Source organism: Orbicella faveolata, unplaced genomic scaffold, assembly GCF_042242905.1.
Source record: "Orbicella faveolata isolate gen_17 unplaced genomic scaffold, um_ofav_v1 contig_13, whole genome shotgun sequence".
NCBI classification, from domain to species: Eukaryota; Metazoa; Cnidaria; class Anthozoa; order Scleractinia; family Merulinidae; genus Orbicella; species Orbicella faveolata.
In genome coordinates this window covers 28710081-28853442 of record NW_028301540.1, presented here as the reverse complement: position 1 = coordinate 28853442, position 143362 = coordinate 28710081, and the positions used below count along the sequence as shown (strand labels likewise).

The following is a 143362-nucleotide window of genomic DNA, read 5'->3' as shown; positions in this document are numbered from 1 at the left end:
GATCTGCATCACCGGCGACCGGTAACGAATAGTAACGGGTCATTTATCAGTCCAAATTCGAGCAAGATGGGTCAGATGTCCAAGATTTGCCCCCAGGCTCTTTTATTCGGTAAACTGCTGACCTCATGGCGCGCGTGTAACACGGGCATCACATCATTAGTCATAACTGAGAGCCCGAAAGGGGTGGGGGGGGGGGGGGGGGGACCGCTAAATGTCACATGCCCATACAGACTTGGTGGACGGCTATTTAGCACTCTAAAAGTAACTTTGCAGTTTCCAAGCACTTGACATGGTTAGATTGCAGGTATGTCAACTGATTTAGTTTCTTTGATTGTTCCGCACACTACTCCAGCACTCGAAATTGTGTTACGCGAGTGTCAATTCAGGTTATGTGACTGCTGGCTGCCAATTTTTACAAAGAAATATGCTAGGATGTAAAAGTTGAAAATTTTCTGCTGAAAAAGGAACAGATCTAAATTAGCTTGCAACTCGAAAAAATCGTTTTAAAAATGGAAAAAATGCTTATTTGCTGTTCTTTCTTGGCCAAGATAATTAATATGTAATTCAATGTAATCCCTTTCAGTAATTATCGTTTCTTCATTGCATTGTACATTTGAACAGAAATTTGTCCTCAAATGCTATCACATCTCTACCTACCGGGGTGTTTTCCACTTTGGATAAGCTGTTCGACCTGTGAGTGAGACGTAGCATTTAAAAGTGATGTTGCCTTGGTATAACACCCTATTCGTACCTTTTCGGTGCTCTCCCGGCGGCATTTTAGGGGAGTCCGGTCTAGCTATGGTTTGTATTTTGGAGAGACCTTTTGAGAATCACGCCTTTGAAGTGACCAAATCTTAACAAGTCCTATATGCCAACTAGGCGTATAAAGAAAGTACCGTCAGGTATTACTTACCAAAATGTGGCCAAATTAAATCAGTGAATTGATATTACAGGGTATTAGGACAGAAAGCAAGGTTTCCGATTGGCTCATTACGAGTTTGGGTACGTTAAATTTAATACTTGTGTGTCGTTTGTTCATGGTCAGTCAGTTTTCCATTACCGAACACCTGCATAGTAGCCTATGCTACCATACCCCTAGGGGACTTACGTAATGTTCCTCACAGCTTGCCTCTCAGTTGCTGCTGGCCAGGATGATTCTCGGTCACTCTTCAGCTATCTTAAAGGTTCTTCTTTGATAATATTGAGGTGATAGTTGAATTCGGAATTATTGGTGTCAACCAAAATGCAAAGCACTTTGTTGTTTTGGTAGAGAGAATATTTGAAGAGGTGGTTTTGTAATTTGATCCTTAGTCATTTTAACAACTCTGGGTCCGTGGTTGCTGAAACACGTCACAACGTAATCAGAGTTCGAAGAGGAATATGATGAATAGTAAATTAACACTCAGAGGTACAAATGAGTGGGGGGGGGGGGGGGGGTTAAACTTCGCAAGGGGTCTTACAAAGGAACGAGCCATGCCTCAAGATGCTATATAAAAGCACCAATCACAAACCGCGTTAACGGGGTCAATTTCCAAGTGTAACTGTGTTGCCTCCGTTACCATCACGCTCCTCCGCAACACATTCTTTGTCTTCGACCCACTTTTGCGCGGCAAAAATGTAGAAAACTCTCATTCGTACTGAACGTGTGTTACGCAGACTATGTTACGCGTCTTTTGTGTAATTTCTATCCGTAAACCTCATTAGCATTCAGTGAAGGTGACTTAGGTCTTTATCTTTTTAGAGATCTTTCTTACAACAAAATTCAGTATTTGCGAAAGTGCCTATTCTGTGGTACACCAAAGCTCCGATACCTGTAAGTCTCTCGGCTTAAATATTTAGGAAATAATATACCTATAAAACAAAACAAACATCACTATTTATTGTCGAGGAAAAGGTTGTTGTTATTCATCGTGGTAGATGCAACAATAAATTGCATTATCGTTTGTCTCATGATGTAGTCACTTGAGATGTAGATCGCGACGTTTCGACTGCCTGCCAGGCTTCTTCAGCTCTGGGGATGAAATCGACTGACTGCACGGCATCATTTATATCACAATGGTCGGCTGTGATCGGTGCATTTCGATCCTCCGATTGTCCCATTGTTCCGGCGAGTAGCTGTTCCCTCAGCGGTGCGGTGTTATACCGTTTTCCTGTTGTTGCGTATTTTGATCGTGGGCATCCATGCTTCAGGAATTTCAATTCCATTATCCCTGTTGATGTTATTAGGGTGAAGTCTTATTTGGATAGCTTCGTTGACCGTACGTGTGTGCCTGTGAGAATGATGCATGATGACTTGCCCCTTAGCTCCAGCGGCAGCATAGGCCATTGACCAGTTCAGTTCTTTATCGGCCTCTGTCCTGGGCAAGCCTTCCTAACGTGTTCCAGGTGTGGCCCCACTTCCTCATTTCAGACTCCACGCCCCTTCTCCAGGAGTTCCTCGAGCGACCCCTCTTCCTCTTGCCTTGAGGGTTCCAGCATAGCGCCTGCCTGGTGAAGCTGTTAGCCGGTTTCCTTAAAGTGTGACCTATCCACCTCCACTTTCTCCTTAATACCTGAATCTCGATTGGTTCCTCACCTGCTCTTTCCAACAGCATCTCGTTCGTTACCCTGTCTGTCCAACTGATTTTTAAAATTCGTCTAAGGCACTTGTTGACGAAGGAGTGTAATTTCTGGTTCATTCGCTTAGTTGATCTCCAAGTTTCTGAACCATAGAGGGGGATTGCTTTCAAATTGGTGTTAAAAATTCTAAATTTGGTTCTCCGTGAGATGACTTGGGAGGACCACACTTTCCTCAACATGTTGAAAGCTACTCTGGCTTTGTTTATCCTGACCTTGATGTCCTCATCGGAACCCCCGTCAATGCTGACTACACTGCCTAGAGAGACAAAAGATGTTACCTCCTCCAAGATGGTGTCCCTCATTGTGACTGGTCTGTTGTCTGTACAGTTGACTTTCATAACCTTGGTCTTGCTCACATTAGGACGCAGGCCTAGCTTGATGGAATTAGCTCACTGTAAACTGTGCTGTTTTGTCCTGCATTTGTTGGCTGTTACTTGACACAAGGGAGATGTCATCTGCAAACTCTAAATCATCGAGTTGTTCCCCAAATTTCCACTGGATCCCATTTCGGCAAAGTCTACATTGGGGAAACAGGGAGACCTATGCAGGAGAGGATCAAACAACACGACAGGGATATACGACCCGCCCGTACCCAGACTTCCAACTTTTCTGAACACGCCCACGAGACCGGCCACTATCCTATCTGGAACGAGGTCAAGTTTATTGATCGAGATTCCCACTGGCACACACGTAGGGTCAAGGAAGTTATTGACATAAGACTTCACCCTAATATTATCAACAGGGATAGTGGAATTGAAATTCCTGAAGCATGGATGCCCACGATCAAAATACACAGCAACGACAGGAGATCGGTACAATAGCGGACCGCCGAGGGAACAGCTACTCGCCGGAACAATGGAAAAATGGGAGGATCGAAATGCACCAATCACAGCCGACCTTTGTGATATAAATGATGCCGTGCAATCAGTCGACTTCATCACCTGAAGAAGACTAGAAGTAAGCAGTCGAAACGTCGTGATCTACATCTGAGTGACTGCATCGTGAGACAAACGATAATACACTTTGTTATCACTATTTATTGTTATGAGGAACTACCGATATCTTTAAACAACTGCAACATTTTAGTTCTTTTTTTATCGTCTTTACAAGAATGCTCTTATGAACTATCGAAAACCCATTTTACTCAAATCTTGAGAAAAAATTATTATCATTATACAGTCCTCTAGTAGTCTACAAACATACCTAAAATATTGATAATTAAAATATCTTCAATAACTTTTGCTACTTGTTTATCAGGTCGCTGCAACACAACATGATAACTCATATGTCGAATGAAACCTTTCCAAGTCCCTTTAAAGTTAACTTTCTGTACGTATTATAAAGGATGTATGTCACATTTTGATGTCTTCCATGTATTGTGAGAGTACACAAGCGGAGGACGTCTGCATTTTTGAAACGAAATTTACAGAATAATTAGAAATTTCGCACAAGTCCCATTTAAAAAATCAGCGAGGTTATAATTTTTACTGGGTTTTCCGTAGTGAGGCCCGAGTCGGAAAAAGCGGGCCGTTCTTGTTCGCCAAAAGTGGGGTCATGGTACCAGGCGTTCCTAGTGTAGACCGTGGAAACTGAGGATGAGAATGCGACAGCTTGCTTTATCGTGTCGCTCTTCTATATGTTTTGTGAAGAACGTCTTGGAAAGAATTACGCCTTATACGCTCTTTTCACATGCCAAGTTTCCATCGTTTTCGGAACGGGTCGGTCCACGAAATATATTGCTTGAAAGTCTGCCAAATAAGCACAGTTCAGGTTCGTTACGTTTTCACGAGATGACAAATGAGCGATGTACGAGTTTAAACTACGAAAACTCTGACAAAAAAAAAACCTATGCTTACTGACTTAGAAACAAACTATGGTGCTAGATGAACACCTTAGATGTCGAAAAAATCAAGAATCGTTGTAAGCATAACTTCGAAGATTAAGCAAACAACAAGCAATTGGATAAAGAGGATACTCAGCGAAGCCACTTGAATATGTAAATATTCAAGTGTAACTCTTGTGTTGAAATATCCTTATTCTTTTATTTGTTTTTACTGTATGTGTTCAATAAGTTTACTTGTAAAGTACAACTTTATATCACGTTACGAAGCCCGAGTAAACGCTCTTAGGGCGTCTAGTTATCCAAGGTAAGAGTGAACCAATATATAAATACTTTCATGTTATATATAACGACAACTTACTTTAAGCTGAGAATGCTTCCGATTGGCTACCAGTCTGACAGCCAACTATCATACAAAGCTTTCAGTGTGGATACGGGGACATTAAACCATTAATATTATTATGTAAAATAAGCATCTCAGCAAGTGGTGCTGGCGATCTTTGAACTCTTAACTCGAGACACCTCCCGTGTCTTTAGAGATCGAGTAGCGGAGAATCTTTGAAGTTCCAAGAAGGGCTGTTTTCACTCCAATCTTGTCCAACTGTGTTCCTAGTTCTTTTGAAACTGTCCCCAGTATCAGAACAGGTAATTATTTCCGTTTTGCAAGCTCTTGATACTTCTCTATATACTTCTCTATCTTTATCCTTTGGTATCTTCAGGCAATTGATGTCTTTAATTTTCATGATCAGGTACACTATTTTAATTGTGTGTGGCTAAAGTAAGTCTTACTTACTAGAGGGAAATGGTTAAAGTGCACCTAACACCAAAAATTTTTTGCGCTAAAATAATAAAGCTTATTTTGTGGAGTAATTTGCCGCAAAAATTTTTCGATTTGGTTAAATCCTCGAATTTCTGTGCCCCTTCGAAACCGAGTTTCGAATGGTTCGCGACCGCGCATGGGAAATCTGGGGACAGTTAAAGCTGTGACGTCAAATCCAGAACGAATGCTTCGGCTATCCCAGTCAGGTCTTTTACTTTGTCCGAGTGTAGAAGCCTTTTTGCAGCACAAGTTCTTTCGCTAGGACTCCGCAGTTGACCGATTTCTGTTTTTACTAACAATGTCTTCTAGTTCGTCTGATTCTGAAATGAGCTTTGACTCAGAAAACTCTGAGATTTATTATATCGTTGAAGAGAATGACCGCTCACGCTTATCAACATCTCAAACTGAATAGTCAAACGGTGACGACCGAGCTGATTTGTATGCTGACTACTCTCTGGCCAATGGAGAATGGACGGCCAAATACCAGGAGGTGGATGCTGACAAAGAACTTGAACGAGCTCTGATAGACAGACTCGAAGGCAATGATATGTAGAAGTCGAAGAGTGATACTAGTAAGACTGTAGCGCGTGGCGCGTCTTTACTATCTTCGCGCCTTCTTCGATCTCGCACTAATATACAGTCAAGTCCGTTCACTTTCTCAAATTATTTTAACTTCATGCGTTCAATGTAGATCAAAATGATTATCCCATGACAGTGTTTGTGTTCTTTACGTGCAAGTGTAGAAATTGTAGCGTCGCTTCCCTTCAAAACATCAACGAATGTTATTGCTGTTAAGTGAGTTAGAAGGTTGTCAAGACTCAAAGTAGAGTGATCTTGCTCTTGAAGATATTGGCGCTGATGTTATCTTAAAGTGTGTTAATGAATATCCAGGAATTAAACCTGTATGCCTTCAGAAATGGAGTTTAAGATTAGCAGCGGGCAAATACAAAACTAAAGGGAAGCAAACCTATCATCAAACTGGCAGCAAAGAGAGGTAATTCAGGCATGCACATGGCGGTATAAAATAAAAAAAAAATGTTTCCGAATCCCTCTTTACATGCATGCACACAACATTGTACTTAACAGTGATTCTTCCAATTTACAAGTATATTTGTGAAACGATCAGTTACATGCATAAACAAGTCATTGTAAAGTTCCTGAGTAAGAAGGGGGTAGCTAAGGGTTTGGTTATGTTATTGCAATCTTTGGTTGGTCAAGTGTGAATTACGATTAGTGTACGGCCGCTTAGTCCTGTATCTCTGTTACAAACATGCTTTAGTGATCCTCGAACAATACTGTTACTTTTTGTGATTTCTTCATTGAACTTTGTTTTTAGGTATCCTGCCCTATCCTCCCCTCCCCCCCCTCCCTCACCATAAGATGCCCACTGCTAGAAAACTTTTTTCCATTAATCGTTTTTAGTTTCGAAGTGTTTCATGCTAAGAGTTCTCAAGGCTGGTTTATGGGATGTTGGGGAACAAGAGGATTCCTTTATGTAGCAATATTATTATTAGAAAGGAATTTTCAGTTGAAAAGGATGAAAGCTCTGAATGATTTGACCTTCATGAGGAATTCGAACAAAACTAGAGTGTGCTTGATATTTACTGTACTTATTTTAACAAACTGCAACACAAACTGTTCTACAACTATAAAATACTGCAAAAATATGGCATTTGTTCGAAAACATATCAGTCTTATTCACCTGGAGACCAACAGCTTACTGAACTATTGATTCATAGACTTAGACAGTTTGTTTTACTCGCACAACACACTAATAAAAAAAAGGCCCATGAAACATCAAAAGGACCCCTTTTTCTTCGCTTGTGCTTAGAAATGTGAATTATTATAATCCTGTTTTACAAACTGGAAGCAGCTGCCTTTCTTTCTTTTATTGTCAAGTGGAAAATTTAATGTTTGTGTCCCTTCACTGACCATTTACATGTCGCGATCAACCTGCATGGACAACAATAAAATTATGTTGTTTATTTATTTATTTATTTATTTTTGATTCTGTGTTCTTTAATCTATTTCCTGGCAAACAATGACAAGCTAATAATAATATGGGTCTCTCTCACAAGGACTGGAAACAACCAAATTCACAAATCTGATTGGCTGAAACTGATATTGAAAGCAGACTAGATCTTCCCATCTAGACCGGCATCTAGACCGGTAATGCTTTACAGTGAAAAAGTTGTAAAATGAAATGCAAAATCACGGTTTTCTTCTAACAATGCCTATTTATGGAAGTGCTAAAAAGCCTGATGAGAAAAAAAAGTAAAGAGGATGAGCAAACTTTGGTAGAATTAAATTCAGCTCATCGCTGTACGCAAGCAAAATGTCAGTTAGCACAAACCAGTTACTTTAAAAGAATTAAATTGTTCTTGTTTGCAAATTATAGTGAACATCTTATTAACCAAGCTTAGTCAGTCTGTATGGGAGAATCTTAACCTCGGTCGTGTTTACAGACCTCACTGCGTTCGGTCCTCAGTCAAGATTCTCCCATACAGACCCCCTGCTCAGCTAATACGAGCTAAATAATGATGATGATAAGAATAAGAATAAGAATAAGAATAAGCATAAGCATAAGCATAAGCATAAGCATAAGCATAAGCAGAAGCAGAAGCAGAAGCAGAAGCAGAAGCAGAAGCAGAAGCAGAAGCATAAGCATAAGCATAAGCATAAGCATAAGCATAAGCATAAGCATAAGCATAAGCATAAGCATAAGCATAAGCATAAGCATAAGCATAAGCATAAGCATAAGCATAAGCATAAGCATAAGCATAAGCATAAGCATAAGCATAAGCATAAGCATAAGCATAAGCATAAGCATAAGAATAAGAATAAGAATAAGAATAAGAATACGAATACGAATACGAATACGAATACGAATAAGAATAAGATAAGAATAAGAATAAGATAAGAATACGAATAAGAATAAGAATAAGAATAAGAATAAGAGTAATAAGAATAATAGCAATAATAATAAAAAGAACAACAACAACAACATCCGTTTAATGATGGCTTTTCTAAAGTGCAGCAAGTTGCAGATGCATTGTTACGGACACAACCATGTCCCTGTAAAAAATAATATTTATCAGAAACATTTTTTGTGTGGGCAAAGAGGGAAAGAGGGGGCAAAGAGGGAAATATTTGTGTCTTCAGCAATGTTTCTGGAACGTGCCTTCATTTGCAAGAGCATTTGGTCAGCAGAGATGCAATCTCATAAGCATGTGTTACCATGGTATCAATAATTAAAACTTCCTATAAATACAATTCAAGTCCACAAAGCCTCATGCAGAAACAGACACATACACAGACAGCTTGAAATTTTTCTGGTCCTGGCCAAAGTATGTTCTCCGTATATTGATAACACCCACATGTAAAAAGGGTTCTGAACATATAAACTAATTCTAAGTCATTCCTTGCTTGAATGTCTCCATGGCCGCATTTGTTGAACGGTGGGTCTTCCAAACTAGTTTGCTTGTTCGCATGACTTTGAAAGGATTTGAATCTTGCCCAAAATACCCTTACAGATTTCTTTTTCAAAGAATTGAACAAGGAAGGAAACTAACATATCAAGGCAGGGAACATTTGCTCAGAAAAAAATATCTCACCATTCTTCTGTATCTGTCGGCTGTGCTGACTGACTGCTTGTGCTTATCAGATCAGATGCAACAACGGCTGCATGAATCGATGGAAAAGCGGTTATTCCAAATTCGTCTCGCTTAAGCCATGGAATCAGCAAAATCCCTTCCTCTCCCTGGAAATCCAGGCGTCGAGCGAAATCATCTTGTTTGAAAAGCTTAGAACAGATCACCAAACTCAGACGGCTCTCATTTTGCACGTTTCGCTTTCACGTAATCGACCCATCGCTTTGTAGGTTTCTTCTCTTCAGGACGATCATCTCTCCATAAAACAGTATGGTATGAAGCGCAGTACCTCCTGTACATTTGCTGTGTTGCTACATCCCACTACAACGCATCTGGCTAGCATTTTTTTCGAGCTACTTTCCCAGCCTTTCCCCACAGAAACAAGTAAATATGCGAATTTACAGAATCACAGAATCACCGTGTTCTGGATTTGACGTCACATCCGGCCCTCGACCCATGCCCCGGCCAGTTAAACTCGGTCGTGAACCAAAATGGCGGCGTCTTGACGTACCTTGACGAGCCATAGAAAATCAAAGATTTAACCAAATCAAAAATTGTTTTGCGGCAAATTACTCCACAAAATAAGCTTTATTATTTTAGCGAAAAAAAAAATTTGGTGTTAGGTGCACTTTGAGAAGCTCGGTAAACGTCAAAGAAGCAAATAAACAGGCCGAAATTTATGTTGGTAGGTCCTTGACCCTGCACTTCTTGTGTTTTATGCTCATTGACTACGTATGAATTACATAATCATGATGCTTCTATTGGTTAGTCGTATGAGCACACATAACCACCTTTTGTATTTTGCCAGGTTTTGTGCAGGGTCAACACCCAAAATAGTCAACAAAAACATATAACAAAGAACTCCGCCGGTTTCATAACCAGTTTCCCCTATATTATGAGAAAGTTAATAAATTGGTTATGGATGTTGTTACAATTGTACTTGTAGATTACAGCAGAGCTTGTATTGTAACGCACTTGTTGTTAGTAAATGTGCTACATTAAAATCATTTGACTGTATGGTCCCAGAGAATGCTAATGTTATGAAAAATAAAAAAGGAAAATCCAATCAATTAAGCATTCTCAATCAGACAATTAAAATAATTCAATAGCATAAGTTTAATTTTGACACTAATTTAGGCTAGTCAATCAATGATCAATTAATAATTAATAATAAACTTGTCCCACAAATTATTTGATCTCATTCAGTGTATCAATGGTCACAAAAACACGCACTATTAAGTGTTCATCAAGAGCCATATCGGTTAATTTAAAGATGCCATCAGTTGATATCAACAATCACAAACCATTCATTTTCTCAGTTATGGTATGGCAATGTAAAGGATAAAGAATGCTCAGACCAGATACAAATTACTTAGCATCCAGGCTCTCCTGGTCAATAAAGCTTGGTTACTGAGGTCACATGGTACCTGGTGTAACTTGAAAACCTTGCAATGCGGTGGATATGAGGTCATACACTGTATAAAGGAAAACGTCGAGCCGATTTCACACCTAGCTGCTGTAAATGTATAGGTAAAGGTTTTCGTTGTAAGAACTTCCCTCTTTTACTCGAAAAGGAGCCCTCAAATTATAATACATGTAGCTCATAGAGTGATCCATCCTTTTGGTTTAAAACTACTACATCAATGCAAATAATTTCACTCTTTCTTGTAAACAGTCAGAGGTGTACTCTTGAGTGAACGTGATGAAATATAATAGCATGGAAGATCATCACAATTTATTTATGAATGCTACCTTATCAAGTGCAGAAACAAAGCTTCGAAAAAAAAAAAAAAAGGACTGAATTACATTCTAGCCCATGACCACTGTGATGCTGCCAAGTGCTCTACCAACTAAACTGTTGACCGGAAGTCAGTTGTCTGGCACAAAAACAAAATCAGTCTAAACAAAAACACCCCAACAATAGACCATTTTACAGTTCTGTTCTGTTCAGTCACCTGGCGTTTAAATGGTAGCGAGGGTGCAGGTGACCTTGTTTTGATGAAGACCTCACTGCTTTTGTTTTTTAAATCAAATTGTTGTTATGCCAACTAGTTGACATTTGAATGAAAAAAGCAGAGAGGTCTGTATCAAAGCAAGGTCACCTTGATACTTTTAAAATTCAAATTACATATGTGGCATGGTCATATTGTTCTGACGTAAGAAATGTAGCTTCGTTTTATTTCTGATGCCACCCTTGGTTGATGGGCCAGAATAAAGTAATTTTCGGCTCTTCTCTTTAACTTATTTACATTATAGTTATTTCTTTACAGTTTTTCTCTACCTTAGATACCGAGGCAGACTTGGAAATAAGGGTTGGCCGATTCTCCCAAAAATCCACCCACGAAGTCCTCATGCCAATTCAAGGTTTTAGCTTCAATGATCGTATTCCATTTGAGTTCACTTCTAATAATATCAGCCCCATCGGGGTCCGGTGAGGTTAAATTTCGACCAAATTTTGGGCACTTTTCAACAACTCCCTGATAGATTAAGAATAATTTCAAGCATAACAAAAGCAACCTAAGTGAAGCCCAATGCTTAAGCTTTTACAAGTAGAGATATTGGTCCGCAAGAATATTGCTGTTGTCTGTACTATTAATCAGAATGTAGGCCTCTTATAAGCAAATTTTGAGGAACCGGAAATTAGCGATTTTTCAGGTCTATTATTTTGGACGCTCAAATATTTGGTACAATACAATACAATACAATACAATACAATACAATACAATACAATACAATACAATACAATAAAATGCAATGCAATGCAATGCAATTTTGTCTCTTAATTATATCTAAGGGGGCCGCTGTAATTGGCTAAGCTGTAGCGGCTCCCCTGGCCATTTTGTTTTGTTTTGCTGTTTGTTTGTTTGTTTGTTTGTTTTGCTTCCTCTTCCTTTTCCTTTTCTTTATATGTAATAGAAGGCCGAAGCTTAATAAATAAAATAAATAAATACAAATTTTATTAGCACTCCCCATGGGGGCTTTTCAGTACTAATACTACTAGATAAGTTACATTAAAATTAAAATTAAATAAATCAACACACCAAGGAATTATAAAAATGATATGAAATAAGGTAGAATTATATGATAATATTGTACTATGAAGATAAAAATTCACGTAAGAGTTTACCTCGTAGTCTTCGTTTAAAAATATTCAGAGATTCCCTTAGCTTAAGATTTCTTTCTAAACTATTCCATAATGACACTGTTTGATAGTAGAAAGTCCTTTGTCCCGTAGAGGTTTTAAAAATAGGATTGTTTAAAAGTTAAGAATTTCGAGTCTCACGGCCACTTATCTCCTTTAAAAAGAGCGACGAAACGTAAGCGGGAGCCTGTCCAGTCATGCATTTAAAAGCAAGCACAGCGTTACGATAATACAGTTGCAGCCATTGTAACTCTTTTAGGACTGGGGTCACGTGATCGAACTTTCTGGTATTACTAATTATTCGGGCAGCGAAGTTCTGCACTGCTTGAAGTTTGAGGAGGTTAGTAGTTGCTGCATTTGACCAGACCGACGAACAATAAAACAATTTGCTCAAAACTAAGGCTTTGATTATAATGATTAGAGTGTTTTTTTATGAAGCACATGCTTAACACGACTTATTTGAGTTAGGCTAGACATGCAGGACGAAACAGTTTTAAGGATGAGATCAGAAAAGGTGAGGTTCGGGTCAAATGTTACGTCGAGGTCTTTGACGACCTTTCCGGGCAAGAGTTCCTTTTCCATCAACGAAAGACGGACGTCAGGGAGTTTGGAGAGCAGCTGATGACTTCCGTATGTCATAAGCTTTGTCTTATCTGGCTTCAGGAGGAGATGATTGTCAAAACACCAGTTACGAATTCTTAAGAGATCGTCATTAATATCAAGGATAGCATTAGCCCAGTCTTGAATTGAGAAGGAAATGTACATGTAGAGATTAGTGTCATCAACATAGCTCTCAGATTGACAGTACTTTAAAAACTGATGGTAGATTGTTCGCGTATATACTGAAAAGGAGAGGTCCCAGGATACTACCTTGTGGTATGACGACGTCTTGTAGTTTCTGCAGTAAATTGTCATGGTTTATACTGTCGAAGGCCTTACACATATCCAATAATACTACCGCGGTTACTTTCCTTTTATCTGTTCTACCTAGGATAGCGTCGGTCGTGTGTATCAGTGATGCCTCTGTCGAGTGGAATTTTTTATTTACACTTTGCGTTACAGACAGCCTTTCATTCGACAACAAGTAAGGAATTAATTGACTTAAAGCAATTTTCTCGCATATCTTTGGCAAAATGGGCAGGAGAGAGATGGCTCTGTAACTGTTAGGTTCCTCAAAGTTACCGTCTTTTAAAATTGGTGAAACCTCGGCCATCTTCCAAGAACATGGGCAAATCCCGGTGGCAAATGAGGCGTTTATTATTGACGTCAAGGTCTGCAGTACAGCTAGGAGGCTGTCTTTAAACCGCGCAGACAGGAATTTTGTCAATCCCGGGAGATATGTTTGCTGGCATTACCGGACAACACTTGCGACTTCAGAACATTCCACGAGCTTAAAAAAAGCCTCGGGGTGTTTCCTGGGGACAAAGGCCGGCTTCGAATGATCATAACCACATTGGCTGGCAATTGAATTAATTTTGTCAACAGTCTCTCGTCCAACGGAGGTGAAAAAACGAGTAAACTCGTTTGCTACCGTTCTGTCATCTCTGCTATGGGATCTCTCGCTGGCAGATTTCTACGGCAGATATATTGTGCAGGTTGCAGGTTGCAGGTTGCAGGTTGAAATTCAATTATAACTGGAAAACCGCTGGCACTTAAAAGAAAAGTACAGGTGGTAGACTTACCTTGACTGTTACATGACGCTGTTTACAATCGTTCAGAAAGGTGGCTTCCACTAAGTGCCAAACCGGTCGAAGCGATGGGAGGAGACTATATTCCTATGTTTTTAAGCCTGCAATGAATTATTGTTTTTGAAGAAACATCTGAAATATCATCTGCAACATGATATCTGCTGAATTTGGTTTCTTCCCCGTGAGTACCAAAATGAAAGCACACTGAGCTTGTGCTAGTATATTCCGTGGGTTATTTATCTATTTGCTTTATTTGTGATGGCAATCTTCTGTTGTTGAGGGAAAACCCGAGCCAAATCTGGAATCGATGGAGACATCTGTGGAGCGGCCATCCAGATAACTTTGAAGAGATTTCACTGGTCTCAGCGTGTCGATCGATAAGTACTTATAGCGGATCGATCGTGTTTTCTCTATGTGAAAGAGGCGAACTAGTTTATGTAAGAACCCCTGACGAGTATATGGCTTATTAATTATTTTTAGTGCCAGCGGATTTCCAGTTATAATTAAATTTCAACCTGCAACCTGCAACCTGCAAAACATACCTGCCGGATTTCTTAGGAATACATGATCGGATTGTTTTCCACAAACAACTTGAATTGTTGGGATTGCTCTTGATTTGATCCACTACCTACTCTCGTTCTGCCAGCCTAATTTCTCGCTTAACTTCACGCCTAAGATTTTTATATTCGGTCCAAGCGTTGGGATCCCCGGTTCTTCTTGCCAGCTTCCGCCAATAGTCCCTTACTTTCATAAGCTATCTAATTTCATCCGTAATATACGGGTTTGGTCGGCCGCGTAGTTTGATAGTTCTCACAGGTGCGTGTTCCTCCAATACTTCGTTGAATAAGAGATTAAAGGCATGAAGGCTATCGTTAACTTCGTCGAAAAATATCACAATATTTTAGTAACATCAAGAGACAAAAGCCCTGTAAGACGACATGTGGTTACTGGATAGTAAATAACCACAATGGTGCATTTAAGTATTGCGGAATTTAAATTTTATTGCAAAATATTTGTTTTGAAATTTAAATAATTGACACATATGTTCTCTGTGTGGGCAGCATTAGGTACCTTTTTACGATACAAGGATGGGAAGGACGGCAGTGGACGCGGGAATCTTTCGCTAGTCCCGTCGTGTCGCCAGAGACGAAATGCTTTAAGATGTGTATTTTTCGTATAGGACGGCGACGTCAATGACTCGAGCTATACATATATTTAAAAAAAAAAACCTATACAGCAGGATAATCGTCCGTGGTTACTTGCTAAAGCATTTTATAGGTATTCTTTGATTTTGTTGATACTGATGTTGTAACGTCACTTGACAGAGTGTGGTAGGGCTGATCCATCAAAGTATAACTGCGGGAAAGTGCTGGAAACTGTTTCCAGCCACCTTAAGCAGTGTGAATTACAATATTGCCATCAGCAAGTTATGTTTACTGTCTTCTTCTAGTTCCTTGAGCGGAAATCAGTTAAAGGAAATTCCACATGGTGCCTTTGTCAACTTCTTTCCCTATCTAAGTCGCGTCCTGGTGTCACTTGTCCTGTGAGTATCAGCGATCAGTACACTATCGTTATGTTAAGGAAGATGTCTTAAAGGCATCAGTCTCACAGCGCCTTTTTCTTAATGGAATATGTCAGTGATATCTGGATCACTTAAGCTACATGATTTTCCCTTGAAATTTGTCTTTATGTAGTAGAGAGTCTTCTTATGTAGACATCTTACAAGGTTCTTAACTTAAGCTCAGCGAGATTATTTACCAGTAATTAAATAGAAATCATTTATGACCCAAGTAGAAGATGAAGAAGATGTAAATCTTTTGACTCTTGGTAACATACGACGTACCTTCCTCTTTTTTTTTTTTTTTCTTTCTCTGCCATCAAATACTTTTGAAAACTTTGTTCGTTTTCCACTTTTAATCAAAACTATTACAAAATTCTCAAACGTGATTGGCTATCAGCAGCCCGATTTGAGCATTAATTGGACAGTGTACGTGTCATGCTTGTAATTGGACAGTACGCGTCATTTTGCGCGCGCTGTTGCGGTGCACTTTGTTGAGTAAACTGCTGTGTTTTTCAGCATTCATAACGACGTTTAATCGTCCAACGCTCAATCGGCGATGGTTTGTTCGTTTCTCCAATTTTGTAATAGTTTTGATTAATTGGTGACAGGGCTTCGCGTCGTCCAATTCAGTCTGTAATCATACTCGTGATTAACAAATCGGACTCCCGCTTCGCGGTCGTCCGATTTTGTTAATCACTCGTATGATTACAGACCGAATTGGACTCCACTCAGTCCTATTACCATTATTAATAAAAACAAAATTAAAAGCTGACGAAAAAATATTGGTATACCAGAATTGTATGTGCCACATGAAATGGCTTATTCAATATGATAACTTATGTCTTCTCTTGCCCCGACTACACCAGCCGATAATATACTATATCAAAGATTTCCTAAAACAATTGCTGATTGACTATGCAAATGTTAGTGATTTTGCAATACCTCAAATTATGTAAGCACAAAAAATCTACCAGATAATTGATATTTTGCAGTTGGAGATTCGACCATTTCAATGTTATGCTAATTACATTATTTTTTGCTTGTATAATCTAAGAATGTTCTCAGATAATCCTCTAGAGACAATCGAACCAAAAGAATTCAGATGGGTCAATAATGGAATGCATATGTAAGTTGACATGTTGGGGGTAATATTTCAGCCCTTTGACATGGGAAAAGTCTAATTGCATCGATCTATATCTTTGCAACAGATTTTTGCTCCGCACGAAGCTGAAGACATTTAGCTTAGATTCCCTCATTGGCCACAGAGTCCGAGATTTTTAGCTATCCTGAGTAAACATTACCTCTTTTTTGTATTAATATATTATATTGTAAAGTTTAACATTTTTTTTTTATTTGGTAATAAAGCTTGTTGTCTCAAAAGTATAAATTCGACCGAAAGGCAACCTTAAGGGCCCATTAACCGATCTTTTCGAGCCGTTGCTAAGGAAAATTTAGTCTCATATAACCTCATCATTTTTAGTTAGTTCAGAGCTATTTTATGTGTTTCAAGTTTTTCATGATCAGTAAAACTAGTGATGACGTCATCAGGCCACACCCATGGTCATGTGACTAATACAGAACAAAATGCAAAGGCTCCCAGGCAAATTACTTTCTCGGGATTTTTTTCATTGATTTAATATTTTAATTTAAATCCTCATTACGCTATGCATCGATTTTGTTTCATTTCTAAAAAGTCAGATTTTGAGAGCATTTCAAAAATATTGAAAATTCGTAATTTTCTGAAAAAAGCATGATTTCGAAAAAGGAATGCATAGCTATGTTGCCAACGTTGGCTTTAAACGAAATTTGTCGAAAAAGGCTGGATTTAATGAAAAACCGCGTTTCCTTTAGCATTTAAAGAAACCAAAAGTGTGCCCGATATCTGTCGGAAGTTACCCTATCAGCGCGTGCGCAATTTACACTACCAGCGCACTTCGGTAAGATCAAACAAACCCACACGGAGTTAGTTTTTCTCTTTCTATTGCTCTTGTTTTTTTGTCTTTCTCTTATTTTGTCTTTGCTTGTACTTTTTTACTTTGCATTTTGCGAAACACAAAGAAAAACATCTAAAATGGATGCGAATTTGCAAGTTTTTGAGTTGTTTTTATTTTCAATGCTCAGGCTGACGTAAGTGACCAAAAGTGAAATTTCACCTCCTTAGCAACGCGCGCGAGCGCGCGCATGAATCGGTTAATGGGCCCTTAATTTTACCTAAATTCACAATTAGCCAATCAGAAGACTCGTCTACTGTTCTGATATCCAACGCGATGTTAAGTCGTTAACATGAATTTAGGTATGATGCAATATCGATCTAGTTTGCAGTTGTATAATAAATCTCTTATTAGATGTTTTGATGTGTAGTATCGCTGCATATTTTTACTCGTTGTACCGTATTTTGACGAGCCCTACGGGCTCGTCAAAATACGGTACAACGAGTAAAAATATGCAGCGATACTACACACCAAAACATCTAATAAGATTATTAGTGACACATGGCCATAATTGATGTTCAATGCCATTGTCCTTTGAGCCGCCTCTAATTGCATCTATGTGATATCTTTGCGACAGATTTTTGCTCCGGACGAAGCTGAAGACATTTAGCTTAGATTCCTTCATTGACCACAGCGTCCAAGATTCTCGAATGTGACGTAGTCTTATTTTTTATTCAAGTAAAAACACTATGTATTCCAATTGCCGTTGGAAAAAATGCTGGTGCTAATATGATACCGACATTCTATTGTTCTTTTCAGAATGATAAAAAACAGAGCAACTGCAAAAGTGATATATTTTTCACCGAAGTCAAACGTCACAGTACATCTGTCAGTTAATTTTATTTCGTTGTCACACGCTTTACTCTCTAAGCTTGTGTTAGTAAACACCTTTAATACACGAAATTTGAAACTCAAGTGCATGTTAAAAAGATTCACGTTTATTTCAAAGAAATTTCTCGCCGCTCTATTTAGCCCTACGGTGTATGAATGCCCGCATATACACGCCAATCGCCAACCCTCTTAAGTACAGGCAAGCTCATGCCGCCACCATGGTATCAGAGACGTTGAGGGTGGAGGGAACCCTCTCTTTGTCATTTTAAAACAAGCTCTGAATCTGCAAGTGGCATACGTTTGGTTGGTTAGGAGTGATACGACTTTCCAATACATTATGCAATGTCGCTCCAAAAAACGAATAATTCGAATTCTTTAAAACGGGCGAGATTTTGGTCGACCCGCACTCAGGACGTTGCTCTGACATAGTCAACTGGCGTGGGTAGAGAACTGACATGTTAGTAGTTTAATTGAGATTATTAGAACACTTATTGATTAAACAATTCAGCAGCCTTGAGATAACGAGACGAGGATCACAGAACCGGTTTAATGATGTGTAGGCTTTGTACGTATATGTGGGTAGTAACAGGGATGCCAGTAAACAGCAAGTTTTTTGCATTCTGGTGCAATTACATTCGCACTGGCATGCCATCAAGTCGTGAGGACCATCATGGATAGTTACAATGTCTGCCTACAAAATCAGGGAGCAGATGAGGAAGAAATAGTGAGAGTTATCTTTCGCCAAATACGAAGCGTCTTTAAAATCAATGTGGCCTTAAGGCTGGTTTTTACTAGCAACGGAGTCGGATTCGGAGTCGTAGTCGGAGTAGTAACAGAGCTTACCACCAAGTGAAAATCGAAAATCGGACCTAGAGTCGTAAATTAAGTGGAGTCAAAAGCTCGACGGAATCGGAGTCGGAAAAATCAGAACGTTTCCATTTCATTCTTCCGATTCCGTTTACGACTCCGTCGCTTATGATCCAGTGAAAACTAGGTTATCGGAGTCGGAAGCAGAAGCGGAAGAACCAACCAATCACAGGGCCCGGTATCGAGCATTGTGATTGGTTTATTCTTCAGCTTCTGCTTGCGACTCCGACAATGCAGTTTTCACTTGATCGTAAGCGACGGAGTCATAAGCGGAATCGATGTTCTGCTTCTGACTCCGTCGGCTTGATTTTCACTAGATCGTATCGCTCTACTCTTTAGATTACGACTCCGACTACGACTCCGTCGCTAGTGAAAACCAGCCTTTAGGATCATTTATCCTCAAGAATGAACAAACAGAAGAATTGCGTTACTATCTCTCCCAGATTGGATTCCTATTCGGTGTCCCGTTCCTGAATCACCAGCGACGCCGATATATGGAATTTTTTACATAAAAAAAGAGCAAGAAAACTGGCAGGAGTATCTGCGCTAGAAAAAAGGCCAATGGTAAATGGTAAATCGGAATGTTCACTTACGCCGCCATCTAGTCTATAAAACAAACATCAATCCAAAAGAGCAAGGGATGATGTGTTCTGTCGATGGTTGACTTAAGGTCCGGTAATACGGACAACATTTTTCTTCGACTTTTTTTTCGCAACATTGTTGCATTGCAAGTTGAAACACATTGTTGTACGTATTACCACGTTTGTGACCAACCTGTCTCGCAGCAAAATACAATGTTGCAAGTTGAGGCAACATGCTGCGCAAAGTAGACTCGAGTTCTACTTTCTGCAACAAATTTTAGTTTTGCTGCTCGTATTACCACTGAAGCTACAACTTGTCTCGCAACAAATTTTAATTCAACGCTTGTGATTGGCTGTCGCGAAGCGCGGCAACGCGCCAAACAAAACAAACATGGCGGACGGTGAAGACGAGCGTGAATATTCGAAGTAGACCAGTAACTCGCGGAAAGTCATAAATTTGCCCTGTACAAAGACCTCGAGGACCATCATAGTCTTTGGGACATCTCGTTTGTCCCTTCAAAACAAGCAGCAAAAAAGGCGAAAGGCTTGGAAGAACTGTTGCAAAAATACAACTTTTCGCCTAGTTATCTGAAACGTCACTGAGCTTCACTGAGAGAACTGCGCTGGCACGGAAAATTAAGAAGAAAATGACGGCCAGAAGTAAAAAGGCAAAAAGGCAAATAAACAGAATTGCTTGGTAAAAAGGCAAATAAACAGAATTGATTGATTGAAACAGAATTGAAGTGAAAGTTCGTGGAAACGCTAAATTATACTAAAGAAGGCGCCATTTTTATTTACACACGAGTGACCAATTTTGCGTGAAAAATTCCGCAGACTTGCAACACTATATTTTGCTGCGAGACAAGTTGGCCACAAACGTGGTAATACGCGCAACAGAGGGTTTTAACTTGCAATGCAACAAAGTTGCGAGACAAGTTGAAGAAAAATGTTGCCCGTATTACCGGACCTTTAACAACCTCGGGGTGGATGACCTGGCAAAAATTCCTCGCACCAAGCAGTCCTACGAGGATCATATGTGCTATTTCCGATGCCAGGCTCGATATCTGGGCCATCCCACCGCTAACTTTGAGCGGAAGACTAGAGAGCTGGCTGAGCAATAATGTGGAACCCTTAATTACTTAAAGTCATTTGACCGGAGCCAAAGTCGATGGATCACCACGGCCTCGTTCCATTGTTTGGCCTGCATATATTCGTGTACAGCTTGAATAAGAATCACAGCGCGGAACGGATTAACCACCCCAGTGCTGTACTGACTAATAAACAGGCCCAAGAAACCATGAAGCTGAACAACCACAACCACCGTTTTTCTTTCGTTTCATATCGGCATAAACTTTTCCTAACAGCGATGTCTTGAAAATGTCTTGAAAATTAAATGTGACATTTCACTCGTCATTAACGTTCCTGTGAAGCTAAAGTCAAGTAATTCTGGAAGAGTCTTCCATCCGAGCAGGTGACCATCTTCGAGAGTACGAAGAGGACGGGATAAGAGTGGAAGAGGAACTGAAACTTTCAAAGTATGTTGCCTCATTTGACAGCGAGGTCTACTAAACTGAGACCCAGCTTCCCTACAAGACTTGAAAGCTGGAATTCAGATCTCAACACGAGCTCCTTTCCATCAGCTTGTTCAGCAATGTTCCGCCGGGTTAGCAAGAACCCAAATGTTTCATCGTACGTACGAATGAAAAGACATCTCGTCCTAGATATTCTTTCGACACACTGTAAAAAACTCCTAAAACTGTTTAAAAAACCTGTAAATTGGCACTGCAAAATATATTTCGCTAAAAATAGCCCCCTAAATTGTGCGCCATATTGGATTCCATAAATCCATCCATACAGGCATCCACGAAATGTAATTACTTCAAGTATATAGTCACAGAATATCCTTTAAACTCCGTCATCTGAGACCACTGCACGAGGATTGCGGAAAAAGTTCTACTCGCTTTTCGAATTCATCAATTAATTTCCTGGTACCCCGTCTATCATAACGCTCTCAGAGATTTGTCTAACCATGGCGTCATTTGAAACAACACCGCTTACGTTCATCTTGAATTTCTGAATGTTCTGGTAACACAACGTATTTATTTACGGCTTCACAGCTTTACACAGCACTTCATTTTCACGGCTTTCGACAAGCATCGTTTAACAACTTTTGCAAAGAAACACGAAGGAACAACGCGAGAGTCACGTGACGCTATAAATACTATCGCGGGGTACCCACGGGGTACCATTACAAGTCAAGTCTGTTCGGTTTCTTACTTAGTCTACCCGTGCGGGTGTAACGGGTTGTAACACTGAATTTTATTTTCGTGCTTTTCCCTGCTATGTTTCCATAGGGCCGATAACTGTTCCTTATTATTAAGTGACCTCAGGTGTTTTGTCCCTCTGGTATAAACAGCTCTCGACGTTTCTCCTATATACACGTCGCCACATTCGGGGCATTTAATTTCGTGTGTCACACCATACCTATCACACGGTTCTCTCACTTCCGCCGCCTCTCATCTCCACCTAAACCTTTAAGTGAAGGATCGGTAACTCTCTATCTCGGTGCCTCAATGGAAAGTCTACTTCAAGCTTAATCGAAGGTTGGATGTCATGTCCTATTCGTTTGACCAATGTCATTGTCCTTTCATCCTCACTGATTCCTTATCCTCCTCCACAGCACCTTCATCCTTGAAGATCTGTACATTCCTGTACCTCAGTCCATCTGGTGCTGCCTGTGTGGCCATGTTGATATCGTCCACATACCGCTTATTCATCTTCTGAATAATGCTCATTTCCTGTGGCCTAGTGGCTACATCTTCTGCATATCTTCTTATCCCACCACATCTTCGAGACCGCGCTAGATCTGCAGTTAATTCGAGGCCAATCAGTCCGACTTTGGTTTGTTTTCTCATCTGATTATCAAGGTCGTGGACATGATTCTTCAAAATAAACGTCAGAACGACTCTCATTGCTTCTCTTATTATCACGCGTTTTGTGTACACATCTAGTTCTTTGCTAGGCGGATTTCATGGGTTGAAGCGTTTTTCTTTCCGTTCCCTACTACCACTTCCAATACTTGTGGGTGGTTTCCCCCTTTTTTCGCCTTTTTCGTGGGACACACACAGACTGTGCTTAACTTGTCAGCATCTCAGAAGTCATCGACAAAGCCAAGTACAGCGCCACTTTAGCATTGTTACGCCGCAAAATTTAACTCTGGTCTTTATATATAAAGTGGAAAATTGAAATACATTAACCTTCTTGTCAAGCTTAATAAGCCCTCTCAGTCAAATTATACAAACCTACTGGCCAAATGACCTGTTTAAAGTTTTCTCCAGTTGAATTGGAAAAGTTACGTTACTTTAAAAGAATTGTTCGTGATTGTCATACCAAGTCCGTTTTTGTCCGTCCGAGCTCTAAGGTTGATATCTTCTAAAGCTAATTAAAGCTAATTAAGCAACAACAAATACACAAAATGTCCGAAGGCACGATCATATGCCTGTCCACCTGTGCACAAAAAGGTGGTCACCTACGGGAGGTGGTCGCTTACGAGAAGTGGTCGCTAGGAAGGAGTTGACTATTACTTCTCACGTGTCTGTACCTACACGGCCTGCATCTCATTAAAACGGTTCTGTGATCCTTACCTCATATGAGCTCAAGGCTGCTAAGTTAATGAATAAATAAGTCATGTCAAAACCTCGGTGAGGGATGGATGAACAACTACTGAAAGTCTCAGTACCACATGAAAGGTGAAGCTCTCCGAAATAAAGGTAAATATACCAGCCGTTTTGTCCTACAGGAACCGAAGAGATAATGATCGAGTGTCCACCATCAATTGGAAGTCGATATATTTCCGTATAAAAAGTATTTTCTAGCGTTAGTGGGGACTATGAATTACATTTCTACAGTGACTACTGATAGAGTGTTCAGGGTGTGTTCATCGCGATTAAACATCGCAATTGACGCATTTTCTCCACTTTTTTCGAAATCTAGGCCACGTTCTGTATTCTTAGAAACGGCTGGAAAAAAGTAAAGAAAGAACTCATATTATAATCAAGCGGGTTTCTTGATTGTATACATGTAACCAGCTTTAGTAAAAGCGATTATATCACACATGAAAACCAGTTTCCTTATCTGTAACTTTGTTTAGGAATCTAATTAACTTTGCGCAAGTTCACGAGAAATATCGCATTGGGGCGTTGTGCTGTTAAACAGCAAAACTTCTATAAAACCTTGAAAAAATAGACAATAACGGTATGATAATTATTGCTATTGCTTCTGTAAACTAGCGATTTATTATCTCCTAGGAATCCTATTGATTCCCAGACGGAAGCTATTCGCTCTGGTTCTTCTTACGCGTACGAGAAGGTTTTTACTTCCTCTCTCTTGGCTTCGGGATTCAGAATTATTCACAACAGCGGGTCGGAGATTTTCTTATTACCATGTCCCCTGGGAACATTTTCTAATCCTTTCACGAAAGGAAGTGACGGATGCACAAATTGTACCGCAGGTAAGCTTTACACTGTCTTTCGCTGCCCGGCGGTTTTTAATTCGTGTGATTACCTGATTATCTTTATCGCGCATATACATAGGCATAGACAGTTTATTTTACGTGGACAACACCTAGCCACAGCGGTCACCCCAAAACGCAGACCATGCAGACTGCAGACTGCAGACTGCGGACCGTGCAGACTGTGCAGACCGTGCAGACTGAGTAATTTTTTTCCAACACTTGACTCACACCTTTTTGGTTCTAGTTACAAAATGTGTTCAATATATCCTAGGGTTTGTAATTTATCCACAGGCTGCACAAACTCACCATCTGACTGTTGATTCAACAGACGACCGCGTTTAATAGACTTTGTATGGGAAATTCCTTTTAGTCCTAAATATACTAAAATAAAGCATAGAAATAAACTTCACTTACCTCAACATAGGGTGTTCTTTTATGCCTTCCATACATTTTGGGAGCAAATTGCGTCTATTTTTAACGTGTTTGTGGTTTGCAGTTTTATTTCTTTCGTTCAATTTGTTGTTTTTGTTTGTTTGTTTGTTTGTTTGTTTGTTTTTTTCGATTTCTGTGGTCTTCGTTCCTCCTCATAAATGAAGCAAGGACGGTGAATCGAAGCGACGTCGTCCCACAAATTGCTCTTGCATCACAAAGGCACATACCATACCCATTAGACTACGGGTATTCTCTCTTTCCCTTTAATAGCTTAGTCCGTTGAGCGTGACCGTAAATAAACCTCGAGAAAAAAATTTCCGCGCGAAATTATTTCCGCCAGGATTGCTTTCGCCTCACGCCCGACGGACTAGGCGAAAGAGGGACCACTCTTAGTCTAAATCGCCATAAAAACCCCACTGTCGTAAGGCCCGATAAATTTATCATCACATGAATTCATCACGGCAACCGTATTGCGCTGATAATTTCAAATGATAGTCGGCTTTCTGTAATCTTTACATGCACTCGGCTTTTTGGACGTGATCGTGGTAACGTTCCAACAGCCATTTGGAATTACATTTGGTACACCATGAGAAGAAAATGTACATCTTACGTATGACATTACATTACAAGTGAAGTTTATTTGTACATTTTAAAATAACTTTACTTAGTTATATTTAGAACCAAAGGGAGTTTCTCTTTCAAAGTCTATAGCGCGTTCGTTTATTGAATCAACAGTCACATACCGAGCTCGCGCGGCCTAGCGCCAGTGCATAGATAGTCAGAACAACAAACACTCTGATATAAAATTGAACACTATTTTGAAGCGAGAACCAAACAAATACGAGCCAAGAGTAAATGCAAAAACAAGAATAAGAAAAAAGTATTCAGTCTGCATACTCTGCATGGTCTGCACGGTCCGCAGTCTGCAGTCTGCAGTCTACATGGTCTGCGTTTTGGGGTGACCGGAAAACAAAATAACAGAGTAAAAATGTATGAATAATTGGTTATATTAGCTATTTAAGTATATGCAATGTTCTTGTCTCAAGTTCTAATTAACAATACCTATATGCATAACGATACCTCACTTTGGAAAGTATATAGTGCAATGAAGGTATACGACACTATACTACATGCCACGAAACCATGCCACTCTACAATACATTGCAACTACAATGTACTATACTTATATAGTATGAAAATTGGAATGGTGACGTGGGTTAAACACAAATAAATGAAGGAGCGTTCTCAAGACGCATTACTCGAAAAATAAAACTTCTGTGCCGCCAATGTGAGCCGAACCCCATTCCTAACATCCAGCGTGCATGGTTAAGGGTTCAACTCCACCTGGGGACTCAGAGGAGGCCTCACTCAAAAGGGAGCTCCTTTACTCTCTGTCAACAGTTCTGAGACTCAAATGAGTGATGCATCTCTATTGACAAACAAGGCAGTTAACACGGGGCCACAACAGTGAAGGGAGCATTCTAAGAGTCATGAATAGTCTATGAGAAAGTGAGAAGCAATGTTGACTGTTGTTCATTACATGCCCATCACCCAACCTATGGAGCAGTTGCAAAGACGTTGAAAGCTTGGCCGTACGTTCGACGTGATCCAGTCCCGACAGTTTATTTTGCTGCGGTTGACGTTTTAATTTACAAGTAAGAGAATGAACATTAATGATCCGCACCAGTCAAGTTACTCGCATTGTATTGTGTGATTTTATGGCTGTTACTTTTTTCTTTCCAAGCCAAAAGTCCGAGTTATTGTTGACCTCTTAATATCTCATTTATTTACAATAAATGTCATATTCTTCGACCTTTAGTTACTGCTCATAGGCAATTTGAAACAATCAGTCAAATGTATCTTCGTGGTAGTATAGTGGTACTATCCATGAACATATCGTTAATGAACATTGTTTGCAGGAGGATTTTACTCTGATGATGTCGGTTACGTTGGAGAAAGCTGCAAGAAATGTCCTAATGGATCTTTTGTACCGTTTGACAAAACGCCAGGAACATCAAAGCAAGACTGCAAGTCCTGTCCAGAAGGTAACAATCGAAATATATTAATTTGTCAAACCAAATGCTTGATTTTGATTGTTCAAAGCACCTTTTCTTAATGATTACCTAATACGCGGTTCAAACGGCACTCTAATCATGCACCAATTTCACTAGACTTTGGAGCGAAGGCTAACTCAGATGGCATACTTGCGTCGAACTTAAGAGTCACTGACGTCCTTTGAAATGGCTTGATTTTCTGGCCGTGTCACGCACCGTTGGTTTCATTCACGTGATTCAAAAAAGGTGATCACATAATGATATCATTTCTTGGCGCGAATGGCCAAAGTTTGCAGCACAGCGTTTGCAAATTTTTCAAAAGTTCGAGGCAAATCTTATCCATGCGATGGATTTTGCATCTTTCGAACTCTTCTCTATAACATATCTTGGATTGCATCTTGTTAGAAAGTGCGAAACTCAACAAACCTACAAGCAAATTGTGAAGCAACTTCCCCGCAACTTCCCCGACGGCAGAGATTCACTCATCACACAATCATGAAATCGTCATCACGCGGTTGCTTTTTTTGAATCACGTGAATAAAACCAGTGGTGCGTGAACGGCTAAAAAAAAGTCATTTCAAAGGACGTCTCGGATCAATAGTAATGAGGCAAAAAGCTGTATTTTGCAGTTTTAGAAGGAAAATGTCACGAAATCAAAACCATCACTTTTAGGTCTGACAAATGACCATGGAAATATATCGTAAATAAATTTGATGATCACCCTAGAGGTCATGTGTATGGAAACTTTCTCAAGAACGCGAAAGTAGACACTACTTGACAAAAGAAAAGCCTATTTGGGTAAAAATTCATCATGGATACAACTTGTCAGTAGCACATGTAGGTCTGTAGTGGAGCGCTGCATAGGATTCTTCTTAAGAGTCATAGTATAGATGTTTATCGATAGAAAAAAGGGTATTACTGGATTAAAATAATAGGAAGGACTATTTTTAAGATCGGTTTGATGCAGGGAAACCGAAGGAAACTGTTCAAGTGCGAATATATCGCCCTTTAGGTGAGGTATATATTTTATCCCTTTAGAACACGTTCACATATAATAAAGCTACTGTAGATGAATTTCACCAAAAGTCATTTTGCAATATTGTGTGTCAATATTCAACAGGAACAGAAACTGATTTCTTCGCTGGACATCGTGCTTGCGTGTGTTTGGAAGGATTTTATCGAACTCATATGTTTGAGAAATGTCACAAATGCGTAGGAGGACTGACATGCAGAGATGACTACGTTTCTTTAAAATCTGGTTATTGGTGGGAATGGCGGAACAAGACACACACAGATCGTTACAGACATTTCATTGCGAATCTCCTGGCAATTTCGCCAGCATTAGATGTTTCCAGCGTTCAGTACCCTTTCCCGATTCCGACGCCTTACAGATGTCCAAGAGAAGAGTCTTGCAAGGGTGGTTTGGATTCCCCGTGTGAAAATGATTACGAAGGTCCACTCTGTGACGTTTGCAGCTCAGGTTACTATAAGCAGTTTCAAACGTGCATACAATGTCCTTCAAAGAAATGGATAGTGGGACAGTTATCGATCATTGCAGCTATTGCAATTATAATAACTGTGGTTTTACTGTGGACAATCAAGAAAAAGAAAGCGGAGGAAGAAAAATGCACCCTAATAGACATGTTCTTTTCCAAACTTAAGACTGTAATTGGCTTCTATCAGGTTACTCATGGGTTACTTCAAGTCTTCTCCTACATAAAATGGCCAGGCTCTCTGCAAGCAGTTGCGAAATATTCAGAAATACTACAGATGGATGTACTTCAGATTGCACCAGTAGGCTGCCTTTTCACGTGGTTACAAGTAAATGCTTTTGGAAGTCTGTTTGCGATTATGGCAATAAATGCTGCTGTTATTGGTATTTCCGTTGCCGTTTATGGAGTCCGTAAGGCAATAATCTTACGGAATCGAAACCTACGGAATGATGATAAGTCACGAAAAATCTCAGAAATAAAAGGGCTCGTGTTCAGGAATTTGTTCTTCTTCTTGTACTTGACTTACCTCAGTACGTGTGCCCGGACAGTCAGTGTCCTACCAATAGCCTGCCAGAAGCTTTGCCGTGATGATAAAGAAGAACTGTGCCTCAAGTACATGAAAGCAGATTACAGCATAAAATGTCATGGTACAAAGTACAATCAGTGGCTTATTCTGGCCTATATCTCTATTGCTTACATCATTGCCCTCCCGATCTCCTCATTCATTGTGCTTTGGAGGAAGCAAAGAGCAATGGTAGCTACTATGGAAGAGGAAAATCTTCAGGCGCCGGTAGCTGGAATGGAAATTATCTCAGGATTGCGTTTTCTTTTTGAAAACTACGAACATCGCGCGTGGTATTGGGAATTGGTTGAAACGTCTCGTAAAGTAATCCTTACGTCTGGGCTGATTCTGGTAGGACAAGAGAGCAGGTCCTACATTGGATTGGCGTGGGTCATTGCCGGGATGTACGGAATGCTATTTTCATGGATCAAACCCATACGAGACGTAACGGAGAACAGATTAATGGCGACGTCCCTTGCCGTTACTGTTCTCAACCTTGGTGTTGGAGCCGTGTGTAGAATACCCGCGGAAAACATTTCAGCCTCGATCGACACAGACATGGACGCGGTTTCATTCAAGATTTTGGTCCTTGGAGCAAATTCTTTGGTTATTGGCCTCCTTGTAGGTAAGATAAATATAAAATGATAATACAATTTGATAGCTGGAGCTATTTGCAAACGACCATACATGTACGCTCAACCTATATTCATTCGAGACATGGTCGGCGTGGATTTTGGGTGATTAGCCGGAGAATTCGGCATCAAGGAAAAAATGATTTCATTTCTTCAACCTTTCGTGCTAACGGTTCCTATTGATCGCAAATCTTTGATTGTGGATCCAAAAGGAAGCATTTTGGCCTACCATGCATCGTTAAATTTCATTCTTGTAGTTTCAACCCAATTTAGCTTGTAGAGGGCTATAAAAGCTCTCGCTGCTTTTAAACTTTTTTTCACTCAACCTATAGTAATCAAACTTTAATCTTAATCTTCAATTGTTTATCTTTCCTTATACAAGTTGAAAATTTATCAGGATTTACAAATACGATGAATATAATTCTATATATATTAAAACTAATCTTATCATTGCAATTCATTTAGTATATAAGTAAAAAATTACATTAATGCTAATAACAAACCTGTTTTCCATGAATGCCGTGTGCATGTGGAGAGGGCATGCGTGGACGTAGCGCAAGGCACGCGTTTTAATGCAGCAGTCTACGTCCCTTCAATGTGAAAGTAATCAATCTTTCTTAGTATTAACGAGCAGGGAATGACCCACGATAATATCATATGACTGGAAGAGGTCGAAAGCACAAACGTAGTGAACGCGGCTCCATAGAAGAAGGGCAGTCAGATTCCAAGCGAACCAACATTGCGGCTGTCGAAGGCGAAGCCTTCGTAACAGAACCCCCGACCACCGAGGACCACCACAAAGAACCCAGTTTAACGAACTTAAGAGAGCTGTTGGTGGATACACAAATCACAGTCAATAATATTCTATTGGAAAACAGGAAAATCAGCGAAGACGTAAAAAGAACTAAAATACACTGTAAACAAACAGCAAACTGAGATTGTGGACCTCAAGAAACAACTAACCAAATCCAGAACACAGTTTGCAGCTACGGAGCAAGAGCTCGACGATGCGAAGAAACGAATAAATGAACAACAAGAAGAAATAGCAGAGCTCTACGACCTTCAAGACCGTTTAGAACAATATACCAGGAAAAACTCTCTTCAATTTCATGGAATTCCAGAAAGCGCATAAAACTCCACAGAAGAGGCTATCCTAAAAATAGCAGAGGCGCTAGAGGTTCCTGTCAGCCCCGATGACATTGAAAATTCCCATAAATTAAATACTCGAGGCAACAAAGCAATAATTGCAAAATTTGTTAGTCACAAAGCCAAGACGAATCTCTACAGAGCTAGAACAAAACTTAAACAAGTCAAACTGGCCGACCTCTTCCCCGAATCCTCCTACGCAACGAGAGTACAATCGGCACAGATCTTCATCAACGGAAACTTAACTTCCTATCGCCGCCGCATCATGTCTTGAGCTAACGAGAAACGTAGTGATGGCGAGCTATTGAGCGCATGGTCGATGGACGGAACAATTTACGTGAAGGCTTCGCCGGACGGGAGACCCATCAATATCATCGAATTAGAGGACCTCGAGAATCTGTAGCCTGCTAAGAAGTATTTTGGGAGAGGGGACGGACTCTGTCTCCGTCTGTTTAGAACTGTGACTTATCTCTTTACCCTACTTGCAAAAAGGTTTAGTTGTTCTCTCTCGTGTTGTTGTGTGTCTTTGTTTGTGTGCGTTGTCTGGATTGTTTATACTTTAGTGAGTTTTTGTATCTTTTCTTTTTTCTCGTAATTTAATTCGTTTTTCTCTTTTCTATCGAGTAATATGAATACGGATACTTGTCCAAATTTGACATCTTATCATTGAGCGTTCGGGGAATCAGAAATCAAATCAAGAGGGGGAGTATATTTTCATAACTAAAAGATCAAAAAGCAAACATTTATTTTTTGCAAGAAACATATTCAGAACAAGCCGATGAAAAGATTTCGAGAAAAGAATGGGGTGGCGAACTATTTTTCTCACATGGCACCACGCATAGTAAGGGCGTGTGTATTTCAATTGATCCCTTTGTACAACCAAAGTTGATTATTCTTATGCCAATGACTCAGGCAGAATAGTGCTTATTGCAGTCACTCTTAATGGACAAAAACTATCACTGTGCAATATTTACGCACCTATTGATCAGGTCAATCAACTCCAATTCATGCAAGAGCTCAACAACTACATAATCAGTCAGAGCTCACCTCGCTAATTGTTGGGGGAGACTGGAATTGTACTTTATCAAAAAAAGATAAGTTCGGAGGTGCACCGTGGAAACCGTCTAGTTACCGTAATCTCATTATGACCACGATGGAAATGTTTGACTTAGTGGATATTCAAAGAATTCGCCATCCAAAGTTTCGCAAATTCACGTACGAATCAAAATCTCTTAAACTTAAGTCTAGGATTGACTTTTTCTTAATTGCAAAAAATCTCTCTGGGGATGTAAAGAATTCGGAAATTTACCATGCAATCGCGCCTGACCATGACGCAATTTACATTTCGCTATCTTGGCCCAACAAACCTCCTCGGGGACCAGGAGTCTGTAAATTTAACAACACCCTATTGAATGATATGCAGTATGTTAGTACGGTTCGTGATACATACGCCCACGCGTGCAGTTATTATAGCCATATGACGGATAAGAGGTTCTTTTGGGAGTTAATGAAAATGGAAATCAGATCTGCGACTATTTTCTTTTCCAAAAGTAAAGCAAAATGTATCAGCAACCGAGAACAGGAATTAAGACGTAGAATAGACCACCTTGATTTTATTATCTGCGATAATTTTTCTTCCCCCTACATCGATGGAGTACTACGGGAATATGACGGACTGAAAACGGAACTTAAATCAATTTACGAATTTACGTAGCCCCACAGAAAGTCCAACGGGCACTTGACCTTGCTGCGGAAAAAGGGTCATCTGTTTGGCTGACGGTACTCCCCCTTCGTGAAATGGGTTTCAATCTAAATAAGAGAGAGTTCCGCGATGCAATCAAACTGCGCTACGATTAGCCGGTTGATGATATCCCCTCCACCTGTGTATGCGGTGAGGCTTTTACAGTGGACCACGCAATGATATGCAAGAGAGGTGGGTTCGTTACCCAACGTCACAATGAGCTGAGGGACTTAGAAGCCGAACTCCTGAATATGGTTTGTACCGATGTTGAGATTGAGCCTGTCTCGGGTGAACAGCTGGGAAGAGGTTCTAATCGAGCTCCAGATGCGAGATTAGATATTCATGCGCGCGGGTTCTGGGAGAACCAACGATCAGCATTCTTTGACGTGAGGGTTTGTCACCCTAATGCTGATTCGTATGGGGACCTAGAGCTCCAACAGATATACCGCAATCATGAGAACGAGAAGAAGCGCCTTTACGCGAGGAGGGTTTTGGATATCGAACAAGGACCTTTTACACCCCTTATTTTCACGTCAACAGCTGCAGGCGGCATGGGAAACGAGTGTTTGCAATACCATTCCAGACTGGCGCAGCTGATCTCCATCAAGAAAGGAGAACATTATGCTAAAACAATCTCCTGGATAAGAGCAAGGACATCCTTCGCTTTACTAAGATCCGCACTAATCTGCCTAAGAGGTTCAAGAGCTAGAAGGAAAGCCTTTCAGTTGTGACTTTAAGAACATTGATATTGATGTTGAAACCCAGGAGGGAGCCATTATGTAAACACTGTTGAAATAGGTTTTAATAGTTTATTTCTTTTATTTACTTTTACCTTGTAATATACCGATATTGACAATGAAACCCAGGAGGGAGCCATTATGTAAACACTATTGAAATAGGTTTTAATAGTTTATTTCTTTTACTTACTTTTACCTTGTATATACCAATTTGTATGGAATATGTTAATTAATGTTATGATGATGATAGTAGTATTAGTATTAGTTGTAGTAACCATGATATCATGATTAGATACGGAAACATGTTTTACAGGTTTAACAGACATCAAATTATGTAATTATTATAGCATTTTGTAAAGCTTAGCTCTAGTTTTTGTCTTTATTATAATTATTATTATTATAAATTTATAAGGGTTGTATTTACGAAGAAAAAGGAAAACAGGTAATGTTTAGAGTAAAACGCCGCTGGATAGAAAATGTTGAACGCCCAACAAAGTATTTTTTTAATCTTGAAAAAAGTAATTACAACAAAAAAACTATCAGTGAACTTCGATTACAAGATGACTCTATTACGCGCAACGAGACAATGATTCTAGAGCAAATTGAAAATTATTATAGAAACCTGTATACCTCGGATTTAACCTTTTCTGAAACTGCGTAGGACACAATCACTGACAATGTTGAATCCCCTAAGCTTTCAGAGGACGTGCAAGAAACCTTGCAGGGTCTACCTACGTACGAAGAATGCAAAAAGATACTAGAAACCTTTCAGAATGATAAAGCACCGGGGGAAGACGGATTTACCGTTGAATTTTATGCCTATTTTTTTGAACTTTTAGAAAATGATTTAATAGCAAGTTTCAACGAAGCGCACGAGAAAGGTGAACTCTCCATTTCACAACGAAGGGCAATAATTACTTTAATTCCGAAAGAAGACGGGTCACTCCTAGTTCTTTCAAACTGGAGACCGATGCTTAATGTTGATCTTAAAATAACATCAAACGCAATAGCCAAACGCATTGAACTAACACTGCCAAACCTGATCCACCCTGACCAAACAGGCGTCGTAAAAGGGAGATACATTGGGGAAAATATCCGACTTATGAGTGACATAATGGAATATACGAGTCTACAAAACCTACCTGGCATTCTAACGTCACCAGACTTCCTTAAAGCTTTTGATTCGATTGAATGGCCCTCTATAATGAAGACGCTAGACAATTTTAATTTTGGTAGTGACATCAAGCGTTGGATTAAGATATTCTACACGAACACAGAAAGTGCGGTACAAAACAATGGTTTTATAACCAGTTGGTTTAAACCATCAAAAGAAGTTCGACAAGGTTGCCCCGTCTCCCCATCTTTGTTTATTTTTTTCTGCGGAGGCACTCTCAAATAACATACGTCAGGATTCCAACGTGAGAGGAAAGGTAACGAAATTAAGCTGTCCCAATTCGCTGCTGATACTACTCTATTCAATGCGGACATAGAATCTTTAGAAATTAAAATTGTTGGGGATTTCGAACGAATTGCTGGTCTGTCCCTAAATGTAAAGAAAACGAGGGCGCGTTGGTTGGGGAAATGGAAAAGCAATAGAAATAAGCCTCTGGATTTAAAATGGTTCCACTGCCCTGTTAAGATATTGGGGATATATTTTTCGTATAATATTAAGGAGAATAACGAGCTCAACTTCGACAAAAAGATCCAAAAGTTGCAAACTAAGTTGGATATGTGGAGTTCACGGGACTTGAAGATATTTGGAAGAACCATGTTAATTAAAACCTTGGGTATATCGCAACTTATCTATTCGGCCTCTAATCTGGTTGCTCCCAAAGGAATTGCGGAAATTGTAAGAACAAAATCTTTTAAGTTCCTCTAGAAAAACAAAAAAGATAATATAAAAAGATCAGGTCTTTACCAAGATCTAGACCACGGTGGAATACGCATGACCGATGTTGATATTATGTTAAAAGCCCTAAAACTCGCCTGGATCCCGAGACTGTTGCGGACTAGCTTCGGACAATAGTAATTGGTGTATTATTCCAAAGCATTATTTCAGAAGAAAGGGAGGGTTAAATTTTCTACTAAGGTGCAACTACGACACGAATTACGTTAACGACCTCCAGCTCTTCTATAAGAAGATACGAGACTTCTTCAACGAATTAAAAACTCCTTATTCGTACGATCAAAAGCAGGGGTTAGTATGTTTAATAACAAAGATATATTGGTGGACGGGAAACCCATCTTCCTTAATGATTGGTTTAAAAAGGATATTCTATCGATTAATGACCTACTGAATGAAAGCGGCAATTTTTTGACATTCCACGAGTTTCGTGATAAATACTCCTGTGAATCCAGTTTTTTAAAGTATTATCAAGTTGTTAGCGCTATTCCGGAACGCTTAAGGTCTGTAGCCAAGTGCTCCGACACCACGAACAAATCATTTTTTACCGGAAAGGATAATATCTTCTGCCTCAACGAATCGACACAAATTAACTGTGCAAGGCTAAGTCATAGGACTTCTATAATTTGCCCAACGTCAAGATTCACACTGAAGATCAAACGGGCCCTCAACGTTGGAGCGAAAAACTCTCTTTAAAGAAAGACGAGTGGACTAAGATCTTTAAATCACTGAAAAGCATTTGTAAGGAAACTAAACTAAAAGAGTTTCAATTTGAATTAACCCACAGAACGACAGTAACTAAGAAGAACTATTCAGATTTGATATTAGGGAGGACGATAGATGTCTATACTGCGGAGATAAAGATTCAGTTGAGCACTCTTTTATCGAATGTATGTTTACCAAACTGTTTACCCAAAAGGTCTTGAACTGGTTCAACCGAGTGAATGCGTGCCAAATTTCTCCTACCACAGAGGAGACCTTGTTCGGCATTATTGCAACCTCCCACGACACAACAATAATACGGAAATGCAACTACACCGCCTTATTTATGCGCCATTATATTTATTCAAGCAAGTTAAATAGCCTAGCCATCTCCATTCAGGATTTTATCAGTAAGCTATTCATTCAATACAATCTTGAAAATTTGTCTTAATTAAATCTTTATTGAGAAGTACTCCTCCCTCCTCAAAGTCAATATACAGTATAACTATTGTAAGTAAGTGTATGTTCAGCAAGTAATGTAAGTAGAGTATTATATTGTTAGTAGTGTAAGTAGCCTGTATTGCATGTAGATAAAAGTAATTGTATTCAGTATTGTATTGCCAACATAAGTAACCATATTGTAAGTAACGTATAAGTATTGTTTTGTAAGTAGAGTAGTGTAATGAGACCTGCATTGGGCGCGATTCTGTAATGTTGTAGAATTGTGTCTTGTAAATATAATTATTATTAAAAAAACAAAAGAAAAAAAATGAATGCAGTGTATCTAGTTTATAAATTCAGGATTGAGCAAGCGCTTTATTTCTTTATTATTTTTTTTTTTAAGCGAGATAGCCTTTCTTAGTTTACAGGGTAGCCTTTTCAAGAGGGTTGCACCACTGTAACTAAAATTGTTTTTATTTGTTCATAGAAAGGGAACAATTAGTTTGTTTTCGTACTCTCTTAAAGAGTAGCGTGCTAGATTCCGTTTTGTAAAGTTAGATGAGAGGTATTCGGGAACAAGACCGTTCAAAGACCTATATACCATCAAACTTTGCCAATTTTACCAAATATGCCAGGAGGCGTTTTAGCCTATCGACATGTGAAGATCTGTGAAGTGACATTTTTGTAGCAATCATCTTACTGGGGCTATGTCACCAAAATTTAGCATCATTTCAAGCTTAATGCCTGTTTCTGCATTACACAAAATAGTTGTCCCTAAATCTTTCCAGATATTTTAAATGTCTATTTTCAGTGTATGACTTGGTTTCTCGTTTATTTCAGTTCAGTACGCAGTGTTCCTGTATAGGTACATCAAAGAATGGCGCAAAAATCCACATTGGTCCTTTTCGTGCTGTCTGTCTTTGCTTCTGCCTCTCAACGATTTGCAGGGAGAATTACGCGGATTAGCGGAAACAAACGTTCTTAAAAGCCAGCTACAGACAGGACAAATTGAAAAGCCTAGCCTCCTCTCTGCCGTGAAAGAAAGTGGAGCCATCGATGTCACCCTTGAGGAAGTTGAACAAGGGGATGATAACAGAGAAAAGATACAGGACAGAAATCATCAAGTGGCCCTGCACAAGCACCCAAGACGTCATCAAGGAACTCAAACAGAACTACGCTCGGTTCCTGTGACTGTTATCTGGGTACATGGACCAATGAGCAACTCAGATGGCGAACGACTGTGGGTAGTTAGATTTGGGTCGCTCAGTTAGTGTGTCTCTCAGTTAGTTAGTCAGTCAATCAGTCGGTCAGTCGGTCAGTCATTCAGTCGGTCGGTCAGTCAGTCAGTAAGTCTGTTAGTCGGTCAGTCAGTTAGTCCGTCAGTCAGTCAGCCTTTTCCAATTAGCTAGCGACATGCAAAGACAAAAGGCAACTATGTGTTCTCTTTCTTCCCCGTGGCTGCGTAGGCGTTGAATGTGAGAACAAATGCAACAAATTACTTGAATTAGATCGAATCGAAAGCCAGTCCCTGCTTTGAATTCCATGCTGAATTATAATCATAGGCATCAGTACTTAGTATGGCTGCTTTGGCTTATGATTGTTTTGCACGTGTAAGGAGCGGGCGAAACATGCCTTTGTTAATCTGTTTTAGTTTTGAATGGCTTGTTTTATGTGTCGCGGGCATCGAACGCATGTTTTTATTTATTAAGTTTACATTTATTTATCACTAACAAATAGCTACCTTTTTCTTCAAGGTCCCAGGAGTCTATTCAAGCAAACAGGGATCACAACATTGACAACGGGAAAAGGAGCAACACAAGAGACGGAGTTAGGAAATAAGCGACGAAGAATATCAAGTAGTTGCTAAAACAGTTTGCTCAGAGATTAAGTAATTAGAGTAGACATGCATATTTCGTAGGAACGTTTTATCATTTAATCGTTGAAAACATTTCAGTAGAGATCTCAGTGAGAAAATATGATGAATACGTCATTAAGGAGAAACCAAAATATTTACTGCTAAAATTTTAGTTAATTATCCTTAAGCTTAATTAGCCGCCAGGCAAAGTTCAATTACCCAAGTACAACCTTCTTAAAGAGCTTGCCCTGCTTGTGGTACAAAAATCTAACTTAATCAAGTGGCGTTTTCTGTCTTTTTGTTTGTGCAAATTTTTAGTTTGTTTGAAACTATTCCCAGCTTGTTAAACCACACCGAAACTGTACTGGTACTCCTTTTCCTTGTGGAGGTGGGGTGGGATGAGGAAAAGGATTGGGAGTTTTCCGAAAGTGGCGAATCCAAGTTAGATCCCTATGCCGTGGTTTTGCTGTGTTGTAATGTCAATAAAAATGGGAACTGATTGCCAAAAAAAATCAAAGAAATGTTTTAGATGTAGTTGTGGCTCTTTCTCTCCCTCTCCCACCCGCTGTCACTATAATGTAGCCCTATTGACAGACAGATTGCATTTGAGAAAGGAAAATGTAGGAAACAGTTCCGTAGCAATTATATATCTGTATTTATCTTGATACCAATGTATTTATCACTTATTCTATTCATATATTCAGTGTACAAGCGCCAATAAAAAGGCCTTCAAACATGAAACTTGTTTTAGTTTGCTCTTTTTCAATTTATGTGCATGATTGGCTGTATTGACAATGTAATATGGAAAACGGGTAATTTTTTAAAAGGAGAAAAAAAAAACTTTCGCTATTTATCGGTCAGGACACTTTCCCTCTACATACTGAATTAAAAGGACTGGCAGAGATGACCTGAAGGCTGAAAGCAGTTGAAAAGATTATTAACTAGAGAATTTCTACGTGCATGTAGAGGGCAAACACACTAAATTACCATTTCCCGAAACAGAAGGCGTATGTCTATTAATTTTTCCAAATGCCCTGAAAATGATTGTTTTCTAGGTCTCCGTTGACAACAATGGCATCGAGTTTCAAACGAGAATTCGATGAATTAATTCAGTCTCGAAGAACTGAGGGAACTGAGCGAAAATGAATAGTGCTACAAAGGAAAAAAAATACCATTTGACAATTAGTTGGTTTCTTTCCATCGTAGTCTTGCAAGCAGGGAAGAGAAGGTAAAAATAGCCCGGTTTTCTATTCAACTTCCCGAAGATTAGGTACAAAAAAGTGCAATATTTCAGTTTGGTGCATGCGCATAAGCCAAAATTTGGACTTTTTTTGCGATTGCCTGTTCCAAATGTTTTTTTTTTTGTTTGTTTGTTTTTTGCCCCTTTCCTTTCCTTTTTCTCGGCCCTTTTACTCTCGCTAACTTTTGCGTTGCATATTCTATCTGGCTTCCGTAAAAAGTTGGGTGTTAATTATGGGCAAAGCCTAGAAATGGGACCTTGACCAATTATAGGTATAGTGGGCCATTCTACCACCAATTTTTCACCAAAACTGATAACGATGTTTTTCAATTTTCCACGTCAGAAAGCCGTCGATATCCAAAACCGACCGTTGTGCGGATCTATCCTAGCTCTACCATCTGCTTATCAAGAATATCTGATGACATTTAAATTGATGACGTCACAAGTGGTACAAAGAACACGACCACTCAAGACGTGTTTATACGTCCTTGAGGGTCAAAGGGTTAATACCTTTGTTAATATTTTTAGTTTTGAACTGATTGGTTACAAAACTGTATTCCAAATTGTACCACAGGCATTCAATGCACGCTTTTACCCACCAAGTTTACATTTATTTATCATTGATAGACAGCTCCCTTTCTCTTCAAGGTCTCAGGAGTCCATCCAAGCAAAACAGGATCAGAGTATTGATAAGGGGAGAATGTGTAATGCAAAAGACAGCAATGGGAAGGGATGGAAGAAGTTTACTGAGTAGTTACTAAACACACTGCTCTGAGATACATATTTCGTCGAAACTTTTTTTGCTATATTCATAGACAAAATTGAATGAATCAAATATAGTAAGCAATCTGACTCAATTTTTAAGCTTATCCAAGCAAAAGTAGTTAATTCTTAAGGCTGAAAGCAATTGATCAAAATGCCATAACAGGAAAGTCATGAAAGATTTAACACTGAATCAAACCTTCGAAAAAGGAAAAAGATGAAAATCGTTATCTAGTAAGTACATTCGCATTTATACCAGTCACGTATTGTATTACCTATATTCAGTATATACTTGGCAAGTGGGAATAAAATCCCTCCAAAGCTAAAAATACTTGTTATTGTTCGCTCTTTTTTCCAGTTTATTGGTATATTTGGTGGCATGTAGCAATACAATACAATACAATGCAATGCAATGCAATGCAATGCAATGCGATGCTATACAATACAATACAATACAATACAATACAATATAGGGAATTAAAAGACTTTTCGCTACGGAGAGGTTAGGACACTGTGCCTTTACCTAATCAACGGGCTGGGAGTGATGAACTTAAGGCTAAAAGCAGTTGATCAAAATGCCATAACGGGAAAGTCCTGACAGAGTTATAACTGAATCAACTCATCGTTTGGGGGTCTGTTCTCTTGATTGATATCTAAACGCTCTACTATTTTTGTTTTCATTTACTCATTTAAATTCTGAAGTGCTTATGACCTACGCAGAATCAGCGCTATACAAATATTACTTATAACGTGTTTACTATTACTATTACTATTACTATCACTATCACTATCACTATTACTGTTACTGTTACTGTTACTGTTACTGTTACTGTTACTGTTACTGTTACTGTTACTGTTACTGTTACTGTTACTGTTACTGTTACTGTTACTGTTACTGTTACTGTTACTGTTACTGTTACTGTTACTGTTACTGTTACTGCCACTGCTACTGCTACTGCTACTGTTACTGTTACTGTTACTGTTACTGTTACTGTTACTGTTACTGTTACTGTTACTGCTACTGCTACTGTTACTGTTACTGTTACTGTTACTGTTACCGTTACCGTTACCGTTACCGTTACCGTTACTGTTACTGTTACTGTTACTGTTACTGTTACTATTGCTATTGCTATTATTATTATTATTATTATTATTATTATTATTACTTTGTTGTCCTGTTTCAATAGTCTCAAAATGACTCTAAATGACGCGAAGGTTATTCATAACAAGAAAAGTTGAAACAGCTTATGGACCGTGTCAGCTGCCGTTACTCACCTTTCTGCATTGTTTAGGCCTTGTCCTAAACCGAGCCCACGATCCAGTTGTTAACTATCTTGAATCCTTGTTATATTACACGATTCAAATTGAAAAATGCTTTAATTTTCTACAACAAAACGCTTCTTGTTAAATCCGCGTGCAGTTAGATCCATCTCCTCCCACAAGGTTGTCTTATATCAATAATTCTTGTGCTTCACATCGGAAAGAATTTTTTAATGACATTTTGCATTTTGCACAACACAGGCTTCATTCCGAACAGCGTAGACGATATTTTTTAGTTCTAGGGACTTGAAGCTAAATTTTACAGACCTTAATTATCCTTATGTTAAATAGACAGGTTAAAATTATTACACGCGTTGGTTATGTACAGTGTCAGTGAAATATATGCTATTTTGGACTTGAGAGGAGCTCGACACAAACTGACACTAAGCTGCGCAGACTGATTTTTATCTACATATGCTTGATTCCGAATAGTGTAGACGATATTTTCGAGATCTGTTGACTTGCAACTAACTTGCAAGGACCTCGTCCTTATCCTGCTCAATTATAGTGTAGATTTACGTGATTATTTGGCTGTGATTGCTATGTTGAATGCAAAAAAATGCGTTTAAACGGAGGTTGTCTGCCAAGGAAAAATTAACACTCTATAATGTTTTGTTTCCTTTTGAGCTTGACTTCTGTGATTTCGCCGAGTACATGACATGAAAAACAGTCGATAGACCAGCGAAATAATTTGCAGCTGATGCCAACAAGATCAATTCTTGAAGCGCAAGATCACTACTAAAAGGAGAACCTACTCACATTGAGAAAACTCATACACCTTATTCCAAAATGGCCGACATTTTGGTATTCTTTTGTTTACTTGAAAATGACCCATTGTTGCCTCGTTTAAGGGAAAAATATTCTTTTGAATTTCGAGTTTAAGAACGCGGCAACAAGGGCTAATTTGCAAGTAAACAAAACTGAGTGGAGCGACGCAATGGTCAAAATATTCGCCACCAATCAGTTAGCCCGCTATGATCTCTGTGACATAGTGCAAAGCTATAACCCCGGGGTAAGGAGGGTACTTTAGGAATTTCTGGGTGGGGATGTGCCGCTGGGACCCTGGAACCCTTAGCCTATACCAGAGCTAGTTCAGCTGAATTTTGCTACCCTATACTAGAGTAACCAGTATTAAAACCATCGATTTCCGTCTGAATCCCGATTTTTGACAGTTAATAATATCCAGTAGTGTTTTATGCTGTAGTCATCTATCGACGCTGTTGAGGCTGAGTTGCAAAAATTTAAACTTGCCGATTTCATTATTTTATATTTTTGAGTTCCTGGTTTCCTTAGTTTACATAAAATCTTTAACCAACTAGTCAGTTTCGTGAAAAATAATACCCTACTCTAGACCCAAACGCTCTGTTTTACATACACTATACTAGAGTAAACTGCTTGAAAACCATACCCTTCACAGCGGCACATACCTATGTAGCCCATATATGGCAGTACCCCCCCCTCCCCCCACCCCGGAGCTATTGCTGTTTTTCAGTGTCACGCCATTCAAAATAGATCAAAATAGAAATCAAAACCGTTCAATAGATAAAGTCCAGAATTTAGGAAATGAAAGAAGGTAAATATGCAAAGACTATCTCCAAGATTCTAGTCACAGCAATTTTTTTATGCAAGATATGCGGAGAAATTTTTTACCCAAATTTATAGAGACTTGTATGGAGACGCCATGCTGGTGCCCATCCGTATGGGCACTAACATGGCGGCCGGAAACCAACAGAAACATCTGTCACAGAGTTTGCTACAAAAATGTGAATTTATCCCTCGAGGAACTCTAAACCATTAAAATAATATTTTTTCTAAGACATGAACTGTTCAGATAGCCAAATTCCCCGAAATAAGTCACTTTTTTAACCATCAAGACAGCTCTCTAGGCCGTCGTGTAAATGCCGCGTCACGCAAAAGTGTAAAAATTCAAGCGTAGTGTATCACAAAACAAGAACCCATTCGGAGAGAAAATTTGTATGAATATTAGTTTTCAGCTGTTCTTATACATCATTAAAGTAAAATCTCAGGAAGATCAATAGTTTTGTAGTTTGAATTTTAGTGACGTCACGTGAAAACCAGCTATAACCTACAGCTGTAACTAAAGGTGGATACTCGAGTCCTCGTAACGGTATACAAGAGCAAACAAATCATCTTGCCCTAATTATACAGTCTGGTCGCCGTGCTGTAAATGCGATAGACCAGTTTCTATATATCAAATTTCTAACTTGGCGTTGAGACTATGGGGAAAAGCCTAATGGCGCCTAAATTTGAATAACAATACTTATACATCCTTAGCCTCACATTCATGTGAAAAATCCTTTGTCTTGAAGCATGAGTACGATGCTAGGGGTATATAAAGTATTGTTATTCAAATTTTTGCACCAGTTATAAAAAAGGTCTATAAAACAAAATAAATCCTTTATTCAAACTCAACCTTGATGTTATTTCTTTTGCTGTATTCCTCTAAGCCTCGGCGCCGAGATAGAATTTTAATATATCGCAATTGGCCCATTGCCTGCAGCTTAGCAAAGTTTTAAAAAGTGTACTTTCGCTTTAAAATCTTACCCATCAATAAAACAAATAAAGCAAATAACAGCCAGCGCACGCTTCTGTGTTTTTAAATATTTATATGACCATGTCGTAAAGAAATGTCCAAACGTTTGCAACATACAGTAGGAATCCTTTCAAATCTTCGCGGCTGTCACCACAAAAAGACCTGACTCGCTCTTCTTGTCCATGCACGCGCGACAGCTCTGTTGTATAAAACATCAAATGCTGCGTGGTTTGAAGCTTTGTCGACAAGTCGGCCGGGTGGGAGCCTGGTTTTGGTCACCGACACGGACCAACCACGCTCGACCCATGGTTGCGCGGCTGATTTTTGGCGAGCCGGAAGTTGAGGCTGCTCTAGATATAATTGGAGACTTCAAGCGAACTGCTGCCAAATAGATCTCTCCAAAACAAGATTAGCCACGAAACAGTCTGCCAAAAAATACTGAAAAACTAATTAATTCATTTTGTATATCAGGTACTGCGAAGTTTTTCATACATGTCATGACAACGTTTACACGAACAGTATGGAATTACGAAAAGTTGAATCTTTTAAGTTCTAATTTTTGTGGCTAAAATCATAATACTTAATTTCCTTTAATTTTTTGAAAGACTATATTAGAAATTCATGTCAAGACACAGGTGAATATATGAAAGATCTTATATCGTATATTTGAAATGCAAAGAAAGATTCGATCGAAGAAATGATTGCTCGTCGCAGTTATATACCCAACTTAAGCAACTGTGAAATTAAAGCCTGAAGAAAATTTTTCAGGCTTTAATTTTACAGCTACTGAAGTTGAGTATATAGCTGAGATGATCAATCCTGTTTTCATGTTGTTTCAAGACAATAACCACAAACTTCCAATTTCCTATCCTCAGATTAACAGACAACTGGAACTTTTATGCAAAATAGCTCAATTATATAGATGTTTTATCCATAGAGTGCGCAGCATTATGTAAAACGTTTCTTTTATTTTAAAATTTTTGGTTTGGTAGCAACATAAAACGTCAATTAAGTATTTATATCTTTCGTGTTTCATGAACAGTTCTTGAGTTTCCAAAATTATTGCGATTAATTTGGCGTTGTAGCTTTTCTATTTTTTGGAGATGCCGGAAATGGGAAAACAATACCAGGCTTTGACAGTTGTCTTACCTGGAAAAACAAGGAAAACGGTATTTATTTTTCACCATTATTATTCGGTTTTTCATCCGCCGTCTGCATGGAACACAATTAAACACGGAATTCTAATTTACCTACGTGGGTGCTTTGTTTTCAAAGCACCCACGGTTTTCATACTCGCTTAAACCGAAGTCCCGTTTTCAATTCATCAGTTCCCTTGCATACTTTTGACAAGTGTTGCCTAGTTACAATAAACCACGTGGTGCTGTTCTCGGGTACTCCTTTAATAAACAGAATTTAATATGACTATAATAAAAAGTACGGTGCGATCGAAACAGCGTGTTCGTTAGTTGCAGATGGTGCTAATGTAGCGAAAGAAACCATATCAGAATCAGAGAAAATTTTGCTTTTTTGTAATTGCGCAGTACTTCACGACTATTTATCAATACGTAAGTACAGATTGATGTATTATATTTTAAGTGATGTGATAACTGACGATTTTTTGTCGGAGAGAACCGCAGACTGTGTCAATACAGGAGTGAGCTCAACACGCTTTTTTTTAAAATAGCAGTAGACGGTAACAAACCATTTTGCTAGGATGAAAGTGAGCTGAAGACGAGGTACCGTTAAAATGAGGGGTTCCGTAAAGTGATTGATTTGTCGCTATGCGCTCTAAGTTTAGCCTCTGGGCTTGGGATAGGTTTTGGGGAAGTAATTACTATAATTTCTATCCCTATCTCGCTTTGATGTTGGGTGGAATTTGCAAATGCTATGCGAGGGGATTATTTATTTCAAAAAAAAAAAACGTGCTTCAATCTGAATTTAACTGATAACAACAACATGGTGCGTGGCCAGATAATTGGTCAAAGTTGGTCGGCAGAATTTAGTTTAGTTATTTAAGATTAATTTATTTAGTTAGTAACAGAATACGCGGCAAATGATCAAGTATTTTACAGAATTTGAGCATAACATGACCTACGGGTTTACAAAAATATGTGATATTTGCATCGGGATACGAAACCTGAAAATGCGAAACACGTCGTGCGATTCAAGTGCTTCAAGTTGCATTGAATTTTAATAGAAATGCTTTTGAGGGTATAATTTAGGTTTTTTTTCTGACCAACGCAAATAATATGAATTTGTGTCTCTAGTAAATTATTGCCAGGGAAAAGTCTGTATTATAGGACCAGGCCGGGTCGGCATGACGATATCTGTAAACCCAGCATGATGCAAGGCCGGTCAGTATTTCTAGTATTTTATCCCTTTTACAAGCAGACTCCGTTGGATTTAAAAATTCGACTGTCTCTGAGTCTGACTGAAACGCGCTCAAAGTGATCTACATTTCATGGATGTATAGCAGGTGACAAGCAACAACACCTGGCGGTATAAACATAAAACAAACGCGAAAGAATATATCGGAAAAATTTCCAATATTTTGTTTTTGCAAGCTCAGTTTGCCCCCAAAAAACAACAACAACGAAATCGAACTTTCAACTCAAAACATGGCTATACTATTAAATAAAATATGACAAAAGGCACTGGAAAATGGTATTTTTTCCGCTATGGAAAAGAACAGTACAAACGAAGCAACCAGATGCACGTGTTGAGACACGATTCATTGCATAACAATTTGCACCTAGTCGAGGAATTCTATTGAGACGTTGCAAAAAAATAAAAAAATCATTTCAGTAGCTGTTCTAACAGAATTGATTTCCGATTGCATTGAATTATCCTTTTTCGAATTTTATGAGATAGTTTATGAAGGGGCCATCACTAAAAAATTATATTAATTTTAATTTGCATTTTCCTAATTCAGAAAGGATCAACTGGAATAAAAGAGAAATGGAGGGAACATCTGCTAGATATTATTTTCCGCTCTTTCTTTCTCCCTTTCTTTCTCTCTCTCTCTTTCTAATTCTTTCTTTAAGTCTCCCTTTCTTTCTTTGGGTCACCTGAACATATATATTTTCCTTTTTTTTTTTTTTTTTGCAAAGATGAACGAGTTACATTCTAATTCGGTCTCTGAAAACCGGCGTACTTTATTGCTGTTATTATAAAGCAACTCAGGCTCGCTTCAGCAAAGCCAAAGCATAGGATAGCCCCGATTCACTTTTGTACATTAACTGTCAAATTTCCGGCTCTCGCGACGCTCATTGGCTAGTTTTTATCTTTGATAATTAGGAGTTCAGATGACGCCATTATACGCGAATCTTGAATATTTCACAGCTGCCTGTTGGTAGATGGACGCTAGTCGTTAGTGTGCTTCCAAAAGTTCTGCCATATTTGGAAATGGCGGTGCTCTAAGCATGCGCCTGGAGTCTCGCCTCTCCAGGCCGCCCGGGCTTAACCACTATATAGTGCGGGGAAGGCGGGGGTCGGGGGGTTCAGGAACTGGGCTAAAGTGAAATCTATTTTGCCGGCTGTATCAAAATGCGCTAGCTTCGCCAGGTGCTATTAATAACAACCCTCTACCAAGAAAATAAGAGTCTGGCCCTCGAATACTAACTTTGGAACAGAAAGATTGAAACAAGCCCGGAGGCGGCGTGGCCGAGTGGTTAGGGCGCCGGACTTGAAATCTGGACGTGCAGATTCAATTCTCCCTCTGACCACTTGGCTGGAGTTGATTCTCGGTAAACCCTGGTTCAACTCCTCCGGGTCATGCTTGTAAATAGCCAACTGGTCCGCCTTCCGTCGGCTTCCGCCAGTTGAGATTATTAAGCCTATTTTGTTTAGCTGATATATTTGTTTTTTTCGGCTAAAGTGGCATGCATATGCGTGTGAACTAACTAGATGTAGTTAAGCGCACTGACCACTATAAACAACAACATCTCAACAACAGAACGTACATTTTTTTAAACATAACTACTGCACTGACTTATAGTCAGATGCTAACTAGAAAGTTAAATGCCAAAGCGCCCAAGTTTTTTTTTAATTTTTTATTTCTTCCATAGATTGGAGCAGCTGACATGGACATCGACAACAATGAAACGTTATGCTTCTTTTCCAATACATCAGCAAACGGTTCAACGAGTTTTCTTCATCGTGCAGAAACAGTAAAAATCCCCAAGTACGTGTTCACACCCGCTGGAATCACTGCGAAACGTGTTCTGTGTTTTATTCTCTCAACAGTTGGCGCTGTGGGATTCCTCGGGAACTGTTTGGTCTTTTTCTTTCTCAGGCAAAAATCGGCAAGAAACCCAGTGAAGACAAATCGTTTTGTGAAGAATCTGAACTTGTATTTAAGAAGCTTGTGCCTGTCCGATCTCCTCTCTTGTGCCATCTCGCTCCCTCTTCTGTGCATTCAAATTTTATTCGATGTATTCCAGAGTGGCTGGACGTGCAAGATGGTTCGATACCTGAACTTCGTGTTTCCTGTTGTCACAATCAATAACTTAGTGGTAATAAGTCTCGAGAAGTACTTATCAACTCGCAAGATTCCACGCACGTTCAGTTCCGCGACAGTCCGCAAAATGATTATTTTCGCGTGGTTTTTAGGGATTTCCGTTATGTTGTTTCCCGCCGCAACATATGACGGCAAAAGGGTAGATCTTAATCGCACTCATTTTACCGTTCTCTGTAAAAATAACGAGCGTTTCTATCCATTCAGAATAACACTCGTAATTTTTCCACTGCAGTATGTTCTTCCGTGTATATTTGTAACTTACGTCAACATTTCTCTACTCAAAACTTTGTGGGGCAGAGGAACTAGGAAAATTAGGAATGGAGTAAGCGATGCCTTCAAGGGTCGGCTTATGGCCACGAGAATTAAGGGGACAATTCTACTCGTTGCTCTAACGTTCGCTTTTATCGTTCCCTGCCTGTTCTATGTAGGCAATATTGCTTATACCCAAATGGCTAAGCCACAACGCACGTTTGCCACGGATTTCATTTTCCGTTATGGCGGTGGTGGCATCGCAGCCTATTTTAGCAGTGCTATCAACTTCATAATTTACTTTGTTCAAATGAGGGACTTTCGTGCATACCTGAAAACCGTTTTCTGTGAAAGGCGTGCTAGTAGATATGGCACCACTGACAAAACTCAGACTGTAAAAATCTGCGAGATGCAGCTGAACTTACAGTTTGTAAACCAGATAACTTGTCATAATAAGAAAACAAAATGAGACATTCCATTTTTTTTTTCTTAATATCGCTTTATTCTCCATAAATGTTCCTCAAATAATTTATTATATTGAACTGGAAACTAGCGATGATAAAGCATAGGATTTTGGGACTTCCCGTTAGGTTAATTCGATAGTAATAAAATTAATAAAAACTGTATCATTGGATAATGCAATTCAAGAGTTTTCATTGGCTTGCTCATCATGGTGTATGAGCAATTAGTAAAAACACGCCCAGTGATCTTGGTGTTTCAAGCAATCTGATTGGTTCGTCATCTCTGGCTAATGAGATTTATTAACTCCCTACCGGGTGAATAAAGCATTATCCAAACAAAACGGTCGGCGTAAACTGGCGCTTCGCCAGCGTTTCGGAATCGGAAATCCTGAGAGTTCAGACGAGATGCTGTACCGGACTGGTTAAACGCGACTAATAGGCCCTTTGCAGGATCCGGTCACATGGTACGGAATTAATTACGCTGGGACGCAAGTTACGCAGTGGGACTTCCAAAACAAAGGAACTCGTACCAGTCCAGCCCGACTTTCCTTTGTTTTGGAAGTCCCACTGTGTAACTTGCGTCCCAGCGTAATTAATTCAGTACCATTTGACCGGATCCTGCAAAGGGCCTATTTTCGTTCCTTTTGAGACGCGGTGGCCTCATGGTTAGTGCGCTTGTCTCCGGATCGAGCGGTCCGGGTTCGAGCCCTGGCCGGGGACATTGCGTTGTGTTCTTGGGCAAGAAACTTTACTCTCAGTGCCTCTCTACCGGCGAACTACTGGGGGTAACCCTGCGATGGACTAGCATCCTATCCAGGGGGGAGTAGAAATACTCCTAGTCGCTTCATGCTACAAAAACCGGGATAAGCTCTGGCCTGGTGGGCCACTTGGCCTGTATGCAGACTTAACCTAATCGGATTGGTTGAGTCAATCAATGGCAAAGGGTGCTTACCATTTGTTAGAATTAAGTGGTCAGGATGGCTGTTGAATAGTTGGTAACGGTTTTTCCAAAACCGGCAAACCAACCAAACGAGAGGGCGCTTATCCACGAGGATTTTCTTTGCCGTAATTGTTCTCTCCTGTTCTCGGCTGATGAGAGACTGGAAACTGCACAATTTGGCAAATGGTAAAGACATTTCCGCCGTTCCGTTCCGAACGGAATAGGGACTACCTTTTGAAGTAGTCGCAATTACCCAATGGAATTTTCCGTAAAATTACTGCTCCATTTGAATTTCTATCGAAATTTGCGGATTTTTTGGGGCTAAATGGTAAGCAGAGGAAAGCAGTTCTGAATTACTTTTGAAAAGTCAGTGAAAAAAGTTTCATTAAATCTCCACCCAAGTCAAAGGGTGGCGCAGAGGCCTCATGGTTAGTACGCTCGCCTCCGGATCGATCAGTCCGGGTTCGAGTCCTGGCCGGGGACATTGCGTTGTGTTTTTGGGTGACACACCTTACACCTCACAGTATTTTTTCGTCCAGGTATGAATTGGTATCGGTCATTTTAATGCTTAAGGGGTGACTCTGCGATGGACTAGCATCCGATCCATGGGAGAGTAAAAACATTCCTAGTCGCTTCATGCTACAGAAACCGGAAATTAGCACCGGCCTGGCTCGCAAGCAGACTTTACTGTACCAAGTCAATGGAAACCCGGTCTGTCTGCCCATTGTAATCTCCACAGCCTTTCCACAGATAAAATAACAGTCATATTTATCCGTAATAAAACCCTGAAAACTTTAAAACTCGATATTTAGTTTAACTGCTACTAGTCTCTCGCAGATTTTATCCTCTCATTAAATATACAGCGAAAGAACATTTGACATTGTCTCCGGCAATAAATTAAAATCCAGTACCCTATTTACGTTAGGAGCACTCATGTAAACCACGCCCAACAACCTTCCGACCCACGTGCGTTGGCCCGCGATGGATTCACACCCATTTGACAAAACACATAAGGTTACACAAGAGCGTACCTTACGGAAGATAGGCATTGTGTTACAAACTACCCTGTTACATCGCACTGACACTCGACCATCTTAAAAAACAAGCGGTGATTGAAATTACTATGGTTTCTTTTCACACACTTTAAAACTTTATGGCATCAGCAACTTCCAGAGAAATGGCGGAACATAATTATGGAAAATCACACCAACTAGAGCAATCATTCTTCTAATGTTTTCTTCAAGATGAAGGCATTAAGCTTTAAGGGAATCTGAGTCCACCCAACCACCTTCGCTAGCGAGCCAACCAATATAAACTTAACCCTTAACTTAGTTCGTAAAATCGCTGTTTCACCCTAAACAATTAGTATTACGATATACATTACCGAACGTGACATGGTTGTCATAGGCCTCACTTTTTAAAATTCCCTGACTTTTTCCTGACTTTTCCCTGATAAAAATCAAATTTTCCTGACCAAATAAATACAAGAAATAAACACAAAATGTCAGATCTACTAAAATTCCCTGACATTTCCCTGACACTGAATAATTTTTTCCTGACCATTTCCTGACCTGTAGCAATCGCGCGTGAATTGGACCGACTAGGAAGAGAATTGTTGATTAAGGAATTGTTTTAAGGAAGATGGGCCCCTCACCATCACTCATTCTCGGTCAGTAGCCCTGTTAGTATCGTTAAGTGAACACTCTTCCATCTACATTCATTTCTCCATCCGTTTAAAAGGCGCAACGTCGGCGTGCGTTTCTAATTCCTTTCCTCCAGTATTTTTAGGATTTCTCTGCATTTCTCTTGCGCTGTTTCCAAAGATGACTCCGCTTCGTCAAGAACCTACAATTTATAGATTAGTACAACAAAATTATTCATTCCGGTCTTCACAGATGGTCCGATTCAAGTTTTAAACGATTGGCTCAAGATCACAAAGGATTATGGTTCCATTCCCACTCGTGTCCAGTCTCCGAAAGAGACATAGCTTAAAGAGAGATAGGTTAACGAAATTTGCAAAAAAAAAACGTCGCCCTAATTTCGACTTAGGACAGGAGCCATAATCCGGGACGGAGACCGTAAGCGCGCGCCATTTCAAGTATTGGGGTTGTCCCCATGATATGGGACAATAATTCTATTTTTAGAACAAATTGCGCCATCACCTGCGGTACACGCGCGTACATGCTGCGAGGGTTTTTGCGGATATCGCGCGGGGGAAATGGCGTCCGAAATTCCCGAAACGTTTCATATTTTTTGCCCCACAACTCAACGCGTTTACGTCTGTTGGAATTTTGCTTAAGATTTTCGTCGTAAGCTGCTCCAGTTTGAGTGAAGCAAGACAGTGTCGAATTTAGGTATGTTCCGCTGTAAGCTTATATATATCGCTGACTAAGTTGTGTTCCGACCGATGCTTCTTTTACATCAGCTGTACATTACTCCACTTTAAATTTCACATATGTTGAAGATTAACAGCTTTTCCATTACACAGCAAAAAACTAGCTGGATATATTTAGATATAGCAGAGCTTCAGGACTTCATAGTTTCCTAGCTCCTCTTGCCACACGCTTGCGAGGAATTTGTCAGTCTATCGCGACCGAAAAGTAAGACAAAATAATTGCTAGTTTGAGTTTCGCTTGAATTGTAAGCAACGATTGATGTTTCATCAAGGCTTAATAACTTTACGTCCGTAGATACTGCTCAGTTTTATTCGTGTAAAAATCCAGTTAATTCTCCGTTGTCGAAGAAGGAGAGCGCCCGCCGATGCGTGTTTTGTACAGTCAGTAAACATGACAAATTGTACTTGCGCCGCACTTTCGAGTGAAAGCGTACATCGAACTCAAACAATAGCTCTATAGTTTTTAAATATGTTTAAAATTGATAAATGTTTGGAAACATATTTAAAGCTAAGCTGAAAATATGTGAATAAAGCAGAAACAATCAGCAAAGTTACGATGACGCTTTCTTTAATCAACTTGCAATAACGATTTCGATTTTGATCATCGAGTTATCAAAACTCCTTGTCTATTTTCATTTTCGCAGTGTAAAACTTCACTATGCTTATGTTGAAGAAACACACATGATGTTAGTAGCCTTTTTTGCATTCGTGAAATTTGTTGCAGCATCTCAGCACAAAAGATAACGAAAGAAATATTTGTCAAGATTTGTTGACAATTGAAAACACCGACTCGGACTTGAAAGTGGACACCTCTCGCTGAAGGGCAAGGATGTGAAAGATACGTAGTTACCCCTAGACAGATTCGCAAATCACCTAGGTGGGGTTGAGGTTGTTCATTCTCCTCGCGAGGACCTCAACAACATGCAGATCAAGTCCATTTGATCACTACGTACACAGCCAGGTAAAATTTACAATCTTCGTTGAGCCCAGTCTAACAAAACTTTACTTCGCGTTCAATTCCAAACCTAGATTAAATCACCTACAGCTGCTTTCACAGGGGAGATCTTGATTTTGTTGTGTATTCTCCTTACTTGTCTGCCTTTGAGACTTATTGCTATCACAAGGGGATATTAGACGCTGACGACTTCAAATGAGCGATGACTTACAGACCTGTTTTTTATACGCCTCGTCAGTTATGTCTGGAAGGTTGATCTTCACGTTGTAAAAAGCGCCCCACACCGCCGTCTCCAGACTACGCGCGCCAACCTGTAAAGTGAAAAACAAAACGGTCACTCATGCAAATTAGATCTGCTTTAGGGTTACGTCCAACAGTCACGTCCGCGTTAACAGCCGCACGCTGTCAGTCTTCTCACTATTTACAACACAAGAGATAGTGAGCAGCGAAGCCAATCAGAGAACGGCATTCGTGATAGAACGCTAGTAGATTTATGAGCTATATTAATGAGCTATAGGAGAAACTTCGTCACCAGACTGGGCACGCCCTTGCAGCCTGTTCACAAGTATCTGCGCCAAACTTTCACCGCAAAGCGCGTGCGCTGTACCTGCAGATCCGATTTGCTGTTCATGTTTCCAATTTTGGCAAGCTCAACCATCGGGTCCCACGCCTTGGTAGCTGTTTTAATAACGTTGAGCGGGACCTGGACAGCAGACTTCAGACCGTCTTGTAAAGCCTTCTCACGACTGAGAACCAAACAGCACCAAAGGCAACGAGAGTGGTGTGGCAAAAACAAAGAAAAGCAATTAGAATTGTCAAAATATCACCTTAGTTTTAGCCGGAAAATCGTCGCAAATTACGAAATGGTTTAGTGCCTAACCCTTGGCCACACTTTGTAAATAGCCGACTGTGCTGACTTCTTCCAGATGGGATTTATAACAATATCATGTATGTTAGTGGCACGACTGAAAACTAGCTACTTCATTGTAGTTCGAAGGCAAGTAATCACATTCTGTATTGAATCCATTAGTCCTACATTAAGGAAAAAATCAAAGATCAAAAATCTTGAGAAGAACTGAGTTGCTACTTTATCCGTCTCCGAACATGAATATGACACAAAATGCAGAATGTTTCGAACGTTATGTAAGTAATTCAAACTTACATCTCTTGTTCCTCGGGTGTAGTTTTAGGAAGTTTCTTGGCTTCCTGAAACGTTCAAAACTTTGTCATAAATACGCAAATAAAAATTCTGCTGATGAGCGCGTCGAGATATCAATAACGGACTTACCATGAATCCACTGAACGCGTTAGTGTCTGCATCAACCATTGGAATAAAATCCAACATAGCTTGTCTCAGAGGTGGAATAAGTTTTCTCATCTGTGAATCGAGTGCTTCGAACTTCTTGTTCCCGTACGTAAGCCAACCAACCATGGCAGCAAGAGCAACCCCCTGCGGTGGAAATACACAAAATCGGCAACCAAACTCTCCTGACTCAATGCCATGTAATTGTTACGATTTTCCATGGGAGAATTTGGTTAGATGATCACTGTGAAGTATAACTCACGTTAGACTTTTTGGCCTTCATAAGTCTTGAACCTTCATCATGCTTTTTCCTCTACGGGTTGCACTTAAAGACCTATGTCACAGTTTGCGCATTTTCAAAAGTTTAGCTTAAGTTTGTCAAGGTTTTTTAATCCGTGTCAATCTTCTCCATCCTTAACCATCCCTGTTCCTTTATGGTTTATTATCATTTCTTTGGTATTTCTCCATCTTAGTAAACTACTCTCTTCAGCCGGGTTTTCTTCAATTTAACGTAATTTAGCATGCGGCCACAATAACTCAAAATACCGCCACTGAGTTCCTTTAAATTTCTCTTTGAGATGATTTCATCTATAAGAAACTGGCCATGCCCCGTACACAGGTTTTGTCAAGGGCATTGCTAGACAAGAGACAACAAAGCTTTTTCAGGCCATTTCTTGATAAAAAATAAGAAACAAAATCTCTTCCGTAATATGTACTTCAGCAATCTAAAACTCAATCACTGTAAACTGGCGCACAGTGTTTTCATTCCCCGCCAATCAATTGCTTTATTTAGCTTACCATGGCCCCTATGGCAGCGGAAGCAGATCCCCCTCCAGGAGCCGACGATCTGGAACCTAGGCTATAGATAAACTGTCGGAAAGGCATGGACACAAGGGGACCATCCTCGGCACTATCAACTAAGTATCTGAGAAATAAAGTTGGCTCAATAAATATTTACATTATCTTGTAAATGAAGAATACTGTGAGTACACTAGGCTAATGGCGTTAATTTCAGTTATCCCACTTGATCACTAACAATGTGCAAACCTTTTTACTGGCTTTGCCTCAATAATCTTGTCACTGCGTGCACACAAAGCTACACGTATGTACAACCTTGTTTCGAAGAAACATCATCATAAATTGGTCTTTTTCTTACTATGACATGCATTATTTTAAGGCCCTTTTAAAAGAAAATATTAAGCAATTTGTATCATAGGGTCCGAAAATAAAAGTTATTTTATTTTATTATTGGAACGTGTCAACTTTAGTATCTTGTAAATTACATTGTGCTCTAAAAAGTTAAAAACGCGAATGGCCCTGTCATCAATAGGCAAAATCTGAGCACATACAGTATTGCCAAGGAAATCCCAGAACTTCTGGGGCTGGTGGTTCAAAGGTTGGGTGATGCTTTCCGGGGGGGGGGGCGGGGTGGTGCGGGGGGGTGCAGTGGGGGCCTCCCACGTGAAAAGGTCGGGCGTGCTCGTCGTCTCGCTCGCTCGTCCAACCCTAACCCTAAAAAACGCTATTATTTTCGTTTTTAGGCTCTATTTCTGCCGCTCTCTTGAGTCCAGTCTACAAGCGCGGGCTCCTTTCCTGAACAGCGGCTGGTATTTGAGCCTGTTCTGTTTTAAGTGGTATCTTTTAGGGGTCAAATAAAGCTTGAGTTATGTCTAGATTGATCTCCCGTAGGGGTTTAATTCAAATGTTCCGACAAACACCCCTGACCTTTTCACATGGAAGTCCCCCTACCAAGGATGCTATCCAGTGGATAAGTGAACATTGACGAAACTTGTAAACTATGGATAACTTTCTCTTTCCGGGTGAAATAAAAGCTGGTCATAACAATACATGATTCATACAACTAATGCATGTATTTCAGATTTAGTGACAATGATGATGGGCTTCCACAGACTGTATTCTGCTCATGAACTTTGAACACCACTGCCTTTAAGTTACATGTATACGTATTTGGCCACAACACCAGCATAAGTTTCTTTCAATATTACTTACTCAATAATTCTTGTTTTAGGATCAAATGGAGTGAGTGAGCTCAATCCTAACCTCTCTATAACCTGAAGTCAAGAGCAAAGTTATGTTCAGATCATCAAATTACAATCTTGAAAACTACTTTGTTGCAAAAGTGTAACTATAATCATAATTATTGGAAATACAGATTTGCACCAAGATTAGAATGCCTCCAATTCTCCTAGATTGAACTGCCAGATATTAAAGATCTGTTGCCCGTGGTGGCCTACCCTTTCCTTTTTGAGTTGTAGGTTTTTTTGTCTTTTAATTTTTGGTTCTTCAAGGCTAGTATAATGGATTTAAGACAAAACATATCTTTACACAGAAGCAGGACCACAGACCACAGACTTACCAAGCGGATCTTTTGATCTTCCCCCACAATAAACAGATCTTCCTTCTCAATGTAGTAGTCAGCAGCTAATAACATTGCTTCCAAAGGAACAAGACCAACTACCTGTGATCCACAAACTGCGAGCTTTAATTCCTACAAAAAATAGGATTCATTTAGATTTAAATACTTATCTGCCAAGCACTTTCATTCAAAATCACAATTTCAATTGTTTTAGGTTTTCTAAATGTGAGCTAAGCTTTAAATACTGAATCAATTGCTTTGTGAATTTGAGCTTCAAATTAAAGAAAGCTGATATATACTCATCCAATTAATACTGAAAATAATTTGCATTTGGTCTAGAGTGACGTGTTCATGAACACACCCAGCCTGCGAAGTCATACATAACTGTTTTCCACGTATGTACATACTGTGATGTCAGATAACTTGAAGTATTGAGCACTACTCAGAGTTCCCCTGCAGAGAATTCCTGTCTTCAATAACACTAGGGTCTGTTTCTCCATCATTTTGTTAAGCCCAAATTGTTGTAAGATTGAAAGAGTGTTACATGCAACTTAAATAACAGAGTGTCCATCTGAACTCCTGGGTCGTTGAAGGCACTGTTCAAGTAGATTATTGTCTTATCCAAGCTTTATTCAGTTATTTACATGTCTAAAAAAGTATCCATGATACCTTAAGGAACATGTATAAATAAAAGTACCTTTGCATCCTTTACACACTCTTCAAAAGCTGTATGCATGCCCGTTTGGTGAAAATCCAGCAGGTTTAAAGACACTTGTGCTAGGTTTGCTTCTTCCAGGTACCACCCCATACCCTGGCATTCAGAAAGCCGACCAGGCTGTTCATAAAAGAAAATGAAAAGTTTACCTCAACAAGCGTATTATTTTGCAATAATTTTATATTTTTTGTTTGTTAGGATATCTTCAAATTTTACTTTTGCTACTGTTGGTCTTACTGTCTTTTTTCCTTAGTTAGTGCTCAACCAAATATAAATGTTTTTATCACCATGACACAACATTTTTTTACTTCTTATCCTTATTTAAATTAATTTCCAACATATAATTCATGATTGTCAACCACAAGGCTTAATTCTTGATGAGCCATCAAATTCTCAGAGCCAACATCAAAAGAAATTTAACAAAACTAATAGGAGAATTTATAGCGGAGCTTCAGTGGCCTGAAGGGCTGCCAAGCAGAGCACCATACATGTACTCATATTATAAGGAAAAAAGGAAACCCATGAATTGATTTTCTCGTGGTTATCAGCTGGGTTGGTGACAACAATGAAGACGACAGAGTCGCGTAACATGATGACCATACTCCAGCTAATAGGTTGACAGAGACATGCAGCCTTCATTTAGAGCGTATATCTTTGATATTGGACATTCATGTTATGGCCATTTGACACCTGTCAAAACAAGGTATCCGCTGACCAGTATTACATGTCTGACCATATCACGGTCTTAGAGCTTAGACTAAGAGCTCATACAAAAATGTTTTCACTACTTATGTTTTGAGCAGATTATTCAGACTCAAAACAAAAGGCCAAACAATACAGACAGAAAACCTCACTGCTAAGTTATTCAAATATTCAAAATTCATCAAATACTGAATAGATGCTTTTTACTTCCAATTGATTATCTGTTATTGGTAAACTTTGAACAGTATCACATTTTTCGCTTATCATAAAAATATCCCAATTTCTACAATTGCTTTGAACTGACAGTCAGAAAGCATACCACAATGATAGGGATTTATTTTAAGAGCAATTAATATATACTGTATCAGGAAGGGATTATAACAAATAAATAAGTTCAAAGTAAAAACAACGTTGTGTTGCAGTGCAGTGGGGTGCAGAGCTGTACGGTGCATTGGGTTGCATTGCATTGCATTTTGTTGTGTTGCGTCATTTTTACAATCATGGGTACCCTTGATCAATTTTTATGAGTTTCTGATATCAAATCTTTTTCCTAGTTATGATAAATATTATTATCGCCATCAGGAGCTCCGCTTTTAGTCTAGGTTAAATCTACATGCTAAGTCAATGCTATAAGCTTAACACCACACCTGATCTGGTCCTCTGCCTTGTGTTCTTATATTCAATGCTAGTCGATGAGCTTGTTCTTTTGTTCCAAGAATGTTGATATTGTAGGCAATCAAGAACTTCCTTGCCCCAGCTATAGTGGCTCCCCATGTAGGAAGGAATTCTGCCGGACCATAGTCCGGCCTCCATTCCGATTTTTGGATCTGTAAAAAGTTTGGTAGTAGAACTAAGCATATTAAATATTAATATTTTACATGTATAACACCATGTATAATAAAGCCTTGAAACAAAGTAAAATTGAGCCTAAACTGAGATAAAAAGTTATAAATGACTCTGCAGGTAAACAAACAAATCCTGTCAGGTTATATTTCAATATAAACATACATGTATATTTTTATATTTTTAAATGATGATTATCTTAAATTAATAATGATTATTGCTATTTAAAATTTATTTTGGAACATTCATTTTTTTTTTAATTGACTGCAAACACATAAGGGGGTAAGATGGAGGGTCTAGCCCCCATGCTAAGATCTGTGAGTCTGATGTTGCTTTTAGCTTGATCAATATTAGCAGTGACTTCTTATTTCATCCACCAGTCCATGCACTTACCTTTTCAGCAAGACCTTCATACTCTCCTGCCCTGATCTGTGGCACAGTTTTTCGGTATTCTTTATCAGATGCATAGCCATACAGGTAGACTGAAAAACCAGAGTTACTACACCAGTTAGTATCAGATTGACGATTTTAGACTAGCTATATATATATATATATATATATATAATAACCCAAGTTATCCTCGCATTTTGATTGGTTCTCGCCTATGATCTATGAGAGGACAGACGCACGATTGACGTCATAATTTCAAAGTTTTTCCCTCTGTGTTTTAAAATGGCGGAAAGTCTTGAGAATTTAGATAATATTTTACATGACTGGGCAAAAGATAAGGTACAAGAAAGTCTTGTCCAGGCATTGAACAGGTACCAGAAGCATAGTCTAGCAGGAAGAAGAAAGATAAAGCCGTTTCTGTTTTAGAAAATGACTCGGAAAAAATACTCGAGCAGTCTCAGTCGGCAGTCGAGCGAGACTAAACCAAACACAAAATTGGTCTTGGTAAGCCGAGAACCATTGCTTTATCACGAATTTAACAAACCCATTAAACAAAATGTTTATGAGATTAATTTATTTAAAACATTGAACTTTTCTCAGTCTCAAAATAATTGTTGACACAGTGATTGTCTGGAATGAAACATCAAAATCACTTCTTAAAATCAGTGAAAATAAACACATAACCTTGCTTTCCAATGCAAATGTTCCGGTCCGTTTCAGGGCACAGCCCGGGGGGGGGGGACTCCGATATGAAATGGACGGGGATGCTCGTTGTCTCGCTTAGGGGTGTAAATTTTGGATTTTGGTCTCGCTTAGGGTGTTCTGGGCAAAATTTTATTATTTTTAGTCGTCAAGGTCTCGTTTAGGGTTGCACGCGAAGAAATAACAAAAAAGAAAGAATTTTGATTCTTTATATTTACTCGGTTCATATAAACAATAAAGTACACTGTAACAAAATGTCTTTGTCTATTGTTTTACAAGAGTGTAATACGAAACTCGGCGGCTTACACAGAACGGTTATTTGATCACTGCTAAAAATATCCACATGCTTTGCTTGCTATACGATTCTTATTATAAACTGGTCTCTTTTAGGGGTCTGTATAAGCTTCGGCCACGCCCAGATTGGTCTCTTTTAGGGGTTAAATTCAAAATTTCCGACGAGCATCCCCGTCCATTTTATATGGGAGTCCCCCCCCCCGGGGGCACAGCAGTGAGCAAAGTATAGCTCACTACACACACACTGAGTTGAGAATCACCAACCACAGAGGACACAAATTTCCACCATCACTAACGTTCCTTTCATTCAAAACTCGAATCGAATGGCCTCCAGGTTGACCGCAACCGCAAGTTTTCCGAGCGTAGTTTTTCAACTCCTGCAATATTCAAAGCAAAATCCAAGCTTTTCGGCTCACAGGGCTGCTCTGATGACAAAACCTGACCTGACTTATCCAGCATTTTCTTTAAGATTTGTAGATTTCGCAGTTCAATTCTGCTTTTGCTGTAAGTTTTCATTCCACGAGAAGCGACGCTCAAGTCAAGTTTGACAGTGGCGTGATTTTCCTGCCCAATCAAAATTCTTTGCTACGCATAGCAACCAATGAGATTGCTTGAATTTGTATAGACAATAGATTACGTCAAATAGCTTTTTTCGTGTTCGCCAAAGTGGGCAAAGGCCGGCTTTCGAGTTATGTTAAAAGATTTTGAAGTAAAAAAAAGTTTTATCTGTAGTAGTTTGTTTCGTTATTATATAAAACAAATAGATTCCATGCTGCCGTGCGTCTGATCAGTAATAGATCACAGAAGACGTCAAAATGTGGTAAGAACATCAGTGACACACTCGGCTATCGCCTCATGTGCCACTTTTTTGTTCTTACCACATTTTGACGTCATCTGTGATCTATTACTGACCAGACACACGGCAACATGGAATCTATTTGTTAAATATCACATTTGACTGAACATTACAACATTGACTACAAGAATTCAACACTTTACCTATACCAAGCCTGTCAATAAGGGCCATAACCCGTTACACCTGCTACAGCCAAGTATATATTTGATTCAGAGGCTGGCCTTGATGTTATGGATGAACTTGAATGTACAATGTAGTTGATATAATTCACCTAAAAGTAACAACCTTATTATGGGCACATGAAGATCAAGGCTACAGCACAGAAGAATCTCTTGATTATGGAAGGATGGAAATTAACCTTGCCCACTCATCTGGAGAAGTCTGAATGTTGGACAAGAAAATAATTGTACATTTCTTTGCTCTTTTTCTTTTGAGGGCAGGGCAGGGGGACATTTCTAGAGACTGACTTACCAAGCTGTGACTCAATACTGTCAAAATTGAGTTTCCATCCCTGATTCTCCAGGCACATACATGTATAGTCTGTACATGTATGTATTTAATATGCATTGTTTCACCTTTTAGATACCTGGTATTCCAAGCTCCATTGCTGCTCTCTCCCCAAACATTTTTACACACTGAACACAGTCTTCCATAGTTACACCTTGAACAGGAATAAAGGGACACACATCCAGTGCACCCATTCTCTTGTGTTCTCCTAAAAGAAATAATACCCACTTTTGTCATTAGCAAAGGAACTGACTCACACTACCCCTCTCATGAGGGAAGGAAAAGAAAGAGAAGGTGATGGATGAGGTAACATCTGGCAATGAAATTCAAAAAGTTCATTTCGGAATTATCATAATTATCAAAACTACATGTACATGTATAGACACCATGTTTTATATGGGAACACATTTCCAGACATTAGAAAATGCAGGATGAAGAACTTTGAGTATTTTTGATGAACTTAAAGGAGTTTAGAAAAGTGTGAAACACAATCTTGAGTGTTCTATGTATCATCTGACTCAAATCTAAAGTAAGGAGAAAACAGAGAAATAAAATCATAAAAATCTATGCCAATTACTGTAAGATCAGATATCCAAATACCGTCACATTTATGATATGATCTTACTTGTTTGAACTTGAAAAGTTAAAACAGAGTTTGAGAAAAAAAGTTATGCTTTACACTTTTATTTATATTTTTATATACATGAATATATATAAAATGTGTTCTAGATTATTTTCACCTTAATTCTCAAATGAGTAAGAATTACATGTATTATATTATTGCTATGAGCTTTTACATTGCATGAATTTTAAACTAATGTAAAAAAAATAATAACTTAAATATCTCATGAAAGAGAAACTGTAAGTTCAATATCCTTAATTAATTTTTAACATGCAAACTGATGTTTACATTTATATGCTCAGCACAAAACTTCCAAATATTAATAAACAAATTAAATGTTCGCCCTTACAAAAGAGACGTTAAAAAAACTATTAAATTTCTCTACCGTGGTGTCTTGTCATATCGATCAATTGCATGGCCATTCTCGCTCCATTCAGAGCTCCTTCCACGACACTTTCGGGCGAGCCGACGAATGTGTATACAGTCCTGTTGGTAGATACGCCCGGGTCCACGTCAAGTAGAGAACAACCCTCTACGGAGGCAATCGCTTGCGCTATGGCGTCAATCACTTCTTTATTTCGTCCTTCGGAAAAATTTGGAACACATTCAACGATTTGAGCCATGATCTTGAAGCGGACAATTAGGGAATACCGATGATTAAACCCAAAACCCAATTGAATCGACAAGCTTCGACAGTATTTTTGTTCGATTCTTCAAGGCGTACCTACTGATCGCGTAATCACGTCTTACGTGAGCCTGGGGAGGAGACAGGTTTGAAAAAAAATGGCGCCGTAAATATGGTGGTCGACTTCGTAGAAGGACTATTTTCTTGAATTATGCTCACTGCGGGTTGTATTTCAAACATAAAAACCATCGCAGGCAAAGATGAAGCGAAGAAAACGTTTACTGTGAAAGTTTTGGACATTTACAGATACTTTGTCGACAAGAGCTTTCCCATTTTGGACCCGAATTTTACTGACGCTTTCGACATTATGTTAAGCGATGGCCGTTACAAGACGAAATGTTTATTGTCAACCTCTTTAAATTGCCTCGTTTACGAACACAAGCTGCGGAAAAATTCTGTTGTGACAGTTACTGAATGTAGTTCCTTGATCGACGAGAAATCATTGGAGCAAGCACCTTATGTCATTCTTCAAGGAATAGAAATTTTAGATTTCGCGCCGGAGAACACGGAGGAAGCTGAGGGGGACATCGAATTTTGTGACCATGCAACAGCGAACGAAAAGCAAGAATTACCCCTAGCAGCCTCCCGTGGTTACTATTTGCCATTATGGAACGACGAAGACTACTTTGGTGCAAAGTGGTTTAGTGATCCAAATTTGACGCTTTCTAACCCCATCACCAATGCAATCACTATTTTTGATCTGGATTCATTTTGGAAAGTTTTGTCGCGTCCATTTCCCGCACTGATTGGGAGAATAGTAAGTAAAAGCAGGCTCAATCACTACGGGAAAGCGACTGATGACAAAAGGAAATATCCGTACCAGGCCTATCTTGAACTTGAGGATCGTACAGGGACGGTATCTGTGTGTATCTGGAGTTCTTTCTGTGTCCTGCTTTATAATTATCTTCAAGTTGGAGACATTGTGGCAATCTTAAACTACCGTGTTGCCAGGAAATTTGGTCAGAGAAGTAATGCGGTCTACAACACAAGTCCTGCAGCAAGCATTGAGGTATCCGTGAATCCTACCAGCCCCACTGCAGAAGTGTACAAACTAGCCCCCAGTGAGCTTGGTCCTGCATGGAAATTGCCTGGTGTACCATACAGGTATTGAAGTAATAAAAAACATGTAGTCTAAGAGCAAGTGGTACAATTTTATAGTTAGTTACTTGCAACACACTTACAGCAAGCAGGGGTTTCATTAGGTGCCAGGCAGTAGGCAAATTGACCGGCTGTGAGAATGATTTTGCCAGCCTGGTTTGATCATCTACAGAAAAAGTTTTCTTCTGAAGAAGTTCAGTTGAAAGAATTGTGCCTGCCTGTGAAAACCAGTTGTCCTCCTGCTGTAAATGTTAATGTAACCCTTGAGTTACGACATGACTGGGGTTTTATAAATTGATCGTTAAGGGCCAGGCGCTGGGCCAATTGACTAACTGTGATGACAATTGCGGCTGCAGTATCTGGTTTGACCATCTAGAAGAAAGTTTTTCTTACAAAATAGTTCAGTTCGAATACCAGTAGTTTTGCCCACCTGTGAAAACCAGCTGCCTTCCTGTTGAAAATATTAATGAAACCTCTTCAATCATAGCGTCAGACAATGTTACATGATTTATACATGACAGGGCTCTACTTTCAGGAAAAAACATTGGGGCCAGCTGGTCTCTAAGTTTTCAGATTTAGTCGCCAGCAAAAGTATTTCAGTGAAAAGCATGAAAAGTTAGTTGCCAGTGGAAAAAAAAAAATCAGTCACATTGGCAACCCCAGCATTTGCAACGTCAAGCTCTGTATAATGAGAGTTGTGTGCAAATATTTTTGCATGGTGCATGTATAAGCAATGCTGCATAAAGGTCATTCAACAAAGGTGTACCACCTAGTTTCGCCACTAATAAAAATTAACACTAGTGAGTAACAATGCTATAAGAAGTCTGTGTAATTTGGACATGGCAACTCTTGTTACATCATCGTTGCAAGATACATGTACATGTATAATACTGATACTAGTAAGTAATTTTTTAACTTCAGGAAGGTTCATGTAATAGCTTTGTTCTGTTTGTTTGTATTGTAGGTTCATTGAGAGGAAATTCCTGGCCAATTACTCACCAGGTTTAATATGTGACATTGTAGGAGCAGTGATGTTTATTAGCCGAGACATCAGGGAGAGGAAGGCACGCAAGTCTTCTTTTTGGGCCAGTAAATGGGTTCATCTAAATGATGGTAAGGAAAACCATGTTGTTCCACTGTTTACAGTGAGCCTTGCACTTTACGACATTGAATTGTCTTTAACTGTTCCTTTTTTGCATAATCTATAATTTTCTTCAATTGACTCACAATTTATGTGTTGTTTTCTTAGGGACAAGCTCCAAGCCAATCATCCTTCACCTTTACGCCTGTTCACAACCTGAAGTTTTCAATTCCATTGCACCAGGGAAAGTACTTGTCTGTGCTCGCATGCTTATCAAAATTGAAGCCCAGGATTCAAAACATCAGAGGTTTTGCTTTCTTACAACCACCCGTGAATCACAGCTTTATGTTCTTAAGCAGCCATCAGATGTAAATGGCAAACCTTTCACAGGCTCTGACGCCGTCAACAAAGTCATCAGATGGCGTCAGTCTGAGGATTCCAAACAGCTTCTTAGGGAATCTTGTAAAGGAGGTTACTACAGCTTTCCGCCCTTGCCCTACTCCCTTGAATTATACGAGAGGACCTTCCCTCCTGAGAGGCCGATGGATCTAATAACAACAGTGAACCTTGGACTTATCCTGAAAGAGCTCCACTTCAGAGAACATGTACAGCTGCACATACAGGGTGTTGTTGTAGCTCTGGAGTTTGTTCCCGCAGCTCACAGTGGAAGACCTCCTCACCAGACAGCTGGGGAGGTCACTTGCTCTCAACTGTGTGAAACTCAAGGTAGTAGTAAGAACAGTGGAGAATCTTCTTCAGCATGTCCCGGAAGTCAGTCCAGTGAGCATAAGTTATTTTATTATTATTATTTTTTTTTTTTTTTTTTTTTTTTTTTTTTTACAATAGACACATGGAATTGAGTTAGTGAATAGCATTTCAAAAACTAAAGAATCAAACATCGATCTGTTTGTCTTCAAAATAGAAAATTGTTTGTCATCCAGAACCTACACTTATAAAGCATCTCAGTCAAAACATGTAATCCTATGACATGAATTGCAGGAACATGGAACTGTTAACTGAAGGTGACAGCATGCAGTATGAGTAATTATGCAAAATAATAAACCAACCTACAATTTTTTGCCTTATTTTTGGAGTATTTTACATTTCCATTCACTGATATTCTAGGTGACAACACGTTAAGACCTTCAACCAGTCAACACAGTGAATCAGGAACAGATTCTACACAAAAAGACAAGAAAAATCTAACCACAAACAGAAATTGCCACATGCAAAGTAATTCCTTACTGGGTGTAAGAACTAAGTACTGCTACCTAATGGCTTCCACATTTTTGGTCTCATCTCTAGTCTGTTGACAGGGCAACTTTTTTTTTTCTGAAATTTTTTTGCCACAAACAAAATAAAACTGAGGGAGATTGAGTGGACGTGAATGCTCATCCCACGATGATTGTTTATATTTGCCATAACATGATGTACTTAATGACTGGTCCCTTGGAGAACAGTGAATTTTGCTTCACGAGAATCTTAATACAGTATTTCCCGAGACAAAGTCGAGTGAAATAGTGAGATTCGAGGGAAACAAAATTCACTGTTCTCCAAGGGATCGGTCATTAAGGGATTTGTTACATAGCAAAAGCAAAACAAAAGCAAATTTTGGAAAACGCGCTGAGATTCCAGCGACATTAGGCCACCTTCAACTGCACGCTCTGATCAGGTGCAACAGCGGTCAACATTTCGCGGGTAACAATGAACTGTTTCCTGTTTGACGTCATAGTTTTCACAATGTTGCCTGCCCATGGCAGTCAGCGGTAGACAGTTTCGTTGTTAGATGTCATGTGACCATTGCATGATGAACTAGCCAAGGAATGTGTACGCTGTAGCGGGAAAAACGCCAGCTATAGAACAATCATTTTTAATGCCTGTGTTTAGTTTGTTTACAGAGTGTTAATTAGTATTTTTAAATACTAAAATAAACTATCAAAATAGTTAATCAAATGAATGCGAATACAGTTGAAGATATATACATGTATAGCAGTGGCAAATGGAAGATTCTCGTAAAATTTTCTGTGTTATTAGGCGAATGCAATTTGAAAGAATCTTCAATTTTCCTAAGCAGTGTAAATCCTTAATTGTAAGAGCTTTCATACCAGTACTCATTATATGGCTGGCATAATTATGAATGCGCTTGCATTAATTTGCACTGCAGTGCAAATTAAAAGTTAGTGATTAATTTGCCCGTTCTCACAACCAATCATAATGAAATACTTTTCTCAGTCGTATTAATAATAATTAGGTGTGAAATTCGAAGTACGTGCACATGTCCAGGTTACAAATTTAATATTTGTTAATGTCTGCGTTTATTTTTGGTGACAACTGAATCTGTTTTATTGCTAGCACGAAATTTGAAGAACAAAGAAGATTCTGAAATGGAAAGTGAGCACGAGTCATCTGGCACAGGTAGTGAAATGACAACAAGGACAGGGAAGAAATACGGTTACATCATCAGGAGAGTTAATCCCAAAAGGAAATGCAAAACAGGTGAATTTAGGCTCTCTCCACACTACGCCGGAGGAATTTGAAAACGGCTCCGGTTTTACTCTGAAAACGCATCAAATGTTTTCCGTCCACACTACGCGAGTGGAATTTAAAAACGCAACAATCACCGGTCATTGTGGATTTGTGTTTGAGGAAAACTCGGTCAGGGAAATCACGTGATTATCGTGACGTCATCATTTTCGAAAAGCTCCGTTTTCAAAATGTTCTCCCTTCGCGCGAAACGAAAAGCCGGCGTTGTCAAATTTCTCTGGTTTGAAGTTCGTTTCGAAGAGTGCTGTTTTCGTGACAGATTAATGTCGACGGACAGCCTAACTGTAGAAATATAGCTGCGTTTTCAAATTTCTCCGACGAGGCCTTAGAATCAGACTATAGAGTATAAACCTATTAAACTAGTAGTAATCGTAGACAGAAGCATATCACCTAGACTGGGTGATATGCTTCTGTCGTAGATCAAAGAGTGCGTTCGAGTATTGGTAGGTTTGCTATGTTAAAAAGCCAAAATTCTAGGAACAGCATGTTTTGCCTGAGCTGTTAGGAAGACGTGGAATTGGCCTCCCTCCAACAGGAGCGAAAACAAATGAATTGATCGCTAGGCACGTGCATACGAGACGGTTTGTTCTCGTTTATACATCTATAGTGTGTTACGTAGTATTAATTACTACCGGTCAGTATAAAACACGGACTGCAGTTGGTAAGCCGCATTTAGTCCGCAGTCCGCGTCTTATACCCGAATCCGTGTTTTTTACCAAGTCTGTAATGCTTAGTCCGCATTTTATACCTCAGTCCGTAGTAATCAAACAAAGATATTTAGACTCAATCGCACTTAAACTACGCCAAGATCTCGGTCGCATTTTAAGTTCTCTACAGGGTTACAGTTTCTGAAGTTCGATCGGCCATCGACAAACGAGCGCGAATCCTCCGTAGGAAAAAAGATGGCGACTGGTACATTTACCCATAATTCTTAGCGCACAAAAACCTTAACAACGTTCATAAAAACGTAGAGAAACGTAATAAAATCTTCAAACCTAGGCTACTCAATGTCCTTAGCACAGGGGAAAATATTGTAAAAAAAATGGCTTTCTTAGTGCTTTATAGGCTGTGTTAGGTTCGCAAGGCATTGTGGTAAAATGTACAGCCGCCATCTTTTTTCCTACGGTGGATTACCAACGAGCTTATCAACAACATCGGCATAGCGTGGGGGACAGAGAGAGATTAGGGCGAGTGAAACTAACAATTACAAACATGTCATCAAAATCGTAGTTATAAATGGGACGATTATAACATCAGCCAGGCAAATAGAGACAATCTTGTAAGCATATATACACTTTAATAATACCATGGAGCGAAGTAACTTCTGTATGGAGCGAAGTAACTCTTGTATGGAGCGAAGTGACTTTTGGTTGGGGCGAAATGACTGGGGGCGAAATGACCATGGGACGAAATGACCGAATACCCCGCAGTCTGACCGCAACCCTACGATTCTGGACCGTGTAAATCAACACAAACGTTGCCTGTTCCGTCGGTATGCGAGACGACGTGCTTTTTTTACCAAAACTAGGACAATTATTCTGTTTACGAACACGGCTTTGATTCGCCTTGGCTTTGGGGAAACAGCTATTAAGCATTTTGACTTCCGAAACAATGAATGTTGGTGTACGTACCAAAGTAATCTGTGGCTGGTTTACAAAACACGCCAGCTATCTTTCGTACATGTGCTCAACTAATTCAACCAATAATGGCAACTTAGTTTATCTGTTTTGACTTTTCGCCTCCATGGCGAAGATAACGTGTATTTTCTGCACGAGTTTTTTCATTGGCTCGTTGTGTTCACGTTGTCCATTGCTATTTTCTTGGTTTTGATGTAATTAGATTTTTGTTGCCATGCTTGCAGTTGATTCCAGGATCCCGAAGCGGGTTCAAATTAAGACAAGAGGACGGCACGTTGGTGCTGAAGATGTGGCCCCTTCCAGGAAGCGAAAAGCAAGGAATCAGCCTGCCCATCTGCCGAGAAAATTAAGAAGAAAAGCTACGCCAAAGAGCCAGAAGTCTAACGATTCCGCTAAAAGAAAAGGGAAAATGACAAAAGGCGATCAGCGGTTAGAAAGGAAAGACGAAGACTCGTCAGCAGTCTCTGAGAGCGAAACATCAAGTTCTGATAAGTCAAAGAAAGCGGAAAAATATTATCCCTTCAGAATTTTGGATCAAACCTTGACAGACATGGGGCCAGACATTCCATTTTTGGGCTTGTCTAAGCCAAGCTTACACGAGGACACTCTTCCCACACTTTGCAGTCGGGGACTTTCGGACGTCAAGGTCGTTCCGAGAGCCGATCGGCAGGGCTTCGTGGAAACCGAAGGCCACTGGAGGCTTATGATCGCGGGACTAAATCGGCGTGCTATTATAAACGCCATATTTATACCCCAGACCCCTGAGAGAGGGGAAGGCCCCAGCGAGGAACCAACAGCCGGGGTTTTCCTTTCCGCTCTGGCAACAGGGGTATTTTCAAACCGTTATCCGGTTGATACGCTTTTGAATCACGCCAGTGAAGAGTTGAAAGGACGAAGAACTGTTTTTGTGTTGGATGTGTACAGCCACGGGAATGACAAAGCGGAAGTTATTATCAACAGGGCGTACTAACCTGAAACACTGTTCACATGTAGATAAATTGCCATTGATATCATCGAGCCGAGTAGTTATGACTTGTCTCTGGTCTGAAAGGGTGCCCCAGCTATCGGCTTGGAATGTTTTAACCTTAAAGAGGGTTTGAACCCCTCTGAATAGCCGTGACTTAAATCAAGCCAAAATGTTACGCGTGACATCACGCCTGTCAAGGAATACCTTGTAGACAAACACCTGCCGACAACGACAGCGCAAAATCGGGGCTAGATTCAGGGCAAACTGTCGAGAGAAGCACCAACAACGGTAGGAAAGTGCAGTAAAACGAGAAGATTGGGCCTTATAAGCAACACAAAAGTGAAACTGCCAGGCAAAATTTCAGAGGAAAAACTGGAATCTACGTAAAACTGGCGACTGAAATCGTAGTAACTAAGTTTTGGTCTGGTCAGGGGAAATTAGAAGTTCGTCACTTTAGCTGCCTTTAAGGCTTATTTGCCAATATCTTACATCGAGCAGATACGAATCACCTCTAAGAAGAAACTGTTCCATACAAACTGGGTTTTATCTGGCCACGGAACTTTTACCTTACGTTCGAATCGAGCTATGAACTTTATAAATATTTTCCGTGCCTACTTTTAGAGACGCGGTAGGGATATTTTTAACAAGTTCCACTTAATAATTTTACGCTGTACATACTTTCAGGAAAATTATACACATACGGCAGTCGTGTAAGCATTTATTTAACAAATTAGTTTTATTGTTCTTCGAAATACTTTATGCTGTATCGAAATTTTAGAGTGCACGGTTGACGGAGAGTATTAAAGCCAATGTTTAAATGGGCGTGTCCTCGTTTACTTTACAACGAACTTTATTTAAACAATGGAGTGTTTCTGTCGAGGAACTATCGGCTGATAGTTGCCCTGAGGAAATTTGATGTTCTTAAAACAAATATTTGCCTCAGAAGCGAAGCTTCGAGGTCAAGTATGCTAGTTTTAAGAACATCAAATTTCCAAGGGGCAACTATCAGACCGATAGTTCCGAGACAGAAACACTTTATTGTCTTTATTGTTCGCCATTAAATTTTCTTCTGCGTGCCAATTCAAAAATCATATTAAATTATTTTCAACTTTTTGAGATGTTAGTCGTAAGAGCCAAATGTAAAATTTGAAAAAGACAACAGGCAAAAACCCACTAATGCAATTTCAATTGTTTACTTTCTGCAAGCCCGCTTGTTTACAGAAAAATTTTCACAGACGAGTACTATCCATCTGGGTATTTTCCGCGGACGGGCACTATGGGCTGATAGTGTCTCTCCGCGGACGAACACTCGCGTCACGTGGTCAATTTAAGCCAATCAGAATCGGAGAAAATTTAGTGGTGAACTGTAATTAACTATCACCTCATAGAAATTGAGAACGAATAATCTAATTGATTTAGTTGAATTCTTACGAAAATTTACTTCAAATAACGGTTTCCAATTACTTGGCATATAATTAAACTTTGCGCCTGAAAAAGATCGCACGGATTGAATTGTCATTTAAAATTGAAGTTGTGTGCGCCCGTGCATCAGTTTTTTTCACTAATTTCAACTTTTTTAAAAGTGAAGAAACCGTAAATGTCCTTTAGACTTCTCAGGAATTTAATTATCCATTTGCATCAAAATTTCTCTTCAAAACTTTGGAAAAACCAAAAAAAAAGTCGCCATTTCCTAGACGACCTCCAACCACTGCACACTAATGGCTGAAACTGTTCAATGGCTCAGCCAATCATATTGCAGCATTTGCATTAGTATACTAGCAGAATTCTACTAATTACGGTTATAGTTCAGGTTATAGGTTTTAATTGATCACGTGACGCGATAGTGTTCATCGGTGGAGAGACAAATTACCCGGATGCATAGTTCTCTTCCGTGAAGAAAAGATGTTTCTGTAAATAAGCGGGCTTAGAAAAAAAATTGAAAGACGCAATTTCTCTGTTTTACATTTGGCTTCCACGCCTTTCATCTAGAAGAGTTGAAAATAGTTCAATATGATTTTTGAACTGGCGTGCGGAAGAAAATTTAGTGGTGAACAATAGTGATAATAGAGTGTTTATGTCTCGGAACTATCGGTCTGATATTTGCCCCTTGGAAATTTGATGTTCTTAAAACTAGAATATTTGTTATAATATCTCTCAGTTAGTACGCGCGCTGTGATTGGTCAATTTAGCGGGCCATATTCTACTGTACGGCTCGCTGAAATTTAACGCTGTTTTTGTTGCCAAAATGTTCCGTGATTTATCGCCAAGTGTTCTTAACTTTTTTAGCTAGTAAAAATTTAAAACTTTCTGTTACTTCTGAAATTGTGTATTAAAACCATGTAACGACTTAAGAGACACTTAACAATTGTTTCAGATTGACTCGTTTTGCTTTCGAGGTGGGTCAGAAATTGTTCCCGAACCCGTCCGACACACAGTGGAGATATAATAAATATCTTATTAACTTCGTTTTCTCGGTCCGTACTTAAGTTACGGATCCCCATTTTTCCCTTTCGATTTTTGTCCCGCGCGCTTCGCGCTTGGGCCATAAATCAATAGGAAAAACAGTGTCCGTAACTTGCAGTAAGGCCCTTGAGCTCGGTTAGTCAGAGGTATTTAGAACATCAATACGAGATGTTTCCAGTTTTCAACTTATATCGCTTGGTATCACGAGTAAACGAAATAGCTGGCACAGTTTTATTTATCGAATCATAGAGCCTGACACACAACAATCGCCGGACATGACATGAAGTAAAACAAATTTTAACTTTATTTACCGTGAACTAACTATTTCCCCAGTGTGTACAAAAGCTAAGCGCGTATTCAAAGGGCTTGTGTCTTAATACATTCCAGGAATCAAGTTACTTTGTGAGGAGTGTTCTAAAAAATTCCCTTTAAGTTTGAAGTAAACCGCAAAATAATAAACAGTTGACTAGTGACGAAGAACACCAACAGTGATCAAAGATGCCTAACAATGGGGCAAGATTGAGACCGACTCTGAACGAAGACCTCGAAAATGTTTGGCTCACATTCGTTAAAGGAGCTAGGTCAAAGTTTGCACATCTTGAAACGTTTAGCCTAAATTTTTCAAGTTCGTCGTTTGTAATCCGTGTTAATCTTCTCCATCCTTAACCATCCTTGTTCCTTTATGATTTACTGTTGTCCCTTTGGTGTTTTTCTATCTTACTAAACTATTATTTTCAGGGTTCCATCAATTTAAAGGTAATTTGATATGTGGTCAAAATAACTCAAAATACCGTGACTGAGCTCCTTTAAGATTCCCTAGCAGGGAGATTGGTACAAACTACACGTAATGCAGAGAAGCAAAAATAGATGTTTTAAAAAAGCAGATATTGCTTAAGGTGATTCCCTAGTAAAGAACCCGCCATAGATTTCCGATGACACTTGGTATACTGTTGTTACAGGACAAGGAGATACTAAAAATGTAGTAAAAAGAGGGGGTCACCGTGCTTGTTTTCACGCCACAATGGTGACAAATACGGTTGTTTAGGTGACTTTTGGTAATCTCCGTACGCAACAAATAAGCTCGATTATTACTCATGCGCTGTATGGCGCATGAGTTAAGGATTGGGCTCCGTTTCTCCGTTTTGATGTCACATTTGTGCATGCAAATTTATGCATGCATACATTTACCGCGCTCTTTGGAGTTCCGTCCGCTATATTGCATTCTTCAAGAAGGTGCCGTTTTTTCGCAAATGTTGTGCTTTTTCCCCAGTTTGATCCAGTGTGAAAGTACCAATCAGTACTTTAGTTCGTTGTTAAGATTCTGAACTGGCATGTGAGCATGCATGAACAACAAGAAAGTGTTTCTGGAGAGGTAAGCCATTGTTTATGTTGATCGCCATCTGACAAAATGACAAGTCTAAAATTTATTAGGGTTTTGGAGATTCAAGGACATATTACGAAGAATCATTTTCTAAGAACGTGCTCTGTATACTTAATCTTTTGGTCAAAAAATGCTTCCTGTTCGTGTAAATGGACGTGTTCAACAAAACGAGGATTTCAGTCTCCGAGGATTTCAGGACAAAATTTTGAAGTTTCTTATGTCCCTCAAATCTCAAAAGATACTCGGTTACAAAGAAAATCATTTTAAAGGAAAAATAAATGCTATAGCTTGACGTTTCGGCGTTATCTTGCACCCATTATCAAATGCAGATTAGAGTCGTTCAGTTCAGTTATAGTTATATACTAGCTTAGGTGTTAAGAAGGAATCCACCAAAAGTTCGAGTAACAAGTGGTCTAAAACTTTTTACCGAGATTATTGGAAACTTCTGTGCGACTCTTCTCAATATCTTCTCAAAAGAAATCATTTCTAACGACACCAATGTAGAAAATAAATTTTGAAGTAATATATGAAACACTTGAAAGTACCAGTGAAATGAAACTGATGATGAAATTTTACCTGTGTTTTACCTGACAATTCCTCTGAACTTTGAAATTTACTTACTCGAGTTCCCATGAGAAAGTGTTTTTGGTATTATTGCAGACAACTGTTTATATCTTTAGCTTTTAGAAAATGCACTGTAACAATGTCAGGTAATAAACCACTTGTGTGTTTAAGCGGTTTTTTTTTTCCTTTTTCTTTTTCTGCTTCTTGGTTAGTCTAGTACACCTTGTATTTTGCATCAATTATTGAAACATTACATTTTTAGCAACATGTGTAAGGATATATATATAATAATAATATTTTAATTCTCGGAAATATGGCATTGCATGATATAACTTACAAAAAACACCAGGTGCCTACTGAGGAGTACTGTTATTTTATCAAGTTTCAAGTATACTTTAAAATCAAACTACAAATATAGTAAAAATAAGGCAAAGTTGATATTTGTTACAATGGCCCAGTACTGGAATATATTCCTAACAACCAACATAAACAAGTCTAACACTTGAACAAAAAATGCCTAAACAGATTTAGTTCAGAATTGCTATGAAAAAAGATATTTCATCCAATTCCCAATTCTGATCGTTTGTCAATTCTCTATCTATAATTTTTCGACTCGGCTTGCTTTGTTATTGGCCTGACGATATCCTTTCAATAAAGATGGCATATTGCGTTACAGCATTTATCTTCTCTCCTGCATCTTAATTATCTATATCTTAGATCTATGATGTACTTTTTTCAAATTAGCATTTCTCCCGTATTATTTCTAGTTGTCAGATGGCAAACGTTTTCAAATTGCTTGTCCGACTATGTAGGCATTGCCTCTTGTTTTTCAATTCAGCGTGTTATATCACAGAGTTTGACTTTCTTTGATTGTTTAATAACCTACGTCCCAGAAAAAAAATGTGTTCAAATACCTTGCATTTTTTTATCCTTTAAAGGAAACATAATTTGGACATGCACTGTGTGGCCCGTTATTTCATTTGCCAAAAAAGTAGCCATAGATTTCTGCTAATTTTTTTCTCAGTTATTGAGGATATTATTGTCATTGAAATTATGGAATAAAAAATGGGGTCACCGTGTTCGTTTAAGAGAAAAGGAGCTTTTAATTTATTTCGCTATCGAGCTTAGTTTGAGGGAAATCTCTTACGGTTTGTATGCGCACGCGCTCATGTGCGCGCGCTAATGACGCGAAAATCGTGCGCAGTAGGGATGTGCAATGCAATACTAAGGAATCACCTTAACCCTCGAGTAAACAAACGAGACATCAGATCGCAGGTTATATGATAATTTTATAAACCATTATAAATATAATGTTAAAGGATATAATTAATATATTTATCTGACTATTGTTAATCCTTATCTACTCCCACAGGTCTACGTACGATCAAATTACACAAACATTAAAAAGCCCATTATTAAATATAATGCGTGTTTTGCACGATTATACTTTTTCGATCAAACTCTTCAGTAAAAACTTCAGAAAATCGCATAGAACTGACTATATCAATATCCCGAGTATCGTAAATGTCTAAAAGACTTTCCCAACAATTTCCCATGAACTTTTAACTAAAATTAGGTGTTGGAAAATGCTTTAGAGTAATAGATTATGAATTATTTATAAAGTACTTAATTATTGTATTGACTGTCAACAGAATTGCAAACTTAATATAACTAAAGCTGCGAAATCAACCAATGTTACGGTTAAAAGACCCTGTCAAAGTCGAAGAATAACGGTAAACAGTCGTTAACGGGCCAAACACCGAGATGATAAACTAAAAAGCATTCGCGAGCAGAGATTTTCTAATTAATTTCTGTGAGCTGAGTGAACCAAGCCCAAAGCAAACTATAGCTGGCCAATCACAACAAGCGAAAATAATACAAAGGACCAATCAGAAGGCTAATCGAAAACATGCATATGCAACCCGTTGAAAGCGCGGGAAAGTTTTGGCATTACTTCCACATGATTGGTTAATAGCACAGCACGTGATTGCTTTGACGGGCTTAAGTGAGCTGCATCTTAACCAATAAAAAGACTCAAAATCAAAACAAACACAGAACTTCATAAATTTGCTTTCGACGTTGTATGCATTCAAAAAAGCGCTTTTTAACATTGTGCCTACGCTTTGTTAGATAATACCATATTGCAAAACTAAATTTGTATTTTGAAAACCACTAGTAAGAATATTACCCTACTGTCAAGTTAGGGTTATAAAATTTTCTCTTGATTTGTTTTAGTTCTGTCTTCCTCAGGGTAGGCAGTAAATCTCCACTTCTGTGTTTGCCGGTCATCGCATTTTCGCACGACCAAGCTTTCTCCTTCAACGTCCAGACACACTTGGTAGAGTGCATGACGAATTCTTCCATCCTGCGAATACAAAACAAGGATGACGGACACGTGAGACTCAAACTAAAGCTTGCAGCCCTTAATAAAGCGGTGGTTCTCGCTGATGCACACGTCACGCTCGCGTGACGAAATGTTTAGCAAGAGAGAAAGAACTTATCAGCGCGACACTTCAAGGAAAGCTCCAAGGATGCGCGATAACTGAACAAAGGCGTCTCCTGCTCCCTTCTCGTCTTAGCTTCGCGCATCTTTGGATATTGTTTTGCGTCTTCTATTTGCACGAAGGCCAATCGGGCCAAACTATCTTGCCATGTCACCAATAAATCGAGAGCCTCCTTCTCATGTTAAGTGGCACCTACCCTCTCATGCTCCCACTTTTGGTTTCCGCCCAGTTTATGGCAGTTGTACAACTGGACCTTGGTGCTTGGGTCGCCATTTGTTAGATCCAGGCAAAGATCGTCATGCCAGAACTCCTGCTTTTTGGTGAACATGAAAAACTACAAGAAAGAAGAAAGTTGAAATCATAATGACTGCCGTTAGTTGATGGTCAGTCGTTCAGTTTTTCGGAAGTGCTGGAGGAATTGCTAACAATGGCGAGAGCGGAATTGACTGCAGCGCGGGCAGACTTGAAAACGCGTGGAGGGTGTGTTGGTTCAAGCTAATTTGGCAAGGATTTTTCATTTCAATTTCGTACAAAATCTTGCGGTACCATGCAATTCTTGAACTGAACAATTCATAATGGAGAGATTTTCAAGAAGGCCGCGGTTAACCCGCTTTACGATGCTATGTTGTTTTAAAAAAAAACCTTGCACCGCCTAAATGAACCATTCAGATGCAAAATCGAAACCTCTCCCAACTTCGTGACTGATATTTCCCAGCGTCATGCGCAGGCTGGGTTAATTTACATCTTGTTCTTATCGGTTCATTGTGTTGTTTAGTTTTCCATGATTTACCATTGTCAAAGCTTTGGTTCTGGTTTTAAAACACTCATTTAAAACTGGTCCGTACCTGGTTATTTCCCATTCCATGGCACATGTACATGCCGGGCTCTCCGCCGGGTTCATTTTTTGCCATAGTGTCTAAGCACTGGTTGGTTCCAAGATTGCGAACCTACAGAAACAAAAAAAAATCCATCTGTTGTTAGAGAATAAGGTAAATTTAAAAAAAAAAACTTATCTTTTCTTTCAAACTGTTGTTGTTACGGTAACCCAATCGAACTTGATAGAACCGACTACAAATTTAAACTTTGATTAGTTTAAATAGTCTCACAACAGGCCGCGAGATTGATTGAGAGTAAAGATGCCTGTATTGCACCCAGTCTCCTTCACAGACCCTTCCTCATTTCTCCGAGTCGCTGAGAGACTGACGCAGATCTGCATTAACTCTCATAGACCTGACTAACAAGAGTGTATTATTCTACCCTGGGTATTGGTATTAATGACATGGTAATAAGTTATGGGGAATCGCACTGGCCTGGGACAAGTCCAAGACCAGGCGAAAATAGAAGCGGACAGCTAGATCAAGCCAGACTTACTCGTTGGGTGGGAGGCTGGGTTGCCAACCGCTTCGCTTTCGAGACCTCAAGTAGAGTGATAAAGTTGAACACGTGTAAATTCTTTTATACAGTCATTTGTATAATTCCCAACGTATTAATTACCAATCCAAATGGGTTTTGCATAGAGAAAATATACAAGGTAGAAATCAAGAGCGCCTTGGAACAAGTTCGCCACATAATCGATAACGTGTAACGGCTATAGTTTTCGAACGTTGAACATTGGAGCCCCTTACCTCCCCTCGTCCGTAAGGATACATATCCGGGACATCCAATTCAGGAATGATATTCGTCAGATACCATTTGAAACTTTTACAGTTCAGTTTATTTCTGAGAGCCTTTCTTTCCGATACGTCTCCAAAAGACTTTCCTTTCAGCTGTGGCCTCATGGCATAGTAAATGTCTTTATATTCATCCATCCAGACTTCCGCTAATCTCATGTTATTCTTGTCAATAGCTCCTTCACCAATCTTGTACGGCTGGCTCTCTCTGAACACGTGACCGACCTTGGAACAAGGCAGGATTTCAAGGGACCCCCCACACATCCATATCTAAAATACAAAACGACAGTTCAATAAGCTACGTCATGGTTTGCGCATCTTGAAAAGTTTAGCCTAAATTTTTCAAGTACCTCGTTTGTAATCCGTGTTAATCTTCTCCATCCTTGACCATCCTTGTTCCTTTAAGGTTTATTGTTATCTCCTTTGTGTCTTTCTTTCTTAGCAAACTACTATTTGGTTTGTTATTGAACTATTATAGGTGGCCAAAATAACTCAAAATGCCGTGACTCAGCTCTTTTTAGTGAAAAATCTAGATTAACGCAACGTTAATGTTAAAAAAATTGAAGACTAAAATATTTTAGAAAACGTATCTTTTATCTCGAACACAAGTGCTCGAGACAAGGTTGGTAACAAAGATGAGGAGAGAATTTCCGCCCAGTCTGTGATAACTGTTGAAGAGTCCACTTGTGGACAGAATTGAACACATAAGAACAGTCTCTCGTATCTCGATTGACTCTTCCAGGCGTTCAGTTAATAGGGCGCAGCGGTAGAAATGGTGCGCGAAAAAAATAGAGTGAACCTCGGCGCGGGGAGGTCTCTCTCAATTTTTCGCTCCGCCACTTTTTCGCGCTGCGCCCCAACTAACTGAGCGCCTGGGAGACGATGGTATCTCGAAAGCGCGACAATCCAGTTGAAAGGTCTGGTTTTTTTAATACAACGGCCGAAATATGGACTTTTTTAAACGTCAAAGAAAGAACGACACAACGGCTTACCGAAGATTAATCTAGGCAAAGAATCGAATAGGTCCATAACTTACCCGGAATGACATTTCCACGTTTTCGCCTCCCCAGTAAGACATTTCAGTGTCATAAGAACCAATTTCATAAAAATAACTTCTGTCGATTGCAAATAACCCGCCGGCCATTGTGGGAGACCTAACAAAGGGTAGGAATATTTTAAAGATAAATATAAGAATTCGGAAGTTTTTTAACTTTGTCACTCCACTAACGGGACAGACGTTTCTCCATAGAGCAGGACAACTCTCGAAAACGGACGATTCCAATTATACACAAAAGCCACATTTTTTAGCTCTAATGGGCGGACACTAAGCGGAGCTCTAATATGCGGATGTAAACCAGTCTATTTTTGTTGCCTATTTCAGTATAATTTTATAACAGTATGTAACTGATAATTTTCCATGTATAAATGAATAAAGATAAATAATAAATATAGATAAGAGTAACGATAACCATGACAATGCTAGTGATAACGATTAAAACAACGAAAACGAGAATATGGCGATGATTATAACAACTATGACGATTAAAGGTGACAACAAAAATAGCGATGACGATGATGATAATGATATTGCTATAATTTGACAGGGAGAAGATAAACTGATTACCTGATGGGATCGGCATCGCTTTTTCGCCGCTGCTTCTCATAATCCGGCAACGCTCTCCACTTAAACGTCAATTCCCAATTAAAAATCCCTCTATTATAGCCTCCTTTACCCTTGGCGTAAGAAAACGTTCTTAAATCAACAACTTCAATGTCCGGGGTTACAACAATTGTCCTGTCATGTGCGATCCTTGCCAGCAGCGGTTCTAACCAACCGTAGTTAGTTTCGCAATGAGAATCCAAGAAGACGAGCACTTCTCCTTTCGCTTGTTTAGCGCCAATGAGTCGCGCGCGAATCAGTCCTTGACGAGTCTTTGCTCTGACGAGATGAACTTTGGGTAGCTGTTCGATGTAAGATTCTAGCTCTTTGTCGAGATGAGCTGAAAACATATAATCAAAATGCAAAAAATACTCAAAAGGAGGATGCGGTTTAGTGGGGTGTTGATTACCATACTACTAGCTCGTGGAATAATTGTTAAATATTGAATAATTGTTAATTATGAACGCAAGCGCGTTAATTTGCACTACTGTGCAAATCAAATTAAAAAGAGAGGATAAATTTGGCTGCCTTCAGCCAATGGAAATAAAGTAATTTTCTTAAGTTATATAACAAATGAACAAAATGGGATGGAAATAAAGATATACCATATAATCCAGTGGGTTTAAGGTCTTGGTAGAATTTCAATTTCCAGTGTTCGGAGTGAAATATAGCAGAGACTTAACTTTCATTTTTCGTGTTTTTATTTCCTCCGCAAGTATTTTTGATCTGAAACAGCTGTCATTTCTCATATTTAGCCTGCTGGAAATTTGCGCATTAATATTTTTAAAGCAATTCAGACATTCATGTGGCAAGTAATTACCAGCTACAAAAACTGTCTTTATTTTTCCAACTAACTATTCTTGACAAAAACTATCTCACTTTCCAGCAAAAATGCGATTTCATCATGTTAAAAACTTGACGAAATCGGCAAAATCAATAGCCGCACCCTTCAAATCAAAACAAAAATAAATTAACAAAGGCGACAAACAGTTTTAAAGGACAACTGGATGTGTTATCAGTGAAATATGAAATTTTCAGCCTGATGACATTAACCTCCAACCTGACCGAGGTTTTTTGTCAACTTGGAGCGCTCTTACAGTAACTTCAATTTTCTGGCCAACCAAGACAATGGCGAACATTACTGGAGACGGAGACTTCACAAAAAAAAACTGAAGCAAGTAGTCAATGCACCATATGCGGGAACGCTTGAGTTTTTTACAGCTGTGAACATTTTTCTATCCATCACCGCATCCCTGGGCAACGCTTTGATCCTCGTTGCTTTTCATAAAGTCCCTTCCATTTATCCACCGACGAAACTTTCTTTCGATGTCTGGCGGTCACTGATCTTTGCGTTGGACTTCTTGTACAGCCACTCTATGCAACCGAAATCCTGTCTCGTGTAACAGAGGTGAGCGAGAACGGTTTGTACTATATTTACGAAGTTTCTCGAGTTTCAAGTTGGATTTTGTGTACAGTATCTGTCTTGACGCTGACCGCAATTAATGTGGAGAGACTTCTCGCCCTGTGTTTGGGACTGAGATACAGACATGTCGTAACATTAAGGTGAGTCCGTGTAGCTATAATTTGTGTTTGGTTAATTGGTGCTTCTATTGGATTGATTCGGATGTGGAGAACAGATATCACATTTATGTTTGCCTTTATCGTATTGACACTTTCTCTGGTAACTTCCATTTTCTGTTTCACGAGGATCCACCTCAAATTACGACATCGATGAATCCGACAAAAAAAACAATGTTCCCCAAAGACGTTCAAACGGAGGAGGTGTTCCACTGAACATAGCAAGATATAAAAAGTCACTTTCTAGTATTTTGTCGGTGCAGCTGGCATTAGCTGCTTGCTATGGTCCCTTGGTCATTCTGGCTTTGTTGTTTGTAATCGGAATAGAAAAGGACATGGCTTGGACAATCGTAACGACTCTTGTCCACTTTAATTCATCTTTAAACCCGATCCCGTATTGTTGGAAGATCAGGGAGGTGAGACGAGCTGCGAAGGCCACAATAATGCAGCTTAACTGTGTTTAGATAATTAGCTGTATGGGTTGACTTACGGTTGCCACGAAAAATAGCACAATGTATAAAAATAGTGAACGAAAGAGGATTTAAAGTAAAATGATCGTGCTCAAAGTTATCTTCAAATCCAGGTACACTTTAAAACAACCGTTAAATTAAGTAGGCAATGATCTTAAAGGTGAATGAAACCAAAAAGAAACCAAGATTTTTAGTTTGTGGCAGATTAAGAAGAAAAGCTTGAAACATTCTGCGAAAGATTGACGCACCAATCAGCAAAATGGCGAATCGCTACGGTTTTAGACTGCAAACCGTGCGCTTTGTCACATGACTTTTACGACTTCACGCCAAGCGATCCCCTGACCTCAGTGGAGAATGAGAAAGGAATACCCATCCAGCATCTTAAAATATCCATGAATAGATAACATGGCCAGTAAAACAGGTCATCTGGCTAGCATATTGAGTGATTTCCAACAGTAAACAGCTGCCATTTAAATGCGTGGTCGCTCGCTGTAAGCTCGCTATGCGAATCGTTTTAACAAGTGGTGGTCGTCAATCAATTAGGCTATCTGTGAGTTTGTAAATGTTTTTCTTCATAATTAATTCATCAGTTGCAAGTTGGCGATGTGGTCAAATTTCAGCCGGGTAATCTGAAGGTGGCGGGCTGGAATGGTCGCAGGTTCATATTCTCGTGCGAGCCTTTTTTTTTTTCTCCCGAGCTACTAACGGATGCTTCGCGTTTATATTATAGGCATTGGAAAACAGAAACGTTCTAGCCATAAAAGTAATGTAATTATGTAAGAAAATGAGACAGTATGGAAATTTGAAATAATTCGCGTTAGAATTACACCTCTCGTGCGTGAAACCCTCGCACATGATTTTTGGCAACGTTTCGGTTAAAAGCCGCTGTCAAAGCTATCGATGGATCGAATTATAAACCCAGCTTAGTTGTATACCAAATAGTCTTTACTTCGCATCCAAACGCGAAAGATCAGTTCCTCGCTTTAGCAGCCATTTTGTCAAGAATGGTCTGACAAATGTCGTCCCTCTCGAGAAATACCTTGGTCAGCGGAATTACTACCAAAAACGGGTTACGACCCATCGACTGACTGACTGACTGACTGACTGACTGACTGACTGACTGACTGACTGACTTACTGACTGACTGACTGACTGACTGACTGACGACTGACTTACTGACTGACTGGCTGACTGACTGACTGAGTGACGGAAGGACGGACTGACTGAATGACGGACAGACGGACGGACTGACTGACTGACTGACGGACGCACGGACGGACGAACTGACTGACCGACTGACGGACGGACATGAACCTCATACAGACCCTCACACAGACCCTCTATTAAGCAATTATTTACCCAAAGCACGTAAAGAGAAGAGATAAACTAATCGCCTGATGGCAGTTTAAAAAGTCCTTCCCGAGGCTCGGGAAGTCTTCTTTTCAGTGGTACAAGGTAAATAAACTTCATCAATAGGTAAGGTAGCCAGCATGAAAATAGAAGTGAGTGGTGTATAAAAAGAAAAAACTTCTTAGACTACTCGGCCGCCTACGTTTGGTTTCTAAGACCAAATAAATATTGCGGCGAAGCTAGCGCCGAGTTGAATGTCACCAATAAAGCATGATACTTTTAGTTGATACCATAAATAATAACCGTCGGAAACATGCGGCATAACAATTTTAAAGGAACACGAACGCTATTATGTTCTTTGCACGGCTGATAAGAAGTAAATCTTTGACACAGAACGGAAAAATTACAGAGCAAATATCCAAAGGCACACTAAAACGTAATACATCGCTGCAATTACTGTAGCTATCAACATATGTTAAAAAAATTTAATTAACAATACAAGAACCGGCGCAAGACAGCGTTAACAAGTAGACTAAGCTTGCCTACAAAATACATCAGCGCAACTTTAGTATCTTTCGCAATTAGTATAGGTAATCGTTTGAGTGATGTCAGGAAAATCTTTCTCATTTCATTACATGACTGAGAAAATTACGAACGCATGTGCGTTACTTTGTACAATGCAAATTTAAAAATAATGGTAAATTGGTTGATCTCAGCCAGTCAAAATGAAGAAATTTTCTACGTTATAAACTAAATGAAAAAAAAAAACCCTCATTTTAGACCAATGACTACAAATAAAGATCGATTTGGAACGATGTGCGACATAATCCAGTGAGCTTTAGACCTTAGTACAGTACCGTTGTCCGTAAATCTTCGAATTAGCGCCCGGGGCGCTTATTTCAAATTTTGGATAAGAAGGGGGGCGCTTATTCGAAGGGGCGCTTATTCGAGGGGGGGGGGGGGCGCTTATTTAATTTCCCAAATTGTAGCCTGACATGATCATTTTTTTAATACATCATCTGCGCGTAAACACCAACATAAGCTGTTTATTGACATAAAAAGCTGATCCTAAAGTCTAAATCGCGGCGCCGTTAGTACTTAACGTGTTCAACGTGTTCACTAAACGTGTTCACAGACTGAAACAATGTACAAATCTAATACTACATGACGAAAACTATACACCCTTTGTTGTCTCGTTACTCGTCCACAAAATGGGGGGAGGGGAGGGGGGCGTTTATTCAAGGGGGCGCTTATTTTAAATTTCGGCCGATAGGAGGGGGGCTTATTCGAGGGGGGGGGGGCGCTAATTCGAGGATTTACGGTATCTGTTTACAATTTTCGCGCTGTTCGGAGTAAAAATGGTAAAAAGCGAGTGCTTTGATATGATCAGCTGTCATTTTTTTTTTCTTTATAGGCTGGTGGCAATTTATATATCCATATATACAACTGAGAAAATTCCTTCAATGTGATTGGCTGAGAGCTGACCAATTTACCGTTAATTCTAAATTTGCACTGCAGTGCAAATTAACGCGCGTGCTTTCGTGATTTTCCCAGTCATAATAAATGAGTAATCGTATGAAGGCTTGACCAATTAAGGATTTACACTACCCGTAAAGGTTCGTGCAATTTTGAGAGATTTTTCAAATACCACTCGTACTGTAAATCCCTTTTGGACTCGCATTTATACGATTACCTATACTTATCATTTGTAAGTCGTTATGGAAATTCATGTGATAAGTATTTGCCGCCGATGGAATAAGGACAATATACTCCCATCTTATCTACTGTAAACAACAGCTAGGGGTTTTTTGATAACAGTTTAAAGACTAAAAGCCCTAAGTATTTGTAAACAGAGATGTTTGAAAAAAGGCTTATACTATTGGCAAGATGACCAACTATTTAATTTTTTCAGCTGCTGTTCATAGTTTAAACCATCATTTACCCTAGGTCTGTGGAATAGCTGTTTTAAAAATTTACCGTTCGTCCCTAAATCAGAGCCAAAACTTAAACTTTCTGTTACCCACACTATTCGGCTTTCGATCCTTACTAACACGTGCAATTCTGTTCTTTCATTATCTAACATCTTGCATTTCTTTATTTTTAATTTTCAATCTACATGCGAGAAGTCAATATTGAGTAATAATTTCAGCCCAAACATGACTTCTTAAAGGTAAAAAACTAGACAAAGGGGCAAATTTAAAAGATCAAACCAATACACACCGGGGCCTTAATTATAATCTAAAAATTAATTACGACGCGCAGAACAGTTATAAAGGACAACTGCATGGATGTGTTGTCAGCGACATGCAGTGAAATTCGACGTTAACTGCTAACTTCAAGCTGACCGAGGTTTCTGGTCTGATCTAAGAGCGATCTTTACAGCGACTTCAATTTTCTGATCACACAAGAACAATGGCGAACAGCACTGGAGACGGAAACTTCACAAGCAAACTGGACCACACACTCAGCCCATCATTCGGTACACTTGAATTGTTTTTAGCTTTGAACATTTTTCTATCCATCACCGCATCTCTGGGCAATACTCTGATCCTTGTTGCCCTTCATAAAGTCACTTCTATTTATCCTCCGACGAAACTCTTCTTTCGATGTCTGGCGGTCACTGATTTTTGTGTTGGACTGGTTGCCCAACCACTCTTTGCAACCTTCATCCTGCTTATCATAACAGAGGTAAAAGGGACGGGTTTTTCCTTTGTTCACGAATCTTATAACGTTTTAACTTGGATTTTGACTGGAGTATCCCTCTTAACGTCAGCCGCAATTAGTGTGGACAGACTTCTCGCCCTGTTGTTGGGAATGAGATACAGACTTGTTGTAACATTAAGGCGCGTTCGAGCAGCTATAGTTTGTTTTTGGTTAGTTAATGCTTCAGCCGGAACGATCCGGATTTGGAGTGTAAACATCTTCTTGAAAGCAGTGTCTGGTCTCTTCCTGTTTTCCCTGTTAATTGTGATTTTCTGTTACACGAGAATCCACTTCAAACTACGACATCAACAAACCCGCCTACAAAATCATGTCAGTCCCCAAGGACAAGCGAACGGAAGAGGGATTCCACTGAACATAGCAAGATACAAAAAGTCAGTTTCTAGCATTTTGTGGGTGCAGCTGGCATTAGCTGCCTGCTATGTTCCCTGGAGCATTCTGGCCTTGTTGTTTTTTATCGGAATAGACAATCTCTTGGTTTGGATAGCCACAGAGACTCTACTCTACCTTAATTCGTCTTTAAACCCGATCTTGTATTGTTGGAAGATCAGAGAAGTGAGACGAGCAGCGAAGGCCACAATCAAGCAGCTTGACTGTTTTTAGTCAATACTCCAACGACACTTTAAAGAACGCATAAATTATATTTAGTAGAAAAAGATCACAAAGGTTGAAATAAACCAAAAAAGAACTATTTGTTTTGGTGGCAGATTAAGAACAAACACTTGAAATATTTCGCGAATGATGCACCACCATCCATGATGCAGTACTTTGAAAGCAAAACATCAACTTTGTGTGAACTTTAATGGACTTATATGCAAAGAAATCGATGAGAACATTCTAACCAAGCTAGAAATATCAACGCTGTCGGAGTTAAGATGAAGAGTGGTTTTAAGTTCAGAACTTTTGTCAAGTCCTCCTTATTCGACTGAATTATGAACATATCTCTTTTAAAGGCGATTTGAAGAACAATTAAAGCAAATTTCGCGATTAAGAAAAAACATCACGAAATTAAAGCAACGCAAACAATAAGTGTCGCGAACATAACGTGACGCGAAAATTAAGTGACTTAGATTACGTCAATAATCAAGAAAGAGTGAGTCTTACCACTGAAACGTTCACAAAATCATATTTTGAACTATTCTGAGGCAATGCCTCGGTCCTCCTCGTCACTACTGTTTTCTGTCTCCATAATTCACGTGCGAGCGTGAACTTCTTGTGGAGATTGTGAGAGCTGCTTTGTTGTTACTGTTGACATACAGTCCCGCCGTTTCTTTTTTTCTTTTTTTAATTTTGACGTTATTGTACCTGCGATAAAATCGGTTTACTAAATTCAAGGACATGTTAAAAGTAACATTGCCAAGGAAATAAAAGGAAAAAAGTCGGTTTAAGTAATTCAAAATACAAAATTTTCGCAAAATCGCGGAGTTTAAGTGTCGCAAAATATGCGCGCCTCAAAATCGCGAACTAAGCGTGTCGCGAAAATTTCGTGTAATAAGGTATATACATCATCATGAATTCCTTCCTAATTCTAACGTTGTTTAGTAGAATTCTACTTGAGCACTAATGCAAAAGCTGCAATCTGATTGGCTGAGCCATTGTACACTATTAGCCATTAGTGTTCAGTGGCTTGGTGTGGTCGATAAAATTTCAACGTTTTCTCGTTTCCCCGAAGCTTTGAAAGAACATTTAAGAACAAAAGGATAGTTAAATTCCTGAGAAGGCTGAAAAAGGACATTCACGGTTTCTGGAATAAAAAAAACTCGAATGTTTTGAAAGAAACCGATAAGTGCTCGCACACCTGATAATGTCAAATTGAGAACTCAGTCCGCGGGAATTCTCTAAAGCGAGAAATTTAATATTAAGACCAGAAATATTTGGAATCGCTGTTTGAAGCAAATTTCAGTTAGAATTCTTCGGTCTCATCAACTATCACCTCATAGAAATCTCGAGCTCATAATCTAATTGTTAAGTAGATATTTCGTAATAACTCAAAAGTATGGTAATACGCGTCCAAACGAGTGTTACTGACTTCTAACTTGCCCGCCCTTCATGTAACGAAAGGTTTTATTGGTGTTAGGCGGTACAGCGCACCTGGTGACGGACACGGACTAAGTACTAAATGAATGGCGGAAAAACGGTCAAATGAACTTGATTAAGAGGAAATAAAAGCGAAATTTCAGCGTTAATGTATAATTTTATATGTGAAATTACAAATGCGATGGCAATATCTGTACCCTGGGTGCCAGAAGTTTTTCTTGCGCGGTTTCCGGTGTTGATCATGTCTCTGTTGTGACCAGCGCGAAAACCGGGGTTTTCTAAGCGAAGTATTTCCGTCCGCCGCGAGCGAGAAAAAACCTCTCGTACCCAGGGTACAAGATTTCCTATATCTCAGTACCAAGATCTCGGCTTTAAAAGTTTATTTCAATGCTTGGAGTTCTCGATTTAATAAACAAGTAAAAAGGCCGTGATTGTACGCGTTATTTGTCACCGAGAATAAGAGGTAAAGACTCGGGAAATTATTAGAATTTTGACTAAACGCACGTGAGTCTTATGAAAATGAGTTTGATTTGATCATGAATGAAAATGAACCTGTAGGCGGAACTCGTTTTTCATATGAATGGTTTCGCACGAAGCCTCATTTTGACTCAAAGGCAAAAGGCAAGGCAACTAGCTTGGAAATGGCCTATTGACTTCCTCTGTCGTTCGAATCTCTTTATCATATTCCACTACTCGGAGGGCCTGAAACCTAGCTTGGTACTGAATTAGCTATGCGTAAAATCAAATTGGAACAAGAACACAAATTTTCTGCTCGGCTGCTCTCAAGACCTTTCATTCACTTTTCGGGTGTAAAATTATCCAGCCGAGCAAACCAGCCACCACCACCCTGTTTACCTTAAAATCGAAATTTTGATTTGAGAAAATGGTAAACAAACATTACACATGTCTGTTTCTGCGATAATTACGACAGTGGAGAGTGGCCACAAACACAATTAAGGTATCCCCTGGATTACGCCACTGTGGTTCACAGATTTCATGAGGCGACTATTTTAATTTTTTCACCTACTGATAATACTGATGATAAGGAAATAATTCGATACGATCAGTGCGACCTTTTTCTGTCATTGTTTTCTTCGGGTGCTTTTAATTTTTGAGTGCAAACAAAAACAAACAAGGGTTTTTCATTGAATTCTAAGACTTGCTTTGCAAAAGCCATCCTATCTCAAAACAAGAAACTCGTAATTATCTTACGAAGATTTCAATTTCCTAAGGCGATGGTGCAAAGACACAGTTTACAAGTTCGACATTTTTATTTAGAATTCTAAGGAAAAATTGCTTTACGAACTTTTTTCCTTCTACATGAATGGCGACACTTTTGTAATTACTCACTCAGAACGGCAAGCACTTGAAACACCTGCAGAACCAAACAAACACCACAGCACCGGGTGTCATCTGTTGTTTGAGATGAAGCTTTTTCGCAAAACCCCCGCGTTTAATTTAGAAGACAATAAAAATGATGCTGTGATAAAGAGAAAAGTCGAAAGAAAACAGCGCGGGGCCGGTATTTTTCAGTTTAAATCCCTCCTTATGCAAAATTCTAAAAGAGTGTGATGTACAGGCAATATTATATCCGGACCACGCTTGCTTGCCAGTAAGTATTTAAAATTTCCGTCTCGCTGCGATGTTGTTTATAACATGATCGTTATTGCATAACAGACAGGCCGGGAAGAAAGCCTTGATTTATTTTCACAAATATATGGTTTGTTCGTGGGTTAACACGTTCAGGATATCAAATATCGGTCCGTTTGTCTTGATTCCATACATCAGTCGGGGAAGTGTGTAGTGAACTCAAACAGTGATAACTGTCATTCGCCAAAAAAGAAGACTATAACATCCTTTGTGCGTTTCAGTAGCAGTAGCTCTGTGTTTTCCTAAGGCTTTTCACACCTGTGTCTAAGACACACAACTGTTGTGAGTCAGTTTACTTTGGAACTATCGAACGGTTCAGGGCGGGCCAATGGGAGCGAAGCACGTTGTTCCAAAGGACTGTATGGGGATGCTGGAAATCAGTTATCAGTCAAATTTTCAGCGATTTCTCAGCCATCAGTTTGTATTTATCACACTCCAGCTGCTATCAGTAAAAAATTGCCGACCTCATTGAGGTACGATACGGCAGTAAAATACAAGTTATATGTCGGCTGATATAAATGGGGGATTAAACCCCATCTTGGCCTGTTGTAAACGGGACTCTTTTTCACTGCCGTGACCGAAATATTAATTATATCACACTTAAAGATTTACCCTGAAATATTACCCCATTTATTTTGCCATGAACTAGCTAGATAGATCCCCTCTACTCTCCTGATAACAAGTAACCGGAAGTGGACAAACAGTCTCACCGTATCCATCGTAATTGCTATGATCATCAACCAAAATTATTTCCTTCAAATACTCCGGCGGCGACCGGGCTAACACTGTGTGCACTGTTCGTAAAAGGGTCGACCACGCTTCGTTGTGAAAAATTATGACAACACTGGCGCTAGGAAGCTTTGTTGGGTACTTGATACTTAGACACCTGTGAAGGAAAACAACCGGAAACACATTATTAGCAATGTAGCGTGACACGACTACAAAGTTGGATTATAATTTGCATATTCGAATTGCGTAAATCTTGAGCTTTGAAGAACTGGAAGTGAAAGCAAAACGAGTATTAAATGTTCTCTTTTCTCTTGGAGTTAAGAACTGACGAATATGAGAATTAAAGAATTAAAAATTCGTAGTCAAAATAAAATTTCCGCTTAATACATGTAGCTAGATAGCATTTAGAAATACATATCACACGGCTGTCGATGTGTTTGCTAATTTAATGCGGAAAATTTAGGTACTCGAAGCGTATTAATCAACATTCCGTTCAGATAATCTGAAGAATACTATCCTTTATAGCTTTCTTGTTGCTTTTGCGTGCCTTACTAAGACAAATCTCGATCTGGTTGCATCCTTTGTTGCCGATCACCTACTGTTTTGTCTTCGATCTGTAAGAACCACCAGTATTATAATTCCACGACTGAGTAGACATTACAGAAGTCAATGCTGACCACCTTGAAATGTGTGGTCTGTTAAAAACTGTAACTTTCACTTCTACCGCTAGAACATTCAAATAAAGCAAACTCTATTCAAAATTGCGCCAAAATATTTTCAAACAACCACCATTTGATCTTTGATCGCCGTAAAACAGGTTGATAAATATTTTATTCCGGCATCAATTTTAAGGCTGAGCGAACTATAGCCCGAAATATTGTTTCGCCGCTGGAAGAGTCAAAACTATGAAGAACAACAAAGTGCTGGAAATACTTAAGCTACGATGTTAAAAGCAATGATTTTCTAGAAAAGGTTACGTTTGGTTTAAATTAACTTACTCTCGCGGTCGATTATCGGGGATAGCTCTCTCCAATGAAATCTTAGCGCTTGCCAATTCGTTGAAACTGTATTTTTTGTAGCCTTCCTTTTCCTTGCTCACTTCAGCGGGATCGTCTTTGCTGTTATAGACTGCTATCCCTTGTTCTCCCGGTCCAGCGGGAATCGGGGGAAGCCTCGTCACGTAAAAAGACCTGAAGTCTTCGATCGACAATTCGTATGAGGTTTCCGACGCGAGCACGGGCTTCCATGCCTGAGGAAGTTGATTCTTCGCTTGTGAGAATTCAACGTTTAAACGGTTCGTATAACTCAACAGTATTAACTCTATTGTCAGCCAAAACGCTGAAGTGAAGAAAATTGTCACGACCACATATCGTCTCCTGGTTGAATAAATCATTTCTACGGACAGTCATTTCATTCGAGAAGCATTGTTCCGCTTAAACAACCAGAGCGCCGTGTGCCAAATCACACGGAACGGCAAATCTCAAATTTGTTGAAGCGCCAACTCACAATGAAGTGCTTTCAAGATCTTGAAAAATTAACCGTGGAACGAACTAGCAACGGGTCCATGTTGTCCCTCCTCTCTCTTGTCAACAGATTGCTTGTGGTTTGAGAATCGAGAGCGAAAAGTATGCCAAGTAACTACTTACGCAAGAGTGACTTCTGTTGCGTGAAAGAGCCGTCAACTTCCGGTCTCGACACTATCGTTGAAAACTTCAAAACGAGAATCCCCGATTAATGTCAACGAATGTATTTAACGATGAACTTTTGGATAGATAATGGAGCACTGCACGTTAAACAGTACAGATCGACGCTAGTCTGGCGACGCTGGCTGGGATATGGAAATATAATGTCCTGTCACGTAAAATTCTTGCGTAGACACGTGTCACGCAAATATGAGGTACGCTATGTGTACATGTGGCTATTCTGGTAAGACGATTATCAAAACCAAAATCCCCGCACAGCAAAATTCAAACAAAGAGTATCGTAAAAAGTGAGCCATCAAAGTATGCAACAATATCAAAAACTGCACAAATTAACCCAATGGTTGGAAAAAAGATTGTAGCTCAGGAAATAAAAAAAAGATAATCATCCCAGCCAGTAGCCTTCTACGCAGACGCTCTTTGGGCTTGTCACGCAATCTTCCGTGACGAGCTTCTGCGAAGGAAACTACTCCGGCTACAAATCCCAGCCATTCACACACAATCAGAGGTCATTGTATGAACAAGAATCTGAACATAAGTCAGATTCGAAACTCATCTCCAAATAATTTGTCGATAGTCTGAGCCTCTCAGGAAACTCCGACACATTAATAGGAAATCGAAATTACCTTCTACTCACAAAAAAACGTCTTCAATAAATACCATCAAGATTCTGATTAAACTCAAACTCAGATCTCCAAATCTCCCACGGTCAACCGTCGAACAGAGTGATAGCTGGGTACCAGATAAGATTCTGGCTTTACAGATTAGTTCTGGTGACAATGTTCTCCAGGATTGCAGGCTAATGAGATACATGCTCCTTACGACAAGAATCACAAAGTGTCCTCATTCCCAAAAAGTCACTAAAACACACATAACTCTGTCAAACATAAAGTAAAAGATCTATGAAAATGACACTTTGTGATGCATTTTATATAGAGTTTGCATCTCATAAGCGTTTAATACCGGACAGAAATGTGCAATCCAGTGGCGACAGTTACTGCGGGACTAGCCTCGTCCAGGCGTTCCGGTTAGTTTGGGCGCAGCGTGGTAAACGACGAGCGAAAACATAGAGGGGAAGCGCGGTGAGAGAAAGCCGCTGTTCTCCGTATTCTTTTGCTCGCCGTTTTTCACACTGCGCTGCAACTAAATGAACGCCTGTAAGAGACTAGTTACTGACATACCAGAAGATGTCAACATGATGTATATAAAACGAAGGAAATTATTTTTTGTAAATCAAATGTTTTCTACTATGATATGTTCTTTTGAAACATCTACCTTAATTTTCTTCTCTCCTTTTTTTTTTTTTTTTTTTTTCTGGCCTCATAGGGTCGAGCCCTGGCCGGGGAAACTGCGTTGGACAAGATACTTTATTCTTACTGTCCCTCTCTTTACCCAGGAATGTAAATGGGTACCGGTGCACTTAATGCTGGGGTTAACCTTGCGATGAACCAGGGGGCGTAGACATACTCCTAGTCGCTTCATGCTACCGAAAACGGAGATAAGCGCAGCCCTGATGGGTCACTTGGCACATATGCAGACTTATCCTTTTTTTACCTTACCCTCCTCCCCACTAGAATCAGTAAAAGTGCTGGATTTGTATTTGAGAGATTAAAAATTAAAAGTTGCCCAAATTGGTGGAATTTAAATTGATTACAAACACATTTCTCTACTCATCAGATTCAGGCAAATCAAATTTGTTGTGTCTTCAATATTTGGCAATACGACCAAGAAGTGTACATTATTTGCAAAATATAACGAGGTGCACCTCATGGTACAAGCCAGGTGAACGAAGCTGATTCTCTCAGTTAATTTCCGTCTCTATCTTCTGAAGCCAATACTACTAGTCGGTTGTTCTTCTACCTTGTTATGGACTATTTCAATTTCAGTGAAGATTATTTTCGCGGAACTGATACATTTTTAGCATTAATCTGAAAATGCATACAGGGTTATTGCTCTTTTTATCCCACACTAATGAATCCTGTGATCTGGCTAATACTTCTTTTCCCGCGCTCTTATGTTAATAAATTATTAACGAGAATAAGCCGACCGAGAATAAGCCGGTTTTTCACGCGAACGCGTCAAGATATTTATCAATAAACAATCGAGCGTGCCACAGCATTACCCGCTTGATCGCGGCCCAGTGCTATATCTTCACGATACATGTAAGACAAACATGGATTCCGGAAATCAAATTATCCGTACAAACTTGACATTGCCTGGAAACATTTAATTTCTTATAGAGACATTCCGAGTGATATTTCAAAACGTTTTCTTTTTTTTTCTTTTTTCTTGTTTTAATTGGCATTGTGATAAAATATCATATTTTTTTTGCCTTTCTCTTTACTTTTCAAGAATCTAAATTGATTACAGCATAGAAATTTTGTCTCTGTTTGATTTTGGAACATTCTCGTCTTCAAGTCTAACTTCCTTGGTTTATTAGGCTGTCATTTTTAGATGTTTAAGCCTTTAATTTTAGGAATGTTAGTCTTCTCTTTTCTTTATTTCTAAAAAGGCATATTCTCATCAGTATATAATAGTAACGTTGAAACATTTCTTTTTTGATATTTGTTTGTGTTCTATAATACATGTCGGGAATTATGATTAGCAAGACCCGTCAAGTGGGTGGGGCAAAATATCTTGTTGTATTGCCCGCTGTACAATGTAATAAGGCCCCAGGAAATGAGAAACGCGGGTGTTTTACAAGATAATTGCCAAGCAGCTGTGCTCTTGGGCCATAGAATAACTGAAATGAAAATCTTTACCAGTTAAATCGATAAAGCACTTATCGTTTGGAAAGGAAATTCGGGAAATTAGTAACGATCGGCTTTCGTGGGATTTTTCTTTTAATTTATTTCGCCCGCAAATAACAAGACAGACGAAAATAAAAACGTTATCTTCGAAAATGGCTCAGATGCATGCAAAAAGATGAATCGCTGGCAGTTGATGTGAATTGACATTAATTAGCACCTCCACAACAATTTGGCTCCCTCTTTGCGTGGTATACACGATGAAATGGACGACATCAGCTGCTGTCAGTGAGTTCTATCTGGATCTGCCCGCTGTGATTGTTAAACAATCGATTCAAGGATTACGTTTCTTTCGAACGATTTCATTTCTACACCAGCAATGTTTAGTTTTTAACTCAATCATTTGCATAGAACCCCACCGGTCTCTTTTCATCGAGTATTTACACAGATTTGATTGACAACTCGTGGAACGCTCATCTCACACAAAAGTTATTACATTAGGCCGACAGCGCAAACAAAACTCCCCTTGTGTAGCGTGTTCAAACTACTTGGTTGTCACGCGAACAAAAGGGACTGAGTGTAGGACCAATTGCGTCTACATAGACTGTTCAGTTAAGTGTCAGCCTCGAAAATTAATTCAACGTTGACATGTGACGCAAATTAAGTGCAAAATCTTCACGATTTACAGGACTACATTGACAAAGGAGTAGTCAACATGGCCAACAACAACACCAGAGATTCCGCGGCCAATGTATCTCATTCTGGTAATGAAATAGATCCGGCATGGATTGGAATTCTGGAAGCAACAATCTTGTTCCTTGTCATGTTGGTCGCAATCATTGGAAATTTTCTAGTTATCGCGGTGGTGTATCGCCGACGCGAGCTTCGTCGCACAGAAACTCATATTTTCATCGTCAATTTAAGCTTGACGGATATTTTCGTGGCGCTCTTGTGCATGCCGTTCTCTATGATAACAGCTGTGACTCAAGAGTGGATTTTTAGCAATGCGCTGTGCCAGTTAAACGGTTTTCTAAACGTGTTCTTTTTGCTGACGTCCATTTTGACACTGACTGCAATTAGCATCCACAAGTACATCGGGGTTGTGCAGCCCACGAAGCGGAAAATATTCACTAGAAAGAGGACGATCATGGCAGTCGCCTGGGTTTGGGTGCAGGCGCTAATGACGGCGTTGACACCGATTCTGGGCTGGAATGAGTACGAGCACATTCCGGGCCGTACGCAGTGTTCTGTCAAAGTCCCCCGTAATAGCGAGGTCAGCGAGTTAACAAACTGCCTGTTTATCATAATTTGCGGCTTTGTGATTCCGCTTGGAATAATGAACTTCTCGTACTTAAAGATTTTCCGTACTGTGAAGATTCACACCAAACGCGTCAAAAGCCACTCCTTCAGCGACGACCAAAAATCGGCTTTCTTGAACGAGAGAAGGATCACCGTAACTCTTTTCATAATCCTGGCGGCTTTCTTGGCCTGCTGGAGTCCGTTTTCTGTTCTCACGATTTACGCAACCCTTGCAGGACATGAATTGTCCAAGCACTTTTCCGTTGTGGCCTACTGGCTGGGTTTCTTAAACTCCGCCATGAATCCCTTGATCTACGCGCTGCGAACCAAGGAATTTCGTCAGGGCTATCGCCAAATTTTTGGTATACTGCTTCCTCGCTGTTTCCCGAGGGTTGATATGAGTGAGAACGATTCTCATATAGCGGTTCTTCGAGGACGAAAAAGCCTGAAAAGCGAAGTGGTGACATTCAGCAAGAGACGCCGAGCGGGCACGGAAATTGAAAGCCACGTCAGTGAGGCTAAAAATTTGGAACGAAATGGAACAAGTAAAGCGCAGAGACGAAAAGAGACAGCTTCAGAAGCACGGGATGAAAGCGACGTTGGAAGATTCGAAACAGCAAGCGGAATTTCTGTTAGAAGTAACGAAGTGAGTGGAATTCCCGACAGCTACTATTCTGCTGAGGAAACGAACGAAGGTTTGGACAACAGTATTGAAATTCAAGATGAGATGTTTGGCCACGGCGAAGGAAAAGAAGAGGAAGATGCGCATTCAAGTGGTAGCGATTTGTCGTTGTCTCCAACGAGAGAAAGCTTCTTATTACCTTGGAATTCAACAGATTTTCCGGGTGAACAGAACTTCCCGAAGAGTTTCGAGGATGGCGCAAAATCTAGAAGAAAAAGTTTGTCATTTCTGTCGATGCTTAGCGAAAAACACGAACTAAAATGCCGAACACGGTGTCGATCAAAGAGTGACTGCAGTACGCTCGTCCATATGCCTACTGGAAGTAGATCTGGCTGTTCGTTTCCTGATGTTGACTTTGCAAAGGAGCAGTCGAATCCTTGGCTACGGGAAAATTTGTCATATTTGAACAGAATTTCGCCCATAGATCTAGAAATTCTTGAGAACAATTATTAATCGGGTCGGCTTAACATAAAAACCACAAATAATTTTTTTTTTATGGGCGAGGGACAAATTTAGACCAAATTGTTATTCGTCCTTTGTCGCAAAAATAATCTTATTCAAAAGGTTGCAAAAAATCGTATCAATTGTATCAGTATAAATTTGAATATTGCTGGCTTTACTGACCGCGTGGCATTCTCAAAGAGGATAATTTGTAATCTTTATTCAAAACGGAGGAGAGAGACAAATTGCTCATTTTTTTCTAATTTTAAACTAAACGTTAAGCATTTTCACTATAAAAGACTTCATATGACGTAGAGCTTTGAAAAACCCTCTAAAAGAGGACGTAGATAAACATATTTTTACTGTTCCAATAGTGATACTCGCCTTCCATTGTATTAAGACGTAATTTGCAATGGATGGCCCATGAATAGTTGTTTGCTGCCGTGTACGTCAAGTTATCGCCTGTAATTCCGTAACCTTGACAACAGCGGTCATGTTATTTGTTTCGAAACGAGGCCCGATGAAAGAACTTCACAGGGAAAAGTGGGTTTCAAGCAAATGCTTATTGTCATGAATGTGTAGCCAATTCTGGAAGATCGGAACGGCTACAATAATGCGAGGTGGACTAGAGTCCGTTCGAGCTTTGAGCGGAACAAAGGCCTGATGTTTTTTTTCTTACCCTGTATAAATAAAGTTATCTATTCTATTCCATTCTTCAATTAGCTGTTCCAAGTCAAACTCATTTTCATGTCTCGTCTCGAAAACACAGACAAAAAGCAAACTCTGAAATTGCGAAATGACTTTCCTCGTTTTAAGAGTAAATAAGTTGAACGGAATCAACAGCATATCTATGCTCTCTTATTGACGTGTTGATTTAGGTTATCCAAATACAAATGCAATTTAAATGCAGAAATACAACTAATTAAACAAGTCAAATAAAAGAGTTCTTTATTATCATGAATCTGTTGGTTATTCCCAATCGCTATAAAAATGATTAAGTCTCTATACAAAAAGACTCTCCTATACTAATAGCCCAGTTTCGATATATTAAAATTCAGTCTACAACAATAGACCTCAGCACGAGGCCCCGGGGAATAAACCCCACTAACTCTGTAACTTTTCCCCGGAATAACCAACACAAACCCTGTAGTTATTTCCCGGAGACTCGTGCTAAGGCCTTTTGTGTTAGGCTGAATTTTCATATATCGAAATTGGCCCTATTGATAACATGCCCTCGGGCGTCTACATTCAAGATGGCGGCCGCACGCCGCGCAAACGTGGCCGCCATCTTGGAAACGACAGCCGAATGGATCCTGGAGAGGAGAGGTTGAAGTACCTACGAACTTTCGTTGCGAAAAATAACGACTTCAACTTGGCATCAAAATTCTTTTAAACAAGTTTTAACGGTTTAATATCTCTCTATATGACAAAAACAGATATGAAGTTTCGTCCGAGAAGTTTCATTTCAAAATCATATCTGATTGTACTCATCCTAAGAAATTGCAAAAGCAGCATTAGGAATCTTTCGAAACATAACAGTATTCCAAGCAGTTGTATTTGTTGAGTTCCGATGACAATAAAATCAGAGGGCTTCGGGCTCAAACTACAACAAAACTTTTAATGTTCAGTTCGGTTTTAGCTTTACAACGTGTCGTCAAATTTGTCTGTGTTCGCCACGAGGCACCAAAGTTCAAATGAGTGGCTGATCACAGGACTATAGTCACGCGTGTCACGCCACAGTCACGCCCCCAACACGGACTCCTGTGCACCACAATAAACCAAAAGGAGAAAGACGCTCATTACATTTCCATACAAAAACCTTAACTCGCTTCTGAATGCGGTCGCAAAGATACTCTCAAGCTTAAATATACTAAATACACCCCTACTTTCTTTACATATGCAATATTTGTGTCCAATATACTGTATAAACCTACCTACGTTTGTAGAAACAGGCATTAAAACTGTTTCACTAGCGCGCGTTACACAAGTCAGTAGTTTAAAGTCATCAGGGCCCTCGGAAGGCATGTTTGTGCATCGCCGAAGTTTTGACTATGGGGCCTGGAGCCCAAGGCTTTTCTTAAAGCCGCGATTGAAACGTGGATTCTTCTGTCGTTGGAGTCCTCAAGAAAGGCAACTTGTGGTTTTGCATTTTCGAAACGCTGAACTAATACCTAAACGCCTTTAACTTAAATTATATGACTTGAAATGGCCTTGACGAGATACAATATCTCTAACCTCAAGTGATATTATGCCTCTGTTTCAAATCGAGCCCTTGTGTAAAACCTTTCATGGGAAAATGAGTTTAATTTGCACGAAAATGAACGTATAGGCGGAACAAATTTTCTTATAAATGGTTTCGCACAAAGACTCGTTTTGATAATGAGGCAAAGGCAACTCCGAAATGGCCCATTAAAGTCAAAATAAAAGTTGTGGGATCCCATGTTTTTAGATATATATATATAATGGGAATGACAACCTGGAATTAAATAGATACGTTTGGATATATGCAGATCTAACTGAATTAATTTAAGAGTAATGTTCACAAAATGTCAGTTCCAATAAGGCGCATTTGCAAAAAACAGAGAAAAAACAGTGAACATGTTATCTTAAATGTACAACAACGGCGTTTTTCATATGAAATGATCTATAATAATTAAAAATCTGTATATATTTGCATCGATACATGAAAATCATTACAAAATCTATTTTCTTCCATTTTAAAAATTATTTTATATCACTACTTTCCCACAGTTTACCTGATCAGTCAGGCAACTGCTGTGTTCCTGGTGTCACGCAAATGTCTGTACCAGAAGCTAACATGACTGTCTAACGTGACATCATGAGCCAACATGACGTCACGTGTCTACGCTGCAGTGCGGGTTTTAACGTCATCTTCGGGATTCACAATAAAGTATACGAAGAAGAGCCAAATTTTGTTTCATTGCGTGACAGCTTGGACGCGAATAGTATTTAGTAAATCGTCGAGGGCGAAACTATGGGAGTTTTGTTTCCCTCTCTATGACCGCCCCGACCGGGATAAATTCGTTTGTTCTAGTCCGAGTGATTTTCGAATACCAGGCAAGAGCAATTGTATATTGAGTAACTAACCATGATCTCAATGATCTTAACTACGCAACGTACGCTTCCCCGCGCTTTCTACCGGCGACACGTTTTCCCGCACTTGCAATGTGTCACATGCAGATTCCTGTGGTTTTCCCACGCTTTCTTCAAGAATCTGATTGGTTATCTCATTACCGGTAGTCACGTGATCAAATGTGCCTGACGTCGCCTTCAGATTTACGACAGTTAATAGAAATGCGCTCTGGAGCTTTACAATTGTACGGAGCATTGAAAAAAGTTTCTGATCAGATAAAAAAAAGCCACCTTAGACACCTCACATCGTTAACTCTGGCAGTCTGAGTGTTGTGTCATGCTGCCCACATATCAGCCAGCATTGCCACATCAACCACAAAATTCCCAAAACTAAATTTCTGAATTTTCAGTGTGAACTCTAACATGTTCATAACAGTGCAACTGACAGAGCAAACCGTCTACCTTAAGTAGCTTTTTCTCATTTTGTTATTGCTACGATTAACTCGCAATATAAATGTGTCACGAAAAGTTAAAGGAATCGGAAATTTCAAAAAGCTAAGCGCTCGGCGGATCTCTAAATAATGTTAGGCTATAAGTCGACTTGGTCGTATAAACAACTAACTAACAATTATTTATAATTATTTATGGTTGTTCTTAGCGGTAAACAAATCTGTCAGGATGGGGGACAGTGTACTATTCGTTACGCTTCTTTGTACTTGGAAAATACCCATCGCTGCGAATCTCGTCCGTCACAAGGGTTCATCACAGCATACTGGCTGCCTTCTGCTCCTCGGTCCAAACACTGGCCGGTACTTGAATGCTTAATGATCCCCTAATAGTGGAGAGAAAAACTACGTTGAGTAAGGAGCATAAATTATTTACGTCCAGGTTCTAAATTACTGCATCCTTGTCTCTTTCTTTTCGCTCAAATTTGTTCTGGAAGTCGACGAGATTTCTTGCTCATTTCACCGCTGCCAAAGTGTGGAGGCGCGGTTGCCTCATGGTTAGCATGCTGGACTCGCGATCGAGCCGCGGTCCGGGTTTGAGCCCTGGCTGGGGTCATTTCATTGCGTTGTGTTCTTGGACAAGACACTTTACTCTCATAGTGCCTCTCTCCACGCAAGTGAATTTAATGATGAGAATTTGGGGAGGGGGGTGGGGGGCGATGGACTAACATCCCATCCAGGGGAGAGTAGAAATACTCCCAGTCGCTTCGTGTTACAGAAAGCGGAATGAATGATGGTTCCAAGCTCGGTAGGAAGTGTTGGCATCGTTTCCCTGGCAAACGAGCAAAAACTCCTGTTGACTCTTAAGAAAATTTGAGCAGAAGGGATGCAGTAAGCGCGAGCCAAAAGACAGCACAAGTCTGAACTAGCGCTAACTCTCGACCACTCGTTAAAGTTCCACCACACAAGAGTGACACAAGAATGCTGTGGTGTGCAAACTCACGCTTTTCTTCTCGTGTTCCCATTTCTGATTGCCGCCCATGCCGTGACATTTAAGAATCTCCACAGGAGCACCAGCATATGACTTGGATACGTCCAGACAATTTTCTTCCTCGAAAATCAACTCGCCCCTTGAAGTCAGAATCAGCATCTAAGAACGAAGAAATAGTGGAATAAAATGAATTACAAGGGGTTTATTGAAAGCTGTATCAGTCGTAGTGAATGTTTCTTAGTATTCAAGGTCTCGCCATAACAAGCAGGTTCGCGTTGAGGACTTGTTTGTTTAATTTGGTTAAGTTAAGAGTAGACATAATATCAGTTACATCTCCATAAGAGAAACAAAACTCATCACAACTAAAGCAGAGGAAATGCTATGATCTGTACATGAAATTCTCCGTCTCCGTCACTACAGAAAGTATGAAAATGCTACCGAAATTCAAAAAGAGAATTTAAACTTCATGTACAAACCTGATTTCCCCCTTGTCCGTGACAAACATATACTCCCATCCGGGCTGAGTGCTCGGGTTTAGCTCCAAGGGAATCCAAACAGTATCCACTGGCAGGATTTCGAACCTGTACAGACAGAAACAAAGTCGCAAAACGTTCTTGTTTATTCCAGTCAAACTACATATCGGCAAGACAAAATGTGGGTAATTTTCGGATCAGAATCTGGTCTGTCAAAATTGCGCCCGCAATTTCGTGGGTCAGCTTGCAACAAAATCACCCGCGGTTTTCCTCTGCCAGGTTGCTAAGTTACAAAATGACGTCACATGGAGCTGTGTGCTTGTGAGCGATCGACTGACATTTCAAAATTCTTATACGTTTTAATCGTCATGTTTCACTTGACATCTTTCAATACTGTTAGCAGGAATTCCTTTAACTTCTTACTTGCTATTGAGCAGATTTCAATTGAGTGCCGTAAAACCAAAACCCAATTAATCACTCTAGCCAATCACAAAGGACACAGTCAATCCAGTGAACCAATCAAAACTCGAAGCAATTACATGTAACTGACGCAAAGCGCGGGAAAACGAGTGCGAGCGAGTCACGATTGGTTTTTGTTTTTGTTTTGATTGGACGAAAGATGGCGGGAGTTTTTTGAGCCAATAGTGTAGCGTAGTTGATGCAAAACCAATACTTTTCGACACTCAGATAAAATCCGCTCTATTCGGCGTTTTATTAAGTTTTTCCTCACCTCACCACTAGCAGGCGGATTCAACTCAGGCATCTGAACATCCGGGTACACATTTTCTATGTACCATTTAAAGCTCTTGCAACCTAGCCTTTTTCTTAACTCTACACGCTTGCTGATGTCTCCGTATTCCATGTTTCGTGCCTGCGGCTTCTTGTTGTAGTAAAGCTCTTTGTATTCGTCCATCCACACTTCTGCCAGCCGATTGAAGTTCTTGTTGAGCGTTTTCTCCACTCCATCCGGGAATTTGTATGGACTTGTGTACTTACGGAACACGTGACCAACACGTGAGCATGGCACTATTTCCAGGCGTCCTCCACACATCCAGACCTGGCAAAGTACATCATGTAAGCCAAATAAAATCAGTATTTCGCTTTCACCTTCGTGTGAATTTCCATTTCCTGTATCCTGCCGTCAAATCGCTATCCCGCGCCCACCGGAGTATTTTCATCCCGCATCCCGCGATTAAAATTTCTGTCATCCCACATCCCGCCTCCATTTTCATTCTTATCCCGCATCCCGCCAAACCTACGATGGACCAAAGGAATCCATAATTCTACAAGTTATGTTATATTATGTTATGTTCATGTAAGATCTTACCCTGAAGGAGAGTTCGAGATTTTCTCCTCCCCAGATGTCCATCTCTTCATCATACGAACCAAGATCGAAGAAATACTGCCTGTGGATGGAAAATAACCCGCCCGCCATTGTAGGAGTCCTGTGTGGGGAAGAGAGATAAGAGAACGGCCGTGCTGTAAGTGCGAAAAGAAATCACGAGTTCTTCACTTCGTTGCACTTTTCAAGACTCAAGTAAACTTTTGATAGCGGCTGCAAATTTAGTTTGAAGTTCTAAAATGCTACATCCAGCAGCTTGTAGACACTTACTACATAACACTTAGTAAGATAAACAGATACCCGTAGATGATGCTAAATGCAATTCTAAATTAACTCAAGCACTTCAATTTCATTCTTACCGGATTGGGTCGGTGCTATCCTTTCGTAGCTTCTGTTCTTCTGGGGGAATCCCTTTCCATTTAAAAAACAAATCCCAGCCAAACCCACCCCTCTGGTCAGCGTTTGCAGATCCTTGGTACGCAAACGTATCGGCATTTATAACCTCGATGGCTGGGCACACCACATTGGAGCGTGATTCTGCTATTCGTCCCAACAGAGGCTCCACCCAGCCAGGGGTCGCCTCGCAGTGCGAGTCAAGGAATGTAAGAACTTCACCTTTGGCGGCATGGGCACCCTTTAAGCGCGCACGTACCAGTCCCTCGCGTTTGGTGTTCCTTATCACTGTGACTTTACTCATTGTAGACACGTGGTCGTCCAGTGGTTTGCCAAGTCTCTCTGCAAAGAAAGTGTGACACTGCATCGTTGAACAGCTGCAATCAAGAATGGGGGAATTCACGGCCAGCAGCTCTCAGCTCTTTGAAGCAGACGCAGATGTAGCTTGTTTCAATAGGCCACTTTCGATATATTAGAATTCAGCTTGATAGTGCCTAGAGGACACAACTAAAGAAATGAATAAACATGGTCATTCCATTTCCTTTGTTTGCGTCCTCTAGACCTTGCTGCCAAAGCTGAATTTTAATATGTCCACAGTGGTCTATTGACAATCTAAGTCACCATAAGCCATGTCAGAAAGGAATCATCCACTTTCTCCCTGGGGCCCTTTGAACTACATGTATGCAACTTCCGCAGGGACAGATGATCCCGCTACCCCCACTCTGCCCTTGTTATCTCCTAGTACATCCCTGGGTTTTTCTATCACCCAACATTCCCTTCCGGTGACAAATTTTCTCCCAGCAACATTTTGAATAAGTCAAATGAATTCTTCTTGGGGTTAACAACTTTCTCCCAGGGACATGTTAAAATGTCATTCTCCCATTAGTCATTCACTTTCTCCCAGGGATATTTTAATAAAATGTTTTCTAGAAAATATTCCTTTTTTCCTAAGGTCAGCCATTATCTCAGGCTTTTTCTTTTCACATGTCACTCCTCCTAGCTTGAGGTAATACACTTCTCCCTGGGTATTTTTAGCATGCTACTCCCTCTCCCTGTGGATGGTCATTGTCTCCCTAGGGTATATATCACTCTTGAGATCCTTCTCTTTCTCTGGGAGATACTCTAATAATTAATGGTTAGTCATTTTCTCCCATGGGTATTTGTAATATATTTCAATCCCCCTGGGATTTTCCCAACTTAAGGGGTAGACCATTATATTTTTTGAGGGGGGAAGGGGGTGTTGGCAATTTTCTGGGGCATAAATTTTTTCCTCCTTACCTTTAGGTTGGGCATGTTTTTTCTTGGTGGGCAATACATGTAGCTCATGTAAAAATTGAGTTTAAAGTCAAACACTGGACCTTGTTAGAGAAAGCATTTGCTTGATTATTTTCCCATGTCTTCTCTTGCACATTTTTTTTCAGCAGTTTTTGCTGTGGAGAATATTTTTTTTTCGGAAATTGCCCATCCAGCACCCCCCCGCCTCCTTCTCCCACCAAAAAATAATTATGATCCACCTGTTATTTTGCTTACCATCCTCGCTGAAGTCATCCACAACGATAACTCCACTCAGCAGTTCAGGTGGCGTTCTGTTGATGACACTGTGTACAGTGCGAAGAAGGACAGACAGCCGCTCCTTGTGGAAGCAGATTATGACAGTGGTAGTTGGCAGCTTGGCTGGATACGTGTTATGTTTGGTTTTACAACTGTTTGAATAAGATTTACAATGAGTAAAGAAAACACTCACGAGACACAATGTGCAGTTCTGGAAAATATCTATAATCCCCCCACATAAGGGATCGGGATCTCCTACGAGTGAGGAGGACGGGGGGGGGGGGGGGTATGTAAGACCAAAAACTTTAAAGAGGTGAGGGAGGGGGGTCTTAGGATAAAATTCCTTCTGTGGGGGAGGTATGAATATTTTCTGGAACTAACATATATATGAATAATGAATGAACCAATCAGGTTTGTAGATTTGCCTTAAGTGTCTAAAAATAGCAGCTAATCACTTAGTAAACAATCATGAACATGAGTACAATATTAAAATGAAAAGGCTACATATCTTTTTATATATTTTTTGAAGAAACATCAAGATACATGTACAATCATAGGAACATTTTCATGACTTGTAAAGAGTCCCATCTTCCTACAAACTAACCACTTAAGCAGCGCCTAAGAACAATAATGGTGAATAAGCAATGCTATCTGATCTAGATGTACATGCTGAAGAGAACTTGAGCTCACAGACACATGAGCAGAAAGGGTCCAACAGCAATTGTTACATATTTAACATTTTGAAATAAAGCTGTTTCAATAAAAGTATTGTGTAACAGATTTCACCTTTGCAGCTGGCCAAACAAATGTTTAAGTTTAATTGACATAATTCTCTAACACTTATAGCTTTGAACAAAAATTTATTATTGATAATTTGTTACTGTATCTTATGAAAGTCCTTTCTTTGTTTTATTATACTGAGAATGAAAAAACATATAAAAGCTATGCAAAAAGAAAAAAAACAACAAAAAACACTTTGAGGGGTAAACTTGTAAAAATTGCAAGTACAACTGGAAACTTCCTGAAGTTGAGTAGAATTTACTTCTTCTTAGCATGTTAAAAGAGCACTATATAACGCTATTGTTGGAAACATCCTGAAGTCTAGCAGAATCTTCTTAGTTTTTTTCTCAGCATGTTAAATAACACCTTAAAACACTTTTGCTGGATCACTTGTGCAATGATACAAAGTTTTTTTCCTTTTCTTGACAAATATAACATGCAATGTATGAAATCAGCAAAATAATGTTCTAAGACAGTGAAACAAACACCCACACTAATTGCTGATTAATTCCTTGGACTTAGGTTTAATATTTACTTCTTGAGGGTTTATTAAGGTCTGGTTATCTTCTAAAAAAAGTGTTAGAACCTTTAACTCCATGATATACCTCAGTTTCTGTCTTCCAATGTTCAGAAAACACTTTTGTAACGCATTTTTTGTGCACTTTCAGAAAGTTGGAAGCTTTGAACAAAAAATAGCCACATGCACATACATGTATGTATTATTCTTCATAATATTTCATTCTCCAGCGATTGAATAAAATTGTTTTAGTCAGGTGTGTGTTCCCAGGCAGAGGTCCTAATAGTATTTCTTCCTTTCCAGAAGAATAAATTATTCACTGCAAACACATAATTACCTTCTTTTTTATTTTACTTCCTCATATTCTTGAAAGGCACAGTTTAAAATACTGGAGATACTTTCCTTCTAATGTGAATTTTTACATAAAATTAAGATCCAAAACTTAAGTGCAAGGATAATTTTCAGTATGTAAAGCTCACAGAGCACCAAATTTGAAATTTCTTATTAAGACTGACCACCACTGAATTGGAGCAATTTACACCACTCAATCAACATTTTTTTTCTTAGAATCTAAGTTCATTGAGGACTTAACACTAAAATGAAGTTACTATTAAACTACGATTATCATGTGTACCTATCTTTAATGGAATGAAGCTAAAAATAAAATTGAAGAATGCATAGAAGCAAAAAAAAAAAAAAAATCTGGCGAAATAGACATGGTTGATTAAGGCGCAATCGCAACATCACGAAATATATTAGCTTACAAGTTTGTGTATCGAAGATCGAATGTTTTAATTTTGCAATGAAAGTGCACGGCTGAAAGAACGTCTGCTGAGCTTTTAATGTTTAATAAAAACGCTGAAAGGAAGAAAAACAGAATTTTGTTTTGAAAATGGCATGCATTTAAACTTAGGTAATATATACATAGCCAACTTACCGGTCGCCCCTTACATCCTCTAAAGTTCTATCCAATGAAATTTTATCGCTAAGGACCCAGTTGAACGAGTGATCGCCAAATCGTTCCTCTGCAAGCTTTTTGTCTTGTTCAGACGTTAGATACGCCGGTTGACCGGCCTCTCCTAAACCACCTGGATTGGTTCGTTTAGCTAAGCTAGCGTCATAAACATCTCGATCCTTTTTATTCGGAAGTACATGGGCTAAAACACTGACAGCTTTCGCAGCTCCAAGTAGAAGCCCATCTTTGTTCGCGGGTTTCTCAGAAGCGTCTCTTTCCCAAGGATATTTAATGTGCTTTTGATGATCGACTGGCTGTAAGGGATTCACTCCAGCTCCTTTCATATAATGGTGATTTTCGCTGTCCAAAACTACAGGAGCGTTCAACATGGTGAGTGATTCCCGCGTGACTTCGCTATTAAACATAAGAACTAGCACGGTCACCGAGAACCAGAATGTGGAAGTCACTACGATTATGTTGAAGATCCTTTTGGAAGACATGGTGAACACTCAACGGCGTTGTTTGCACTAGTGGTGTTTAAACACGACTTCAATGCCACGTCGTGGATTGCTCACGGTTGAATGATAGCAATGTCCGAACGTATGGCGTTGAACATCAGCGTGAAGCGACCTACTTCTGCATTAGTATTCCTCCTTATCGAGATATTCTCCAAAGTTACTGGAACTGAGGAGCTATTAACCTCGTCGCCAAGCCACCCAAAGATTTGTTTATGGAATGAGGACAAAGCAAACGGGATTTAATAGTGACACAATCTCGGCCGAAGTGTCGAGAAACCGGAAAAGTCTCGTAAACCAGAAGGCTTGGTAGCCCGGCCAAAAGCTTGGTAGCCATGCCTTAACCGAATCAAACATGGCGGCTTGAGGGCAGGTACATATTGTTCATGTGTGGAAAAAGCCTCCCACATGGAGCCTGGCAGGCAATTCGCGGAGAAAGTGGTTACCTTTTCGAGCCAGTACGGTGCAGGGAATTCACGGAGTTATATAGCTGGAAATCTGGCTGGAGAAAGTTACAATTTCCCGGGTTATGGTGATTTTACACAAGCTTTTGTTTTGGTGAGCACAATAATTGAAAATGATTAGTTTATGGTTTATGATCTGTAAATGTAGTTTTATTTAAAACGATCTTCGGCCTTCAAAGCTTGAAGGAAACATTGCTTTGATAGTTTAAGCATAAAAGATCCTTTGCTACTTATAGTAGTAGATTATTACCTAGACTTGAGCACAAGGTGAAGTTGTGCGGAGTCATGGAAACGGAGTTGGTGAGGTGTGAGTGGGTGGGGTGGGGTGGGGGTCGGGGGACGCCTCGAATGTACATGTGAGCAAGCTGCAAGAAAGTTTTTCACTGAAAATCTCCTGCTCTGGCTCCCCTAAATCTGCTGCTGTTTTTGAGAGACTTAAGCGCGTTGCTATGGAAACATTTTGGTAGTTGCAGGGCATCATGTTACATTTCTTTCCTTAACCAAGTGACACTCTGATGTGGTTTTACACCTGTTGAACATTTAAGCAAATTTTCATTTCTGGTTGATTTTTTCTGACTTTTTTCTGTTTGTTTACTTTCTAACCTGTTGTAAAAACCAGTTATTAACTAATAAATTATGATTAAATTATTATAATATGAAAGAATTATTAATAATGAGAATGCACATTGCACTCTGACTGTGGACAAATTATGGTTTTCTTGCCTTTCAGAGAACATATGGGCCATGGTGGAATTTAATGGCTCCATCGTCGCGAGCACCTATTAGCAAGTCGAAGAAGGATTTTATCAGTCAGGATTTTGTTGGTAAGAAGAAAAATTTTAAATTTGTAAGCATCTTGAATATGCACAGGACTGACTGGCTGATTATTCCAGCAAGCAAACAGTATGCCAGGGCTCATTTTTTTAAAATTTTTTCCCAAGGGACAAAATTTATTCTTGCATAGAACGTTCGACTAGTGTGTTAAATGGAAGATGGTGAAGTGTTGTTCACTGGATATTGTTTGTGAGTTAAGAATTGATACAACATTTGTATACCACTGGTTGATCCATTTAATTAATATCTTTCCTGTGATAATATTATTCTGTTGTGGGCCAAGCCGTCTATTGGGCCACAGCTTATCCCAGTTTCCACTGCATGAAGCAATTGAGAGTATTCATTCTACCCCCCCCCCCCCCACCCCCATCACCCTCCTCATGGGTGGGATGCTAGTCCATCCCAGGGCTACCCCCCAGTATAATATTTGTCAGCACCTATATTTATATACCTGGGCAGAGAGAGTCGCTTTTATAGTAAAGTGTCTTGTCCAAGAATACAATGCAATGACAGTGGTTGCAGCCAGGACTTGAACCCAGACCACTTGCTCTGAAATCCACTAAGCTAACCGTTAGGCCCCATGCCTCCCATGTCTTTCTTATTTACCGGTATCTGGCCCAGGTTGTTGAAAGATGGATAACGCTTATATCCATCAGATAAATCACTATCCAATGGATACAAAATTTAATGTAAGTCATTTGTTTTGTTAACACTTATCCACTGGATAGCAATTTATCTGGTGGGTAGCATTAGCCAGACGTCAAACAACTGGGACCAGGTAATAATTGAATTTTGAAAACAATTTTAATAATGTTCACAGTAGTAGATCATATATTTAACTTTCAATATAATTGGAAGTTCCCAAATTATAACAAATGACATGCCTTTGTTAGTAATACTTGCAGTAAACACTGCTAGTGATACTGATTTAGAGGGTGTACAGTAACTGTACAGAAAAAATAATGATCGTGGTAATATGTTTTCATGTCATTTTTTAGATCTCCAGTTTGCTGACATTGTACACCCTACAAAAATTGAAATTCTTGAAACTTATAATCCTGGTGCAGTGGTTCGCATTTTAGCTCTGGAGCTAGGTAGCTGTAATAAACACAGGTTAGTGTTGTGATTTGCTAATTTGTATATATACCTGATTGAAAAAAAAAACGTTGTTGGATGAAAAGTATAAACCATAAACGGTATGACTAGATGTCCAGAGTGATACAATGTACATATGGGAAGACTGAAGAAACTTGTGTATAATCATGAATATTCAAGATTGTTTCCTCATGGCATTTAAATGATGACAGGTCACAGTGATTTAGAAAAACTTGGAAACTGCCCATGCCTTTCTAAAGATAGCTAAGTTAGAAAATAAAGGAAAATTTAGATTTGGGCAATTCCACATGAGTGGTGTTAGAATTCAGATTTTTTTAAAAAGAAGTTGCACACGAAATTATACCCTGTACTACATTGTTGACAAGTTATTGTACACAAAAAATATAAATTTTGGTTCCCTAGAGACAACCATTTGGATTTGTGTACATAATTTTCTATCGTTCTGTCTTTGATAGATGGACTACCTTGTGGTCTGGAGAGCCTCAACATTGTCCTCCTCGTGCTAGAAAATTTTCCCCACCCCTGAGAAGTACAAAGCAGCCAACAAAGTAAGTATCTGTGCAGAAAGGGAGGGGATCTCCTGGAAAAAAAATGATGATGTTACTGTACATGGATAATTATTTTGAAAAACAAAATAGCATGGGGGATGGACAGCCGCTGGACTCATTTTCAGCCCCCAAGAGAATCTCTCTGACAAGTTGTTCTTGTCAATTTTGCAGCTTAACCCTCGGATGTACAAGCTAACTCATACCCTCATCGTGGTACAAGGGGCGGATAGATGGAACCGTTCCCCTGGGTTCTCGTTCTATTATAATTAAGGTTATGAGGTCATTATCCTTCATCCTGGATTCAGCATCTTGGATTTTACTAGTGTGTTTAAAAGTCAAGAAATAATGGAAATTGATACAAAATCAAACCACAATGCTGGTGGAATGTAGATATTCATCAATTTCTGTAATTTTATGAAGAAAGATTTGAAATTTGTCTGATACGTTCTGACAGAATACGGTTGTACGAACTTCATCACATGATTTGATAGTTATTTAGAAAACAGTCCTAAGAAAATATGTGCACTGATTGGTTAAAAATTGTGTTTTTATAACTCAATAGATACACAGAACTAGCACAAGCTGTTGATGTAATGATAGCGTGAACAAAGAGAATTTACATTTTGATAATCAAAGTTAACAAGTTGTTTTCCTTTTCTGTGGTGGTGTTTTCTAAAAGAAATAGAAAACATGTTCTCTGTGTTTCTATTGAGTTATAGAAACACTCGTGAAAATTTGGGAGAACTCGAAAAAGCTGCGGAAACACTCGCCTGTGGCTCGTGTTCGCACAGCATTTCTCGTTCTCCCAAACTTCCAATCGTGTTTCTATAACTTGATAGAAACACGGTACATGTTTTCTATTTCTTAAAAATTAAACACTCCCCATTTGACTGAAAAGTTTTAAGGAAAAGAAAACATGTACCTTGTTTCTATTGAGTTAAAGAAACATGAGTGGAGGTTAGGGAGAATGAGAAATGATGTGAGAACAAGAGCCAGCTGGCATGTGTTTCCACAGCTTTTTCCAGTTCTCCCAAACTTCCACAAGTGTTTCTATAACCCAGTAGAATCATGGATAACATGTGTTCTATTTCTTTTAGAAAATTCCGCACAAAAAAAGAAAACAACTTGTTTACTTTGATCATCAAAATGTAAATTATCTTTGCTTGCTCCATACTTACATAAACAGCTTGAATGCACTAGTTCTATGTTTCTATTGAGGTTTAGTATAAATCTACTAGTATTCTATCCCGAATGCCATTCTCTGATTGGCTACACTACTCACTATCTATTCTGTTATAGATAGTGAGTAGCATAGCAGCGTGCCCTTGTTAACAAAATGACGGCCACTTGGCATTTTCGAAGTGTCTGTGCAGAGGATTTAGATTAAGTTTTGAATGACTGGTAGATTTATTCTTCTAATTAAAAACAATTAAATTATTCACTCTCGATTTCTGTTGTACGATAGCTGACATGGGCTGTGCCCTCATCAACTATCATGCTAGAAATCTCAAGCTCATAATCTAATTTTTCAATAGAAACATGATTTTAAACTAATCAGCCTACGTATTTTCTTTGGGCTATTTTTTAAAAACGTTTCGTGTATGGTTGGCACATGTTGTAACCTTTCTTGATACCATTGTCAGAAATCTTCAGCTTTCATCTGAAATTATAAGAATTGTTTAAGGTCTTAACTTTCAGGTCTTATTGACTACGAATGCTATCTTGTCCTTTTCAGTTTGATCCGCTTGGAGTTCAATCAAAGCCATCTGGATTATTATACTGAGCTTGATGCTGTCATTTTGTATGGAAAACCATCTAGCAATGAGATGCGTGAAGAATCGAAACCTACAGCAGTAGCTAACAAGTCAGAAGTGTCCTTGACAGCAAATTTATTTCGACAGCTTTCTCTTTCTGACAAGAAAACTGATGGTCAAGAGGACTTGGAACTCAATGGATACTTTGATATTTTGCCGGTAGGCCATCTTTGCAGGGTTGGTTGTGAGGGTTCAGTTTTGTGGGATAACCTGATGGAAGAAATTCTTAATGAATTTAAATACAGTCGAACCCCTATTAAGTGGCCACCTATTTAACAGTGACCCCTATTAGGCAGCCAGCAGTTAAAGTCCCAATGATCATTGGCTTGTCTATTGTTTCTACCTCTATTAAGTGGCCAACCCTTTCCCTGAGGGCGGCCGTTTAATAGGGGTTCAACTGTAGTTATAAAACCTTCAGGTTTTGTAAGGAATAGAGCTTTAGCTTTCTTTTTAGTTAACTCTGTCCATTTCGTACAGATTTTGCTAGATTTTCTAATGCATAAAGTAGAATTCCCCACACAGATACTTTCTTTTATCAATAAATAAATATACTTTGAATTTTTTGGTAAATTGCTCAAAATGTTAGCCCTTTTAAATCATTGCGTATAATGATGTAGCATCTATATTTTAGTACCTCATGAGTTAATTGGTAATAAATCCCTTATTACCAACTGAGATGATACACATCCGTACAAAAATTTCTCCCCTGTATCAGTTCTTAGAACTAATAAAAGCCTAAAAGGGAAATCCAAACTCTTGTCTTCTCTTTCCACACCTCTGTAAAGCCCATCCTGCCCCCGCCCCTCCCCCCCTCTTTATTTCCAGGTCTTCCCTGTCTTCTCCCCTCACTTAAAACGTTTATTTTTATTTTTATTTTTTTTTCCTTTTACATCAACAGAGTGAGCTGATGCACTATATCTTCTCATTCCTGGAGTTGAAAGATCTTGCAAGAGCCTCATTTACTTGCAGGTAAGAACAACCAAGAAATAATAAACCCATAAAGCTCATGGATTATAGGGCCTTTAAGTCTAAGTCTGCAATCACTGGTGTATCTTCTTCATACAGACAATGTGATCAACTTACAGCGAGAAAAAAAATCGGGGAAAGCATGCTGTGTTTTTCATTTTTTTTTTTTTTTCTGAGAGAACAGCCAGACTGAAACCAGTTTATTTGTCGCAAAGGTCTGACATTGTACATGTTTTTTCCACAGAGTAGAGTTATGATAAACTTTGATGTTTTTGAACTTTGATTTTGGTATGAGAGAACTTGTACAACTCATTTCTGTCATTGTATATCACAGACTGTTTTTCCTTCACTGTTATGACCTCGTCTGGTACAAGGAGTTGGACTTGAAGCCTTACTGGAGTCAGGTGTGTACAGTGGTGTGATGGTACAAAATGGGGACCTCCTTCTGGACCCAACTTCTGAACCCCTTCTTTATCCCCTTCTGGACCTCTTTCTGGACCCCTATCTAGATTCCTATCTGGACTACGACCCCTTTCTGGACCCAACTCTTGGACCACTTCTTTATTCCCTTCTGGACAACTTTCTGGACCCCTCTCTGGACCTCCTATTTTTCTTGTCACCTAACTGATGTGAATTTCTTTCCCATTCAACAACGATGTCATAACTGATAAGGTCGTCAAAATGTCATGTAACGTTTTAATCGTTTATGTACTGATTTAAATAAGGTGACTTCATCATCGTACACTTCAACTGAATTATTTAAAAAGGGGGCCCATATTCTCCGGAAAAAAAAAAATTGGGGGTCCAGAAGGGAGGCCCAGATAGGGGTCCACGTTTTTGTACCACAATGTGCTTCGTACAATTACTTGAAGATGTTTGTAATCATTTTTTCAACCGCATCAAACATCACTGACAACTTAGTGTTCTTTTGCATTATCAGATAAGCAACGAGACTTTGGATTCTCTTTATACGCGTTGTGTTTCTACAGAAAAGCTTGACCTGTCCTGGTCAGGCCCGTACGACGCTGTCACTTCTCACGGGATGTGCAGGTGCTGTAGTTATACATGTAATAGGGCGGTTGTCATTTGAGTGTCGAAAAGGATATTGGGTTAGCATTACTATGCTACACGATTGGCTTGAAAACTCGCGCCACTTTTTCATCCAATCAGAAGTAAAACCAAAACCAATCGCGACTCGCTCGCACATGTTTCTCCCGCGCTTCGCGTCAGCTACATGTAACTACTTCGAATTTTGAAGCATTCACTGTATTTTCTGTCCTTGGTGACTGGTTTAAGTGAGTACTTTAATTTTGGTTTAAGGGCACGCAATTGAAAACCGCTGTATACCACGGTGACTGTGAGTTTAAAGTTCTGAATGAAACAATCTCCCGAGAGTCGCCACGCACGGTTTTAGTAAATTTACCAAGCTAGACCTCCCAAACATTATTTTAACCTCACACGTAACTTGGCCATCCCTATTTGCGAAAGGAGACCAATATTTCGTCAAGAGAGCCAAATCTCCCCAACAAATGACAGAGTATATGTTAAGAAGACATGATTGATAATCGCAGTTCTATGCACAACTCAGTAAGCAGTTGTGAAATCCTGAAAAAAAATTCAGGCTTGAACGGGATTTGAACCCATGACCTCTGTGATACCCGGTACAGTGCTCTACCAACTGAGCTATCAAGCCAACTGGGTACTGGTCACTTTGTGAGTTCGTAATAATAAATTCAAGCCTAATGTTTCTTTCAGGCTTTAATTTCACAGCTACTTAATAAGTTGTGTATATAACTGCGATGATCAATCATGTCTTCATATCTTTCTCCGCAGTTCAAATATAAGATCTTTCATACATTTATTTATTTTACAAAGTACACCGACTAATTCTGTTCAGGTATTGCGTCATTTTTCGCATTTTCCGCTATTTTGTTAAAAGTTCGATCTTCCCTTATGGGTCACTTATGCGGTGTACGTTTTAACTACCAAAAATTCGCCGGAGCTCCCAAACGTTACGAACCTCCGAAAGTAACTACGTGAAACGACTAATCTAGAGGGAACGGGATTCGTTTCTTTCGGAATTTTACATTGTGTGAGTTGGCAACATGGTCACTAACAAGCAGGAGGGAGAGCAACCTCGTATATCTCATATCTTTCCACCCCCTGTAGAGTGTACTAAATTAATCACTCTTTGTCTACATAGATTTCTTGAAAAGTGTGGAGGTAAGCTTGTGTGCTTACGATTAAGCTGCTGTCAGTATGTCGACAATGAGGTGATCAAGTCTTTGTGCCAATGTTGTCCGAATTTAGAAGGTTTGTATTCCTTCAAATTTAGAGCGCTCCCTCATTGAACATTTTCCGAGTTTAGCAGCTGGTGCCAAGAATGCTGTAGTTTAACCAATCAGAGTGAAGGTGTTACTTTTCCAACCAATCATAACTTAAACCAAAACCACACGTGATTTAGCTCAGGAGTTTTTTTTCCCGCGCTTGGTCGCTGGTTTTTCCGCGCATATTTGCCGATTACGTTTTCTTGAGCTCGACCTTCCCTTTTGTGCAAATTTTTCTTACATGTATCCGTCGACGACTCTACCTGTCACAAATATCTAGTTTTTAGGAGGTGAAAGCGAAATGTAAACAGCGAAGACAGCAAAGATATTGCAGACATTTGTGTTCTGAAATTAAACATAAATAGAAACGGAGCAGTATAATAAATTAACATTTTAAGAACATGGTACTTCTCACTTGATGTGACCATGTTCCTCTCTCTCTTTTGTTTCTACAGAGCTTGACTTGCAGTCTTGCAATTCACAGTCACTAAACGAGGGTGGGCTTTTCAACCTTAAAAGCCTGAAAAACATCAAGAGACTCAATCTTTATAGAGTGTCGGCGGTCACAGACAATTTGCTGAGAAATCTGATTCAGTAGGTACAGAAACTGATCTTCTGCATGACGAAACATAGTCTGACACATATTAGTAGAATTCTACTAGTATACTAATGCAACCGCTGTAATCTGATTGGCTGAGCCGTTGAACACTACCAGCCATTACTAGAATTCTACTAGTATACTAATGCAAATGTTGTAATCTGATTGGCTGAGCTACTCGTATACTATCAGCCATTAGAGTGCAGTGGCTGTCGACCATCCACAAAATGCGAAGTTTTTATCATTTTCCGAAGTTTTGAAAGAAAGTTTAGATGTAAATGGATAATTAAATTCCTGAGAAGACAAAAAGAAGGACATCAGTGGTTTCTTGACTTTAAAAACTTGAAATTATTGAAAAGACGGGTGCGCGCGCGTAAACAACAGCAAATTTACCAAGGACAATTCAATGCGTGCGATTTTGTTAAAGCGTAAAGTTCAATAATGCGTAGAAAGATAATTAGAAACCGTTATTTGCATTTATTTCAGTCAGAATTCTACTAAAACAATTAGATTATTCGCTCTCGATTTCTATGAGGTGATAGTTGATTCGGCCTGCGGCCTCATCAACTATCACCTCATAGAAATCTCGAGCTCATAGTCTAATTGTTAATTAGTGTAAATCCACTAGCGTTCTATCACGAATGCCGTCCTCTTATTGGCTGCGCGGCTACTCACTACCTATTCTGTTGTAGATAGTGAGTAGCGTTCATTGTAGCAATGTGCGGTTGTTGACAAGTTTACCCTAGTAGATTCTATGAAGAAGATATAGCTATAGTTTTCAATGACTAGCAGATTTAAACTAAAACAATTACGTAAGTCGGCATACTAAAATCTATGCAAGTTATTGGCGTCAAGTAAAAATAATCGCCTTATTTTCACAGGTCATTTAACAGCCTCCAGCATCTCAATCTTGGCGATTGCTACTCCCTCGCGGAATGCGACCAGGTCATGCATTCACTTGGTACACACTGCAGGTAAAAGCTCGGCAATACCGGCAGTTATTTTCAATGCAGTTGTTGTTGTTGTTCAGTTGTAACTACACGCTTTGCAATTTAATTACTTATCTTAGCATTTCCCACGATCTTTTTGGTGCTTTTCATATCTTTTCTGCGAGCATTAACCGTGCTGTAACGCTTTCGCGACTTTGTATTGGTTTTCGGAACCTCACGGTAAATCAAGTAACAAACAAACGCACTTGCAGCTTTTCTTCAAATCCTGTTCAAATCTAATCACCAACAACTTCACATACAACTTTTTGACATGCGTTAGCTGGTTTTCGAAACTTCTTACTGTAAACAAACAACTATTCGTGTAATTCGCCTTTGACTTGCATTTATTTGTTGAGTCTGTCGGTCCGTTCAAAGGCTAACACTCAAAAGATAAGCCAGCCGAATTTGCCTCGGAGGCTTTTTTTCCCTAAAGAATTACGAATATTTCCGAAGTTGACCCGAAGAGTTACGAAGATGTTTGATCGATCGATCGATCGATCGATTGATTGATTGAATGATTGATTGATTGATTTTCGGAATAATCGATTCTTATTCGTTGTATAGTGGGCTGGTGTCGTTGGATCTGTGGCGGAACAAGAGTCTTACAGATGCAGGCATCCTTTCATTGGCTGAGGGTTGTCCTTTGCTAGAGGAACTTGATATCGGATGGTGGTAAGAGGCCTGAGATTTCTTATAAACGGGACGGGAATTTCGAGCCAAATTTGTTGAAACAAACCTTTGAGACAAACCTTTGTCGAAACAACTTTAAAATAAATAGGTTATCGAATATACAAAAGCTCCAATAACTACTGAGGATGTACAGTAATCGCGGTATTAGAAACTTCTTTCAAATTGCACTTGCTTTAAGGCTCGAAAAATGTGGAGAAAATTTTCAAATATCAACTCGTAGTATAAGTCCTTAACTTCACACGCATTCGATTACCTATACCTATTTTCATAAGAACATAAAATAACGCAACTATTATTGCTATTGATCATTATTGTTTTCATTTTTTTGTCGCGTAATCAGCTCTTTACAGTGACGCATTTTTTCTGTCTTGTTTCCAGTTCAAATGTCGCCGCTTTATCGGAATGTATAGTTTACTTGACATCCAAATGTAGAAAACTCAGGAAGTTGTTTCTTACAGCTCTCAGGTAAAATAAATAATTGTATTCAATTCCCTGTCATTTCTTACATTATTTACCCCTATGTTTGAGGAAAACGACTATCGAATTTTCAAGGTCCTGACCACATACATAAGTTCTCGTCCCAATGCTGGCGGCAGGCCGTTTTCGTCTTTCCTTTACACGCTCGCGATTGAAAACATTATTCTCGTGTAGTTTAGAGCGGTCCTCGGTTAATTATCGAAAAGCAAAAGCCCTTTTCACGGTTAATTTTTCTCATTTGCATTACAATGCAATCCAACGTGGATGCGAGGTAATTTCGGGCTAAAACTACAAAATAGCCCGAAATTGCCTGACATACATGCTACAGTCGTGGACAAAAGTCCTTGGGACACTTATTATTATCTGTGTTTTACTACTGAAGTTTAAAAAAAGCGCTGCTTTCCTTTTAAAAACACTTTACTGTTCCCCCTCCCCACCCAATACAATGTTGAAAATCAGAAGAAATTCCAGCTAGTAGTTTTCAACATTGTAAGGGGCGGGGGGGGGGGGGGGGGGTGGGGGGCGAGGTTATGCGGGTGAAGTAGTATTCGCGTCTGGCGTGTGCGCAAAAGCACCAAGAGTGCAAATTTGTCCCAAGGCTTTTGTCCATGATTGTAGATTTTATTGTAGTGTAAATGAGCAAAGGTAACCGTGAAAAGGACTATTGGTCGTTTTGGATCACTACGCCACACGATTGGCTCGGGCCACTTTCTCATCCAACCAGAAGTAAAACCAAAACCAATCTTGACTCGTTCGGACGCGTTTTACCGTCAGCCGCTTGTTTTTACTTCTAATTTTGATTGGTTCATTGGGTTGCCTGTGTCCTTTGTGATTGGCTAGAGATATTACTTTGGTTTTGGTTTTACGACATTCAATTGAAAACCGCTCTACTGCTACAGCAGATCATTTTGTTACTGTTTGTATTAAATGTTCACGGCCAAAGCATTTTTCTCGTTTGTAGGTCTGTCAGTGATAGTGTTATCGATGCTTTAGCTGATAACTGCCCTGATATAGAACAAGTAGATGTACTTGGCACCAGTCTAGTTCATGAAGACGCGATCAGGAGGTAATATCTTTTCTAATAAACATCATTGACTGAATAAAGACTGCTTGAAAACTTGTTTGCGAACGATTGGTATCCATACAGCCAGAGTTTAACAACTTTTAGTGCAGAATAAAGGAGGTGTGAAAAATTGACTTACATTTTAGTTTGAACTGATTGGCTTGGCTTGAGTCAGGGTCGGTCTGCTACGTTAAGTTGACACTCAAGACTTAAATAAAAAGTGACTTTATTTGACTAGACGTGACATAATCTTGAGTTCAATTTTCTTCGACACTCGACATTGACTTCACTTGACATTGGCTTCTTGCCACATTGATATGACTTTACATTTATCGATATTGACTAAAAATTTGACATTGACATGGACTTGACATTGACTTAAACTGACTTAAATTGACTTGGCCTAATTTCTTTGTGATCAGTTTTCTGGTTGTTAAAACCTGCATGCCTGACAAGGATACACGGATACGCAGGAGCCATAGGAAACCTAAAAAAATTTAAAATTGTTCTCGAGGTTTTGCGTTCAAAGATGATATCAGGTCATGGAATATTAATTTTTGTCGAAAATGTTTCATATTATGCTTGCATTTCAAAACCTGTAAAACCAGTCAGATACGCAAAATTTTGATATAGCCATGTGACATATCAGCGGAATGAATTATTGTCCAGTCTTAGGGTCGAAAGTATTAACACTGTTTTTATGATTTTCGCAGGTTGTTAAAACAGTGCAAACATTTGAAGCTACTCGATGTTTCTTTCTGCTCACGGTTGTCTAAGGAGCTTGTCCGAGAATTGCGGTCTATGTATCCAAACGTGTCGATTAAGAGGAGTTTTGTGACCGAAGAACTTGAATGATGTGTCACGTTGAACCATGTTGTCACACAACGAAACCTCGTTTCCAGGGTTTCTGTTCCTCCAGCCCCGTAGAAGAAGAGAGAGCCTGGGAAGGAGTTTGAACGCAACGACCCTTGCATAGCGTTCCTTTTAACCAAGTTAAATCTAGAGTTTTGCGATGGAGAAAAATATTTCGTTTTTTCTCTATCCAAACGATCCACGTCCGAAGGTGCATCGTTCAGATTTGAAACCAAAGCTGGCTTTTTCCGAATTATATCACCTGGTCACTTTGTTTTGAAAAAAAAAAAATCATTCCCAGGCGACATGACAGATGAGCAGCTAGCGGTAGTTGAGTCGCTTTTATTTCCATGGCGTTTGTTTTCTCTTTTAGTGCAATCGTTCCAAGTAGATTGAATCTACGATAAGTAGATAGTGACCTCAGAAATATGACATTTTTCTTTTTAATTTCCTCACATGGAGCCAGTGGAGACTGCGAGATAGAATTGTCGACACCATAACTCTAATAAACTCTACCATGAATTGTTTGGTTTTTTTTTTTTAATTTTATTCGAAACCTTTTGTGGCGTTGCTTAATAGCAGAATTGACCAGCCGCTGACCAAAAGATCTGGACACATGACGACTGGATGTATATCGGGACAACTTATTGCTCGCGTTTATATTTTTGTACAAAAATATGATTTTGAATTTTTTAATTCGATACGTTTTATTAACGTGTTTAGTATTTAAGTGAAACAATCAATTTGTTCCGAGTATACAGGCAAGATCCCAAAGCTTTGAAAATTGCCCGAGTGTTTTTCTGGACAATCGACTTGGCTAATGTATTTTATTTCACCACGAATAAGAATAACCAACATACAGGTTTATTATATATTCTCAGCTAGTTAGTGCATTTTTTCTGAAAACTTTTATTAGAAATAGGGTTTTCATACTTGAGCTCAAGAAGTTCAAGTGGAGATTGACTTTCTCTTAAGCAATCAAAATGTATTCACTAGTATTTGAATTAATAAATGGAATTAAAATGTTAATTGCCTGATGTAGTGTGGTAAACAGCAGACTCAAATAAGCCACATTCGAGTTACTGTTACCTCTGTTTCAAAACGAGTCTTGGTGCGGAGCCTTTCACATTGAAATTAAAATTGACTTTTTCCTGCATGTTCATTGTCTGGCAAATCAAACTCGTTCCATATGAAAAATGCACCAGGACTCGTTTTGAAACAGAGGTCAAAAGCAACTCCGAACTGGTTTAGGAATCTGGAACCAGAGATCCAGGGTTTTAACCAGACAATCATCCGTGTGGCGTGTTCTCGAACAAGACACCTTTTTCTCACCGAACCTCATTTTACAACTTGGTAAAGTGCTTAGCGGTTAAAGGTCTGCGAGAATAAGAACCCAACCCAGAGGCGAATGCTGAAAATTTAATTAAGATGATTTCCGAAGACCATTCGAGCAATAATGGCAAAAATAAAGTTACCAAAAAAGCATCGCACGGTAATATTTTGAATGAAGGTAAGAAGAAGCTGACCCCGCGAGAGAAAATTGAACTTGAAGTTATTCATATTTGCATTGAAACGGACGTTTGGCGTGACATGTAGTTGAAATTAAAACACAATAACGTTAAGCATTCTTACGAGGTTTGACATTAACTTTTTCGAGAATGCTTGAGAATTTAATCTGATTTAATCGCGGGGTCACCTAGAGAAATGAATTACGCTGAGATGTTTTAAACAGCATGCAAAAAGTTACCGTGCTGTGAGTGGAGTATTAGTCTTATTGCTCGAACTTTGAGAGGAATCCGTCTTAAACTTGGTTAAGTGCAGACGACGACGACGACTCAGTACAAATGAGAACGCGCTATCAGACCCCGAGCAATGGCCTCAGTCTTGCTCGACATGAGCGAAAATATTTTTGCCGTGTGCCCCTCGAAGTTTCAGTGTTTTAGGGGAAGGCTGGTGGCCGCTGCTATAATTGAAATTTTGTCTTTATTTGATCAGGAAAATTATAGTTTTATAAAGGAAAAGTTGGGGAATTTTGAAAAGTGAGGTCTGTGACGTTCATTTTATGTCTCGCGCGATTCGACTTCCGGTGAGAAAGATCGAGCATACCATTGACAAGCCCCCTTTCACGCCCGACTAAAGCGCGTCTCTACTTCCGGTGAGTCGATGTCGATTCGTGTCCGAGTATATCGGAGATTAAGAGCAGCCTCGGGGAGGGGGTGGGGGGAGGGGGAGAGGAGGAGGTAGAGAATCACTATTCTGGCTTATATTCAGTTCTTTTCGGTTTTATCCAAAACTCGATTTTTATCGTTTCCCTTGAATGGTGGAACGGAAGAGACACGCAAGTCACTCGCACGCACGGCTGTCATGCTGACTGTAAGCAGTAAAGAAACACCACGTCATGATGCCGTGGGCGTTTCTCCAGATCATCTTTTGGCGCCTTTCTAATCGATGGCGTGACATTCTACGTTTTTCCGCTGTGTTATTAACTATTATTTTCTTCTACTGTCATTCTTTTCTGACGTAAATTCACGATAGTGTAGGCTTCGAAAGAATTCACCAATCATGGATTAAGTGAAGGTAGACAGTCTTGAATCGCCGTATTTAAAGACTTGTCATAATAATATGATATGAAATTTGTACTTGTAGTTAATGGCAGCCTCTTCGCTGAATTAAATTTACAACTGCGAGTTTTTAACAGCTCGTATCCCGACCTGGTTCAGAGGACCCTTTACCTCACTTGGGAACGAGGCTGGACATAAATTCGGAAATTTCGGAAATTTCAAACCTCTTGCTCTAAACTGTAGACTAAATAACAAGGAGCAATTTGCTGAGAGACTGTGGGGTTTTTATGCGTCTGCGGAAAGAGTTGAAACAAAAGCTTATTTTACTTTTTCCGCAACGGAAGCTTTCCATGCAATTTTTTTTTCTGATTTTACGCACGGCAAGCCATTAATTAAACTTCCCGACTGTTAACGTGACGTAAAATAACGCAGCAGTGGAAATCTTGCTGAGAGCTGTGGTTCACTCTTTCTGCAGATGCAAATTCGTGTCGTAAAATTGCGCCACGATGGATATGTAGTTGTTGGCGAACTTGTGACTGGTGACATCATCCGTTCAATGTAACACAGTCAACACACACTGGTAACACAACTCTCAAGTGAAAAAACTACACTTTTATTCGAAAAATAGCTGAAAAGTGTCTCGATTTTAACCATTCTCGTAACATATCAAAATTCATCAATGTTGTATGGCTTAAATTATAGCAAGATCGATGAAACAGTTTTTTTGAAGGGATTTGTTGCCCGGCAACTGGCGGGAAAATTTATTCCGGAACATTTGTTGCGCGCGCCAACTGTCAGGGTCTGCGTCACCTGATGTGACGTCACAAAGACTAATTTATGCGCCATAGCACTCCATTTTACATGTCTTACATGTTTCAGTTTGGAAAGGAGAGTACGGAAGTTGGTTTACGTTGGTAAATCTCGAAGTGAGTCAAATTTGTGATCATTTTAATGTAATAATAAGTGAATGTTTACCACATGATAGGTTTTTAACGCATTTGCGGGCAATTTTGGAGTCTAAAGGCACGAACATTTTCAATCGACTGTTTTCGTTTGTGATCGGACGTCCTTTTGATCACGTCTTCGAATTTCAGCTACGTACGCATTGTTTACTGTTTATCTGACCACTTGATTTTGAATCATCCACAGCGTTGGAGCGCCGTCATGGCGGTTGGCAGAGGGTTCTTCGACCAGTACTCTGTGTTTTGTGTCTTTGGATCTGTCGTGGGATGCGTTGTTGTTCCACTCATAACTCAGGTATTACACTGAAGACACGCGTTTGATCACAGTCGCGGGCACTTCTTGCGTTATGTTCGAGCCTAAAGTGCCCACGACTACTTCTTCTTAGATTAATTTTACCCTGGCGAGAACCTCTTTTGTCTAAAATAATCTGTGCTTTGAATCCACAGTCCGTGGAGAGCGTTATATTTTCCGCCATCGTCATAAGCCTTACAGCGACTCATCTCACGAAACGGGCGACCAAGTCGGAAAATTCAAACCAGGTAGGCTGAAATATTTTCGCTGTAATACCCATCCTGATTAAACAGTCTTTCATTTGACCAGTGTTTTTTGTTTGTAAGTGTAAAGAGCGGGCTATAAAAGCGCCCATATCAACGTTGTGGATTTTCTAAGCGGGTTTTGTGCGTGGTGTTGTAGGTCAACATGAAAGAAGTCGACAAACGCGTCAGTCGCAAACTGAAAGATCGCGAGCGTGAACAAGCGTCCCTTGTCAAAAAGCGGAAACCAGCAACACAACAGACTCAGGTATTGAAATAGAAGTGTTCTCGTTTACGTGTAATCCCAGAAAATCCCCTGCTTTTGGACTGGTATTGCCATACGACTTGTTACGTTACAACAGTGTTTCTTACCTTTCTTACACAGGCCCAAACACAGTCGCCTACAAGCCACCAATACTTGCTAGCAGTAGCATCTATTCTGTTAATAACATCTATTTGCTTTAATAAAAGGGCTGGGGATTTTGCTATACTGGTCAATTCGTCTTCTCGTCTTACAGTATTTCCATCGTATTAATAACAAATATATACATGCACAGTCAAACCTGTCTTTTTTTGTTTTACTTCTCGTTATAAGCTTAACGTTAAGAGTATCGATTTAGCAAGCAAAGCAACATTTAGAAGTATCAACGGGATATCGTATTTTTTTTTTAATTTTTGTGATCAGCATAGGAACAGCACTTTATTAAAAATAATTCCTACCAGTTTCAAGCTGTACTCCGCTTTACATTGTCATTTTGGCTTGAAATTTGCATTCCCAGGACGAATAATTTCAGGAAAACAAATCGTTGCCTGATCATTACATCTGGAGTTTTGCGGTAAAATTTTGTTACTGCTTTTTGTGTGTTATGTCTCCTTCTTTATTTGGCGGTAAAGAACAGTGCTCTGAGTTCTCGAGGATCTAAAGTGGCCACCATTTTTTTTTAGCATCCCCGGCAGCTGTAATTTGAAACCACATATTGAAATTTTTCCAGCTCTTTGTCCTCATAACACTAGATCCTTCCAGCTGTTTCATGCTATTTTTATGGGTCAAAATCCTTTTTCAGCAGATGACTGCAAGAGCTACAGACAGCCGAAAGAGAAAAGAGGATGACCAGAAAAAACTCGATTTGGCCAAACAACTTGAATTGGTGAGTAAAATCTATGGAAAATTACAAACAGATAATGGTTTCTTAGTAAAAAAAAAAACATATGCATTTCTCATGATGTCGGTTAAAATATTTTATTTAAATATCTGTTGTCCTTTTTTGCCTGAGTGCTTTTAAGGTGTTAATTAAAGCATTTTCCTATTGTATGTATTCTTGTAGTAATGCTTTTGTGAGCTTCAGACAAGCACAATGATGGCTTGCTGTAAATTTATATCTACTTGCACTTTGTTTGTGTCTTCGATTGTGTGGGAAGGCTATATTATACATTTATATTGTTTAGAAAAGTTTGCTTCAATAAAACTTAATAGATATATCTAAAATATCATATTATTTTCTGTTCATCAAAAAGAAATTTAAAATACCGCCTCCGTCATTTTTGCTGCAGCTGACAAGATTAAGAGGGTATTGATGACTATGATCTAAGCACCACTGGCAATTCTATTATAATCGTAGAGAAGGTGTTCTCGTTTGACGCATAGAATGAGAAATTACTTGTGTGCAGTTGAGTCATGGGTCTTTGTACTCAGTGACTTTTTGGCTCGTCTGGCTTGGCAGTGGATTAAAGAGTGAGGAATGATGTATATGCACATTAAGTCTCGTGCTTAATATGTTTTTAGTGGCTCACCTGGCTCGGCAGTGGATTAAAGAATGAGCACTAATTTTTGTGTCTTAAGTATACATGTAATGTAGTGCCACCTTAACTGGGAACAAACTGGAATGAACTAATTGCAAGCAAACCTGAGTGGAAGTAGCCATAAGCAAACTGGAGTGTTTGTGTAAAGACATATCAACTAAATAAATGTGTCAGAGTCAGTTTGACAGGAGGAAAACAAATGAGTCAAACAAGCTGGTCTTTTTGTTTTAACCAAGGAACAAACAAGTAAAACAAGCTGGCTCATTTGTTGGATTGTTGAAAATGGCCTTGCATTCTGTTGTTTAGCTTTCAACATTGACTGGAATGCATGAGCCATTTTGCTAGAATCCTAGTTTGAATACACCTTTGCTTTATCAAAAGTAAATGCAGCAAAGCTGGTTGTTGATTCAGAAAAGAAGGTTATACCGTGAAATAAAGGGTATCACAGGGGAGGACCCGGTGGACAACGTGCTATATAATGTACCTGTATGTACATTTTATAGAATTTAATTTGTGGTGATCTGAAAGCTTGCAAAGCACAGATTTATCACCTGCATCTTGAAAGAAGTTCTGGTGACTATGAACAAGACAAACCACAATTCAAAAGAAAAACACTGGGTAATAAATCTCTTAGTAACTACATGTACATGTATGTGCGTTTTTGTGTGTGATGTCGCTGTACATTCTTACTCGTTACTCACCAGTTTGTAATTTGACTTACATGTACTTATGTACCCATCAATATATGACATATGATAAGGCATTGGAAGATAAACATTGACAGTACACATTGAAATGCTATGCAGTGAATGTTGAGCATACATACTTTTTTTTCTGTACATGTCAAAATACTATGTAATTTGCTGACCAAGGCCGGTATTTCTTTCTGTATGGTATTGCTTTGAAAGCTGCGATTGTGTTGAATTGTAATTAACTTAGCTGTTCATTTCAAATCTGGCAAACCTGTGTGTTTGACTTTCAGGCACACAAAGCATTACTGTGTGCAGAATTTGTAGGGCTCATACGGCTGACTTTATATTTTTATGTCTTTTTTTTCTTTCTTTTCTTTTTTTTGTGTAACAAAATGCTTGAAAAGTTGCCAGAGTTGGAAATTTGGGAGCAGTTCATACTTGGGGTCCAAATTGGAAAACCAGACCGCTGAAGCACATGTGATTAGCCAATCAGATTCAAGGATTTAAAATTCTGGTCTGCTAAGAAGCTGGAGAAAAAAAAATAATTTATTTTATTGCTTGTCGACTGTTCATTTCTCTCTTGAAGCTAAAAATTTCTGTCTTGCAAACTGGGAACAAAACTTTATTACCTGTCCATAACAACGTTTTAATATTGGTACAGCCATTATTTTATTGTCTTTTGTAAGGTGGACATATTTGTTTGACATTGTTAGCAGAGGTATGAAAGGTAATTATCATTTTTTATGCTAACAGTGCTAAGCAAATGTGGGCTTCGGGCCAAATTAGAATCCTGGAATCTTTTTTTCCTGTCGAGAATCTTTAAGAAGACCTGTTCATTCTCAAAAATGAACAGAGAGAGTATTCTCAAGAATTCTCAATTCTCAACAAAGTACAATACCTAATAAAATTGGAAAATTGGCATTGTTTAGTTTCTCCATGTGGTTCAGTTTCATTACCGGATTAAATTTCCATGAGCAATTTGGTATCATAGTGTTACATGGTTTGATAATCATTTTCTTGTTCATTTATGTGTTCACTTTGTGTTGACAAATTAAACCATGTTCTGCATGTTGCGGTGTTTTCCTATATGAACTCATAGCTCAGTAATGTAGTGGAGCAGTGGAAGATTATTCTAGGGGCTGAGTGAGTCTTCAATACAGCATACGGAGTTCGCACTTGCAGGGCTCGAAAAAAGTACCGTCTGGTCTTTCAGGACAAGTAGATTTGCCTGCTGGGCAAGTAACTTTTCAATCTCACTTGCCCAATGGGCAAGCACATGCATATCGTTCGCCAACTTCTTTAAAAAATGTAAACTTAGTAGGACTTGCCCTGGGCAAGCAAAATTTGAGAGCTGCTTGTCCAAACGGGGAAGCTGAAATTCAAGTTTTTTTCAAGCCCTGGCTTTGGTTTCTTGGTATAATCGAGAGCATTGCACATTAACCACAAAAGCCCAGTGTGTCATGCTACTGTAATAACAATAACTAACGATCAATTTAATTATCGGGCCAATTTTCATCTGTTTATTCAGGAACGCAAGCAAGAAGAAAAGAAAGAAAGAAAAGTCAAGAAAAAGGAGGAGCGACTGAAGAGAAAAGAACAAGAAAGAGAGGAGAGGGAGGTATGCACAATATATTACTCCTTGCAATATTTCTGTGTTGTACTTGATGTATGAATTATTGACCAAGTTAGCCTGCAGTTTACAGACTGATGTATTATTGGCATGTGAGTGCACATTTTCGTAGTAAGCTGCCATCTTGGATTTGGTAACTGTGGAGGGTTAGGGTGATGGAAAATTACCCAACCCTCTACTGGTCTAGCATCAATTTCAATCCAAGATGACGGCATCGAAAACCTGGTCTATCAGGCATTCCATTCCAAATTAGTGCCTGTACTGCAGGCTTTGACCAAATGTGTAGTCGAAATAACTGGATATTACCAAAGCTTTTTTTTTTTTTTGGTCTATGGACTGAGAGGCAGTTTATGTTCATAATCATGCAAAAAAAGGAATGAATTCACCAATTCAGCTTGGCCAGTGAAGGTCATTTTGCTCTTGTGGGACACACAAGCAATCATGAGAAGGCAAGTTAGCCCAACCTGGCCTAGCTGCCAATCACAGTACAGAATTTGGTTTATCTTGTTCAGGTCACTAAGAACATTTACATGTAATTTGCATTTAATAAATCATGTTATAGATTTTACTGTTTTGATGTGCCAAGCAGTTGTCAGATCCAACATTCAGGGAAATGTATGACAATTTGTGAGGAGAATTTAAGCTTTTATTTCGAGTTTGGGACTAAAATGCGTAGTAATGCATTTATTTACATTCTACATATGGTGAGCTTGACAGTCTTATGTGTAACACCTGCTCTTCAATGAACTAGAGAGAAGAACTAAGACTGAAGGTTTACAAGGAACAAAGACAAAAAGAAATGCGAGAGAATCTTAAGCAAGCCGATAAGGTAAGCTTCAACTCTCCGATGGTTTATTTAGCAAATAAAGAAGCCTAAGCCGTGTATTACACTGGAATAAAACAGGACGGGCATTTGAGAACACGAGTGAAATGTAGAAAACACTCGCCTACGGCTCGTGTTTTCTACATTTTTCGAGTGTTCTCAAATGTCCGGAGTGTTTTGTCACAGTATAATGCACGTTTTTGTCAAATAAAATGCAATTAGAACGAGCTGTTGAAAAGGTATACATGTAAGTTTACAGCTCACCCACCGCTTGCCCTGGTAAAATTTGCTTTGCTTTAGGCAGTAGTTTCATAGCTGTCAGTGTGGTCACTTCACTGTTCGGCAAGATGCCGTAGCCTGGAACAGTCGTGGCCAATTTGTCACGTGATTTCGGGTACCATCCAACCAGATACGGTAATCCGGAAATTGTTGATTTTCCGAAAAGCGAACCTTTCAACAGAAAATTCCGGAGGGAACGTCAAGTGGAACGGAAATTCCCGTTAGGAAAGTTCCGAAAATGTATAGACTGCGAGTAGTCTCTCTTTTCCTCGAAAATCCGTGGGGAAGAACGCAAAACAAGAGAGCGTGCGAGCGGGACTGTAAGCTTGACGTGCGAGCAACGATGCCGCCTCGTCTTCCGACGCCCTCGTTACTAGCGGCTCGCGGCATCGCCGTTCGTACGTCACGCTCACAGTCACGCTCGCATGCTTACTTGTTTTGCGTTCTTCCCCACGGTTTTCGAGGAAAAGAGAGATTGCTCGCAGTCTAATGTCGGTATACCTTGCAAGGTTTTCCTTTTTTCCTGAAATTCCGGAAAATGCTTTTCCATTCGTCACTGGAAATTTTCCCGAATTTCCAAGGGGAATTTGCATCGAATTGAAAGCGCCCTATGTGTAAAACAATAGGCCGAGAAACTGGCATATAGCGCCGAGTTTTTCGAAAGCCGGTTAACCCTAACCCAGGAATAAAAGTTAACTTAAGTATTAATATTTCTTGCATAAAAATATTTTTCACTGCTTATGTTTTGTGTAGTTTGAGATTACTTGAACTCAAAACTGAAGGACAAGCAATACAAATGTATATACAGAAAACCTCATCGAAAAGTTGCAAAACTGCATGAAATCAAAATTCTCGCTAATCCTGGGTTAGCTTGATCGGGCTTTGAACAACCCGGCCCAGATGTGAAATCTATTGTAATGTTAGTGCAGTATTGAGTCAACGTGTACACTCTCGTCGACTCTTGTTCTTAAAAAAATGCAGCATGGTTGACAAACTCACTTTTTTTAACCTGTTGTTTCCTACACAGAACTCGCTTCTCCAAAGAGTAGATTCCGGGAAAACAAAAGTTAGCTCTTCAAAGCCAACCAGAAAGCTTGATTCTTCAGCAGTGTCTAAATCACCTCTTAAAGTTCCTGGTTCTCCGGTATTGACAATGCAATATCTCTCCAGACAACGATCGCAATCGGAGGGGAGCGAAAGTGAACCCCCGAGCCCACCCCCTTCAGTATGGAAAGTACCGGAGTATGTCGAACCCAAATGGAACCCTGGGAAACCGGAATCAAAGACGGGATCAAAAGAGACTCGATTAAATAACGACGTTGTTTGCGCGAAAGTTAAGCTAGAGCCGCCATTTAACCAACTGCACAATCAAGTTTATAACAGCCAGTCATTCAAAAAGAATCAGTTCATGAATCAAAATCCCGAGAAGAGCGTAGCACCTTGCGAATTCAAGACAACGCCTCCGTCAGTGGAATTCACCAAGGTCAAAGACCTGGATAAACAGGACAATCGACAGGTTAAGTTCAACACATATTCCAGTTTTTCCGGTTTGGATCTGTTGTCTCAACTGAAAGAGGAGAGTAAGCTTTCTGACGCCGAAGTGAGGTCGTATTCCTTATTTGGTCCTGATGAACCAAACAGCACCATATTTAGATCTCCGCTGACGGGACATTAAGGAGAATTTCGTTTTTCTTTAAAATGGGAGTGCATTAAGACTTATTCTCAAGAGATATTATCTATATATTGTGTACCTAGAGGTTTTGGTTTTCTTTCTTGAATAAAGTTACTAACTTTAAGCTTTAAACAATAAAATGTTTGCAAGCTACAGGAGGTATCTTTTCAGTTATTTCCTGCCACAGGAAAGTTCAAGTCTAAAGTTCATATCCCCTTTTGCCTCGCTTTCGAAACAAATGCTCAAGCAAACCAGTTTGATACGAATATTTAGTATGACTTAGGAAGTAAACGACAAGATAAGAATGTCGCAGGAATTTTTTTTCACCCGAGACATGAAGAGTATTTCGCCTCCTTTTTTCATGTGCACACTTAAATTATGGCGACCTACAAAACTCGAAATCTGGGAGATTGCCAATAATTTAGCTTTATGATCCCCGAAAAATCCTCTTCGCCGGAAATGTTTTCCTTACTGAATTAAATGGACAGTTGACAAAATTTTATCCTGCCTCTCGGACAGGGTAACGGCGCTTATGAAGGTTTGGTAAGGCGCTAAGATTAAGATTTGTTAAGACTAAAGTCACAGTCCTAGCTAGAAAAATGTAATCGTTGACAGACAGAAAAATGCCAAAAAAGAAATGCACCTTGAGGAGATTGTCGTAGTCTATTCCGTTGGAATAAACATTTATCAGCTTTGCCAGTATGGTAAACGATCGATCAAAAAAGGAATAATATATTACGCTCCACTGGAGGCAGAATTTATCCAAGCCTATTTACGGCTAAGCGCTAGCCTAAAGAGTAGTTCCTAAATTGCCATGCTTTATCTCCTTGGCAACAGACAGGAGAGCTTAAAATTCCGGATACCACTTTTTTTCGGAGGGTGAAGAGTTGATCAACAAAAATCCTAATTAACTTGGTCACGTACATGTAATCGAGCAGATCACCAGATATGTGATATGTCATTCGCAAAATGAAGAGAATGCAGAGGGGTCAACGAGGTGCATATGTGGAGGATTATTTCAGGGTAAAACCGTCTGAATTATTTTTATTCGCGAGATAATGATGCCTACTTTTCTTCATTCAGTAAACCCTGGCATTTAACCAACAGCCTCTCTAGTCAGTGTGATGAATATATTTTCTCCATTTCTCGGTTGCATTGATATGGAACATTGCGAAGATCACTGACATTATAAAATTAGACTCGATGTTCATTGGGTTAAATTTGCAGAAGCTGTGATTGGTACGCATAAAAGGAAAAAAGTCGCACGTTAGATTACCACATTCCCGAGATTCTTTTCGGGTACTGTCCATTTAGGAAGTTACGCGTCAAAAGGTCCCACACCAAGAGCTTTTGCGGTACCTTTTAGGGTATTGAGCTGAAAAACGTCAGTGTCAGTAAATCGCTGCTTTAGAACTGGTACCCGGCTTAGGGATCCTTTTCAAAATTTCCCACGGCTACCCCCCGTCGTTTTTATATGGGAGTCACTCCACTCCTAGGTTCGATTCCCAGCCGTTTTGGGAGTGCGGTCGTTTATCTTCCTCCCGTATGGCAAGGAACACGGCCTCGCAAAACGGCTGGAAATCAAGCCTACCCCCCTCCCCCCACCCCCATCCCCGACTCGAAAGCTGGGATCGATTAACAAAATAGCGGTTAGGGCTATGGTGTGTATCTTTTGCGATAAAAACTGCTAGATTACCCCAACTTGTAATATATAAGAGAATTGCAGATAATCTAAGATCAACAGAATCCCCAAAATGCACCGTATGCTCAATGAGAAGAAACGCATTCTCTAAGCCATTGGCTGACCTTTACAAGTCTAATTCAAACAAACCACGCACCTATTTACTGTTTTTTTAACTCTGTTTTTTTGTTTTGTTTTGTTTTGTTTTGTGTTGTTTACGCTTTAAAGTACAGTTGATCACGTGAGGCAGGCAAACTGGGTCAGCCAAGCTCGCATTTTATAGGGATCGTTTGACTTGCGATTTATTCCCCGAAAAGTTCAAGTTCTCAGTTTTCTAGGAAGAGCACGTTAAGTTACAGGAGGCTGGATAACGGACAACCCATGAATGACTGAAAATTCAACTGACAACTGACATTTGTAGTCAGAGGGTCGTACAGGAAGGGGGCGGGGTCTCTGCCGCGTTTCACGAATGCGAAAAAAAAATAATAGCGAGTCATGGATCACGGATATCGAAATTTCATTTTCTCGAATCACGAAAATAAGCAAGTAAGGTATTCTTTATAACCTGCTCTTACGATAGAAAGAGTGTTACGAGATCTTACGACATATTCGAATACTAAGCGAAGGACATCAAGGAAAGCTTTCTGTAACTTGGTAGTTGCCGATGCCTTGGGGGACATTACGGTAATTATATTTCCATTGGATGTTTTCAGTCTTAATGAATTTTCCAGAGGACTCCCTTCTTAACTAAAATCAAGTAGAATCTCTCGGAGTGTGAAATCACGAATATCGGTAAATAATTCAAGTTCTTCAATATCACGCAAAACGTTGAGTCACGGATGACGAAGAATAATTTCTTAAATTCACGTTTCACGGAAAATAAAATCAGCTGATCACGCATCACGAAAATACCCCTGTGCGACCCTTTTGTCAGATTTATTGACAGCTGACTGCAGACGGCTTTACCCATTGTTATTCGTTTGAAATTCATGGAAAATAGGGAACTTTAAACATCGACGACGAACCGGACGACGAAGACGTTCCGTATTCGAAAAAGAATGGGTTTCGTTTTCGGCGGGAAAACTAAAAGTTAAGCCGCCGTTCTTTGAATAGACGACAACACTTAAGTACTTACGGTAATTCACGATATATTTTCTCGTTTTTCTTCATTTATGCCGGGCATTTAGAGATGTCCTCGATTTGCTACTTATAACTTATACTTGCCGATGGTTTTATCAGAACCATGTTACCTTGTCAAGGTGATACGCGTCTGTTTTATTGATAATGAAGAATTTATTGCTCCTCACGACCTTTATTCTTCGATAGATCCGGATTTTCCATACGATTGTTACACAGCTTTTGACCTGAATGAGTTCGATAAATCGGAAAGTGTGGCAGAGTTCCTGGAGTTCCGTTTTCCGAAACGCGATGTACGAACTTTATCCAATGTTCTGCAGATTCCAGACAGAATAAGTAAATAGAAGGCAAAAGAAGTACAATTTCGTCTAAGACGTGAATTTCGTCTATAACGTAAATTTCGTCTCAGTCGTAAATTTCGTCTAAAAGATAGATTTCGCTAGCCTGCATCGCAGACAGTCTAAACCGCCGGTATAGTCCGTCTGCGCAACGGCTCCCAAAAGCTTGTTCCGATATCCCGCAGTTTGTGTATCCATTTTTTATTGGCTAGTTTCCCACGCGCTTTCTCATTGGATAATTCTTGCGAAAGCGATCACGCAACTATCACGTAATGCTAAAAGTAATTTTGTGCGGGTTTCCCAAGTACATTCGTACATTTGTACATTTGTACATTTGTACATTTGTACATTTGTACATTTGTACATTTGTACATTTGTACATTTGTACATTTGTACATTTGTACATTTGTACATTTGTACATTTGTACATTTGTACATTTGTACATTTTTAATCCACTTCGAGTTGGAAATGAGATGTCTGCAATTATAGAAGAATGTTGGCAAAAAGCGTTCAAAGCCGTGAGAGAGCAGTTTGAAATCGATAATCTTCTACCTGAACAGGAAAACTCGCTTCGCGAATTTCTTGGAGGTCAAAATATTTTTGTAAATTTGCCGACGGGCTACGGTAAATCTTTGATTTTCCAGTGCCTTCTGATCGCTGCGGATCTGTTCGAAGAGCTTCGTGGTTCCAGTGTTCTCGTTGTAATATCGCCGTCGCGATCGCCTATGGAAGCCATGGAAGACCAGATTCTCTGGCGAAGCCGGACAAAGATAAATATGACACCCGTGATAAGAGGCAGCATAACTTGCAACAGTTAATCAAACAGCCGAGCCCGGCGTATACGTAATAATACAAAATGCAAGTAACCAACAATTAACATGTTCACGGAATATTTCAAACTTTCTCCCTCCAGAGCTAATATATATAATATATATATCTTGCAGTACAAATAAGCCAAAAAAAAAAAAAAAAACTAGCACGCGGCAAAAAACAGAGGTCTCAAACTCTACAAATTACACGCGGATAACAACGGAAACACACAGACCTATGACCTCTAACGGTTCTACTCTGGTGAAATGTCCCCCTAAAAACACAGGATTATTGCTTAGCGAAATATTCAAAGATCTCCCTATCGTATACTATACAAAAGTAGCAGATATTTAAAGATATAATAGTTCGAGCAGAACTGTCAAAGCGGCTATTACATGTGGATAGGAGTTGTGTAGGCCTGTCACTCCATTCTTAGCATTGCAATATATATTTCGCAAGAATATGACCAATCACAAAGCGCGTAAGAAACTAGCCAATCAGAAATGGATACACAGATCCGTTTATCCATGCGGGATATCAGAACAAGCTTTTGGGCGCCGTTTCGCAGACGGACTATATCGAGGATTTTATGACACGTCCGGCTGCAACGCAGGCTAGATTTCGCCTGAGTCGTAAATTTCCTCTAAGACGTAAATTTCGTCTTAGTCTAAAATTTTCACCAAGAAGTAAATTTCGTCTCAGTTTTAAATTTTCTCTAAGACGCAAATTCCATCTAAGACGTAAATTTCATCACAGACAAAATTCGGTCTAAGATGTAAATTTCTTCTAAGACGTAAATTTCGTCTTAGTCGTAAATTTCGTCTTAGTCGTAAATTTCGTCTTAGTCGTAAATTTCGTCTTAGTCGTAAATTTCGTCTATGACGTAAATCTCGTCTTAGTCTTGAATTTGTACCAAGACGGGAAATTCGTGTTGTAAATTTCCTCTAAGAAGTAAATTCCATGTAAGACGTAAGTTTCGTCACAGACGTAAATTTCGTCTTTGTCGTAAATTTTGACAAAGACGTAAATTTTCTCTAAGGGGTAAATTTCGTTTAAGACGTAAATTTCGTCACAGACGTAAATTTTGTTATTCGTAAATTTCATCTTAGTCGTAAATTTCGGCTAAGACGTAAATTTCTTCTTAGTCGTAAATTTCGACCAAGAGGTAAATTTCGTCTTACAGATAAATTTCGTCTTAGTCTTAAATTTCGACCAAGAGGAAAATTTTGTCTCAGTTGTAAATTTCGTCTAAGATGTAAATTTCATCTTAGAAATTAAATTCGTCTACGACGTAAATTTCGGGTAAGAGGTAAATTTTGTCGTAGTCGTAAGTTCCATCTAAGACAAAAATTTCATAAATTTTTACGAAGACGTTAATTTTGTCCAAGAGATTAATTTTTTTCCTGGTAGCAAATTTTGTCTGAGACGTAAATTTTGTCTAAGACGTAAATTTTGTGTAAGAGGTAAATTTCGTCTTAGTCGTAAATTTCCTCTGAGACGTAAATTTCGTCTAAGACGTTAAGTTTCTCCTAAGACGTAAATTTCGTCTCAGTCGTAACTTTCCTCTAAGACGTACATTTTGTCTAAGACGTAAATTTCGGCTTAGACGTAAATTTCATCTAAAACGTAGTTTTCGTTTTAGTCATAAATTTCGTCTTTGTCTTAAATTTCGACCGAGAGGTAAATTTCGTTTTTGCTGCAAATTTTGTCTAAGACGTAAATTTTGTCTAAGAGGTAAATTTCGTCTAAGAGGTAAATTTCGCCAAAGAGGTAAATTTCGTCTAAGCCGTAAATTTCGTGTAAGAGGTAAATTTCGTCTGTGTCTTAAATTTCGAGCACGAGGTAAATTTCGTCTTAGTTATAAATTTCTTTTTAAGACGTAAATTTCGTCTAAGAGGTAAATTTCGTCTTAGTCGTTAATTTAATTTAAAACGTAAATTTCGTCTTAGTCGAAAATTTCTTCGAAGACGTAAATTTTGTCCAAGACGTAAATTTTGCTTAGACATAAATTTCGTGTAAGAGGTTAACTTCCTCTTAGAGCTAAATTTCGCCTAGGAGGTAAATTTCGTTTTAGTCGTAAATTTCAACGACGACGTAAATTTCGTCTAAGCCGTAAATTTTGTCCAAGTGGTAAATTTCGTCCTTGTCTTAAATTTCGACCAAGAGGTAAAATTCGTTCTAGTTTTAGATTTCGTCCTAGACGTAAATTTCGTCTAAGAGGTAAATTTCGTCTAAAAAGTAAATTTCGTCTAAGACGTAAATTTTGTCTAAGAGGTAAATTTCGCTTAAGCCGTAAATTTCGTGTCAGAGGTAAATTTCGTCCTTGTCTTAAATTTCGACCAAGAGGTAAATTTCGTCTTAGTTGTAATTTTTTTTACTTAAATTTTATCTAAGAGTAAATTTCGTCCAAAATTTCGTAAATTTAATCTAAAACGTGAATTTTTTCTTAGTCGTAAATTTCATCGAAGACGTAAATTTTGTCGCAGACGTAAATTCCGTCTGAGACATAAATTTCGTGTAAGAGGTAAATTATGTCTAAGACGTAAATTTCGTCTGAGAGGTAAATTTCGGTTTAGTCGTAAACTTTTTCTAACACGTAAATTTCGGCTAAGACGTAAATTTTGTCTAAGAGGAAAGTTTCGTCTCAGTCGTAAGTTTCGTTTAAGACGTAAATTTCCTCTAAGACGTAAATTTCGTCTAGGACGTAAATTTTGTCTAAGACGTACATTTCGTCTTAGTCGTAAATTTCATCTAAAACGTAGATTTCTTCTTAGTCGTAAATTTCGTCTAAGACGTAAATTTCGTCTAAGAGATAAATTTTGTGTTAGTCGTAAGTTATGTCTAAGACGTAAATTTCGTTTAAGACGTAAATTTTGGCGTTAGTCTTAAATTTCGACGAAGACATAAAATTCGTCTTAGTTGTAAATTTCTTTTTAAGACGTAAATTTCGTCTAAAAGGTAAATTTCTTCTTAGTCGTAAATTTAATCTAAAACGTAAATTTTTTCCTAGTCGTAAATTTTGTCGAAAACGTAAATTTTGTCCAAGACGTAAATTTTGCTGAGACATAAATTTGGTGTAAGAGGTAAATTTCGTCCTTGTCTTAAATTTTGACCAAGAGGTAAATTTTGTCTTAGTTGTAAATTTCTTTTTAAGACGTAAATTTCGTCTTAGAGGTAAATTTCGTCTTAGTCGTGAATTTAACCTAAAACCTAAATTTTGTCTTAGTTGTAAATTTCGTCGAAGACGTAAATTTTGTCGCAGACGTAAATTTCGTCTAAGACATAAAATTTCGTGCAAGAGGTAAATTTCGTGTCAGACGTAAATTTTGTCTAAGAGGTAAATTTCGTCTTAGTCATAAACTTTGTCTGACACGTAAATCTCGTCTACGACGTAAATTTTGTCTAAGAGGAAAATTTCGTCTTAGACGAATTTCGTCTAAGACGTAAATTTCGTCTAGGACGTAAATTTTGTCTAAGACGTACATTTCGTCCAAGACGTAAATTTCATCTTTTCTTCATCATTTCGTCTTAGTCGTAAACTTTTTCTAACACACAAAGTTCGGCTAAGACGTAAATTTTGTCTAAGAGGAAATTTTCGTCTCAGTCGTAAATTTCGTTTAAGACGTAAATTTCCTCTGAGACGTAAAATTCGTCTAAGAGCTAAATTTCGTGTAAGACGTAAATTTTGTCTTAGTCTTAAATTTCGACCAAGACGTGAATTTGGTCTTAAGTTATAAATTTATTCACCTTAGACGAATTTTTTTGTCTTAGACGAAAAAATCGTCTTTGACGAATTTTTCATCTTAGAGGAATTATTTGTCTTAGAGGAGTTATTTGTCTTAGACGTATTATTTGTCCTAAACAAATTATTTTTCTTAGACGAATTTTTTGTCTTAGATGAATAATTCGTCTTAGAGGAATTATTTTTCTTAGACGTATTATTTGTCCTAGGCAAATAATTCGTCTTAGACAAATTACTCGTCTTAGAAGAATTATTTGTCTTAGACGAATTATTCGATTTTAACGAATTTTTTTGTCTTCGACGAATTATTCATTTTGGACCAATTTTTCGTCTTAGACAAATTATTCGTCCTAGACGAATTATTTGTCCCAGAGGAGTTATTCGTCGTAGGCGAATTTTTCTTCCAAGACGATTTATTCATCTTTGACAATTTTTTTGTCGAGGGCAAAATTTTTCGTTTTAGACGAATTATTCGCCTTAGACGAATTATTTGCCTTAGATGAATTCTTTGCCTTAGACGAATTTTTCGTCACGGACTAATGTTCGACAAAGAAAAATTTTTCGCCTTAGAGGAATTTTTTGTCCTAGACGAATTATTCGTCTCAAACGAATCTCTTGTCTAAGACTAATTTTTGGTCTTCAAGGAATTTTTGGTCTTCAAGGAATTGTTTGTCTTAGACGAATTATTTGTCTTAATATAATTATTCGTCTTAAACGAATTATTCGTCGTAGACGAGTTTTTCGTCCTAGAAGAATTATTGTTATTACTATTATTACTCTATTTTATTGGAAGACTCCAATACAATACTAACGTTGCATACAATGCTAACATTACTTACATCACTAACATTACTTACAGTATTAATACTTTTTTAAATTTAATTTCTACGTAGCATATACTCTGTTACAAATACACAATACTAACATTAAAAAGCTTACAATTTACAACACAGTGCTAACATCGACTTATAACTTCATAAAGTACCAGTTTATGATTATCGCTTACAAATGTTATTTTACCTTACAGTGCGTCATATTGCTTGCTTACAAACATTACTTACTACATATGATATTAACTACTTATAAGACGTTGCGTAAAATTATTGAATTACTTGTAATATGCTAAATTACTTACGCACATCATTTACAATACATCACATTATTTCATTTGCAATCTGTTATGATTATATTACTTACTTACAATACGTTATAATTCTTACTTACACGAATCACTTGCATCAGGTGGTAACATAATGACTGTAGCACGGTTATCATCACATTCTTTAAAGCAACACGCACACAGACACACACAGTACATATACACGACTAAAGCAAAGCAGCCCACGTTTCTGTAAATCGATCAAGTTCTTTGTTTTTAACAGCCAAAGTGCGAAGGACACAGAGTTTGTCTTTTAGGCGCAAAAGAAAACTATCAAAGTCTAAGGAGCCAACGCGTATGCTTGAAGCGAAAATATAATATTTCGCGATTATTAGAGAGTAGTTGAGGGCTATAGAGTTAATTGAGCTACGGTTATGATGCCAACTGTATAAGATTACTTTTTCTGATAGAACTATATGTTGGTTAAAAGTTATCTGCCACCAGTGGGTAAAAAAGTCCCAAAATGTCATGGACTCACAGCTTGCGATCAGCAAGTGAGGCAATGACTGGCTTTCTAAGTTACATAAAGGGCATTTATCGAGGTCCGTCAAACCGGCGCGAAACAAACTGGATTGCGTAGGTAAAATGCCGTGGATGATTTTAAGTTGAAACATTATGAGTTTTGCTTCTTTTAAGATACGAAATGGGAGCAAGTAAACATTATGAATACTCTCATTAGTAAAACCGTGATTTAGAATTTTGGGTTCTGCTGTCGGTGTTAGGTATCTTTTTTCAAGTAGTTTTGAGTATACTAAGTTTGTGGAAAAATGTTGTGTAGGTGTTGCGGCTCCAGGTGCTAAACTGTTGGCAGGGACGGCGGTATTGCGGAGAGATGATTTCCAAGTTTTTGGAATGGCATTTATGAGGTCATAGTATACTGTAAACGGGCATTTTACACGATATTTTTCTTCAAACTCTGTCAGAGACAAAAAATTAAAGTCTGTATTAATTAAGCAGATCTTGGATGTAGATGATGCCTTTGTTATACCATTCGTTAATAAAGGTTGTCTTTCCGTCCAGCCGAATGTTGCGATTATTCCAGATCATATACGGGTATTTCTTTGCTATCAGTTGAAAACTTGAATTCTTGCCAATAACATAGAACCGTGCGGTAGAATTCTGGGAGTTGTTCCAAGTTGAGCGTCTTTACGTCGTAGTCACAATTAATCAAGAAATCAACACCACCAAACAGCCTGACTGCGTAGTTTAGGATGGTTTTCCACGAAGCATCACCATCTTGTGTAACGCGTTTGATCCAAGCTTTTTCAAAGGGCGCTTCATGATTTCGAAATCAATCACTTTAAAGCCACCGCGTTTCTTTTTTGCGACAATCGCTTTTTTCTTAATTTTGGGGGTTTTCCCTTCCCAAAGAAAACTAAAAATAATTTTGTTAATACTGTCTATAAGCGGCTTCGAGATTGTCAAAAGCGAGGTGCTGTATACAAGTTTTGCTAGACCCAGTGTTTTGACGATGTTCATCCTGCCAATGAGAGTGAGGTTTCTTCTTTTCCAACTGTGTAGAGTTTGTTCTAGAGTGTACACCCTCTCTTCGAAATTTAGCTTATTAGCAAGTACAGAGTCG

At 39.2% G+C, this 143362-nt stretch overlaps 10 protein-coding genes, 1 non-coding gene and 2 pseudogenes across 13 annotated transcripts; 9 read left to right on the top strand and 4 right to left on the bottom strand.

Moving 5' to 3' along the window:
- The first annotated feature begins 26459 nt into the window (after positions 1 to 26459).
- LOC149115896 (uncharacterized) lies at positions 26460 to 38322 on the top strand. The gene is made up of 4 exons (XM_089285339.1): positions 26460 to 26580; positions 27710 to 29269; positions 36787 to 37186; positions 37701 to 38322. The coding sequence occupies exons 2-4, from the start codon at positions 27778 to 27780 to the stop codon at positions 37783 to 37785; spliced, it is 1977 nt and encodes a 658-aa protein (XP_089141465.1). The 5' UTR covers positions 26460 to 26580; positions 27710 to 27777; the 3' UTR covers positions 37786 to 38322.
- LOC149115897 (uncharacterized) lies at positions 29846 to 30842 on the top strand (annotated as a pseudogene).
- Positions 38323 to 47284: 8962 nt separating the features above from the next.
- On the top strand, positions 47285 to 49087 carry LOC110053944 (galanin receptor 2a-like). The gene has a single exon (XM_020760264.2). The coding sequence runs from the start codon at positions 47760 to 47762 to the stop codon at positions 48912 to 48914; it is 1155 nt and encodes a 384-aa protein (XP_020615923.2). The 5' UTR covers positions 47285 to 47759; the 3' UTR covers positions 48915 to 49087.
- A 1552-nt stretch (positions 49088 to 50639) lies between these two features.
- On the bottom strand, positions 50640 to 63245 carry LOC110053908 (formimidoyltransferase-cyclodeaminase-like). The gene is made up of 13 exons (XM_089285338.1): positions 62893 to 63245; positions 61965 to 62093; positions 59530 to 59618; positions 58941 to 59120; positions 57574 to 57711; positions 56877 to 57008; positions 56510 to 56571; positions 55298 to 55424; positions 54485 to 54646; positions 54359 to 54402; positions 53804 to 53942; positions 53412 to 53507; positions 50640 to 51691 (listed from the first exon to the last, which is right to left on the bottom strand). The coding sequence occupies exons 1-13, from the start codon at positions 63128 to 63130 to the stop codon at positions 51608 to 51610; spliced, it is 1620 nt and encodes a 539-aa protein (XP_089141464.1). The 5' UTR covers positions 63131 to 63245; the 3' UTR covers positions 50640 to 51607.
- A 37-nt stretch (positions 63246 to 63282) lies between these two features.
- LOC110053913 (RPA-related protein RADX-like) lies at positions 63283 to 71337 on the top strand. Of its 2 annotated transcripts, none has more exons than XM_020760223.2 (6): positions 63283 to 64296; positions 65255 to 65403; positions 65540 to 66097; positions 66497 to 66604; positions 67724 to 67867; positions 69777 to 71337. In XM_020760223.2, the coding sequence occupies exons 1-6, from the start codon at positions 63344 to 63346 to the stop codon at positions 70520 to 70522; spliced, it is 2658 nt and encodes an 885-aa protein (XP_020615882.2). In that variant the 5' UTR covers positions 63283 to 63343; the 3' UTR covers positions 70523 to 71337. The 2 variants fall into 2 exon arrangements, with proteins under 2 accessions (XP_020615882.2, XP_020615881.2); XM_020760222.2 differs by having other exon boundaries at positions 65540 to 66151.
- A 4859-nt stretch (positions 71338 to 76196) lies between these two features.
- LOC110053926 (polypeptide N-acetylgalactosaminyltransferase 13-like) lies at positions 76197 to 93129 on the bottom strand. The gene is made up of 8 exons (XM_020760241.2): positions 92295 to 93129; positions 91278 to 91453; positions 80726 to 81101; positions 80138 to 80255; positions 79057 to 79371; positions 78277 to 78378; positions 77628 to 77765; positions 76197 to 77292 (listed from the first exon to the last, which is right to left on the bottom strand). Exons 1-8 carry the CDS (start codon positions 92687 to 92689, stop codon positions 77134 to 77136), a joined length of 1779 nt encoding a protein of 592 aa, XP_020615900.2. The 5' UTR covers positions 92690 to 93129; the 3' UTR covers positions 76197 to 77133.
- LOC149115895 (adenosine receptor A3-like) lies at positions 81834 to 83007 on the top strand (annotated as a pseudogene).
- LOC110053930 (adenosine receptor A3-like) lies at positions 86433 to 87568 on the top strand. Its single transcript, XM_020760247.2, has one exon. It carries the CDS (start codon positions 86572 to 86574, stop codon positions 87481 to 87483), a length of 912 nt encoding a protein of 303 aa, XP_020615906.2. The 5' UTR covers positions 86433 to 86571; the 3' UTR covers positions 87484 to 87568.
- A 2876-nt stretch (positions 93130 to 96005) lies between the features above and the next one.
- Positions 96006 to 99126, top strand: LOC110053928 (histamine H2 receptor-like). The gene has a single exon (XM_020760245.2). The coding sequence runs from the start codon at positions 96459 to 96461 to the stop codon at positions 98175 to 98177; it is 1719 nt and encodes a 572-aa protein (XP_020615904.2). The 5' UTR covers positions 96006 to 96458; the 3' UTR covers positions 98178 to 99126.
- On the bottom strand, positions 99097 to 109570 carry LOC110053907 (polypeptide N-acetylgalactosaminyltransferase 13-like). The gene is made up of 8 exons (XM_089285335.1): positions 108689 to 109570; positions 106434 to 106606; positions 104870 to 105245; positions 104496 to 104613; positions 103899 to 104225; positions 103172 to 103276; positions 102708 to 102854; positions 99097 to 102090 (listed from the first exon to the last, which is right to left on the bottom strand). Exons 1-8 carry the CDS (start codon positions 109204 to 109206, stop codon positions 101959 to 101961), a joined length of 1896 nt encoding a protein of 631 aa, XP_089141461.1. The 5' UTR covers positions 109207 to 109570; the 3' UTR covers positions 99097 to 101958.
- On the top strand, positions 109559 to 122988 carry LOC110053927 (F-box/LRR-repeat protein 4-like). The gene is made up of 15 exons (XM_020760243.2): positions 109559 to 109779; positions 110416 to 110509; positions 111518 to 111632; positions 112091 to 112183; positions 113919 to 114156; positions 114896 to 114966; positions 115298 to 115367; positions 115904 to 116013; positions 117167 to 117276; positions 117746 to 117884; positions 118770 to 118862; positions 119442 to 119549; positions 119946 to 120032; positions 121006 to 121110; positions 121821 to 122988. The coding sequence occupies exons 1-15, from the start codon at positions 109630 to 109632 to the stop codon at positions 121960 to 121962; spliced, it is 1725 nt and encodes a 574-aa protein (XP_020615902.2). The 5' UTR covers positions 109559 to 109629; the 3' UTR covers positions 121963 to 122988.
- Positions 116583 to 116656, bottom strand: Trnap-ggg (transfer RNA proline (anticodon GGG)). Its single transcript has one exon. It is a non-coding gene; the product is annotated as a tRNA-Pro (tRNA).
- A 2303-nt stretch (positions 122989 to 125291) lies between the features above and the next one.
- LOC110053910 (uncharacterized) lies at positions 125292 to 133065 on the top strand. Of its 2 annotated transcripts, none has more exons than XM_020760220.2 (8): positions 125292 to 125446; positions 125670 to 125777; positions 125930 to 126022; positions 126177 to 126284; positions 127084 to 127164; positions 130037 to 130126; positions 130890 to 130967; positions 132268 to 133065. In XM_020760220.2, the coding sequence occupies exons 2-8, from the start codon at positions 125685 to 125687 to the stop codon at positions 132913 to 132915; spliced, it is 1191 nt and encodes a 396-aa protein (XP_020615879.1). In that variant the 5' UTR covers positions 125292 to 125446; positions 125670 to 125684; the 3' UTR covers positions 132916 to 133065. The 2 variants fall into 2 exon arrangements, with proteins under 2 accessions (XP_020615879.1, XP_020615878.1); XM_020760219.2 differs by having other exon boundaries at positions 127081 to 127164.
- Positions 133066 to 143362: the final 10297 nt, after the last annotated feature.

Coding starts and splice junctions, on each gene's coding strand:
- LOC110053926 (XM_020760241.2), bottom strand. CDS start 92,689: ATGATTTATTCAACCAGGAGACGATATGTGGTCGTGACAATTTTCTTC. Junction 80,256..80,725: donor AGCGATGCCGATCCCATCAG/GTAATCAGTTTA, acceptor ACCCTTTGTTAG/GTCTCCCACAATGGCCGGCG. Junction 77,766..78,276: donor ATGGAATGGGAAATAACCAG/GTACGGACCAGT, acceptor TCTTTCTTGTAG/TTTTTCATGTTCACCAAAAA.
- LOC110053927 (XM_020760243.2), top strand. CDS start 109,630: ATGGAGCCTGGCAGGCAATTCGCGGAGAAAGTGGTTACCTTTTCGAGC. Junction 109,780..110,415: donor TTACACAAGCTTTTGTTTTG/GTGAGCACAATA, acceptor CTTGCCTTTCAG/AGAACATATGGGCCATGGTG. Junction 119,550..119,945: donor GAACTTGATATCGGATGGTG/GTAAGAGGCCTG, acceptor TCTTGTTTCCAG/TTCAAATGTCGCCGCTTTAT.
- LOC149115896 (XM_089285339.1), top strand. CDS start 27,778: ATGTTTGAGAAATGTCACAAATGCGTAGGAGGACTGACATGCAGAGAT. Junction 29,270..36,786: donor GGTTATTGGCCTCCTTGTAG/GTAAGATAAATA, acceptor CGTTTATTTCAG/TTCAGTACGCAGTGTTCCTG. Junction 37,187..37,700: donor AACTCAGATGGCGAACGACT/GTGGGTAGTTAG, acceptor TTTTTCTTCAAG/GTCCCAGGAGTCTATTCAAG.
- LOC110053928 (XM_020760245.2), top strand. CDS start 96,459: ATGGCCAACAACAACACCAGAGATTCCGCGGCCAATGTATCTCATTCT.
- LOC110053907 (XM_089285335.1), bottom strand. CDS start 109,206: ATGTCTTCCAAAAGGATCTTCAACATAATCGTAGTGACTTCCACATTC. Junction 104,614..104,869: donor GATAGCACCGACCCAATCCG/GTAAGAATGAAA, acceptor TTCCCCACACAG/GACTCCTACAATGGCGGGCG. Junction 102,855..103,171: donor ACGGACAAGGGGGAAATCAG/GTTTGTACATGA, acceptor CTTCGTTCTTAG/ATGCTGATTCTGACTTCAAG.
- LOC110053944 (XM_020760264.2), top strand. CDS start 47,760: ATGGACATCGACAACAATGAAACGTTATGCTTCTTTTCCAATACATCA.
- LOC110053910 (XM_020760219.2), top strand. CDS start 125,685: ATGGCGGTTGGCAGAGGGTTCTTCGACCAGTACTCTGTGTTTTGTGTC. Junction 126,023..126,176: donor AGTCGGAAAATTCAAACCAG/GTAGGCTGAAAT, acceptor GTGGTGTTGTAG/GTCAACATGAAAGAAGTCGA. Junction 126,285..127,080: donor CAGCAACACAACAGACTCAG/GTATTGAAATAG, acceptor ATCCTTTTTCAG/CAGATGACTGCAAGAGCTAC.
- LOC110053913 (XM_020760222.2), top strand. CDS start 63,344: ATGCTCACTGCGGGTTGTATTTCAAACATAAAAACCATCGCAGGCAAA. Junction 65,404..65,539: donor ATGGGTTCATCTAAATGATG/GTAAGGAAAACC, acceptor TTGTTTTCTTAG/GGACAAGCTCCAAGCCAATC. Junction 67,868..69,776: donor CAAAAGGAAATGCAAAACAG/GTGAATTTAGGC, acceptor CCATGCTTGCAG/TTGATTCCAGGATCCCGAAG.
- LOC110053930 (XM_020760247.2), top strand. CDS start 86,572: ATGGCGAACAGCACTGGAGACGGAAACTTCACAAGCAAACTGGACCAC.
- LOC110053908 (XM_089285338.1), bottom strand. CDS start 63,130: ATGGCTCAAATCGTTGAATGTGTTCCAAATTTTTCCGAAGGACGAAAT. Junction 62,094..62,892: donor CGATATGACAAGACACCACG/GTAGAGAAATTT, acceptor TATTTCTTTTAG/GAGAACACAAGAGAATGGGT. Junction 59,121..59,529: donor ATGAAGGTCTTGCTGAAAAG/GTAAGTGCATGG, acceptor AACTTTTTACAG/ATCCAAAAATCGGAATGGAG.